This window comes from Ptychodera flava (genome assembly GCF_041260155.1).
Source record: "Ptychodera flava strain L36383 chromosome 23 unlocalized genomic scaffold, AS_Pfla_20210202 Scaffold_23__1_contigs__length_28996876_pilon, whole genome shotgun sequence".
Taxonomy (NCBI): Eukaryota; Metazoa; Hemichordata; class Enteropneusta; family Ptychoderidae; genus Ptychodera; species Ptychodera flava.
In genome coordinates, this window is record NW_027248277.1 from 22,062,776 (window position 1) to 22,206,954 (window position 144,179).

The 144,179-nt window shown below is 37.7% G+C and overlaps 3 protein-coding genes and 1 long non-coding RNA gene across 4 annotated transcripts; 2 read left to right on the plus strand and 2 right to left on the minus strand.

The window, feature by feature from the left end:
* Window positions 1-8,506: 8,506 nt before the first annotated feature.
* On the minus strand, window positions 8,507-116,509 carry LOC139123617 (uncharacterized). The gene is made up of 6 exons (XM_070689781.1): window positions 116,344-116,509; window positions 14,741-15,043; window positions 12,865-13,167; window positions 11,586-11,888; window positions 10,959-11,261; window positions 8,507-9,258 (listed from the first exon to the last, which is right to left on the minus strand). The coding sequence occupies exons 1-6, from the start codon at window positions 116,423-116,425 to the stop codon at window positions 9,248-9,250; spliced, it is 1,305 nt and encodes a 434-aa protein (XP_070545882.1). The 5' UTR covers window positions 116,426-116,509; the 3' UTR covers window positions 8,507-9,247.
* Window positions 61,163-64,541, plus strand: LOC139124118 (serine/threonine-protein kinase PDIK1L-like). The gene is made up of 2 exons (XM_070690262.1): window positions 61,163-61,338; window positions 63,532-64,541. Exon 2 carries the CDS (start codon window positions 63,538-63,540, stop codon window positions 64,423-64,425), a length of 888 nt encoding a protein of 295 aa, XP_070546363.1. The 5' UTR covers window positions 61,163-61,338; window positions 63,532-63,537; the 3' UTR covers window positions 64,426-64,541.
* LOC139123612 (serine/threonine-protein kinase PDIK1L-like) lies at window positions 100,855-105,161 on the plus strand. Its single transcript, XM_070689779.1, has 2 exons — window positions 100,855-100,935; window positions 104,390-105,161. Exon 2 carries the CDS (start codon window positions 104,395-104,397, stop codon window positions 105,019-105,021), a length of 627 nt encoding a protein of 208 aa, XP_070545880.1. The 5' UTR covers window positions 100,855-100,935; window positions 104,390-104,394; the 3' UTR covers window positions 105,022-105,161.
* Window positions 111,461-113,097, minus strand: LOC139123618 (uncharacterized). Its single transcript, XR_011549731.1, has 3 exons — window positions 112,549-113,097; window positions 111,922-112,224; window positions 111,461-111,632 (listed from the first exon to the last, which is right to left on the minus strand). It is a non-coding gene; the product is annotated as an uncharacterized lncRNA (long non-coding RNA).
* Window positions 116,510-144,179: the final 27,670 nt, after the last annotated feature.

Sequence of the window (144,179 nt, forward strand, 5' to 3'; positions counted from 1 at the left end):
CACGAACACAGCATTCAACTATTGAACAGCGGTAACCGTTTCCTTTCGCCTGGGGTGAGTATCTCAAGGCGTTCTCGTTTGAAATATGCTATTGACCAAATGGACGATTGTAAATATTTGATATATTGCCATGCAATTTGTACGTTTAGTTTTGGGCCAAAGTCCTTTGCGGGCGGGGCTTCTCTTGTATTTACTCACGTCCTTGCCTCTTTCTCTTCCCTAATTTTTTTGCAAAGCTAGATTTCCAAAACCGTTGCGCCAAACCTGTTTAAACTTGCAGGGCTTATTGTATCTAGTGAATACTTGTGCTCCTGACCCTTTGTATATTTTAATCAGTCATGTGACTTGACTGCCTATTGTGTCAAAATTTTGCATTCCAAATAATTTGCATAAAATGTTACCATTTTTGGACCATACCGCATAAATGCTATAAACCGTATTTCAAGGTCGTTCACCATGTTGTTTTTTGAAATCTAGACATTTTAGTGATGAAGGGGACATTTTTGCATGTCTCATTTATCATGCAAAATAGATATATCTCAGAAACTCTAGGGGCCACAGGTGTGTTTCTGAGTTGACTATAAAAATAGAATGGGGAAGTTACTGGGTGCCTACTAAATCAAGTCAGCAACTTTTATTCTCTTAAATATTGATTTATTTATGCACGGGCCCTTTCCTCCGTAAAGCAAATTCTGGTGCTGATTTTCAATTTTTCGTGTTTATTTTGTCAAAACGAATAGTCGGGGTCGAAATTTCGAGTGTTACGGCGTACCTCGTAGCATAAACGTCGGCACACGAAACAGGAACCAGAAACTAAGTCTCTCACTTGACCTAAACAATTCGTCGTTTGTGTTTGCAAGGCAGTGCAACTTCCATATTTGGCATGGAGTATCTGTAGTTTTTCAAAATCACGTGATTAAAGTACTGTTCTGGGTCAAGACCTCTGTGACTAAAGCCATTGTTTGTATATAAAAGGCCCCCTAACTTCATAGATTTTCATTGTTCCAAAGACTGAATGCAAGCCACGTATTTCATCATTCAGTTGCATTTTCGGAGCCTCCTTCGGGGCGTAACTTTAATAAAGGGACATATACATTATAGCGCACATTTCGGGTGCGGGACTTTAATATATTAGACATATATCAGAGATATACATATATTGATGCTTAGTTCTTTTTCAGTGCGCCCTTAGGGACGCGGAACTTTTCTATATATGTCATTCATATCTTGATGTTGGCAAATTAACAGTCTGTTTTGCAAAGTATATTTATCATTATGAAACCTGCATTTCATAAGAAGGGCATAAAAAATTCCTGATTCTTTTCTGATCAACTGGTCACATGACCCAGCTGCTATTCCCATTTGAAATTTTCAAATCCATCTCATTTGTATAAATATTACTCAATCAAAATTCTGTATGGTAATGTTGTAGACCATATAGCCATGCTCCTCTATGCAAAAATTCAAGGTCACAGGCCATGCCAATTTAGAGAAGAAGATTTTTTAAAGCATTACTCTTCTGTGACCTTCCCCATATCTGAGCAGCTGATCAATAGCTGATTCGGGGCTTTGTAAGAATCTGAGAGGACAGGTGTCTATTGAACAATGTAAGATATAGGACCACATTAAAAACCTTGATATCGTTGTTGCACTTGACCTTTGACCTCGGACCATTCTGTGCCTAATAAATTATGTACATATCCAAATCTGGGCATCAAAATTCAGCTAGAGGTCCATTTTTTGTATACAGGGATAAGTATAGGAACGATGTATGTTGACCAAATGTCAGATGACCGAGTACTTCCTGTATCTCTTCCTGTATCATATCTTAAGTATGCGCAAACCTAATTCTGGGCTTGGAAATAGAGCAATACGTCTGGTTTTCGGTATATAGGGATTACTATGGGATACAATTTTTTGACAAAATATCACGTGAGAAACTTTTTTTTTGGAAAATGTCAGGTGACCTCGATGACCTTTGATCTCATGTATGCATATTTGCCCATAACTCAGTAACTAAAAGGGCTACACCTTCATATTTTGTATGATGGGAGATCTTATGAAGCAACATTCTGAACCTCATTAATTATGCATATATCTAATTCTGGGCAAGCTAATAGAGCTGGCGGTCTGATTTTTGGTATATGGATAACTATAGGATAACATTTTTTGGACAAAATATCACATGACCTTGATGATCCATAACTCAGAAGTCAAAAATGCTAAACCCTTCATATTTGTATGATTTGCGACCTTATGACGCCACGTCCTGTACCTCATTAATTATGCACACATCTAATTTAGGGAAAGACAATAGAGGTGGAGGTCTGATTTTTTGTACAAAGGGATAACTAGGGGATACAATTTTTTTTGACAAAATGTCACGAAAACCTCGATAACCTTTGACCTCAGATATACGTTTTTGAATATAAATCAGTTACCAGAAAATAATACTTGGTAAGATAAGGACAATATCATGCCACATTCTGAACCTCCTCGATTATGTACCTAATTATGGGCTTTAAAGTACAGCTAAAAATGTCTCATTTCTTCTAACGTTATAACTATGTGACTGATTTTCTCAAAATCCTTCATTGCTGCTTTGCAGCTATATTTTTGCTGCTTTGCAGCTATATTTTAGTATTATTATAATTATTGTTCTGCCCACGGTTTTGCTTCCCATTCGAACACCATTCCACCAAATAAGTTTCAATTTGTACAAGGCTAAAACTCATGGGACATATTTTTTTATTTTTTTTCCATGCCAACTGGTCACATGACCTAGCTGCTATTCTCATTCAAAATTTTCAATTCCATCTCATTTGCATAAATATTAGTCAATCAAAATTCTGTATTGTAATTTTGTAAACCATACAGCCATGCTTCTTTGTGCCCAATGTCCACAGCCCTTGCCAATTTTGAGCAGAAGATTTTTAAAGCATTATTTTCCATATTTTTCTGTGACCTTTCCCTATACCTGTGAAGCTAAGCTATGGCTACATCTCATTCTGGGGTTAATAAGAATCTGAAAGGACAAGTGTCTATTGAACAATGTCATATATGGGACCACATTGAAAACCTTGATATCGGGGTTGCACTTGACCTTTGCCCTCGTACCATTCTGCACTTCATTAATTATGCGCATATCTAATTCTGGGCTTCTAAATTCAGCTAGAGGTCCGATTTTCGATAAACAAGGATAACTATAGGAACTATGTATGTTGACCATATGTCACATGACTGGGAACTTATTGTACCTCATTAATTATGCGTATATCTAATTCTGGGCTTGGAAATAGAGCTTAAGGTCTGGGTTTTGGTATATAGAGATTACTATGGGATACAATGTTTTGACAAAGTATTACATCACCTCGATGAGCTTTGACCTCATATATATACATATTTGCCCAAAACTCATTACCATCAAGGCTTCATCCTTAATTTGGTATGATATGAGACCTTATTGTGGCATATCTGATACCTCATTAATTATGCACATATCTATATATTTTGGGCAAGCCAACAGAGCTGGAGGTCTGAATTTTGGTACTAAGGGATAACTACAGTATACAATGTTTTGACAAAATGTCACGTGACCTCGATGACCTATGACCTCAAATATACGTTTTTTGCCAATAAATCAGTAACCACAAGAGATTTATTGTTTATACTTGGTAGAATAGGGACAATATGGTGCCACATTCTGAACCTTATCAATTATGCACCTAATTAAGGGATTTACAATACAAATGTTATAATATGAGACCATTTGCTTATTTTCTCGAAACCCTTCATTGCTGCTTTGCAGCTATATATAACAATTTGTTCTTGTACGGAGCCATAACTCAGGCATATTTTGTTCAAAGTTTGTACAAGGACATTAACCTATGTAATACATATGCACACCAATTTGTTTCACGATATGATCCAATATGGCCGTATGGCGGCCGTTTTGTTACACTTTTTTCATGTCCTTAGCCATAACTCAGGCACGTCTCAACCGATTTTGTTCATAGTTGGTACAAGGACATCGACCTATTTAATACATATTCAAGTTGATTTGTTTTGTGATACGATCCAATATGGTCGCCGCGCCGTCATTTTGTTACGATTACAGAGCCATAACTCAGGCACATCTCAACCGATTTTTTTCAAGGTTTTTATACAAAGACATCAACCCATATTATACGTCACTTTGTTTCACGATATGATCCGATATGGTCACATGGCGGCCATTTTTTGTGTTTTTTATCATGTCAAGAGCCGTAACTCTGGCAAGTCTCACCACTTTTATGCAAAGTTGGTACATGGACATTGACTATATTCATGTTGATTTTTTAGACGGTAAAATCAAATATGGCTGCGTATTAGCCATTTTGTTACGATTTTTTCATGTACAGAGCCATAACTCAGACATATTCCACCAGTATCATTCAAAGTTGCTACAAGGACATTGACCTATGTCATACATATGCACATTTGTTTCACGGCATGTAGCAGTATCATGTGAATTACTGAATTTTCGTAATTAGACTAATATGTCAAGAAATACTTGGTACACATGTTAAGCTCACATTACTTTAACAGTGAAAAGGACATTTATCAGTGTCATTTATCAGTGTAAAATTTATCAGTGTCCTTGTACACTGAATTTTTTCTTGTTTACTGACCAGCGAAATTGAAACCAAAAATAATGGCTTTGTTTGTCAGTAACCGGATTGTTTTGAGTTGTGAATTTTGGCGTATTTTTGGCTTCCTGGCAAGCCAAGTTCGGTTTTTGTGCATGCCAGTTTGATTTTGAGTACTGGCTTACAGGGAAGCCAAGCTAGGAATTTAATGGCTTGTGTGCAAGCTACTTCTTAACGTGTTAATAGTTTATAGTTTATTTTCATTTTAAAATCTTGTTTTTCAGTGTGTTTATGTTTATAATTTTCTCGTTCACACCTGTAACAAGAACGGCAACATTTAAATCTGTGTGTCTATATATTTCATAACAAAAAGTTATAGTTTCAACTGCAACTGATGTGAAAAGTGTCAATGTAAAGACAGGAACCATGAAAAATATTTAAAATTTCAGTGGTAACAACACGATTTCAAACAAACAACAGAAACTTGACCCGTTTCTACAAAACCAAAATGAGACCAACTCTGGAGGAACATTTACGTCAAATAGATCGCTTCTTTCGACCAAAATTTGTATCCTTTGGAGGTCAGTGACTCCTCCCGCACGCTAAAGAAGGTGTCATACAAAGTGACGTCATGACTGTGTTTTCATTTGATAACGAAGGTCTCCACGTCGACTAATGGGATCAAACGGCCACATTGCTATCGCTATCTTTCATGACCTAAGGTTGTGGCCAGTTAACTAAAATAGGCACGTGCGCCATATCTTCAGGGTAGCTGTTCGCCATCATTTCCATGGGCTTTGAAACAGAGGTTGCATCATTACTTCGCCTCGCTGAATTTAAGGTTCTGTACATTCAAAGTTATGGATATGTAATATGCCAAATGTAGTTGTTCACGACGCATTTTTAGGCAGAACTCAATTCATTGTGTACGCAAGGCTATAACAAGCATTTGACAAATGTTAAGGAGGAGGGGGTAAAGCCAGAAAATATTTTACACCAAAAATATGAAAATATCCTAAAGATAATAATTGTCGTGCCTTAAATCATGAAATTTGATACTCTGTGTGTGTATCCTGACATCATAATTTTTATCATGAAGTGTGTCAAATGTTTTCAAATTGCTTTTCTTTTATCAAATATTTTGTTGTTTCTTCCGGGGGTTTATTGTTGTAGCCCAAAAGCCAAAATAGATATACCTAAAGTTGTCATTAGCCTCGCCTATCTTTTTAAATTGTCAGCTAAAATGTTGTTAAACATATTTTTCTCTTGACTCTCCTTCGTTTATTCCGCACGCAGATACCATGCCAGCTGAAGATTACACTAGAGTGAGTAAACTTGGCAGTGGAGCTTTCGGCGTGGTGTATCAGGTCCGTCACAAGAATGGCACAATCTACGCGATGAAAGAAGCCAAGGACAGTGGTAACTTTGCGTCTCAAATCCAAGAGCTTGCAGCATTACGAGCTTTGAAAGGCCATCCTTACATCGTCCAGTATGTAGAATACTTTGAGAAACAGACCAACCTGTGTATCGTGATGGAATTCTGTAATAGCGGTAACCTAGAGAACTATATCATCAAAGAGAAGCGTTCCGATCAAGTTCTCCTCACGTTCATGAAGCAAATGGCGGACGCTATCCAGTATTCTCACAGTAAGGGAATAGTTCATCGCGATCTTAAGCCAGAAAATGTCATGATCACGATGAATATGGTGAGCTGATTGCCAAAATTGCTGATTTTGGAGTTGCAAGATTAAATTTGCAGGCTATCTTTCCTTACCCAGTAGTGGACTGCCTCTGCAATCGTACATGCATACAGGAGCTGGAACATGTTTTTACATGGCGCCCGAAGTGTTCAACCGTCACTATACAGAGAAAGCCGATGTATTTTCCTTGGGGGTGATGTTCTGTGCCATACTGGAGCGCAAGATATTTAATGTGCCTGGACATGGCAAATGGCTTGGTATCTTTTTAGTGACAGCTTGGAAGAGCCAATAGGAGTTGTACTTCATCGTAATCCGAACGCGGTCAGACAACTCGACCCAAAGGTCACCATCCCAGAAGAAAGTAGGAATCTGATCAACTCTATGATCAGAGCTTCCTACAAATCCAGACCCTCGGCCAAAGACGTCCATGAGACACTGCAGTCAGCATCAGATTCATACTGCTGCATACTGTGATCGAAACACGCCTGTATGCAAATTTTTGAAAAGAAATTAAAAAAATTACCAAAATAGATGACAAACCATTTTTTCATGATTCATCGAATTTCAAAGCAAAGTTTTATTGAAAAACTATCGTAGCGCAAGATGTTGCTTTATTGTGAACATGTTAATCAGCGGAGTTTTTTATTATTGCATTTTCAATAAGCATACTTAGCCTGTTTGGAAAAAGCAGACTACTCAGAGCACTCTTGCTACGGTAAATGATAATGTCTTGTTTACAGATACATTTTTCATCATCGTGTTGAATTATTAATATTTAATCGAGTTCAATCCAATCACATGAAACACATATTTAAATACTAATGGTATAATGATTGCACTTAAGTTTATGTGGATTGTACGCTTGACAGACTGTCGTAATGCATGTTGGAAGAATTACCCACTTTATTATTCGGTCGCTTTTCGGATTTGTCAATTCTTATGGATTTGTTCTTACATACTATGATTTTATCATAGTATTTTATCAACATGTTTTGAAAGCATTGAACTTTATACCAGCACTGAGAGATGTAAACAATACAGCTCATACCATTTTGTGATATTGTAAATACAATGCATTTGTTGATGTTAAACGTAGTGTAGAACAAGAAAGTGAATTTGATTAAATTGAGGAAAAGAGATGTATATATAGATTTCGAGTCAGTTCTATTTCACAACCTGCCAGTACTTTGAGCTGTCAATATGAGTTTGGACAAATCATTGATTGAAATTGACTTAAATTTTTCAGACGTTCTTTTGCAATAGTGATAACGAGTTGAAACTCTCTCTGGACATCTGTTGTTGAATTGCTGCAAGTACTTTATGGCTCCTGATCTTGCCAGAAATTGTCTTCCATTTTTTCTTGTATCGACGTCCGTATTTGACAGTTTGCCAGTAGACTGAAAGTTCCGTCGCTTGAGGGCGCTTTCTGCGCTCCCCTAGAGGGGAGCGCAGAAGGCGCCCTCGAGCGACGGATCTTTCAGGCTATTTGTCCAGAAGAATAGATTGTACTCACTACCGTTTAGAAAGCTGTGAGGTTTCCATGAAAGTGTCATTCGGCGAATATCTTCCCCTTTTCATTCAAATGGCCAATAACTTAGGCTTCCTTACTGAATAAGTCGGCATCAGAAATTACTCGGCCGCTTTCAAGACTTCAAAAGGTTTGTTTGATAACCGAGCGGAGATATTAGTTCACAGAAATGATATAAATGAAACTTTTTTGTTTATGAACAGCTGGTTCAAAGACAATTAAGCCGAACTGGACAAAAATATCTTTCATTGAAAGCATTTTAGCCTACCTGTTCACATGTGCTCTGAAAAGTCTGTTTGTCTGTCTGTCTGTCTGTTGGTGCAATGTCTTATTTACGAATTGGAATTGGACAAAATATCTTCATGGATTCAATTATTTTAGCCTACCTGTTCACATGTGCTCTGAAAAGGCTGTCTGTCTGTCTGTCTGTTGGTGCAATGTCTTATTTACAGCTCATAGGATCTGAATAAAATTCTGCACGTGAATTTTGTGTAGCAACAATAAGAAGGCCATTTTTGTATGTGTTTAGTTTAATCAATGTTTATATGCATGATTAATTGCATTGACTAGATGTGAGGTATAAACAAACTGACTGTGTAAGATCTGATCAATGGTTATTTCAACAGAGATCATAGCAACAAACTTGGCAGTTTTATTTCATTGATGTTGTTTATTTTATATCACATTTTGTTTAGTTAGATATACATATCGAGAAATCCTAAACTAAGATATTGGACAGTGGTTACAGACAGCTGTTTAAATGTCAGGCAATTGCTAATTTGCATTTCAGGAGATTTGAAAACGGGAATATGTCAATGGTTGCAAAACCAACGTTACTAAAGAAAATTTGTCAAATAGTACCCACAACAACAAATAAGTGAACTAAAGTTACTGGTGATTGTATTTTAAAGATCTTTTCGAATTTCGCTTTTGTTTCTGAAATTTCTGCTCCCAATCTCATGAGTTTTGTTACTGTTGCAACAAAACATAATTACATACAATCTAACATTCTCGGAAAACATACATGAAAATTGACTCATTATAACTAAATATGACGTTGGAGCATTCATTGCGTTAAATTGGCAAAGACTTTACGATACATGTAGATTTCTGTGGCGCTGATTGGCCAATGCGCCACCTTTACCATCACCCTGGCAGTGGCCAACCCGGACCTACACAGCCTCTCCGTGCAAGGAAAGTGACCAAAGAAAGAATCGTTACCTAATAAGTCATCGTTGATCATCGACAATTATAGTATTTTGCTATAGAGAAGTAATATAAAATTCGACAACAGGTTTTGTGAGTGCCCTCTTTCATCGATGCATATCAGCAAAATGTATTTCCCTGGCAGGATGATGTGTCGCTCAGTTGTTGGTATCTCCGATATTCTTTTACTTGGAAGCTAATAGAACGAAGAGAATATAAACACCAATATCAGTAACCAGCAAAAGACTAGCCAAAGACAGGTAGTGCAAATATCTAGAGGTATAATTGTTATGGACAGCACCGCGATCTTTTGTTTTATTCTCACCTTTTACGTTTAAAAACTATTTCAGTTGGTGTTTTCTTTCAAACTACATAGGTTTGTGATATGTCCGGAGTTATAATGGTATTGCCGATCATAGTGTTGCTTGTAGGGCCAGCAAGGCTGGTATTCCTATTTTGAAGGCGTGCAAGGTAGACTGGAGGCAGCGAGTAATATAATTCTAAAATGATATCTTATTTCATTGTACACTATGCTACAGAACATATATAGGCTAATGACTAACTGGAGGTGAGATAGAGATTGACGGATATATACGTGGGTTCTTGACTGAAATACACGGCCTCATTTATAGTAATGACAGCTCATGAATAAATGACATCGCGCTATGTCATACAGTTGTAAAGATAAATTCCGGAAAGGCGGAATGATCAACACGTATATGACTGCTTCAAATATTTACACTATAACTGTTCACCACCTTTTTCACAACTAATCATAGGGCAAATGAAGTGAAAGGATTCTTAGCCCGTCGCTCTCTTTCATATCTTTGGGACGTATCATTCTATTTGTAGGTGGTTTTAAAATTCGTGGTAAATTATTAACAAAGCATCGAGCTACTCTAACATAAGCAAGCGATGTCATCTTTGTATATCAGAAAAGCTGCACATTATCAATGCTGAAAAATCTACGCTGTAAAACGCTCTGAGTTTGTTTCAAAATGTCGCCACCAAAACAAATATTATTTATCAAAATTTTAACACCACCTACAAATAGAATGGTTCGTCCCAAAGATATGAAAGAGAGCGACGGGCTAAGAATCATTTCACTACATCTGTCCGATGATTGCAGGCATGAAACTTATAAGTAACAGATATCATATTACCCAGTAAACAGTTGCATATCTGTATGGCGATGGGCCATTTTACTCATTAGATGAAAGAAATCCCGGGAAATAACACTCTGATCGCAACAATAATTTAGCTATCTTTGACAATAATTTTGATCCCTCCAAATCAAACAAAGATTAAGAAGACTGTTCATGTGAAAAATATATAATCACATGGAATTTTCTTCCGTTCGACGTCATCGTATACTCGTGTCACGTATTTCGCCTTCGGCTCAACGTAGTGCGCCTCCGCGAAAATCATTCGTATACAATGACGTCATACAGAGAAAAATTCCATGGGATTACATATTAAAAATGACCTTGAATTTACTGACACTTAAAATCGAAATGGCCATCATCCCTTAGTGATCTGTTCGGGAAAAAGTTTTATTTATTCTTATTTCCAAAAAATAAAAAAGTGTACAAGTTAATCCTTAAGATTCAAAATGAGCCCAGAAGTTCCTGATCAAATGAATTTTGTAATCTTTTTTTCGAGTCCGAATACCAGTCATTTAGGCAAATTCTATAAGAAGAAGTAAGAAAACAAACTAGTTTCATAGAAAGCACATGAAGGTATCCCTATTCATATATTCATAGTGTCTATCCAACAAAAAAGATTTTCTAAGTCCAAAGCTAATTTGACGAGAATAATTAATACAGTATTATTTACAACAAGAGAAGAAAAAAACTGAACATAAAATATGGCAATACAAATAAGTGTAAAACTCACCAGGGGTATTTATGATTCTGTAAACCTGATTGGCCCATCCTCCACCTTCACCATCACCTGCACAGTTAGTAGACCGCCCATACTTCTGATAAGTGTTCTGCGCATCCGCACTCGATGCACACCATCCACCATCCTGCACCGCAAATGTGGTGAATCCACGCGACAATGCAGCTTCTTTGCACTTCCTGATGGCATCGTTTCGTGATTTGTAGAACCCATCAAGTCTATAATCATGTCCCTCCAATGGCGATATTGCTCTATTTGCGGTGTCTCTCCAACATCCGAGATTTTCTAAGTCTGATGCTAATTTAATGAGAATAATGAGAGAAGCAATACTGTTAACCATTGAAGGGAAAGCTTATCTACAAGTGATACATTAAATGTGAGTTTGTTTGGTAGTGAAACACTTCGTTGATCCTAGAAGGAGGTTACGTCTTGTAGTATTTTTCTCGTTCAATGTGTTTGATAACCAGTACTGCGATAACCTTTTCGTTTATATTATTAACGCCAGGATATTTTGTTTTCTAAGAATATTAACTGATGAAAAGACGGAAAACATTAGTCAATGCAGATAAATGCAAGTTTTTCAACCTTTTAACAATAATGGGTAAAGGCTACATTACTCACCAGGGGCATTTTTTATTCTGTAAACTTGATTCGCCCATCCACCGCCTTCGCCATCTCCTGCACAGTTGTCAGTTGGTCCGTATTTCTTGTAGGTGTCTTGCGCAATAACACTGGATGCACACCACCCGCCGTCCTGCACCGCAAATGTGCTGAATCCACGTGTCAGTGCAGCTTCTTTGCATTTCCTGATAGCATCGCTTCTTGATTTGTAGAACCCATCTAGTCCGTAATCCCGTCCCTCAAGTGACGATATTGCTCTATTTGCGGTGTCTCTCCAACACCCAAGATTTTCTAAGTCTGATGCTAATGAGAATAATGAGAGTAGCAATACTATTAGCCATCGAATGACCCGGGCGGTGGCAGTCCCCGGGTTGATGGGTACCCATGCTTGTTACCCAAGTTTGAAAAGAACCCCCTTCCTAGAATATTTCTGAGAAAAACACCCCCTATTTGTGGCAAATCTTGGAGAAATAAGCTGTAAAGAACATACCCTTATTTTCGAAATCTAGGAGGTTAGTATGTTGACTTCCAGGGTTGACCCTGGAGGTTGACTTTGTATACATGTACATATATCACAAATGTTTGTCCTCACCTGATTTTAGTCACATTCATACACAATCACTTCCTAATCCGTTGGATTTGCAGTTCTCTGCTGGCTCCTGTGTGACAATACACCTCCCATCATCTACTGTCCCTCGTGTTGATTTAGGGGGGATGGACCCTAAGTGATGGGCATGTATACGTCATATGTACATACAAACGTACGGTACTGTTTTTCATTTTCTTTGTGAGTGAGACTATACCAGATTTAGTGTCCTAGGGAGATTATGAAAGGAATACCCCTAATCTCGGAGGTTACTCTGAAAAAGTACCCTTTTTCTCGATTTCACGGACCTAGAATCTCCGAGATGACTGAAGAAAAACACCCCCTTTTCCGTGAATTTGGTAACGCGCATGGGTACCCACCAACCCGGGGACTGCCACCACCGGCGAATGACTAGCCGATCGTCAAGAGAAAATTAAATGTGAGAGTGTGATTGTTGGGGAAACTCGACGTAAAACCTTGATTGAGGTTACTTCTTGTAGCATTTCTCACGTTAAATGTGTTTGACAACCAGTACTGTGTTAACAATTTTGCCTATGTTATTAAACGTCAGGCAGTTTTGCTTTCTGAGCATGTTAACGTTCATCGATGAAAAGACGGAAAGTAGCAGCCAAGACGGATAAATGCAGGTTTTTCAACCTTTTAACAATAATGGGTAAAGGCCACAATACTCACCAGGGGCACTTTTTATTCTGTAAACTTGATTCGCCCATCCGCCGCCTTCGCCATCTCCTGCGCAGTTGTCAGTTGGTCCGTATTTCTGGTAGGTGTCTTGAGCGATAACACTGGATGCACACCATCCTCCATCCTGCACCGCAAATGTGCTGAACCCACGTGACAATGCAGCTCGTTTGCATTTCGTGATGGCATCGTTTCTTGATTTGTAGAACCCATCTAGTCTATCATCCCGTCCCTCCAATGGCGATATTGCTCTATTTTCGGTGTCTCTCCAACATCCGAGATTTTCTAAGTCCGAAGCTAATTTAATGAGAATATTGAAAGAAGCAAATAAAGCACCAATAGCTGCGAATATGTAATAAACCGATCCAAATATATCCTCAGTTTACCAAGACTTTTCTTTGAATAACACCCAATAAAGACTGAAAAAGTGTATAACACTTTCATAAGTGTTGAAAGTGGCAAGTAAAGTTAAACATTTTAACATTATTTTAGATTTCCCACCATTTTCAAAAACTAATCATGTGACACACAAAATAAAGAGTACACCACTAAAATGTTGGCCATCATGTGTTGTGCATTCAAGTAAATGGCATCATGCTTGTTTCTGATATGATCACGATGTGTATGTGCAGGAAATACTGTACTTGTGTACGTCTCCATGGGGCTCCATTTTATGAATGCGGTACCCCGCTTATTATTTAACTTGTTTAAACACTTAGGCAATGTCCAAATTAGCGAGCAGTGATAAATCTATACACGTCATTCAGGTAACATATTTGCACGAACCACCTTTGATTTAAAATTAAAACCATGATAATAATGAAAAAAAATTTGCAGCTATTGAGTCTGTAGCCATCGAAGGACAAGCTTATCAACAAGAGACACATTAAATGTGAGAGTGTATTTGTTAGTGCTACTCTTCGTTGACCCCAGAGGGAGGTTTCCTCTTTTAGTATTTTTCATGTTAAGGGGAGGCTGCACCCAACACAGCATATTTTGCTCAAAAATCACGGTTTTGCAAATATTCATTCAATTTTAATTAATATGTTAACCCAAGATTAAAATGTTGGTGAGGTTCACCTTTTAGCTTGTCAAGAAGTCGTAGGTTTCGTGATAAAGAAGTGTTTATTTATGCAAATGAATGCAAATCACCTCATTTCCTGGCTTCTTTTTCCTCCCATTTTCAAAATTTACAAAGAATTTAACTCCCCTCTGGCTGCGTCAAATTTTCCTGAAATTTTCACATTGTGTTCTCTTAATGCTCTTTAAAAAATGACTATTTTGTTTGGCAATGAAGTTCTTACATTTTAAACAAGAGGCACTTGAATTTTACGAATCATGATTTTCGTCACTTTTTTGGTAGTCAGTTTTTCAACCCTTGCCATTTTTGAATGAGGATAAATAATGCAAAATAAAATAGTCGTTTTTTTCTACATGTACTCTTCTTTCAAGTTAAATATTACATTTCAGAAAATAGTGTTAAGTTTTTGACTTAAATTAATTTGTATCATTAATACAAAAATTGAGGTTTTTACCCCAAATATACACCCACTTCATCTTTCAAGTAAACTACTGCTACCATACTAATCTTCGGAGTCTCTGATTTGTGAAATTAAATAATATGATGGGGTTTCCTTGTTATCATTGATGAGAAATATTACTTTGAGAAAAACTGTGTTGACAACATGTAGCTCCACCTTAAATGTGTTTGATAACCAGTACTGGTATTAAATTTTTGGTTACATTATTAAAAGTCAGGAAACTGTTTCTGAGAATGTAAATGATGAAAAGACGGGTAATAGCAGCCAAGTCGGTTAAAATGCAGGTTTTATAACCTTTAACAATAATGGATAAAAGCCACAATACTCACCAGGGGCATCTTTTATTCTATAAATATCATTGGCCCATGGGCCGCCTATGCCATCTCCTGCACAGTTGTCAGTTGGTCCGTATTTCTTGTATGTGTCTTGCGCGATAACACTGGATGCACACCATCCGCCGTCCTGCACTGCAAATATGGTGAACCCACGTGTCAATGCAGCTTCTTTGCATTTCCTGATGGCATCGTTTCTTGATTTGTAGAACCCATCTAGTCTATAATCCCTTCCCTCCAATGATGATATTGCTCTATTTGCGGTGTCTCTCCAACATCCGAGATTTTCTAAATCCGAAGCTAATTCAATGAGAATAATGATTTTGTGTGCATGAGTATTGCATTGTTGACGAAAGTCTATGTTGACCCTCGACTTATGGGGGAGTTTATATCTATCCGCACTTATCAGGAACACCACTGGAAATTATTTTGGACAATTGGATCGTTCAGTTGATCAAATTTATCAAGAGTGTTAGGTGCAATGTAGCTGAAAGTTGCAACTTAACAAATTACTCATGAAAACAAGTGTATTACAAAAAAGAAAAGTGAATGGGCTTAAATTTGCTGACTAAACCAACATTAATACACCATCCAGTTTTCCAAAATTGTGTTTGACTACCGTCACTCTGTGTTAACATTTTTGACTATTAAATGTCGATTTTGTTTTCTGTGAATGTGAAATGATGTAGAGACGGATAACGTCTTCCTAATCGGTTTGCAATGCAAGTGTCTACAACCGTTCAACGAGAATGAATGAAGGCCACAGGCCTTGGCACGTTTGAAGACGTGGCCCCCTTATGATGTCAACCGAACTACTTTTCATCAGCAAGCTAGTCGTGCATGTCCCATGCTTTGATGAGTGTGTGAATTAAAGACAATCTTGCTCCAATTCATTGGCGTCGACTGATTTGAACAGCTGCCAAATTCAACTCACACACCAATAAATTAGCGAGATATGACCCAAAAGGTTCTGTTCTCGCGATGTTTACTAACGTGTCCCCCTCACTATCCCCATTAAACCGCTATTTGTTATGTTGACCAGTGTTGTGCAGGGGTCACTTAGTTGGCAAAGATAAAAGGTGGCACTAGCGCCAAGAAGGCGGTACTGGTGTTTAGGTCACAGTCTTTGTGTACCCTCATTTGCTCAAGATTACTCGAAAACTTTTTCACCTCACAAAATAAGCGAAAAAGAAAATAAAAAATGAACTTAAGTTTAACATTCAGAGAACGTAAGTTCGTTGTACATATATATTCTTGACCGGAAACTTTGAGAAGAATCAGAAGTGAACTAGGCGACGTGGCAAAATTATGAATTTTATAAATTTGTTTTTTTGTTGTTGTGAATGTCATATAATTTTCATTGCCAAATAATGTCGCAAACCTTGCCCACAATGCTAAATATTGGATTCTAATCCACTGAAATCGTCCTTACTTGCGTGCGGACGATATCTTTTGCACCATTGGAATAATTGCCAGTGTAGCATGATGGGACTTCTATTATGACGTATCAGCTACAAGAAAATACCCCGAATACTAATATGTGGCCTTCCTGACAAACAAAAGAAAAAAGAAGGTGAAAACGAGATTGTCTGAGACGGCAAGAAGATTATGCCGAATTAAGTGTAAGGATCACGTGTGTCTGCCTATACAGAACAATTCAAAATGACATGATATGCAAATAACTTCGGACGATAGAGTCTATTGATAGGTTATTTATTAGTATTGTGTTAAAGGAGTAAACATACTAAAGATTTGTGACCAGTTGAACCGCCTCGTCATTACTCTGCATAACTCAATACGGAAACTAAACTTGGTATCTCGAACCATGAGGGTAGGTAGTGTTTCACCTAAGACAAGCTGATGTTACTAGTTTGTCAATTTTGTTCATTGCCGTCTTGTCTTGGTCATAAAGTACTATGCGCCTGGAAAGTGAGAGTGGTACTAAAGAAAGAAATTACTCAAAATTGACCGATAATCGAAATTCAAAATGGCTGTCATCCTAGTATTGGCTGTATCGGGAAAAAGTAAATTTTGGATTTTCAAGAAATCTAAGACGGTGCAATTTTTCTTAAACTAAGAGCTTTAAAATGAGCTCCAACTAGTGGTAGAACAGAAAAGAATGTAAAGTTTTAGAGTTTGACTCTCTGTCCTCCAGGCGCATTCTACCTTAATATCACCGAGGCGCCCATAGTCTTCACGCTCAAACTTTTTCAAGTCCCATTTAATGTATCAATATAGCCGTAGGGATACACGTTAAGAAAAAAATAAACATGTATTGCACAGTTGTACTACCAGATGTTTGATAACAGCTTGCGGATCCGTATTTCAAAGATATTGAAACAAATGTCAACAGTTGCAGATTCTGCTCCATTACAATGCCAACTTGTCGCTTTTATGAAAATCCAATGGCATTCATACATTTTTAGATTTTTTTGAGATAAAAGTCATAACAATGCAACAAAATTGTTCTAGATTTTGTTTAGTTATTACCACATTTGGATCATGACATTAAAATGTCGGGAACAAAATTATTTTTAGGTCCCCTATAGACATAGCAAACTTTCAATTCCCCTTTTACTATCCCCAGCATTTCGAATGCCTCATGTGAATTATTCCAGCCCCTCACCATTTTTATGAAGGCAACATAATATATATATTTAACAGAGGGAGTATGAGGAGACTTAAGAGCGGGGCAGTGAATTTAGGTTGTGTCCAGAACGTAACTGAAATTCTAGAGTAGCCTTCACATCATCTGACGTTGACCCTCCATTTTATTTACACGCATGACTGTAATCTTTAACTTTAACCCCTTGGTTTATTTTTATTACTATTACCTATGACACGAGCTTGCGTGTTTACCTACCTGTATCAAGCAAAGCTAACATTTCCTATATTGACACGCCTCCACTATCTTTTACATGCCAATGCGCATGTGCAATGAAAGAGAAAATACATGTATTATCTTATCGATATTCTCTGAACACTTCACATTGTTGAGTGGTATAGCAGCAGCTAGACACTGACACATGCTACACCAGTCAACATAGAGTGACAAATCTTTCTCTAAACCAGCGAGATATACATTGGTGAGTAGAGCTTTTGTGTGTGTTGAGAACTTGTTGTTAGTTTGTTTGTGTGTTTCATTGGAATTCGAAAGTCAAGAAAATGACTGGAAATGTACTGCAACTTAAGACAGAAAGTTGGACTTTGAACGCGGCACTAGGTCGAAACCTGGACGTTGTCTCATTTACCTCCGCACAAACAGGTGGCTGTTGGTCCGTGTATGTCAACTTTGTTTGTCGCTCTGTTTCTGAGTTACAAAATCGGTTGTGATGCCATGATTGTATACCCAAGGAGTTAAACACACTGAAAACGATTGAAATTAATTTGGCATAATTGGATGGTGAAGTAATGTCGATTTGATCTACAAATGTAATCACATCTGCTTTTCGTTTTACATTACACACTTGTTTTTATGAGTAATTTGCAATATTGAGATATTAAGCTTTGTGGCATCTCACACTTTTGAGAAAATTGAAAAATATGAAAATCCAATTATCCCAAATTAGTTCCGTGTTACTGATGACGGTGCTTTGAAAATCTATGTCTAATGCCTTGTTATCTCATACATTCGTGTCCGTGGCGCCAGCAACAGGTCTTCGAATTGACTTAAAACATTGCTCTGTGGATTGCTTTCTTTTCGAAATATATTCCTAGTGGGTTTTTGAAAACTAAAGATTTTCCCCTGCCACACCTTACGTTAATGTTCAACAATGTTGGCAAATCCCATCTGATATGATACTAGGCCCTGCAATGAGCTTTTTAGATTTATACCCGATGTCACATTCTTTGTAAAAGGTAGATGGACAATCACTTATCATATAAGTCTTAGGTGATTGACACCTGCTTTACAACCTCGGTGGGTTTGTGATTTATAATGAACGAGTTTGGGCGATTGTGCATTTAGAACACGAGGGGAGTAGCCCCAAGTGTTTTAACGCATAATCGACCAAACGAGTTCATTATATCACTTTTCACTCGGCCTAAACATCAGACTCGAATTTTATTCGAATGCCCCTAGCTATATTAGGTGACAACCTTGAACTCTCTATATATTTGTGTTTCCGGTAATGATTTCAGTTGTGCTTAAAGTTTCACTGAGACCGGAACTGTGATCACGGACCACAAAAAGTATTTCGATCTTAGTTTTGAGTGGAAGGAAGTCATATTAATGCAACTGGATTCGATATTAACACAGGAACTTTGTAATATGAGTGCCACGCAATTCAAGCAAAGTTTGAACGAAAGAATGTCGGTGCGAACCAGGGATGCCATCAGTTGAAGTGCCTTGATTATTGGCTTGCAAAGTTAATGTACGAACTAACTATCGGATTGTAAATCATATCCCCGAACACATGACAAATAAAGCTGCTTGACTAAAACGCTATTTGGTCCATGTGTGTGACCGCAGGGATATCAACTTGTTCAAAACGAATGACGGAACCTTCAACACATTTCAAAATGCTCCGGAAAAACGAAACAAAAAGAGTTGATGTCTGAGGTTTTCGACACCCAGGGGTTTCATTAAGAGCCGGCAGCCGGCGAATTTGACCGGTTATTCTCACGGTTTCGCAGGCTACTTTTTTGGAAATTGAACTCTTTCATAGCTAAAATATTTTTTACCTTCTGAAATGATACGGCAAGTTTCACAAGCTGTGTAATCAAATTTTTCAACGGTTTTATGTGAAACAAAATTTAGAAGACTATGACGATCGCCTCGTACTACGATGCAGCTCGGTCTTGCGTATACTGCCTCAATAAAATCGGAATTGCAATTGACGATTCAATTGGATACCTGAATTGCTGATTGCTATTTGGTGACCTTTCTATACGCTAATGAAAACGTGCGTACTACACCTGTCGGCCGTCGTTAGCTCAACTCAAAATGGTCGATGAACAAATGAAGACGGAAGCGACCGCAAGGTCAAGCTTCGCTGTACGATCCTCGGTTTTGAAGTGGACCTAGAAACAAGAGAAGGATAATTACGTGGATTTAAACTGTTTTCGAAGGCAATGACCTGATTTTTTCACACGAAAAACTTTCCGATTACAGTTGGAATTTTAGTAAGCCGATGTGCGTTGCACTGCGGTAGGCGTAATTGTGAAGAAGTATAACCAGCTGGACGTATGATATGTACTGCTCTTCGGTCTATCGACTCCAATAAGAACGTCGCCCAGAGTGGTTTAAAATACAATCAGACCTCTAAATTCACTTCGAAAGCGATCGTCAGGTTAAATCCAAATGTACGCTTCTGAACGTACAAATTTTCATATCCTATATCAAGGTTCTTACTTTGCATACCCATATAGTCAAATAACCTTGAGGATCTTTGATTCTATTTGCGAAATATGGTAATGATTGTCATTTTTTATCATTATTCGTTATATAAATTATCCTTTTTACCTCCCCAGTGGTATCAAAGTTCTTCATCTACAGATTTCCATACCAAACATCAGGGTTCTTAATTTTATATAACATTATGAGTGTTTCATCCAGGATGGCATCAACGAGGGGGATTTTCCCCTTTACCAGAAAATGTCGGGGGCATTTCAACAGTTCATGTGTTCTACTTGTACCTCTAAGGTGTGACTGGCACCATTCATGGAAGGGGGGGGAGGGAGTGGTCCCCTTGACAAATTAATTGGGGTGCCAACATTTCAACAGAGAGGGAATCCCCTATCCCCCTGTCTAGATGTTACACTGTATAATATCATCTACATATCAAACTTATATCATTAATAATAGTGAATTATTATAGTTTACCTCCTGAAAGCATAGAGGCTCTAAAGACTTGGTTTTTTCGTCAACATTACCACATGTTATCGTTTTTAATTATTAATTATCATATTTAGGCCTAATCTCCCAGGAAAATGGCTTTTATGATATGAACACAAATTGCCCTGGAACACTGCTGACAATTCTCCTGAAAATACTAGAAATTCAAGTGACTGTGAGCTGTAAAAAGTAAATTTTACCTCATTTTTCAGGGTTTCCGGCCGGACCCTCCCGACGACGACCGCTTTATAATCATGGCAGCTGCAAGCCGCCTACTTTTCCACTCTGGGCCCCTACTTCAAAAATTAATGAAACCCATGGACACCGTCGTAAAAAATGCGATCCCTTGACTCGACGGAAACGGACGAAGAGAGATTGTTATTGCGGCGTACTCAATACTGACGCAGCACGAAGTTTGTCATACATCGTTTACTTTTATAACTAAACAAATGTTCGGGCTGAGAGCTATAGATGAGCACACAAGCCTCGAAGCCAGCTGGTTTCACATTGGATTCGATGGTTATCTGCAGCCTTTGACCAGGTTTGAACCATTTTACATAATACGGTCGCTCATGAGAAACCTTCCGAAAAGCTGACTTGGGTCATCAATCAGAGGCAGTAAGAACCCGTATAAATGACCATGACATGTTTCTCAAATACCTTTGAAAGAACCGCGAGTACTGAAACAGGCCTACTATTTCTACGATCTTGTAAGGAAAAAGATTTATGCAAAGGGGTAATCTTTGCCCCTTCACATATCTGAAAACACACTGATTTTAAGCTAAATATGAAGTGTAGCACAAAGATCTAGCTATAGCGTTCGATGATAATTTAAGAATCTTAGGACTTATCTGATCAAAACCTTGATAATTCTTATCATAATTCTTATTATAATTTACCCTGAAGAAGGCGACTTGGTGTCGCCGAAACTTTGGTATTATTTAATAAACTTTACTAAAGAATGTGACCGGTTGAACCGCCTCGCCATTACTCTGCATAAATCAATACAGAAACTAAACTTTGTAGTTCGAACAATGAGGGTAGGTAATGTTTCAACTAAGACAAGCTGATGTTACTAGTTTGTGAATTTTGTTCATTGCCGTCTTGTCTTGGTCATAAAGTACTATGCGCCTGAAAAAGTGAGAGTGGTACTTGAGAAAGAAATTACTCAAAATTGAATAATATTTGAAATTCAAAATGGCTGTCAACCCAGTGTTGACTATATGGGGAAAAAGTACATTTTGGATTTTCAAAAATATCTAAGAAGGTGCAATTTTTCTTACACCAAGAGCTTTAAAATGTGATCCAACAAATGGTAGATTAGAAAAGAATTTTAAAAGTTTTAGAGTTCGACTCTCTGTCCTCCAGGCGCACTCTATCTTGATATCACCCGACGCGCCCATAGTCTTCACGATCAAACTTTTTCAAGTCCCATTTAATTTATCATATAGCCGTAGGGATACACGTTAAGAAAAAAATAAACATGTATTGCACAGTTGTGCTACCAGATGTTTGATAACAGTTTGCGGATCCATATTTCAAAGGCAAGTTCTTACATTAATAAAAGTTTAAATGCATCAGCGGACTTTATGGAATTCTCAGTCTCTGAAATCTTGAGTTTAATAATGAAAAATTTGGTAAAAAAATAATTCCATTTAGTCACGCATTTTTTCATCTAAATTAGAGTCTTTAGAGTTCAAAATTTTAGTTTCGTGTAACCTTAGTAAAATATAAATAATCCCATTTAGTCCTACAATTTTTAAATCTAAATTATAGTGTTCATTTTTTTCTTTCGTGTTATTGTAAAATGAGAATGTGATATGTCATCCACTGCTTGAACATCAAGTTAAAATAAATGGTTTATAGATTGATTTTAAGCGATTTTCGTAAAAAATTCTAAGTGCCACTTTTCATCGTAGATTTGTATAATATCAAGTATTGTGGCCCATCTTTTCTTGAATATTTGATTGTTCGCATATGTTAGAATTCAAAAAGTCCTGATAAGTGATAAGTCTCTTGGTCTTTCATGTATTGCTCTCCTGCCTGATCTAATAAACATGAATGTTTCATTGTCATGAGCGTCCTGTAACCCAAACTCTTCTTCAACTTCATTAGAGTCAGAGCTATTGTGCCACTGTCGGTGTGCAGTATCAGTGACACCCAGTCAGTTGCACTGCCAGTAGGCAGTAGCAGTGCAGTAGCTGCACTAACTTTGATAATTTTGACATTATTTTTGTTCAGTTTAAAAAATTGCAATCATGTTCTACTGCCTACAGCATGTTGATCTGTCAAGTATTCAGTTTACCAACACAGTCGGTATATACGGCTACCTTGCATTTGTATCATTGACAAAATGACTTCAGTCTTGACTGTATTTCATTATCACCAATATTTATATATACAAGGTATATTTTGAGATTCAGCATGCTGTAATGGAGACGGCAAGAAACTATATTTGATATTATAATATTGCTTAGAGATATTGAAACAAATATCAACAGTTGCAGCTTCTGCTCCGTTTGAAGGCCAACTTGTCGCTTTAATGAAAATCCAATGGCATTCACACATTTTAAAATTTTTTTGAGATAAAAGTTATAACAATGCAACAAAATTGTTCTAGATTTTGTTTAGTTATTACCAACATTTGGATCATGACATTAAAATCTTGGGAACAAAAGTATTTTTAGGTCCCCCTATAGACATAGCAAACTTTCATGTCCCCCTTTACTATCCCCAGCATTTTCGAATGCCTCATGTGAATTATTCCAGCCCTTTTCCATTTTTGTACACGCAACCTAATATATATTTAACAGGGGGAGTATGAAGACAATTAAAAGCGGGGCAGTAAGTGTGGGCTGTGCCTCGAACGTAACTGAAATGCTCGAGTAGCCTTCACATCATCAGACCTTGACCCTCCATTTTATTTACACGCATGATTGTAATCTTTTACTAAACATCCAAAACAGAAAGGGAACATAACATCTGTCATTTGTTCTCGAACATACTATAGCAGTTATCACTCCTCCAATACTGTCCGCACATTTCCTCATTTAGCAACCAGAAACCGTCTCAAATATTATACTCAATAATTTTCGAACCATTGCGATTGGCGGAGCTTGCTTACCCCATTGATTTATTTTTATTACTCTAACCTTTGACCCGAGCTTTCGTGTTTAACTACTTGTGTCAAACAAAGCTAACATTTCCTACATTGACACGCCTCCACTATCTTTTACATGCCAATGCGCATGTGCAATGAAAGAGAAAATACATGTATTATCTTATCGATATTCTCTGAACACTTCACATTGTTGAGTGGTATAGCAGCAGCTAGACACTGACACATGCTACACCAGTCAACATAGAGTGACAAATCTTTCTCTAAACCAGCGAGATATACATTGGTGAGTAGAGCTTTTGTGTGTGTTGAGAACTTGTTGTTAGTTTGTTTGTGTGTTTCATTGGAATTCGAAAGTCAAGAAAATGAATGGAAATGTGCTGTCTCTTAAAAGAGAGAGTTGGACTTTGAACGCTGCACTAGCTCGAACCATGGGCGTTGTCTCATTTACCTCCCTGTGGAAACAGGTGGCTGTTGCTCCACGTATGTTAACTTTGTTTGCCGCTCTGTTTCTTAGTTATGAAATCGGTTGTGATGCCAAAATTGTATACCCAAAGCGTTAAACACACTGAACAAGATTGAAATTAATTTGGCATAATTGGATGGTGAAGTAATGTCGATTTCATCTACAAATGTAATCACATCTGGTTTTCTTTTTACATTACACACTTGTTTTTATGAGTAATTTGCAATATTGTGACATTTAGCTTTGTGGCATCTCACACTTTTGAGAAAATTGTAAAATATGAAAATCCAATTGTCCCAAATTAGTTCCGTGTTACTGATGACGGTGCTTTGAAAATCTATGTCTAATGCCTTGTTATCTCATACATTCGTGTCCGTGGCGCCAGCAACAGGTCTTCGAATTGACTTAAAACATTGCTCTGTGGATTGCTTTCTTTTCGAAATATATTCCTAGTGGGTTTTTGAAAACTAAAGATTTTCCCCTGCCACACCTTACGTTAATGTTCAACAATGTTGGCAAATCCCATCTGATATGATACTAGGCCCTGCAATGAGCTTTTTAGATTTATACCCGATGTCACATTCTTTGTAAAAGGTAGATGGACAATCACTTATCATATAAGTCTTAGGTGATTGACACCTGCTTTACAACCTCGGTGGGTTTGTGATTTATAATGAACGAGTTTGGGCGATTGTGCATTTAGAACACGAGGGGGAGTAGCCCCAAGTGTTTTAACGCATAATCGACCAAACGAGTTCATTATATCACTTTTCACTCGGCCTAAACATCAGACTCGAATTTTATTCGAATGCCCCTAGCTATATTAGGTGACAACCTTGAACTCTCTATATATTTGAGTTGAGTTGTTGAGTTGAGTTTATTTCATCAGTTGAAAATACTATACATTACAAGAAAAGAGGAATGTTTCCGGTAATGATTTCAGTTGTGCTTAAAGTTTCACTGAGACCGGAACTGTGATCACGGACCACAAAAAGTATTCCGATCTTAGTTTTGAGTGGAAGGAAGTCATATTAATGCAACTGGATTCGATATTAACACAGGAACTTTGTAATATGAGTGCCACGCAATTCAAGCAAAGTTTGAACGAAAGAATGCCGGTGCGAACCAGGCATGCCATCAGTTGAAGTGCCTTGATTATTGGCTTGCAAAGTTAATGTACGAAATAAAACGGTAGGATTGTAAATTATATCCCCGAACACGTGACAAATATAGCTGCTTGACTAAAACACTATTTGGTCGATGTGTGTGACCGCAGGGACATCAACTTGTTCAAACCGAATGACGGAACCTTGAACACATTTTAAAATGTTCCGGAAAGAAGAAACAAAAAGAGTTTTATGTCTGAGGTTTTCGCCACCGTCCTGAAAAATGCTGATCGCTTGACTCGACGGAAAAGGACGAGGAGAGATTGTTATTGGGGCGTATTCAATACTGACGAAGCACGAGGTTTGTTATACATCCTTTACTTTATAACTGCAAAATGTTCGGGTTGAGAGCTATATTTAAGCAGACAAGCCTCGAAACAAATTGTTTCACGTTGGGTTCAATGGTTATCGGCAGCCTTTGACCAGGTTTGAACCATTTTACATAAATCGGTCTCTCATGAGAAACCGTTCCGAAAAGCTGACTGTGAGTCATCAATCACAGGTTGTAAGAACCCGTATAAATGACTTTGACATGTTTCTCAAATATCTTTGAAAGATCCGGGAGTACTGAAACAGGCCTGCTATTTCTACGATCTTGTAAGGAAAAAGATTTATTCAAAGGGGTAATCTTTGCCCCTTCACATATCTGAAAACACACCTGTTTTTAAGCTAAATTAGAAGTGTAGCACAAAGATCTAGCTATAGCGTTCGATGATAATTTAAGAATCTTAGGACTTATCTGATCAAAACCTTGATAATTCTTTCAGCACAAAGTCCTCACTAACTGGAGTGATTTTAAAACAAACATCTAGATCTAAAATGTCATGAACATGATTTCTTAGTTTTGTAAAATCTATTTCTGAATCTGTTAAATCTGTGTAGTAATTTGATTCACTATATCTGTAAAAAAATGTTAATAGAATTTGTAATTTCCGTTGGATCTGTAATATCAGATCCCTCTACTTTCAATAAAACAGGACAACTGTTTGACTTTTTATAGCACCAGATCAGCTCTTTGGTATTTGTTTTTTCCCTCTATGATCGATTTGCAATAATCAGATTTAGCCTTTTTAACCATTTTATTAACGTTCTGTCTACAGACTTTGTATTCTGTATGATTATTCAAAGCCTTAAATCTATCTCTAGCGTGAATAGTATTCGGAATATCATCAGACAACCATTCTGGTTGCATTGATTTTTTGATACGTTTTTCTCGCCCCGGAGCGAATGGTGATTTGATAACAATCGATCACAGGGAGAAGCAGCCATCGATCGACAGTAGTCAGAATCTACAAACGGCCATCGGAAGACATGTTGCAAAATATTTAAAATGCCCTACAGCAACCGAAACTAAAACAACAAAACGTTCTGTCGGGAACCGAAGAAAAGGAACCTGTTGTTCCTCGGAAAAGAGAAGACAAGCTCTCGTCTCGTGACGTTCTGCACAGTTGTTCCAGACGGTCGATTCGGTCTTTTTGAGCGATCCGGGAAAAAAGTGACACCGACTTCTGATTTCTAATTTGTATAATTCCATTTGATTTCTAATTTGATTTCTAATAAAAAATTTCAGATCATTGTTATCGACGGAGTTTGATGTCTTGTTTATTTTTATTACTTTTAGCTATGACCCGAGTTTGCGTGTTAACAATGTATGTAACAAAGCTAAGGGGATACGTATCCACTGATTTTTATATGCCAGTACGCATGTGCAATGAATGAGAAAATGTTATCTTATCGATATTCTCTGGGCACGTCGCACACGTAGATTCTATTTGAACTCTTCACATTGTTGCGTGGTATAGTAGCAGCCAGACACTGACATAGGGTATACTAGACAGCATAGACTGAAAAAATTCTATAAATCATCGAGATATACATTTGTTAGTAGAGCATTTCTGTGTGTTGAGAACTTATTGTTAGTTTGTCTGTGTGTTGCATTCCAATTAGAGAGTCGACAGAATGACTGGCCATTGGCTGTAACTTGAGACAAAGAGTTGGACTTTGAACGCTGCACTAGCTCGAACCATGGGCGTTGTCTCATTTACCTCCCTGTGGAAACAGGTGGCTGTTGCTCCACGTATGTTAACTTTGTTTGCCGCTCTGTTTCTTAGTTATGAAATCGGTTGTGATGCCAAAATTGTATAACCAAAGAGTAAAACACACTGATGACAGTACATTGGAAATTAGACCTATACTTTCATTCTAACTCATACATACGTGTCTGTGTCGCCAGCAACAGGTCTTTGAGTTTACTAAAAAAGCATTGATTAATAAAAGCTTATTTGTATAGACCATCGAGGCCGACAACTATCATTACCTTTTAGAAATTGTTCCATTGTCTTTGACACTCGTAATAATATTTTGATGTAAATAACACTGATTTTCGAAGTTGATTTTCAACTAGAAAAAAACGACACTGGTCATATGACGATGCTCATACAACAGCGCATAACCACATGGAATATAAATACGACACTTCAGTAGTGACAACATGATTTCAAAAAGAGCAACAGAAACTTGACCTATTTAGGATGATGATGATGATGATGATGATGATGATGATTATTATTCTTTATTTAATCTCGATAAACTGTTGAGCCATTGACTCTTCTCACACAGTGTCGAGTAAAGCAACATTAACACTAGGTACATTAAAAAAATACAGGAAGAAAACTGAAAACAGAACAATTACAAAAATTTAAAAGCACTAAATTAAAAGAAAAAAAAAACCCAAAACAAATAAAATACTACATAAAAGCGAGAAAATCCAATTTATTTAAAAATTGCACATGCAATTTCTTTTGAATGATAGAAGTGAAGAGCTAGATTTAATCTTTCCGGGCAAAGTATTCCATATTTTAACCCCATTTTACATAAAACTTCTTTTGAAAAATTGGGTTTTTTTCCCTGGAATGTACAAATCGCTTCTGTTTGTAGATCTTGTGTTACGTTTGTGGATCTGCTTAACACCTTTAAAATATTCAGACAGTCAGGAGCGATATTATTCATAACTTTGTAAATTAAAACTAATTCTTTGTACAAAACTCTTTCCCAAATTGGCAACCACCTTAATGATTAAATTAATAAATAAAACATGACTTGGAGTATTAAAATCTTGATCTAAAATATCTTTAGCAACACAATTTGTTGTCTTTCTGTACAAGATAAAATAGTGGTTGATTAATGACCCAACATGTTCGAAAATAACCTAAATGAGGTAAAATGAAACAACTATAAAAAGTCAACAGTTATTTTGGTTAAAAGTGGTCGTATGCGTTTTAACTGCAAAACCTTAAAAGTATCCGTACTACATACTTTACTTACATATTTAACCAGGTCAAGGTATCATCAGTGGACAGACCTAAAAGCTTTTCTAGCTTTACACATGAAAGCTGCTCGCCATCACAAACAACTTTCATACATTTGTCTCTTCTAGATTTTTTTCCTTGTACAGTAACACTTGTCTAAACCATAGACCCTCGAGAAAACGGGACAGGCAACTGCTGAGGTTTCTTTGTGCGATCTATCTTTGAATACATTAAAGTTTATTTGCCAAGCGGTCCCTGACAACAATACTTCGTACTTAACACTAAATCTCATTAACGATCAAACGACGTTCTGAATATGTACACTTTGCTCTTGCATGGCACGTTCCGAGTAATGACACAGAGAATTTTGAGGGTTTTTTGATACTAGTCACGGTGAATGTTCTGGTAACGATGAAGATCACATTTGGATTCAAGCCGAAGCCAACGGGAAAAAACTAGACGATAAAAACTGTGTACATTTAGCCATAGACGCTACAGAAAACTCTGTAGAAAACGCTACAATATAAGTTTACATTCCCTACCATAAAAATCACCGATAACAAGAAACATTTACAAGTTAGACAGGTTTACACTTCCCCAGTCCTGCGAAACGAAAATCTGACCTTTATTTCATCTGTCACGCAACATTTGACGAAAATCATGGAACACAAAAAATGACTACACCATCGGAGCTCAAATACACGACCTCTAACATTTTGGTACTGTTTTAGCCTAAAGAAACACCAAAGTTCGGATAAGCTACACATGTTTACATCCGCAAAGTACTAGAAAATACATTTGTAACACTGACTTTCGCTGTCAGGAGAAACTTCGTGATAAATCGGGACTATCCATCGGTTGATGGATTCAGAAGCAGTAAGGTAGACATGCATTTACACAAAGCTGAACGCTGTCCTCGTAAATTTGGCCGTTCACAGTTTTCAAACAACAACATTTCAGTAGTTAACATACATACTTTACCGAATCATGGAGCACTCCTCGCACAGAAAATATTCCGACGGTTAAAAAACTGCAAAAACGAGGGAAAATTCGAAGATACACGGACGATTGCGAAATGTAAACAACTCTGTGATGTCAACTGCTGTCAAGTCTGGAACTGCAGCGGTATGTGTTTCGGATTTCTATTCGAAACTTTGTCACTTTACAGCAACATACTGACTCCCTGCAGACTTCTAGTTGCGTCGAATCTCGCTACCAATATGTAAAAAGTACTTTAAAACCATTTTGACGAATTCTTCTCAAAGTAGTTGTAACACTTTTATTTCTAAAAATGGACTTGCGGGTAATCCGAAATAACTTGTAATCCGAAAACATTATTACCGTATACCCGCATGCACGTGTCTATGAACCGGACCTTGTGCAGTCCCCGACCAATTAACACCTCTTAATTATTCAAAGATAGATCGCAAGCTGCTAATCCCATAGACCCTTTGTTCTCTATCGCAGTTGCCTGTCCCGTTTTTCTCGAGGGTCTATGTCTAAACTGAACACCAAAGGGACTGTGAAAACTGTTCGGTTTAGAGAGGTGTTTGGTTTATAGAGGTTCCTTAATCATGGCATTCTATATTGAAGGGACTAGAAAAGGTGTTAAGTGTTGACAGATTCCAGTTTAGACAAGTTTGGTGTAGACAGGTTTTACTGTAGGTTCAAATGACCATTACCTTGGTCTTTTCTGAATTTTTAGTTCTTTGATATTGTGGCCCACTGCTTGTGCCGACTGTATTGTAAGCATGCATATTGATTTCTGAATTGTCTAAAGCTAGGGGAAGAACTTTAATAAAAAGTAGGAAGAAAAAGGGGCCGAGAATTGAGCCTGAGGGGTACCGACACTCATTGGAAGAGCATCACTAACGGTCCCATGGGAGATTACTGACTGTGATTATTATTTGAATATGCAGCTGGGAAAAAACAGTTTTGTCGGAACACCCATAAATAAAATAGTGTCTTTGGCGGATTGTTGTGGAAGGAACTGGATGTAATTGTACAATTAAAAAGAGCTGTGAGGCTTGGGGTAATGGTTAAGATATTCCATCAAACAAACGTTTAAATCTCGGGAACTGTGAGTTTAATTAAGGCAAATTTAGTAAAAATTAATACTTCCATTTAGTCACACAGTTGTTCATCTAAATTAGGATTTGCAGTTTATTTTTTTTACTTTTGTGTTATTGTACAATGCGAAAGTTTCTGCTGATGAAGGACTGCTGTCTAAGACTTGTACTAGTAACATCAATTGCAAATCCAAACCTTAAGTAATCTGACAATATTCTGATCCAACAAATATTCTGGGAAAAATTGCGATACTGGAGCAAGAAAGTAACACTTTCTCGCAGTCGGTGACAATCTCTTATTATTCTTACCGCTTTCAGTGAGAATTTTTGATATGTCACTGGTGAGAAATGCATCCCTTGGTGAGAACCAAGGATGGTAACGAATTATCATACCAAGCCCAGTAATAATGGTCCTTTACTGGTGAGAATCAACCAGACTCATGGTTCATTGGTGAGAATCGGCTAGACTCATTATTCGCTGGTGAGAATTAACCGGATTGATTCTCATTAGTGAACAACAAAAGTCTGGCTAATTTTCACCGATGCTGATGTGAGTCTGGTTGAATCTCACCACTGAATGATGAGTATGATACATTCTCACCGTGAAAATAACCTTCTCGCTGTGCTTGGTTAGAATTTCCAAGGTCCTGGTGAGAATCCATCATCATCCTTGATTCTCACCAAGGAATGCATTTCTCACTGCTCACCAGTGAGAATTCAAAAATTCTCACTTAAAGAGGTTCTCACCGATTGCGAAAATGCGTCATTTTCAAACTCCAGTCCTGCAATTTTTTCATACAGTGTAATGAATAATGTGTTGTGCCAATATATAAACAATATCTTGCCCTGATTGGTTTATCGAGTCATTATTATCAGAGAATTCCAAATCGAGGTATTGGAATAAAGTGTTTTCGAAGCAAAACTGTCGGCTTTAATACACTCCGGGAGTACCTTAAGGACATGTATAAGGGTGCCAGGGTTGACTACGACTTTGAAAGTAGTAATATTAGTAATCAGAGCTGTAAAGTTGCATATTGTACGAGACTACACGAAGCGGCCATCGATCGACGGCAGTCAGAATCTAGAAACGGCAAACGGAAGACATTTTGCAAAATATTTCAAAAAATGCCCTAGAGATACCGAGACTAAGACAACAAAAAGTGCTCTCGGAAAACGAAGAAAAGGAACCTGGTCTTCCTCAAAAAACGGGAAGAGAAGTCCTCCACTCATGAAAACTTTCAACACATCGTTGTTCCCGACGGAATCGATTCGGTCTGTTCAGAGCGATCCAGGAAGAAAATAACACCGACTTCTGATTTCTAATTTATATATTTCCAATTTGATTTCTAATTTGATTTCTAATAAAACAATTTCAGACCATTGTTATCGATGGAGTTTGCTGTCTTGTTTACTTTCATTACTCTTACCTATGATATGAGCTTGGTGGTCAACAACGTATATAACAAAGATAAAAAGTTTAATGTGGACACGTCACCACTAATTTTATATGCCTATACGCATGTGCAATGAATACAAAAATGTTATCTTATCGATATTCTCTGGCAAAGTCGCACACGTAGATCTTTTTGAACACTTCACATTGTTGCGTGGTATAGCAGCAGCTGGACACTGACATATGCTACACTAGTCAACATAGAGTGACAAAATTTTCTATAAACCAACGAGATATACATTGGTGAGTAGAGCATTTCTGTGTGTTGAGAACTTATTGTTAGTTTGTTTGTGTGTTGCATTCCAATTAGAGAGTCGACAGAATGACTGGCCACTGGCTGTAACTTGAGACAAAGAGTTAGACTTTGAACACGGCACTACCTCGAACCGTGGGCGTTGTCTCATTTACCTCCCCGCACAAACAAGTGGCTGTTGCTCCATGTATGTCAACTTCGTTTGCTGCTCTGTTTCTGAGTTATGAAATCGGTTGTGATGCCGACATTGTATACTCAGACAGTAAAACTCACCGATGACGGTGCTTTGGAAATTTGACCTATACTTTCATTCTAACTCATACATTCGTGTCTGTGTCGCCAGCAACAGGTCTTTGAGTTTACTAAAAAACGCATTGATTAATAAACACTTATTTGTATAGACCATCGAGGCCGACAATTATTATTACCTTTCAGAAATTGTTCCATTGTCTTTCACACTCGTAATATTTTGATGTAAATAACACTGATTTTCGAAGTTGATTTGCAACTAGAAAAAAACGACACTGGTCATATGACGATGCTCATGCAACAGCGCATAACCAAATAGAATATAAATACGAAACTTCAGTAGTGACAACATGATTTCAAAAAGAGCAACAGAAACTTGACCTATTTAGGATGATGATGATGATGATGATGATTATTATTCTTTATTTAAACTCGATAAACTGTTGAGCCATTGACTCTTCTCACACAGTGTCGAGTAAAACAACATTAACACTAGGTACATTAAAAAAATACAGGAAGAAAACTGAAAACAGAACAATTACAAAAATTTAAAAGCACTAAAATTAAAAGAAAAAAAAACCCAAAACAAATAAACTACTACATAAAAAGCGAGAAAATCCATTTTGTTTAAAAGTTGCACTTGCAATTTCTTTTGAATGATAGAAGTGAAGAGCTAGATTTAATCATTCCGGGCAAAGTATTCCATATTTTACCCCATTTTACATAAAACTTCTTTTGAAAAATTGGGTTCCTTTCCCTGGAATATACAAATCTCCTCTGTTTGTAGATCTTGTGTTACGTTTGTGGATCTGCTTAACACCTTTAAAATATTCAGACAGTCAGGAGCGATATTATTCATAACTTTGTAAATTAAAACTAATTCTTTGTACAAAACTCTTTCCAAATTGGCAACCACCTTAATGATTAAATTAATAAATAAAACATGACTTGGAGTATTAAAATCTTGATCTAAAATATCTTTAGCAACACAATTTTGTTGTCTTTCTGTACAAGATAAAATATTGGTCGTACAATGACCCCATATGTTCGAAAATAATCTAAATGCGGTAAAATGAAACAACTATATAGGTCAACAGTGATTTTTGGTTAAAAGTGGGCGTATGCGTTTTAACTGCAAAACCTTAAAAGCATCCTTACTACATACTTTACTTACATATTTAACCAGGTCAAGGTATCATCAGTGGACAGACCTAAAAGCTTTTCTAGCTTTACACATGAAAGCTGCTCGCCATCACAAACAACTTTTATACATTTGTCTCCTCTAGATTTTTTATGGTACAGTAGGTTCAAATGACCATCGTTTTGGTCTTTTCTGAATTTATACACATGTTATTGTTATCACACCAGCTCGTATGGATTTCGTGTCACCATCGAGCTGAGTTTCAAGTTCTTGGATATCGTGGCCAACCGCCTGTGCCGCTGTATTGTCAGCATGCATATGGATTTCTGAATTGTCTGAAGCTAGGGGAAGAACATTAATAAAAAGTAGGAGAAAAAAGGGCCGAGAATTGAGCCCTGAGGGGTACCGACACTCAGTGGAAGAGCATCACTAACGGTCCCTTGGAGATTACTGACTGTGATTTATTATTTAAATATGAAGCAAGGAAAAAAACAGAGCGATCCAGGAAGATCGTATTTCCAATTTGATTTCTAATTTGATTTATAATAAAACAATTTCAGACCATTGTTTTCGACGGAGTTTGCTGTCTTGTTCACTTTTATTACTCTTACCTATGAGATGAGCTTGCTGGTCAACAATAAATATATCAAAGATAAAAAGTTCTATGTGGACACGTCACCACTAATTTGTATATGCCAATACGCATGTGCAATGAATAAGAAAATGTTATCTTATCGATATTCTCTGGCAAAGTCGCGCACGTAGATTCTATTTGAACACTTCACATTGTTGAGTGGTATAGCAGCAGCTAGATACTGACATATGCTACACTAGTCAGCATAGAGTGACAAAAATTTCTATAACCAGGGAGATATACATTGGTGAGTAGAGCATTTCTGTGTGTTGAGAACTTATTGTTAGTTAGTTTGTGTGTTTCATTCCAATTAGAATGTCGACAAAATGGCTGGCTATGGGATGTAACTTGAGACAAAGAATTAGACTTTAAACGCGGTACTAGCTCGAACCATGGGCGTTGTCTCATTTACCTCCGCGCACAAACAGGTGGCTGTTGCTCCATGTATATTAACCTTGTGTGCTGCTCATTTTTATTTAGTTATGAAATCGGTTGTGATGCCGAAATTGTATACCCTACCCAGAGGGTGAAACACCAATGACGGTGCATTGGAAATTAGACCTTTACTGTATTTCTAACTCGTATGTTTGTGTCTGTGGCACCAGCAATAGCATTGAATTCAATCATTGCTTATAATAAATGCTTACTTGTATAACCAATCGAGGCCGACAATTATATTTACCATTTCTAGATATTGTTCATTATTTTTGCACTTGTAATAATCATTTGCATTCTTGAAATGAAGTGTTGTGATATCAGATATGGAGTGCGTAGTATTTTATAGTTTCATAGATATTTAGTAATTGTGTTAAATATTGAACCACGAGTGTTCTAATAGTATGATGACATTTTTCATGTCCTGAGAATACATATGAAATAACCCTTTAAAGCAATCGCCACCAGGAACAATATGTTTTGTTTATGGTTGTCCAAGTGCAAGACCTCGCAGCCGAAATGTGCGATATATGTAAGTGCATAAATATAAAGAAATAGTGCCTTTTCAGTTTGCCATGTCATATATGTTGGATTATAGGTATATTCTGATGTCATAGTTTCAGATAAGATGTTGTAGTCGTGGTCATCTTCTGCTTTGGAAGCATAAGTTACAAAACTTGTTTTGTGGAACGTTGGAAAATCGGAGGTCTGAGGAGTGTTTTGTTTTCGAAATATATTCATATTAGGTTTTGAAAATTAAAAAAAAATTCCCGTAACTCATCTAGTTTGTTAGTCAGGCACCTTGTGTTAATATTGAACAGTGTTGGCAAATCCCATCAGATATGATACCAGGCCCTGCAATGAGCCTTGCGCAGTTACACCCGATGTTACATTCTTGATAAAAGGTAGATGGCCAATCACTGGTCAACAAGTCTAATGTGATTGAAACCTGCTATACAACCTTGATGGATTTGTGATAGATAATGAACGAGTTTGGGCGATTATGCATTAAAACACGAGGGGGCGTAGCCCCTGAGTTATTAACACATAATTGACCTAAATCGTTCATTATATCACTTATCACTCGGCCTAAACAATAGAATTGAATTATATTCTAATTTACAAACTACCACAGAGGAGGGATATATTCTAATTTAATTTTCCTTGCCAGGTGACAACCTTGAACTCTCTATATATTTATGTTTCCGGCAATACTTTCAGTTGGGCTTTAAGTTACACTAAGACCGCCGTACCGTGATCATGGACCGCCAAACGTCTTTTGATCTTAGATTAGAGTGGAAGCAATTTACATTAACCGCAACTGGATGCGATACTAACAAAGAAGTTTTGTAATATGAGTGCCACAGATCGATGATAAAGATCGTGAAGTCCCTTCAAATTGACAGAGTCGCAATTCAAGTAAAATCTGAGCTGTGCGAACCGGGCATGCCATCAGTTGGGTTGTATCACTGTACAACGGATGGGCCATGTGGAGCAAAGTTCAACCTCGCAGTGTCACTGATCATAATTGGCCGATACCTACGCTTGAAGCCGGTTCATTGAAGTCCCTTGATTATTTGCTTGCAAGGTTCATGTACGAAATAAAACGAAAGGATTGTAAATCATATCCCCCGCCGAACATATTGACAAATATAGCAGCTTGATTAAAACGCCATTTGGTCGATGTGTATGACAGCAGGGACATCTCCTTTTTCAAAAAGAATGACGGAACCTTGAACACATTTTAAAATGTTCCGGAAAGAAGAAACAAAAAGAGTTTTATGTCTGAGGTTTTCGCCACCGTCCTGAAAAATGCTGATCGCTTGACTCGACGGAAAAGGACGAGGAGAGATTGTTATTGGGGCGTATTCAATACTGACGAAGCACGAGGTTAGTCGTACATCTTGTACTTTTATAACTGAAATAAGACGGCTGTCTAAGACTTGTACTAGTAACATCGATTGCAAATCCAAACCTAAGGTAATCAGATAATATTCTGAACCAACACATGTTCTTGGAAAAAGTACGAGACTGGAGTAAGAAAATGACGCTTATTCGCTATTGTTTAGAATATCTTAGTATTCTCACCTCTTTCGGTGAGAATTTTTGAACTCACTCTGGTTAGCAGTGAGAAATGCACTCCTCGGTGAGAATCAAGGATGGTAACAGATTCTCACTGCTGAGACTAGAAATTCTCATCAAGCCCATTAATAATGGTCCCTTTACTGGTGAGAATCAATCAGCCTCTCCGTTCATTAGTGAGAATCCGCTGAACTCACTATCCATTGATAAGAATTAACCAGATGTATTCTCACTGGTGAACAACCGCTCTTGCTAATTTTCACCAAAGTCAAGGTGAGTCTTATTGAATCGATATGTCACTATTGGATGATGAGTATGATACATTCTCACCGTGAGAATAACCCTTCTCACAATGCTTGGTGAGAATGACAGTCTTATTCGTGAGAATCTGTCATCGTACTTGATTCTCACCAAGAAGTGCATTTCTCACAGCTCACTAGTGAAAGTCCAAAAGTTCTCACTGAAAGCGGTGAGAATAGTAAGAGATTCTCACCAATTGGGAAAAAGCTTCACTTTCTCACTCCAGTCGCTCAATTTTTTTAACACAGTGTAATGAATGGTGAATTGTGCCAATCAATGCACAATATATTGCCCTCATTGGTTTTCGAGTCATTTTTATCGGAGACGAATTCCAAATCGACATACTGGGAATATAGTGTTTTCGAAGCAACACTGTCGGCATTCATACACTCCAGAAGAACCTGAATTTTATGATTGACTACGAATTTGAAAACAGGACTATCAGAAATCACAGCTTTTAAGTTGCATGCTATACGAGACTACACGAATGGTGGTTTGATGACCATCGTTCACAGGCAGAAGCGGCCATCGATCGACGGCAGTCAGAATCTACAAACGGCCAACGTAAGACATGTTGCAAATATTCCAAATGCCCTACAGGTCCAGAAACTAAAACAACAAAAAGTGCTCTTGGAAAACGAATAAAAGGAACCTTGTCTTACTCAAAAAATAGAAGACAAGCCTCAAACTCGTGAAACCTTCTGCACATCGTTGTTTCCGACGGAATCCATTTGGTCTTTTGAGAGCGATCGCGGAAGAAAATGACACACACTTTTGATTTTGAAATCGTATATTTCAAAATTAATTTCTACTTTGAATTCTAATGATTAATTTCCGGATCATTGTTATGGACGGAGTTTGCTTTATTGTTTTTATTACTATTACCTATGACCCGAGCTTGAGTGTTTACCTGCCTGTATCTATCAAATCTGAAAAGTTCTATGTTGACAAGCCTCCACTAATTTTTACATGTCAATACGCATGTGCAATGAAAGAGAAAATACATATATTATCTTATCGATATTCTCTGAACACTTCACACTCATGAGTGGTATTGTAGCAGTTCGCGATCGACATGGGCGTTGTCTCATTTACCTCCCGAGCAAACAGGTGGCTGTTGCTCCATGTATTTTAATTTTGTTTGCTGCTCTGTTTCTGAGTTGTGATTCCAAAGCTGTTTACCCCAAGGATAAAACACACCGATGACGGTGCATAGGAAATACGACCTCTCTGGCGCCAGCAACAGGTCTTGGAGTTGACTTAAAAAACTGCTTATAATTAAACTAAAACAACAAAGCACTTTCGGAAAACGGATAAAATTAACATTATCTTCCTCAGAAAGAGAAGACAAGCCTCAAACTCGTGAAACCTTCTTCACATCGTTGTTTCCGACGGAATCTATTCGGTCTGATTAGAGTGATCGCGGAAGAAAATGACACACACTTTTGATTTCGAAATTGTATATTTACAAATTGAATTCTACTTTGATTTTTAATGAATAATTTCTGGATCATTGTTATCGACGGAGTTTACATTATTGTTTAGCTTTATTACTATTACCTATGACGTGAGCTTTACTGTCTACCTACCTCTATCTATCAAATCTTTAAGTTCTATGTTGACAGGCCTCCACTAATTTTTACATGCCAATACGCATGTGCAATGAAAGAGAAAATACATGTATTATCTTATCGATATTCTCTGAACACTTCACATTGTTGAGTGGTATAGCAGCAGCTAGACACTGACATAGGATACAATAGTCAGCAAAAAGTGCAAGATCTTTCTGTATACTTGCGAGATATACACTGGTGAGTAGAATATTTCTATGTGTTGAGATTAGAACTCGCTGTTAGTTTGTTTATGTGTTTTATTCGAATTCAAGAGTCGATAAATTATTGGAAATGGTCTGTAACTTAACAGAGAAAGTTGAACTTTGAACACGGTACTAGCTCGAACCATGGGCGTCGTCTCATTTACCTCCACGCACATAAAGGTCGCTGTTGCTCAATGTATGTTAACTTTGTTTGCTGCTCTCTTTCTGAGTTGTGTAATCGGTTGTGATTCCAAAACTGTTTACCCCAAGGGTAAAACACACCGATGACGGTGCATTGGAAATAAGACCTCTATTGTCTTTCTGTCTCATGCATTCGTGTCTCTGACGCCAGCGACAGGTCTTGGAGTTGACTTAAAACACTGCTCATAATTAAACTAAAACAACAAAGCGCTTTCGGAAAGCAGATAAAATCAACATAATCTTCCTCAAAAAAGAGAAGACAAGCCTCAAACTCGTGACAACCTTCTGCACATCGTTGTTTCGGTCTGTTTAGAGCGATCGGGGAAGAAAATGACACACATTTTTGATTCGAAAATGTGTATTACCAAATTGATTTCTACTTTGATTTCTAATGAATAATTTCCGGATCATTGTTATGGAAAGAGTTTGCTATATTGTTTATTTTTATTACTATTACCTATGACCCGAGCTTGAGTGTTACCTGCCTGATCTATAAAATCTTAAAAGTTCTATGTTAGCACCCCACTAATTTTCACATGACAAAACGCATGTGCAAGTAAAGAGAAAATACGTGTATTACCTTATCGACATTCTCTGAACATTTTGCATTCTTGAGTGGTATAGTAGCAATTATACACTGACACAGGATACACTAGTCAGCAAAGAGTCACAAACCTTTCTATAAACAAGCGAGATATACATTGGCGAGTAGAGCTTTTGTGTGTGTTGAGAACTTGTTGTTAGTTTGTTTGTGTGTTTCATTGGAATTCGAAAGTCAAGAAAATGAATGGAAATGGGCTGTCTCTTAAAAGAGAGAGTTGGACTTTGAACGCTGCACTAGCTCGAACCATGGGCGTTGTCTCATTTACCTCCCTGTGGAAACAGGTGGCTGTTGCTCCACGTATGTTAACTTTGTTTGCCGCTCTGTTTCTTAGTTATGAAATCGGTTGTGATGCCAAAATTGTATAACCAAAGAGTAAAACACACTGATGACAGTACATTGGAAATACGACCTATATTGTCTTTCTGTCTCATGCATTCGTGTCTCTGACGCCAGCGACAGGTCTTGGAGTTGACTTAAAACACTGCTCATAATGAAACTAAAACAACAAAGCACTTTCGGAAGCAGATAAAATCAACATAATCTTCCTCAAAAAAGAGAAGACAAGCCTCAAACTCGTGACAACCTTCTGCACATCGTTGTTTCGGTCTGTTTAGAGCATCGGGGAAGAAAATGACACACATTTTTGATTCGAAAATGTATATTACCAAATTGATTTCTACTTTGATTTCTAATGAATAATTTCCGGATCATTGTTATGGAAAGAGTTTGCTATATTGTTTATTTTTATTACTATTACCTATGACCCGAGCTTGAGTGTTTACCTGCCTGTATCTATAAAATCTTAAAAGTTCTATGTTGACACCCCCACTAATTTTCACATGACAAAACGCATGTGCAATGAAAGAGAAAATACGTGTATTACCTTATCAACATTCTCTGAACATTTTGCATTCTTGAGTGGTATAGTAGCAATTATACACTGACACAGGATACACAAGTCAGCAAAGAGTCACAAACCTTTCTATAAACAAGCGAGATATACATTGGTGAGTAGAGCTTTTGTGTGTGTTGAGAACTCGTTGTTAGTTTGTTTGTGTGTTTCATTGGAATTCGAAAGTCAACAAAATGACTGGAAATGGGCTGTAACTTAAAAGAGAAAGTTGCACTTTGAACGCTGCACTAGCTCGAACCATGGGCGTTGTCTCATTTACCTCCTCGCACAAACAGGTGACTGTTGCTCCATGTATGTTAACTTTGTTTGCAGCTCTCGTTTTGAGTGTGGAGTCCAGGGTGTTCGATTTATTACACGCAGATTTCATGATTGTCTACCCCTGATAAGGCATATTGTGTATGAGAAGTCTAGTCACAGCTCGTAAAAGATGCCGATATTGTTCGGGTAGGAAGTCATGCCTACCGTGTGCGCAATAAAGTGACTGTCTCATTAGGCGCGAAATATGTCGGCTCACTATGTTTTTGTGTATTTCTAATGTCGATACCTATTTTCGAAAATTGCAAAATTTGCAGTCGACAGTACGTCGGGAGGACAGCCTTTACACTGCCTCCGGGCAGTATGCAATTTTGCTTGAGGAGAAAGACTCATTAAATGATATCTCCTAATGAATGAGTTTACATCAAGGCTTCTTTTGGATTCTGTGTTACAGACACTTTATGTGAGAGTTCATATCACTCCTAATCGTCGGCTTCCGTTCCATCCAATATCGTTTGTTTAAGCTACCCATTAAGTTAGAATAGTCCTCGGATACAGATATTCTGACTCTCAAACGTTTACAATTCTGTTCTGATATTCCTCACATGAAGGCTTATTTTAAATCTCTCAGAGCAATACACATTTTCACCGTTTCTCAATAGTTGAAAAATTAAAATTTTCCCCATTCAGTGGACACAGAGATGTCGGCCATTTTCAACTTCAAATATAGGATTTGATGTTGGTAATTGTTTTGTGTACTTCAACTTCCACAGTCACTCCTGATTTCTAGTTTTGATTTGATAGTAGAATGGTTGAAATTTCATTGTGGAAAATTTGGATAAAAGTTGGAGTCTGTCATTTTGGAGGTAGATTTGCCGATCATCTCAGCGAAATAGCACGATCGCGTAAACATATGATAATCCTAACCCATGAACAACATAAATTCTTTGTTACAGGAAATAGACGGTCTCAATTTCAAAGGCATATATGCCTATTCCTATCGTAAAGATTAAAAAAGTGAATAATGTTTTCTTTTGTTTGGTGAAACTGGCATGCTTCTATCATCCTCAGTTTTATCATCCTCAGTAATATATCCCAGCCCTCAATTTTATCGCGTTTTATTTCCATTAATAACCAAACCTTATCTGTCTGTTATTTTTTTTTTAAAACTGTGACCGACAGTGTTTACTCCCTGTTGCATTGTTACTATCACCTACGCCCTCAGGCTGCTCAGTTAACCCGATGGGTCAGTTAACCTGATAGGTCCTATCTGACATGATCAGAGAGGTGTTCCATGTCGGCACACCTCCGTTAACATTTGCATGCTAATACGGATGTGCAATGGAAAACAAATATTCCTTCAATATCTGGCGGTTTAACATGTAAATTCCCAATGTTTAAGATACGTGATTGGTAGTTACTCGGCTATGATTCGGGCTACACTGGTGAAATGTCAACGTTCTATATATAGCAAGACAGTTATACATCGATGAGTGGAGCATTTCCGTGTGCTTTCAACTTCTACCAGTTAACTTACGTGTTTCTTTGAAATCTAAGTGCATTCAGTTGCTGCATCGGTGTTTCGACTACAGCGAATGGACTTTGAGTTCGAAACGCGATAGCTAAACCCACTGAGGTAGTCTTCTTCTACCTCCATGTGTAAACTAATAAGATACGTTTAACGTTGTCCATGAATGTTAAGACAATACGCACTCAAAAAATGAAAGTATTTTTTGCTATTTTTTTACAAGCAAGCTTCCAACTGTTCTCACCAGGAATACAAATTAGAAGTCACCGTGCGAATGTTTGTATTAGATGAACAAATTACCCATAATTACTGATATTTAAACTGCAATTTATAGACAGTCTGGCGTACAGGACAGGTCCTAGGCTACAAGCACGAACGCACGACATGCCAATAACCTTAAAAAGCTGACCTTCAGCAGTTTGTCTTCCAATTTATCTTTTCGCGACGTTTTCAAGCACAACAAGCTACCTAACGGCCGATATAGCTCCGCTGTATGTTGAGAATAACTATTTTGACCACGTGTTGATGAACAAGGTGGAAATCTTTGATAGCTCATTTAAGTGGCCAGAAAACAGTGGCAAAAATAGCTGCAAAAATACACAATTGAAGATTTCATCATAATTTGAATATATCACATTCAGATCATCCCTAAGAACATGTCATCCAAAGCTATCTGAAGAGAAGTTTTTGAGAATTAAATTTTCTGACCGAAAATGTAAATTGAAGATTTCATCATAATTTCAATACATCATATTAAAACAATTCCGTGGAACCTTTATACCAAATATCAAAGCTGTCAGACATGCAGTTTTTGAAAAACGAATTTTTTGACCAAAAAATGGCAAAAATTGCCCCCTAAATACAGATTATAGTTTCACCATAATTTCACTATATCACATTTACTTTTTCCGTAGAAACCTGCATACCAAATTTCAAGTATCAGACGAGTGGTTTTGGAAAAACACAATTTTTGACTACAAATGGCCAAATTGCCCCAAAATAAAAAATCGCAGATTTCATTATTATTTAAATATATCACTTAGTTCATTTGTAGAAACCCGTATACCAAATTTCAAAAACTATCCGACCAGTACCTTTAGAGAAACAAGTTTTTTGACCAAAAAAGGCAAAAATTGCTCAAAAAATACAAGATGGCAGATTTCATCATAATTTTTATATTTCACATTTTGCTCATCCCTATGAACTTGTATACCAAATATCAAAGCTGTCAGATGAGCGGTTTGATGTAACTAATATTTTGACCAAAAATATCAAAAAATGCCATAAAAATACAAATTTGCATTTTTCTGCAGAGTTTGGACAAATCCGTTAAAGTTCATTCCTAGGGACCCAACAACAAAATATATAATCTATATGACCTGTAGTTTTGAAGAAGAAGATTTTGAAAGATTTTTTGACTGAAAATGAAAAAAAATGCCTTAAAAATACAAATATGCAAATTTCACCACAACAAATCTAACTTAAGTCACCCTAAGTAAACTGCACATCAAATTTCAAAGCAATTGGACATGCGGTTTCAGAGAACAAGATTTTTTACCAAAAACAGCAAAAAATGCCCCAAAATACAAATATGCAAATTTCACCACGATTTGAACAAACTTGAGTGAAGTCACCCAAAGTGAACTGCATATGAAATTCAAAGCAATCGGACTTGCGGTGTCAGAGTAGAAGGCAATTGTTGACGGCCGACGAAAGATGGACAGACGATGACGAAATTGACGGACGACGACAGAAAATAAGCCTATTTGATAACCTCTGCGTTGCTGAGAGCGGAGCTAATAAAATGAAAATTCACTTCTTTCGCCATTGCGCAATTTAGAAGTGAAGGTTGTTGACACCTGGAGGATGTGATTTTCAAATGTTCTCAAAAAGGTTATTACATCCATCGGCTACAAAGAAAATTTTCAAAACGTTGACCATTTTGCGGATCGAAGCGTTTTCATTTGGTTGAATACAACTCTTTGTTGGAGGCCATGATTTCAAAACTTGCTTGTAAAGGCTGGTAAACTCTTAATGTGATCTACATAGTTTTTTGAAATATGACCTTTATGGAATAACGTAGTGGCATTCGAAAGCGCTACATAATACATGGAATGTATGACCAGCTTTCATCTTTAGCACCAATAATACGTTACACCCAAGTGATCTTAAGTGCATCGACCTGTGCTTTGAAGTCGGGGTATTTAACACCTCCTACGTTATAGGATTGTTTTGCAATTCTGTTATTTATAGGCCATTTTTTCTGGATTTCCACACAAAATTGAAAACCGGGTTTTGCACTGCGTCTAATACATCATCGGGTAAAGCAATAAAAGAGGCGAAATAAAGTACTTGTGATAAGGCTAACGACTTTGTAATAAGAATTCTACTGTACAATGTTAAGTTTCAGGATTTAAAGGCATTAAAAACAGAATCTAATTTAGCCACTTTACCGTTCCAATTCATATGCTTTCTTTTCCTTCATCATATCCGAAATTTACACCGAGTGTTTTGACAGGGTTTTGTTGTTCACTTGAAGTCGCTGATGTTTTCCTTCGAGTCTTGTCAGGCTCAAAGCCACACAGATTCAGATTTTTCTTATTCATCTTCGAACCACTACATTTGCTAAAGTTTTCAATTACTCGTAGACTCAATTAAATTGAGTGTAAGTCTTGAAGAAATAGCGTAGTGTCATCAGCAGTATCTTTATTTCTTCTCTGGTATATGAGCTAATCTTTTAAGTGGAATTCGGTTGGCTCTGATATCACTTGTTTGCCTTTTTTACACGTAAGTGTTTTGTAAAATGAAAATGTTATCAATAATTCGGATATTTTCGCGGATATAACGGCCTCAACACTATTCGAACTGATTTGAGATAACTGGATTTTCATATTTTTTAAATTCTCAAAAGTGTTAAGTGCCGTATAGCTGAATGTTGCAATATTACAAATTACTCATAAAAACAAGTGTGTAATGTAAAAAGAAAAGCAGATGAGATTATATTTGTAGCTTAAATCGGCATTAGTTCACCATCCACTTATCCCAAATAAGCTCCAATCGTATTCCACGTAATTGACCTGTTTGTCTATGTGTATGATAGATGGCCGTACACGTTTCATTCTGTTGGCCTGTTGTGCTATAATCTAGTAATCTATGTTGAGCAACGTTATTCGTCTCCAATTTGGCAGATCGTCTGCATTTCCTTTCTTGAATATTAATGAAATTACTCTTCTGGTTTGTGACACACTGAATTTTTCATCTTCGTAAGCCGAGTTTATGGCGTCAAGGAGATAGATTTTGATTTCTTTCCATAATTGTTGGTAGAATTCAGTTGCTAGGCCATCAGTTCCCGGTGATTTGTAACTCTTCAACTTCTGAGTAGCGATTAGACACTCTTCTTCTGTTAGTAGACCTTCGCACGTGTCTCTCTCACTGCTTCTGATAGTGATGGCATTATGACATCACCGAGGAACTTATAAGTTGATATTTTGTTCTTTTCTAACAGAAGTTGGCAGCTTCTTTCAAGATGTCGCTTGTTTCAGTAGCAAATGGATTTTGTCCCGTTTTAAGTCTTGTGGTTTCTTTACGTTTTGCGTTTTTGTTTTCAATCTTAGAAATATCTTGTGCTTCTTTCTTCTTCTTCAATCCATTTCACTCTGGAACGAATATAGGCCCCTTCAGCTAGCTATATATTCAGTTTCTTCAGTTTCTCTTTCGTATTGCCATAACTCTGAATGTTTTCATCGGTTAGATTTTTTAACAGTCATTCTTCCTCTTTCTTTAGCTGATCTTCAAGATGTTAAATCTCGTTTTCCTTGCTGTATGTAATGTGTATTGATTGTTTGATTATATCGGACTGAATCTTGATATTTTCATTAAATTATCGTTTAGGTTTTCAATGTATAAAAAAGTCATTGGAACGTACACCTTTATAAAAACAGTGGAAAATTATAATTTGTACTGTATGTTGATGACCGCATGAACCTGTGGGTTTAGAACATTCTATCGAAAACCTTGGAGTCGTAAAACCCACTTTCAATATTTATGCCTGTAGCTGCCACTCCCTACGTCGTTTCCATTACAATTTATAACTTTGAAGATGGCAGCCAAAAAGTGTGAGCCAGTTTTCCAGAACGTTTTGTTCTTAACATAAAGTGCACATTTATTGTGAGAATGCTATTTCAAGCAGTAGCTCAAAGTTGTACCGGGTGAGCCAAGTAAACATTAACGTTAATTGTTGCTTTGGCCGATAGCGGTGTTGGAATCAGTTCTAGCACCATGTTGAAGTGATGTGATTTCGGAATAATGAAAGGTCTTGATTTATGAAACCGATGAATATTTTATACTTCTCACATAATTACAATGCAATCACATGTGACGATTTACAATAAAATTCAGTGCTATTAGTGTTAATGATTGTTAAATTTTATCAGAATGATTTATCTAGTCTTAAGGACAAATGTGCCTCGGTGACAAGTATTCGGACTCTCAAAAGTTTGCAATACATTTGAATGCTACTAAAAATGTTGGCTCATTTGATAAAGTTTTAGCCAACTTAGTTTTGTGAAAATTGGGAATATTGTTTTCCCCATAGAGATAACACAGGGACGGCAGCCATTTTGAATTTCAAATATCGGTAAATTTTGGGTAACTTTTTCTCTAGTACTAAACCTTCACTCTGACGCCAAACTTTTTACTCTTGATTTTGAAAGAGAGTTGTGGAAAATTTACTTGCGGAAAATTTGAAGAAAAGTTTAAGTCTTTCCTTTTCGAGGCTGGAACTACCTAAAATAGTTCACAATGCTCTGCTTATATGGTTTGCTGTCATGAAGTTATGCATTGAACATCCTTAACTTGATTCGTTTCAAGTAAGACTAACCATTCGTGCACTGTTATTGCAGATCCCTCAGTATGGAAGTTTTGTATTATGAATCCTTTACTTGTCAGATTAACCATTCGTGCACTATTATTACATGTATTACAGATCCATCAGAATTGCAGTAGTTCATCCAGGTAATACTCATTGTCGAATAACAATGGCAAATGGAATGCAAGGAGCGAGACCATATTTAGAAGGTAGAAAACTTATTAGTTCGTTGTCACTTCATGTTTGTATCATCGCACTTTTTGAATTGGTCAGCCAGTATCTTCAAAAACTATGATTTTCTTGATGAGTTTTTCATTTTCATTTATTGATTATTAAATGGTTTGTGCTCAGCGAAATAATTATGCATAATTTGTTTCAAAATGTTGGAAATAATGGCAAACAACTGACAATTGGTCATAGGCTTACGGTTACCCAAGCAAAACCTAGATATTTGCCCTAGCTGGTGATGATATTGCATTAGTCAAGAGTGATTTACCTCTGAATGTCTGGAAGCATAAATATTCAACCCTGTTTTAGTTTGAAATTCATAGAAAAAATGGTGAGAGCACCTAAGGTCATTTAAACCATTAAAAATTGTAATCACGTCGTCATTGTCACAACAGTTTCATTAAAATTCACTGATACATGAGCAACAGGTGTGTCGCCACCAGGGCATTTTTCTCTGGGACTACTTCTATGCAAATTATCTTTCTTTGAAGTGGACTTATCGTTCGATGCTTTCCCTGTAACAACGTGATGATAAAGTTATGCAGACTAAAAGCTCATTCTTCTTTATTTGTTCTTTATTACCATCAGCAGTTATACTCGTCGTTTACTTCTTCTTTTAATCCATTAAACTCAACTTGCATTCAGTTAATCTCCGTCAGCAAAGTTGATACATCAGACAGTTGTAATCGGCCGGATGTAACTTGGTACAGATCTTGAGTCATACAAATTGAATATTCTCCCAAGCAATTTCAAGTAAGAGAGTCGAAGTGTCCAGAACAGTAGATTGTGATTTCCTCTGGCCCCGTCGTGCTGGTCATGGCCATGGTTATTTACAGGAAACCTCTTCTTCTTGCATTTGCCACACAGATTCAAGTCACAAGGAAACATTTTTGCTCATCCCACAGTCACGACATCTTAGCATGACAGTACAAGTGATAGATAATTCATGTGAAACGAGTCAATAGTAGAGCTGCGTCAAACAGGATGTTCACGGAACTTGTCCTAACTCAGAGTATCATTTATGTCTGTGTGGCTCCATTTTGTGTGTGAAGGACATGCACAATATACACCTAATAATACTCTGAATCCATCTATTTATCCATTCATCGAAAGAATGTTGAATTAGTAAGAAAGAAATGCATGTAACTAATATTTGAAAACAAGTTATATAACGCTTATTGTTTATTCGTAAAAAAAATAATTTTGTTATGCCTTAATTGTTATATTGTACAATTGAAATTGACATACCCTTAGGGAAAATTGCGCGATAACAAGTTGTAATTTGAAAAAAAACCCGCCCCATTTTCGTTGCTTTAATCGAAATGTTATTGAATTCTTCGACGTGTTGCTACATTCGTCACCTCTGGTAGTTGATAATGATTTTGATATTTACTTACAGCTGTAATACGGGGGAGAAACTACCAAATCACTGGACTCCTAGGCGAGGGCGGGTTTGGTACTGTGTATCAAGTCTGTGATTGGCAACGGAAAACATACGCCATAAAAGCAGTCAGAGCAAACTCTGAAGCACAGAAAGAAGTGAATAACCTACGCTTATTGCCAGAACACCCTAACATTATCGGTATGATCGGCTACTTTTTTGACCAAACTCAAACCTATCTTTTCATTGTGATGGAATTTTGCAACGGCGGTAATCTTCGTCAGTACATCTCCGGAAAACAGCTAAGTCCTTACGACACCCTTCGCTTTATGACAAAAATGGCGGATGCAGTCATGTTTTTACACATGCGTCGCATAGCACACCGTGACCTTAAACCAGAAAACATACTGATTACATGTAATGGCCAGGCAACAGTCAAAGTCTCAGACTTTGGACTTTCAAAGACTGGTTACACAACGGTAGGGTACATGAAGACACTCTGTGGTACGCCCGGCTATATGGCGCCAGAGGTGAAATTCGGTCACTACACAGAAAAAGCTGACATCTATTCCCTGGGGATGATCTATCGCGACTTACCAAAAAGCTACAGTCCGACAATATTCGAACTAATCAACCGAATGACCTGGTATATGACGAGTTACGACCGGACAGCTAAAGAAGTCTATAATCAGCTTAATTCGCAGTTACTTTCACTGCAGATGTCAATAATTAAAAATTACCCCAAATACCGAGTCTTTTAGCTGATATGAAATCGGGGGTATCTATACTAGACACAATCAATTTTATTATGTTAGGCAAATCACTAGTTTACTCGCAATGCACCTATCAATGTTTTTCCGAGGGGGAGAGGGGTAGAGTGCGGGACTAACAGGGGACTTTGAATTTTTCTCTAGTCATGTCAAATTTTAAACCATGTGACATCAAATAAGGCGACACTACTCTCATTAAAATCACCGAGAAAGGAAAGCTTGAAACTCCGTACAAAATACATCCCTACGAAGTCATTCAGAAGAAAGGAAGTATGGTTACAGTTAAAAGAGGCCCACACACCTTGGCTCGCAACTCAAGTAAAGAAAATCCCCAAGAGAAACATCACACAAGAAAAATGCCGACGATGAAGAGGAAGAGGAAAGATAAATAAATACGACACCACTGAAAAAGGACGAGCAAACAGGAAACAGATGTGCCAACATCAGAACTAACACCAACCCAGGATACAGGAAAGAGATATTCGGAACGAGAAAGACGTGCACCAAAATACCATGAGGATTGACTAAGTGAGAAAAGATTTAGTCGGCCAGAAATACACTAGTCCTGTTGGGGAGCAGAATAATCTCCTGACTAGATGTATACAGAGACCGGATAGTCCACCCCGATCCCTCATTTAAATTAGAAATAGAATTAGAACGAATAGAAATAGAATTAAAACGTTTGCAAGCAAAAAAAGCAATTATCTTCTTTTCGTTTTATTGTTTTCAAAATTATAACCAGCAACTCTTTGACTCAACTATGTATAGACAATATGAACTTTATACTGAATTTTATCGAACAGTCAACATCCGATCAATCAACAATTATTTGTAACAAATAATCCTGCTATAATGTGGTGTTTCAACTATCTCACATTTGCTCACTTCCATCAAGTAAACATACAGACCTGACGGTCACATACAAGAGATTAAATATCCATTACGTCATATGTCACAGTCTTCAATCTTAGACAATACAGTATTTAGTTCTATATAGTCATCAAGCTATCACCAGCACCTGTACTGTGTTCTCACACTCACTAACACATACAGTATATTTCATATTATATTGTTACCCCTAAATTGAATTTGTCGACAACTTAGTACATTGTATTAATCAGGCACTCTGTAGCTTTCATACCTGCATGTTCAGAACATGTTTTGCATTTTCAGAACGTGCTAGGTATTGCCATAGACAGCAGAAACGAGACTTCTAGGATATTAATCTTGATATGGAGGAACTTTTTTTCCTTAATAAAATTGGTACAAAGTTAGATATTGACCAAGTCATCGACCCGATGTCTGACTTAGTATACGGATGATAGCAAAAACAAGTTAAACTTAGTACTTATATGAGTCACCTAATCTACACACATCAACAAGGTCATTAACCTGATTTCAGCACAAACAAGGTGGAAGTTCAAGGTAAAAATCCGCTTATAACATTTGTTGTTTTCGCTTAAATTATTATAATGAGTTAGAATATATATTTATAGTTTTACTTTGAGGAAGTATGTTATGATATCTGTTGTAATTATGATAAAGTTTTACCTTGGATTGTTGTGATGGGTTAAATCGATTTTGCATTTGTAATTAGGTACGGAAAGTATATAGTTAAATGTTAGGTTTGGTAGAGCAGCCTTTTATCACAAGTGGGCTCTTCTGTAAGCACCTTCATCCTATAAATAAGGTTCTTATTTGTCATCCACAAGCCTCTACTCTGGTTGATCTCTGGTATCCTGCTCGTAAGATTATTTTAGACATTTGCAAAACACCACTAGCATCCAATTGATCATTTGTTAGGCATGCCGATCAATGACGGCCATTTTGAATTTCAAATACACAGCAAGAAAACTACAGGCAGATTTCAGTACATGCCGGTAACAGGGTCTGTTCAGTACCTGTAACATTCCCTAATGGTCCTGTCACACCTTGACGATTTAGCCAGCGTATGCCAACGTATGAAAAATTTGGCGAATACGCTTGGCGTACGTCGAATACGTTAGTGATAAGTTTTGTATAAGTTAAGAACACGCTGAATCACGCTGGTATACGTCGTAGTACCGTGAGGTCGTCGAAAAGTTTTGTGCATGCACAAAACATTTCGACATAGCAAGCGTACGGCTCATACGTCCCTCACACGCGGGCCATAAGCTGTAGGTAGGTTATGTGCTCGTTGACATACGTTCACACACGTTACTTGTAAGTTACTCGTAAGTCGAAAGCGTCAAGGTACCAAAAACGTGTCTTTAACCTTTGGGTACCTTATAAAAATACGATATATATGTCCAAAATTGAAAAATATGTCGTTAGTTTGGCAAGTCAAAGTTTTAGAGAAAGTTTGACACGTCAGCATAGCTAGCTAACGTGTGACAGGGCCCTAAGAAATAACCTCTGTTACAGGACCTGTGAAATTGGTCAGATTTCAGCATTTCGTGTTCTCTCTTAAGGCCAAAGTAATTAAATTCTTTGTTTTGCGTCCACTCTAAATGGAAAAGGTACGCATCTAAGCGGCTGAAAAACACACAGAGAAAAAATTAACACAATGTAATTTGATTGCAGCAAATAACAAATTGTAACAACATTTTAGTTCAGAAAGCTAAGCGGTTATGTCCTAAAATTTCCTTCTTAAATACACTGCGTGTGTTTTTCATGGAAATTTAAAATCCTAGGCGGGTAGGGACGCAAAACAAAGAATTTATTACTTTGGCCTAATTTAGAGATTATTTTGGAGCACTGCGCATGCGCATATTCATATTTGCATAAGCTACCGTTGAACACGAAAATTGATTGTTATTCCAGTAATTCTGTATTGCTTTTCATGACTGAGGATCTGAATTTAAAAAAAACACTACTACGTCATATTGCAGTATCTTTATTATATTTCACAACACTATGAACATGTATAACAATATAAGTATTAAATTTTTCAAAAAAATCCTCTTGCAGTAAATGTTTCTCTGTCTTGTTTTGTAGTACTTAATAGAGCTGCATGGACAGTCCTGTTGAGTAACTATGAGTGATATGCTGCTGACATGTGTCTTTGATATTAACCTAAGAACAAATGCTTTTCTTGCACTGTGCAAAAAATATAATAATGATGCTAAAACAAGAGCAAAACCAAAACAAACCCCTCGTACAAACTAGGTTTTTGGAGGAAAGAGTTTGCCAAAAAACAAGAGCAAAATCAAAACAACCTGAATATCAGCCTATAAGCTTGACTACATAAACTTTATAATGCACATGAAGCAAATTTTATTTAGGCAAATTTTATCCTCCTGGTGTCGTACGTCTGGCAAAAATTCCTCTTCAATTGGTTTCCTTCTATTAGTCCGGATGCTCCCAACCTCTTTATGGCGAGACTCCTTTGGCGTCCTTGGTGTGTAGCAAAAGACTGAGAGGGAAGGGAAATGATATATAGTTTTAGAAACCTACGTGAGTTACGGAAGCCATAGGAGCCCCGAGGGTCATTGCGGAAGCTTAGGTTTTTGACGATGACGGCAATTTAGGAACACCTTGGACGTACCTCTGCAGTCGTCCATGGGAGCATCAACATACGTTCACCGTGGCGATGGCGGAAGAAGTTTCTACCTCCATGCATCATCATATTTATAAGCCATACAAAGCCCCATGGCAATATATTCGAAATGATAAACAACGGACAAACAGTCCACGGTTCAAAAGTATATTGCAACTGCCGTGCATGCAAACATGAAATACAAGTCCGGGCAGTGGGCTCTGCGTGGCAGGGCTGTGTGTTACCGGCGTTAGGCCTATATGGCTTCAACGCCGGTATAGTAACACACAGCCCTGCCACGCAGAGGTAGGCCCGGCTCCTAGGAAAGTTAAAATGAAGCGCTGGTTCCACAAATTTATCATTGGATCACTGTAAAGAGGTATATTTACCGTCGATTGCTGATTTATTTTAACTATGGACCATGATTCGGCAAGTTTCTTGTACAGCAGAAGCTTCTGAAGGAGTACACACGTTAGGCAGTCAGGCTGAAAACTGCGCGATAGTTAGCTAGCTCTGACCTCTGACATTTAGGTACGCACGCGCAACAAAGGGTCAACGGGTCAAAACGATACTGCGAGTGCTCATAATACATCTCTAAGTTAGGTCAGACCTGGTATTACAGGAATGTATAGTGATGTAATTTCTGATTGTATCCAATGCTGTGACAACATGACTGAAATACTGGTGTGAAAACAGTGGTGTGTGAGTGTTGAATTTACAGGGCCTGTTACAGAGTCTGAAAATTTGTCAGATTTCAGGGTTGTATATTTCAGAAAAATAGGCAATTTTGATGACAGAAATAAATACAAGCATAATTGTGTGCACATTAAAAACAATATTGAACCTCTTACAGGTCTGTGTTCACAATTACAGCTGAGTACAGTCCTGCCACTCTTCACCTTATCGTAGCCTGTAATAATACTTGTTTACTTGTTTGTTTATTTCACCACTGACGAAAAAATGAACATTTTGTAAAATATACAATTCAGTGCAAATAAATAAAATGTATAAATATTTGTTACAATAATGTGTCTGAAATATCTGAAGTTGAGTGGTGAGGGCCATGAAGATAGTTCGGTAGAACTAGTACAAGTTCATGGCCCCGGGAACATATTATCTAGTACAATAAGATCTGGTGACAGTCCGTACAGCTGGTGATAAAACGAGAAGACATTTACAGATGTGATCGAAAAAACTTGGAGTTAAATAATGCAACTGCAGAAATACACAACATTTGAAACACTCAGATACAATAAATTACTTGTAAAGTTATGTGAAACTTAATCGTCACTATCGTCACTATGTAAAAGGTAGTGTTTGAGTTTTGTTTTGAATGCATGCCTTGTGGTGATCTGTTTGAGTGATGAGGGAAGGGAGTTCCAATGTGTAGCTGCCGAGTATCTGAATTGGTTTTGTGCCAGTGTGAGGCTATGATGTGGAATAAGGTAGTCTCCTCTGCTAGATAATCGGGTGGGATAAGAGTGTGAAGGGATGTGGAGATATTGTTGAACATCACGGGGGTAATGGTTGGATTTTAAATCATGGGTGAACATGCAACAAGCATACTTGCTAAGTTTGAAAATATTCAAGATGCCAAGCTGAAGGAAAAGTGGTTTAGTATGGGCTGTAAAATGTGAAAATGTGATGAGACGGACCAGTTTCTTTTGCAGGCGAAAAAGCTGATTAATATGAGATGAATAAGTGTTTCCCCAAATCTCAATGCAGTAATTGAGATGGGGAAGAATAAGTGTGTTGTAGAGAAGAATTAATATAGATCTGGGGACAAAATGACGAATATGTGATAGAATTCCGATTTTAGAGATGATTTTATTAGTTATGGTATTAATGTGAGAGTGCCAAGTTAAATGTGAATCAATCGAAATTCCAAGGTAGGTTGAAGACTCTGTAGCAATTACTGGAATATTATTAATGGAAAGGTGACCATGAGTGTTAATCAGTTTCTGGTAGGTTTTAATAAACATGTAGTTCGTTTTGTCAACGTTGACGGTGAGTTTGTTTGCCCTACACCAATTAGTGACTTTAGTTAGTTCGTTGTTAATGATATCAAGATTGATGTTTTGATTTTTTGTGTAATGAAAAATGTTAGTATCATCTGCAAACAGCTTGAAGTCAAAAAAATTAGTTGATTTGTTAATATCGTTAATATAGATAAGAAAGAGAGTTGGACCTAGAATAGAACCCTGGGGGACACCACACTGCACCTGGTGAGACCTGGAGGATATGCCGTCTATGTAAACTGACTATCTAGATTATCTAGATAACTTGTAACCAATCAAGTGCAGAACCTCTTATTCCATAATGATGAAGTTTCTGTAGGAGAATATCATGGTTTATGGTATCAAAGGCCTTTTTTAAATCAATGAAGATCCCTAGGGTAACATAACCATTGTCAATGTGATCTGTGATCTCAGAAATCTCAAATCCACTAGGGCAAGTTTGGTACTACGATTTTTCCTAAAGCCATATTGAGTATCTAAGAAGATATTGTATTTGTCTAAGAACGAAATCAAATGCTTGTTGACCAGGGATTCAAAGATTTTGCTAAATGTCGGAAGAATTGAAATTGGTCTATAATTTCCAACCTCGAAAGGGGACCCCTTTTTAAAAATTGGCGTTATACGGGCAAACTTCAAAGCGTTGGGGAATTGGCCATTAGTGAGAGAGAGGTTAGCAATATATGCAAGAGGGTGAGAAATGTAATTAACAGCATCTTTAACTAGAAGAGGGTGAATAAAATCGTACCCTGCAGATTTACTACAATCAAGGGCCATAATTTCCTTGGTGATATCATCTACAGTAATGGGGTTGAAAAAAAATGGAATTCATGTTGCTATTATTGAGATAGTTAGTTGGATGAGTGTCAGTGTGAATATTAGAAGCAAGATCTGGTCCGATGTTAGTGAAGAAATCACAGAAAATGTCAGCAATATTGGCGGGGTCTGTTGTGTAGTTATAAAATGCCAGCAATATTGGCGGGGTCTGTTGTGTAGTTATCGTTCTGGGCGTTAACTCTAATTTTGGTGGGAACGTTGCCTTTGCACTCATTTTTGTTTATCAAGTTGTTTATGACTTGCCATGTTTTGTTAGTATTGCCGGCAACTGAGTTAAACTTGTCGGTATAATAATTACGCTTAGCAAGTCTCAAGAGCTTGGTGAGCAGATTCCTGTAGGTGTGATAGTGACGTATGCGCTCAGTGTTACGTGGCTGACGTTTCGTACGTGAGAATAGTAAGTGCTTGGTTCTGATTGATTTACGGAGACCACGTGATATCCAGGGTTTGTTCAATGTGCTGTGTGAATAATGACGTTTGTTATAATTAGTAACAGGTGCATGTTTGGAAGCAACACTGTAATACATTCGATAAAATCTGTCATACGCAATATTTACATCTGATGACTGATAAACTGATTCCCATGAAATATTACATAAATCTTCGTTAAAAGCTTCTTTACTATAATGTTTGAAATTAAAAGTGTGAGAACAAGGCTTAGACTTGAAAAAATGATGTAGTTCATGTGAAATCGCAAAAGTTGAGAAATGATCGCTTATATCGGTCTGCAGTGAGCCACAGTCAAAGAACTGATCTGTGATATTTGTTAAAATATGGTCGATAGTTGTAGATGTGTTCATGTGAGTTCTGGTTGGAGAGGTAATAATCTGATGGAAATTGTAACAACTCAGAATTGTTGTGTACTGGGTAGAAGTTGAGTCGTTACAGCTTGTGTCGATGTTAAAATCACCAAGTATAATGCAATCTTTCTTTTTTGTTGAAATGTCCATTACAACCCCTTCTAGGCTATCAAGAAACTCATGTATAGCCGTGTTTGGACGCCTGTAAACAACTCCAATTACCACCTTTTTGTTTGCAAAGACCGTTTCGACAAAAATAGATTCGCAGCTGTCAAGCTGATAGTTATCAATGTGTGAGAAAGACAAAGAGGAGTGAATATATAATGCCACGCCACCACCTCTGGAATTTTGACGGTTGCAGGTGACAAGTCTATACAATGGTAAATGAAAGAGCTGTTGATTTGAACTATTTTTCAGCCAAGTTTCTGTAACAGCTATAAATGGAAATGTATGCTGCAGAACTTGAAGCAGGGAAATGAGATCTTCGAAATGCTTACTAATAGATCTGATATTCACATGTAAAGCGGAAAATATGAGCTTATCAGAGGATGATTTACCTGTATTGAACTCGTCAATAGAATATGAGTTACAGTTGTACTTGATGGTTGGTGGTTCTTGTGTTGTGCTCATAGTTCATGAGAACGGAGTTGCAATACAAAACTAAGAGTCAGTGTTAAAGTAAAGCGTTCACGCGATGCGGTTTATGGAGTTTTCTGATGAGATGACGATTGCCTGGGTGTCTTCATTCTTTCTTGTATAGATTTTTCCGTTGCTTGTCCAGATATACGATTGAACACTGTCCAACCACAGTCTTAGGGTCTATGGTCCAACTAAAATGTCTGTTTGCCCTTTTTTAAATGGCGTCGAGTCTTGACATCAGTCGCAGTATATAAATACAACCACAAAGAAACCGTTCATCACAATGTCCTTGTCAATGATGGCGATAAGTTTAAGAAACTAAACTTTTTTTGCATATTTCGTTATAAAGACAAAGGATTACTTCCCGAACCTAAAAGCTAAGTCTCACAGCTTTCATTTATGGTTACCATAAAAATCAGGGGTTGTAGTTTGAATTTTTGATTCCCCCTATAGTTTCGTATTTAGGAATAAGTTTGATAACAAGATAAGATAGGATAAGAAAACAAGATAGGATAGGATAGGATTGGATAAATAATTTATATAGTGCCCAATGTTCACTGGCGCTTTATACTATAGGTCACAGATAAGCTCTCTTGAAGAATTGAGTCTTAAGCATAGATCTGAAGGAACGAATGTTGGGAGCTGATCGAAGACGAGCTTGCAGTTTGTTCCATATAATTGATGAATAATAGGAAAAGGATCTGTCACCGTATGATTTTAACAGAGTTCAGGAACATTAAAGTGTTGTTTGTTGACTTGATCGGAAGACCTGCAAGGGGTGTTGACTTCAATGAGTTCAGCCAGGTATGAAGGAGCGAGTCCATGATTTTTATTTATATGTGAGAAGTAGGAGTCTGTAAGACACGGGGAGCCAGTGAAGTTCTTTCAGGATTGGTGTAATGTGATCCCTTTTCTTTGTTTTTGTGATGAGACGGGCAGCCGGGTCTCGTGCTCTCTGTAGTAATCTGATGTATGAGTCCGGTAAACCGTAGAGTAGGGAGTTGCTGTAGTCTAGCTTGGCAGAAAGAGTTGAATACTTAAGAGTCGAGACAAGTCTGTTGAGAGAGATATTTCCTGATAAATCCGATACGGCGGATAAGTAGATAGATGCTCTGACATGACAGGTCTGAATTATGTGTTTCTTGAAATCGTGGTTTAATACGGTCGAACAGGAATCCAATACTGCGGGCTGTGTCTGCTTGTTGAAGGAACTTGATCCAACCTGAATGCTGTTAATGGTGGTTGGTGAGTGATCATATCGTGAACGAATAAGGAGGATTTCTGTTTTGCAATCGTTGAGTTGTAATTTGTTGGATGTCACCCAATGTCAACCAGACAGTCTTGGATTTGAGAAATTGCTGTTGGAATATTGATATTTGTGAAGGCCATATACAGTTGGTTATCATCTGCATATTGGTGGAATTTAAGATTGTGATTTCATATTATCTGTCCAAGGGGTGTAGTATAGAGAGTGAATAAAGGCGGGCCTAGAACTGATCCCTGTGGAACACAAATTGAAGTTGAGTTGATTGTGACGAATGACCATTGATTGCGACGGACTGGTTAGATATGATGAAAGCCACTTGAGAGCAGTGCCTTGAATACCCAGATGAGCGTGGCGTAAAAGCAGAACGTTGTAGTCGATGGTGTCAAACGCTGCAGATAAATCAAGCATTACAAGGATAACATATTGCCCAGCATCGAGGGAGAGAGTAATGTCATTGTGGACCTTTAGAAGTGCAGTTTCAGTACTGTGGATTTTTTGTAGGCAGATTGGAGCGGTTCAAGAAGTTAATTACTGTTGAGATAGGCATTGAGTTTCTTGGCAACGACTTTTTCTGAAACTTTTGAGATAAAATTGAAGGTTAGAAATGGGTCTGTAATTTTTCAGACACCATACCATACGACAGGATCTCGGATTGAAGTGCAAGCCATAGTGTACCTTACCAACCCATGTAAGTTTTCAAATTTAATAATTCGTGGTTATTTTAGAAGGTGTTTCATATATAGAAAATACTTAAAACGTAAGCTTCTTATCTCAGCTGATGCAGAACTGTAATCTAAAGTTGCTGAAAATTTACTTGAAATTACAGTGACTTAGAATTTGTCAGAGACTGATTGTCCACATGAAAATTTCTAGTAGGCCTTACATATATGTTGTGTATAATTGTAAGGGACGGACCATTAGATCTTAGGAGGCGGGGTGGTCACAATCAGATTGTGAATAATTTGTGTTTACAATTGTAAATTTTTAATTTCTTTTCCAAGTGAGACATGATATGATAATGTTTTCTAAGTAAACTGTCAAATTTGTATATTTTTTGCGTTCTGATTTTTTTTAATTTGTAAACTAGTCTGACGATTATTTCCCCCTAACTTTTGCTTTGAATTTTTTGACCACCCCTCCGAAGATCTAATAATCCGTCCCTAAACGCTCATAACGATGAAACAAAACAGGAAAGGGGTACCGAGTCGAGCGCATATTTACAAAGTAACATTTGAAAAGTTAGCTGTTCGATAGCAGTAGATATCGATTTTTTATCCAACGTGCTGAAAAATCGGACCCCTCTCGGATGTGAGAAAACCATATTTCTTGTGCTCACTCCTACTTCTTGTATACCCAAGCGTACCCTTGAGTGATCGGATTGCTGGTACACGTTCACTTCAAACTATCATTGCGATCATGAAATGAAACATATATTGCTTATGTTCATTCCCTCGATCCATACATAATCCAACCTATCACGGTACGGGTAAATTTGGCATCTCTACTGGCAACCACTAGATGGCGCACCACAATTGGAACAGCCACAGTCACTCGTGATCTATTCCGCTCTCGGACTATAGGGCCTACGCCTATAGACGTGTGTACATATGCCTTTTTTTTCTCAGGCATATGTACACACGTCTATAGGCGTATAGTCTTAGAGCGGAATAGATCACGAGTGATTGTGGAACAGGCGCACACATCATTTTGTCAAGCCAGCTCGGGACTTCCCCGAGCGTAGCATGATCAGTGATCGAGGTCAAGTCTTAACTATATGCTGTCATTTTCTTGGCTTTGTGAGGGAAGGAAAAACCTCACAAGTTCAACAACGAGGGTATCTTCTATTCAAAGGGACGTTTAAAGGCAGGTATGTCAGGAGTTATATTGTAGGCCGTAAAAGTGGAATATTACTGTTGCTGTAGTTGACAGTTGAGTTGATCCACTTTTAGATTATTTTTCAAATGTACACGTAATGTCTTATACAGTATACCGAGCAATTTCCAACCGCAGTAGTAAATATAACCCGCGGCTTTTTCGGTAAAACTAACATATTTTTTCGCAGTAATTAAGCTTCCAATATAAGTCAACATTATTTCAAGAATTATACAGATATTGGTCAGTCAATAGTTTTCAGACAACGTGTTGCATTGTAATTGTTGTTATGATAAGTTGCGTGTGTAACCTGACATGTCACCTTATTAGAATCGTGTCATATGGGTAACTCTCAATTGCGCATGTGCAATGAAAGAAAATATTCGTTATCTCTGTTTTCTGGCTGTCGCACACGTAAATTCTGAGTATTCAAACACGTTTATGGTTGACTGGTATAACAGCTTGACAGCGATGTACGCTACATTGATCGACATAGAGTGACTAGTTGTCGTATAGAGCTGCCACATATACTGTACATTGGTGAGCGGAGCATTTTTGTGGATCGCCAATTCGTTGTAAGTAAACTTATTGCATTTTCTTTGCTAAACGTTTGTGAGTAATCCACCCAGAGGCCGTTAGTTTGCTAAACAATAAGCTGGACTTTGGACGCGGTATATCACTCTGCTTTTTCGGTCGTTACATAGGTGTTATTTTGTCTTCCTGAACCTTAAAAACTGAGGGGTTACCTCTTTGGATAAATAGCAGGAGTGTGAGGTCTCACGTAAAGAACCCATATCCCATTTTAAACCAAAATATCGTAATTTTACGACTGCCTTTCAGCTCTCTATGACCTTTGACGCTGGTCCAATGTCAAAGCGTGGGAATGTGAAAAGCATTATGGGGCAAGAACTAAGAATTTGCACGGCCGGGGTACCAGCAAAGCTTGTAGCTAATCTGCTTGCTAAAATCCGCGGCGGAAAGAACATATAATCTGCTTGGGCTCATATTTTGCTGGATGAAATGATTCACAATTTTTGATCGTAGTTACACTGAAATATTGTACTTTTTTAGACTAATTCACTGGAAAACAAATCCCCAAATAAAGGCGGCACGTGAACGTTTTAGAAAATGCGAAGTACCCCCTCCCACAGCCTTGAAACCAGATCATAGAGTGTACATCTCAAACATATTCACAACTCAAAATTTTCTCACTGGTCAGGACAATTTTCCTTGAAATATGACGTCTATTAATCTTATCATGGGGACTTCGTTTTCATACGAAAGCCACGCTCCCTAGCTTCTCATCAAAACAAACAGTTTTTGTCGCGAACTGATAAGTAGTTTTTGAATGTACCTCGCGGAGACTGACTCAAACCATCCTATGCGACCATATTTGACACAAAATTTCTTTAACGATCTCCGCTTATGACGACACTTACTATTTTGGGTGGATAGAAGGAAATTAGCTTAGCAGTATTTTTAATTCAGACAAAACATTTGCACTTTTGAGTAAATTAGCATACCGTATAATTAAGATCAAGAATGTCTTACAGTTACATAAGCTGTAATTTTGATATCTTTTTTAAACTGTTTTGTTCAGTTTACAGTACAGTGTGTTGGTTTACTCCCAGCCCGTTTATTCTCGTCTGCCGCAGGCTTAATAAGTATCCGTGATGGAAGCACCCACAACTAACTTTCGCCGACATTTTCAAATCGAGATAATTTTCAAGCAAGCGCCCAGCACCATTTTTCAGTGTTCTTGAAGAATGAAAATATGAAAAGACAAAATCATTGTGTGTGAGTTTCGTTCATTCTACATTTTTGGTTCCCACGCTTGTTCTCTTTTCATAACTTCATTGCCCTCCAGGTTGCGTTTTGTTATGTGTTTGACCTATAGCAAACTTGATGACATATGCTGAAGAATGCATATCTAATGTGGGGTAATTGGATAGTGAAGTAATGCCAGTTTAATCTGCAAATGTAAGCTCATCTGCTTTTCTTTTGAAGTTTCACAATAAATTTTTTATGAGTAATTTGTAATATTCAACATTCAGCTATAGGGCACCTAACACTGTTTAAAAATTTGAAAACAAATTAAGATCAAATTATCCAAAATTAGGTACCATCGTGTTAATTTTATTTTGTCGACAATTAAAACGTTCATTTCTGAACAAGTTGGTGGTGGGGGTGGGGTAGGGGTGTCCGAGAAAACGCACAGACGAATTTCTCTTGCACATGACATGCAACAGATACTTGGCCCTAGCGAAGATTAATTAGGTGTACAAAGTACAGAGACCCATTTGCATTTAAATAATATATGTCCTTCTTCCTACATACACGAGAACAACATCCATTTCGAGCCATCGTGTTCATTGTTTGGATTTTGCCCCTCGACATGTTGTTCAAGTGTGGACACTGATTTTGCTTTCGCAAAAAAGAAAATTTGCTTAAAACTAGGGTTGAGATTATTTAAATGTGAATATATTATTAATATTAATCTTAATCCCCATTTTTTATATAGCACATGACATAAAATCTCTCAATACAATTTAAATTAAAAAATGAAATAATAAAAGTAAATATGAACAATACAAGTATCGTAATATAAAAATCGTTAAGAGAGCTGGAAAGATCATATCTAGTTTGCATACCTTCATTATGATTCAAAATAACAATAATATTCATCCGACCAATGATCGACAATCTTTCGAGGCGCTGCACATTGCCCTCAACTTCTTTCTCATACATTTTTTCCTTTTTGCTCGCAGACAAGCATGCCAGCTGAAGACTACACCAAAGAAATGGAATTCGCCAAAGGAGCCTTCGGCGTGGTTTACAAGATCCGTCACAATTACAGTGACGCCGTCTTTGCGATGAAAGAAGGCAAAGTAGACTCTCATCTAGTGTCGCCAATCAGCGAAGCTCTTGCAGTGCACACTGGGAGTGGTCGCCCAAACATTCTCAAGTGTATCGAGCACTTTTACGATTCGAATATAAAGAAAATGTGTATCGTGACAGATTTCTGTGATGGCGGCAACCTGGAGAATTACATCATAGACACAGACCCTTCAGATCAAGTGACCCTTGCATTGATGAGACAAATGGCAGACGCTATCAGATTCGCCCATAAAAATGGAATCGTTCATGGTGATATCAAACCTGGAAATGTCCTGATTAAGGTGGAAAATAATGAGCCAATTGCCAAAATTGCTGACTTTGGTTTGGGGAAAATTACTGGCACCGTTTCACCACCGCCGCCTGAGTTTCCTCTGGAATCTTACATGACAGAAAGTGGGAGGAAATACATGTATATGGCGCCTGAAGTCTTCGAGGGATGCCACACTGAGAAAGTCGATGTGTTTTCATTAGGGGTGATATTCTGTGCCATACTGGAGCGCCTGGTGTTGAATATACCTGGACGTGGCATGGAGCTTGTAATCATTTACAACAACGATATTCAGTTCCCGATAGGCCTCGTTCTTCAACAAAACCCGCACGCCGTCAGACTAGTCCTGCCGATGATCACCGTTCCAGGGGAAACTACGAGTCTGGTCGAAGCGATGTTGTACGCGGACAACATATCGAGACCGTCGGCCGAAGAAGTCTACAAATCGCTCAAGCTCAAGTCAACAACGCGGTGTCCAAACTGCTCTGTGCTGTAACAGGAATGAGCTAAACTTCTAGTCAATGGGAAATATCTACCATATATATAACGGTTGAATCAAACAATCGTCACACGATTTTGTAAATATGCTAATTTTGATGATTACATGATGCCCGAACTTACGTTGTATTTTTCAAATTAATTTTGACATTTACATTAAAAAGTACCCCATATAAGAAAAAAGTTTTTTTTTTTCAAAGTAGCGTTTCAATTGTTATTCATTCTGCTATATCAAGAATAAACCATACTATGCATTCAGCACTGTATGCTCAATAGTTCAATAACTCTTAAGGGTTAAAATGTTTGTGCAATGTTTCTTCACACTAGAATTCGAACAAACACGCGATTTCACAGAAAACAGTGAAGGATTCTTTATACCGAGGTTTGGATGAAGGAATTGCTCTTTAGAGGGAAATTTGGAATTGAGGGAATACCTAACATTTGCCGGTATCTGGAATTCAAAATAGCCACCATCTCTGAATGAACTCAATGAGGAAAAGTGATTTTTTTTGAAAGAATAAGACTATAAATTTTGTCTAAAGCCCCCACAAGTGGTAGACCTGAAAAGCAAGAATTGAAAAATTTTGAGAGTCGATATCTGTCCCTCGTGTACATGTTTTAAAAATATATTCATCAGAGGGAGTATCACCATGCCATGGAACACTTAAAAGAGGGGCAGTGAGTGTAGGATGTGCCATGAACGTAACTGAAGTGCTACTGTGACTTCTCCATGATTTTTACGTATACAACTTTGGTTAAAATCCAGAACAGAAAGTGCATATGACTTGTTCTGTAATACAAACACACTGTATATGACGTTCCCCATGCCTAAAAAATCCACTTTTGTTCAAGTAGCAACCAGAAACCAGACCACAACACGTCTGTGAATAATTTTCAGGTGCAATGAAAGAAAGAATATTCCATATCCCTACTTTCTGGTTGCTACCTTCGTACATTTTGAGTACTTAAGGCAGAACGCGCCTCCGGGACAGATATTCGGACGGATATTTTTAAAATTCTTTTCTGATCTACAACTTATATGGGGGCTCATTTTGAAGCTCTTGATGAAAGAAAAACTTTCACCCTCCTAGCATTTCGAAAATTCAAATTGTATTTTTACCTCATAGAATTAACACAGGAATGGCGGCCATCTTGAATTTCAAATATCGCAAAATGTTGAGTTATTTGTTTCACTTGTTCCAAACTTTGCACGGTGACCCCTGATTTTTATTGTTAATTTGGTAAGAGAACGGTTGAAGGTTTCATTTAGGAAAGGCTGAGCAAAAGTTTAAGTTTACACTTTCGAGGCGAATACTTCCTTAAACACGAAAATTTGTTGAGAAGCTGAAGCTAGACACTGACATAGACTACACTTGCCAGCATGTAGTATCAAAACATTATGTAAACAGGTAAAACATAAACTGGTGAGTAGAGCAATTCTCTTTGTTGACAACTGTTTGTTAGTATGTTAGTTTGCGTTACGCACCGAGAGTCGATACAATGACTGCCTACGCGCTGTAACCATTGAGAGAATCTGACCGATGAAGGTACTGTCATTTAACTCTACGCACAGACTGGTTGTTGCTCCATGTATGTTAACTTCGTTTGCTGCTGCTGTCTCTCTGAATTATGAAATCGTTTGTGATGCCAAAATGGGAATAAGACACTGTGATGACGTTGCAACAGATACTTGCTACACTGTTTTCCTAATTCATACATTCGTGTCGGTAGCACAATTTGGATTTGAATTCACTTCAATCAATGCTTACTGAATGCTTACCTGTTAAAAATATTGAGGCCGACGAATACATTTTTCTAAATATAATTTCCCTTTAGTTGACACACTTATGCCATTATACTAATTTTCGAAATAGTTTAATCAATAATCAGGAAACATGACACTGGTCATATGACAAAAGTCATGCAACTGCGCCTCAAAAAACGCAAGATGGGCCTAATCTTTCCAAGTTACCTTTTATGACCAGTTGTCCTGAAGCTGTGGAAAAAATAAAGTTTTCACTTGTCTTGTCTTTGTGACAACTGAAAATACAGTTTCCTCCATTAAGTTTATGTAAGTGCAGCGGCTTTATTGAACACCAAGTATCAATACATTTCAAGTTGCTGATTTGCTGATTTCCCTGGTAACGACACTTTTGGCGCTGCACCAATTGTAAAAAGACAATGTGCATTATTGTCAAGCAAGTTTGGGACTTCCCAATTACAGAGTTAGTCAAGTTTCTCGCGATCGGATCCTGAAATACTGGTCAAAGTTAAATTTAATGAGTTTGTGTGAGTTCCGCTACGAAAATTGAGATTTCTCTGTACATATTCAACTGAGGTAGTATCTATATGTCTTTGATTGCGAAAATCTTTTGCACTTTTTGCTCTGATACCGCCGTCATCTGTTATGAAATGTTGCTTAGTAACCCCGTCAGTAAGGTTCCAGGAAGTGCCTGGCAGTCGGTGACATTCAAAAACATGTAGACGCTATTGTGTATGTATAATGAAAGTAAAAATATTTTTCCCTAGGTGTTTAACTGTTAAATTTGAAAACATGTCACAGATTTGACCAGTTGTTTGTTTGTTTGCTTTAATACTCCGCGTTAGTCAATTTTGCAAAAACTATTTGACTATTATCAGCACATCGGCGGGTACTGGTACTTACACATTTGCTGGTTTCTCCATATCGTTATTATGCTTGTGTGTTTCTCTCGTCAAACTATATTTCATGTTACATGGCAACTGCTCTATTGATAGCTATGTCAGTATGAGAGCAGATTTTGAAAACGGAAAGTTAATAAAACCTTTTGTAATTGTTTCATTTTGCAAATAGGATTGGGATCTCCAATTGTCTTTTCATATCTATTGAGAGCAGTTAGTGTACATTTAATTTGCAGAGAAATCACAAAGACAAATAGTGATGCCATCATAAAAACGATTTCCCCATTGTACAAATAACCTTCAAAGAATCAAAGATATGAAATTAAATGCGTTATCCATGTTGTTAAGCTACACTTTATTCCAATTCGGTAAACTATCGCTGGGTTCTTCACTTCAGTGAATTCAATCCTACCACACACAAATATGCATGGTAAGCTTGAGATATTGTTTACATTTTGGTATATATTCTTGCGACCGAAGGAAGATGTCTGAATTTGTTGCAACTGATACGTTTGAAAGTACTGAATACAGCAGGTTTTAACAATTATATATATTGTTGCTCGGTTTCAAGAAACATGGTATTATTTTTACCGAGGCCCGAATGTTGTACACAGGATGCCTGTCTGTATCTGTATCTGTTTCACTAAGAACCCTATTGTGACATAGCAAAATGTATACTGAACGGTAACAAATAACTACCGAGACAGCGCTTACACAGACAGTAGCTAATCATTTATTTTTACTCTGCAGCCGTGCAAGTAGGGGCATTTACCTTAACGTTAACATAGTTGACACGCCTCCTTCACCATATTCAGATGTATGCAAATTTGAAAATTTGGGGTGAGCCTTAGGTGCACACATCCAAAATGATCTTTATATGCCAATACGCATGTGCAATGAAAGAAAGAACATTCCGTATCCATGATATTTTCGGCTTGTGGCAAATCTAACGCCAAACTATCAATACTGACATAAGTTGCACAGCTCAGCATATAGTAACAGAACATCCCATAAACAAGGGAGATATACAACGGTAAGTGGAGCATTTCTGTACATATGTTGACACATACTTGTTAGTTTATTTTTGACTGACTATGAGCTATAACTAGTGACGGAGATTGCACTTTGAACGCAGTCGCTTGACCGATGGAGGTAGTCTTATTTTACCTCTCCATACAGACTGGTTGTTGCTCTATGTATGTCAACTTTGTTTGCTGTTGCTGTCTCTCTGAATTATAAACTTGGTTGTGATTCCAAAATGGGAGTAGACTTACCGATGACCTTGCGACAGTCTGTTTTCCTGACTCTAGCGCACCTGGGATTGGAATTCACTTTAATCAATGCTTACGTAATGCTTGTTTGCGAAAAATATTGAGGCCGATGATTACATTGTATATTTTAAAATGTTTTTTTCCATTTGTCCAAGCAAACATAGTACTGATCTTCAAAATCGATTTTTAACAGAAAAATTACACCGGTCATATACCAAAAGTCATGCAACTGCTCCTAAAAAACCGCAACATGCTCCTATTCTTTCGTAGTCAGCATTTGTGACAATTTCCTCTGTACCAGTGGAACAAATGTAGTTTCCAACGATTTGTAAAACTAAAAAGATAATTTTATCTTTGCAGTTTTCGTAGGGCAATCGGTTTTTTGAATATCATATATCGAGATATTTCATGTCGTTTGCCGATTTGCTTATTTTCTAATTTCCATGTTTGTAACAACACTTGGTGGCGCTGCTCAAATTGAAGAAAGACAATGTATAGTATTGTCAAAATAGCTTGGGACTTCCCCCATTACATAGTTAGACAAGTTTCTGGCGATCGGAATTACTGGTCCAGTTAAAATGTTATGAGCGTGCGTGAGTTCCACTACGAAAGTGGGGATTTTTCCCGACATATTCAACTGAGGGAGTGTTATATATGTCTCTGATTTGCGAAAATATTTCTTACACTTTGCTCTGATACTGTCGTCATCTGTTATGAAAGGTTGCTTAGTAACCCGGTCAGTCAGGTTCCAGGAAGTGCCTGGCAGATGGTGACGTTTCAAAAACATGCAGACGCCACTGCGCATGTGTAATGAAAATAGAAATATTTCTTGGTGTCTGGCTGTCAAATTCGAAAAAAATAACAGAGTTGACCAGTTGTTTGTTTGCCTTAATACTCCGCGTTAGTCAACTTTGCAACAACTCTTGGACTATTATCAGCATATCGGCGGGTACTGATACTCACGTATTTGCTAGTTTCTCCACATCGTTATTATGCTTGTGTGTTTCTCTCGTCAATCTATATATCATTTTACATGGCAACCGCTCTGTTTGTAGCTATGTCAGTATGAGAGCAGACTTTGACAATGGGAAGTTTATACAAACTTTTGTAGTTGTTTCATTTTTTCAAGTAGTATTGGGATCTGCCATTGTCTTGTCATATCTGTTGAGACCAGTTAGGGTAAATTTAATTTGAAGAGAAATCACAAAGACAAATAGCAATGCCATCATAAAAACGATTTCCCCATTGTACAAAATAGTCTTAAAAGGATCAAAGATAAGAAATGAGGTACCAATTTTTAAATTTGTTGAGCTACGCATTGTTGGAATTACATAGGTAAATTTTCGTTAGGTTCCTGACTTCAAAGATTGAGCCAAACCCTATCACACACAAATATTTATGGTATGCTTGTGATATTTGTCTACATTTTGGTAGGAGACTTCGCGACCGAAGGAAAATGGCTTAATTTGTTGTTATTAATAGGTTGTAAAGTACTCAGCAAAGCAGCTTTGAGCATTTTTATATGAAGTTAGTTTCGAGGAAAATGGAATTATTTATACCTGAGCCTTATTGCTGTACACATGATGCTTGTCTCCAGCTGTCATTGTATCACCGCCAGCAAAATATATACTCAACGGTAACAGAAAACTGCCAAGACAACAATGTGACTACCTGTACCGATATTAGCTAATCATTGATTTTTACTTTGCAGCCGTGCAAATATAGTGCCAGAGCATTTACCGTAGTTTAAACATGGCTGACACATCTTCTTTACCATGTTGAGATGTACATATTTGTAAATTTGCCCTGGTCAAAGTTATTTTTTGGACTCTTTGAACGAAAAGCATTTTTACATTTATTATGCAGGTAAAGAGGACTACAGAATATATTTTTCTGCAGTCAAAAGTCGTGTTTTGTTCTCCATAGGCTGAGAAATTCCTTTTTAAATCGCTCAATGGAAATACACAATACTTTTCTTCAAAATTCATTTAACATCCAGAAATGCCTAGCGTAAACTAAATCGTTGAGAAAGAGTTTATGATATCAAATAGCGTGTTTCTCTAAGAAGTTCAGCCATTTGATATTCCATCAATTAATATTTGGTGTGCATGTGAATGTGGACTCGGGACATAGAATCATAACGTACTATTTTAAAAAGATCGACAGCGTACTCTGTGTTCCAAAAAACTTTTCGCTGTAGTCGAACAAGATGCCATGATATTAGCCCGTCAAAAGGAACTTATGAGGTGCAATGCGTCGAACAGCACAGATACAATTAATGAAAAAATAGATGCATATCCGTTTAGTTCCAATTTATGAGTCTCGTTTGTTGATTGTTGGGTTCTTCAACAGGAACCGTCTACTGATATGGCGTGTCATAGTCTGTATGTCACCAGTATTGTGATAAATTTTATTTCGATATTTCCAGATAACATGCCCTTCGAAGACTACACCAAGTTAGAAACCCTGGGCAAAGGCTCCTATGGTACCGTTCATAAAGTCCGGCACCGAGATGGGAAAATCTACGCGATGAAAGGAGTGTGGTAGACCTAAAAAGCTAATATCATCGATCGAAGAATTGGTGGCATTGAAAGAGCTAAAAGATCATCTCACATAGTAGAATATATCGAACACTTTTTGAATCCGAATCAGGATAAGTTTTCTATCGTGATGGAATTCTGTAATGGTGGTAATCTTGAAGATTACGTTATCAAAGAAAAGCCTAAAAATGAAGTCATCCTTGTGTTGATGAAACACATGGCTGACGCAATGCAGTATTCTCATAAAAAGGGCATAGTTCATCGTGATCTGATACCAGAAAACGTCCTGATTTCGATTGAGAATGGTAAACCAAATGCTAAAATCGCTGATTTTGGCATTGTAAAGATCAAGCTTAGCGACGGTGATCCCTTACCAACTAGTGGTGTATCCTATATGCATACGCCGGCTGGAACTCGTCTTTACGTGGCACCTGAAGTATATAAGTCTCACTACAAAGAGAAAGCCGACATTTTCTCCTTAGGTTTTGTGCGATATTGGAGCGCAGAATAGATATAATTAGTGGCCATTCGCGCCTGATGATCTATTATGATAACATTGGTGAAGACTGTGTAGGGAAGTATCTATTTCATCATCCAAAAGCAGTCAGAGAAGTTGGCAAGAGTGTCACCATCCAAGAAGCAATTCGAAAGCTAATCAATTCAATGATCAGATGCGAATACAAAGCAAGACCGTCGGCTAGAGAAGTTTACGATGTGCTCAATTCACCCATGCCAATAATTGCACGACCGGAGAAGAGAAATGACGTACAAAACGCTGAGACGACGTGGTTTTCGTACTGCGCCATACTGTGATCATATTGATGAGAATCTAAAGTTTAGTATGGTAGCAATAGTTACTCGAAGATGAAGGGATACATATTTGGAATAAGAAAACCTAAATTACGACCTCGGGTTTTTGATGTCCAACGACTTAAATGTACTTAAAACTTTTTGATAAAAATCCACCTAACATGATTTCGTCCTAACGCCAGTATTTAATACGTCAAAATACTCGATCGGAACTATTTCCGTTCGCTGGTGTTACAATTTGTTTGAAAGAATTATCGTACTACATTTCAAAAGGCTCACTATGATTGCGTAGGTAATTTCAGATCTAGTAAAACGTTGTTTATCTGTCGAATGAGGAGATTTCATGTCATATTGACGAGAAATATCGCTTTGGAAAAGTGTTTGTTAAGTGCAAGACAACGTTAAAGTTGACTATCAGAAAACTCTGTTTGTGTACTAGAATCACTTGATTCATTTTAACGTTTGTGCATGACTTGAGGACTATTCGAGATACCAACATTTTGTATCTTATGTTCATAATGATTTCATTCAGTAGCTTTGATGTAACCAACAATGATAGTATCATATCTAAAGTACACCGTTTTGTCGACTATTGCCTTGTGTATTCACGATTGTTACAAAGTACAGTGACCCCTGCTAGTGATTAACGGTAACACTGTCAGCAAGACCGTATGACACTTGACGCATGCGCTGAACCGTTGTAAATTAGAAATCAAAGTAGTCATAGAGGTCAAGTTGACCAAACAGCTTACGATTTAGCTTAGTGTTCGTAAGGTGCGCCACTCTGTCATTTATATTTTTTTTGTAATTAGCCATGGTACAGGTCAATGTCAATTTTTGGTAGACATTCTTAAACTGAATTCTCCTTGAGGAAACAAAGAAGGATAAGAAATTACATGCTTTTCATAGAAACTGCAGATTTCAAAATGAATAATACACCCTAAAAACGAATAGTATGTACTCTTAAAAACCCCAACAGATTCGAGCACACACCACCATTGTTTCATGAGTTGGTAATTCTTAATGTTTATAAGTAATCATTGTACTTATCAAACTGTACTTTTTGTTTATGATGAAATTTTCCTGCAGAAATTCCTGGCAACTTGTCAAATATTCAACTTTTAAGCGATAAGGCAAAAGATAAGAGAAATCTTCTCATCCCAAACATACCACTAGTATGTGACAATGTTCAATGAAATACTCTTGTGTTACTCTGGAACCAAATCCAGAAAGTATAAGATCTGCGAAATCCAATTCAAACATTAAAAATGCTTGAAACGTCATATCTTGTCTCTTTTCAGTCATGTATATTTTGTTCTGCCACAAAGTTTAATAATTTATTATACACCTACTGCCGTAACCTATGGGAGTTTGACCGTCCAATAACTTTCCGTATTTTGTATAGTACGCGGAGTCCCGAATACGGGAGACGCGCGACGCGCCTGCTTGACCTTTGACCTAGCGATTATCGGATGTAAACAAACTATTTTACGGTGAGTTATAGACATAATAACAACTTCCACCAAAATGTATTCGTAGTATAAGGTTTAAAACACGCTAAACACAAAACTGAGTCTAAATGCAATTGATTTTTATTTTAAAAAACTAATTAAATTGAAAACATTCAGCGAAGTTTGCTTGTACTGCACTGGAAATTAATTGGCTTCGTGCCAACGCAAGGGACTTGTACTACGGAGCAGTAGGTGAATTTTTGTGGACACAATGGCAGACGAAGCAGACGATAACTCTGACCAAAATATATATCCTGAGGACCGTTATTATGATTGGTCTAGTCTACAATGGGTGCAACATCTGAAAAGTGAGTTTTACTATCCGGACGAAGTTGGAGAGAGTCAACTTCCACAACCAACAAGCGACCGTGCACAACCGAACGTCGGGGAAGCAACTGTAACTCCAGAACAGCAGACGACATCGACAGAGCCGATATCGTCCTACTTCACAAATGATGAAATCGACTCATTTCTCGACCAGCAAAAAAACCTGAACACAAAGACAAAAACATTTCACGACGTCAACAGATTTAAACAGTGGCTGCGAGATGGTCCATCACAGGAAAACCGGGAACTAGAAAATGTATCAGCAAAAGATCTCGATCGGTACTTGCAAGAATATTTTCTGACAATTCGGAAACGCAATGGCGGTAAATATGAGCCCGACTCGCTGTCATCATTTCATCGCGGTATAGAAAGATATCTTAAAGAAAAGGGCTACAAATATTCTATCAGTCGCGGTCAGGAATTTCAAAGATTGAGAGATGTCCTCAGCACCAAACGTAAACAATTGAAAAAACAAGGCCTCGGTAACAGCACGCCATGCCGAGTCATATCCGCCGATCGCGAGAAATTGACAGAGAACGGACAGATAGGTATTGACAGTCCATGACTCTCCTCAATACTGTTTTCATGAATAACTGCATGTTTTTTGGACTTAGAGTAGAGATGAACACCACAAAATGCGTTGGGGAGATGTCCAATTGCAACAAAACCCGATGGCAGGGAGCTTAGGGAGTACCTTGAGTACAATGAGCGTGATACTAAAACGCGTTCCGGTCAAGTAAATAATTTAAAAGAGCTTTCAAACCGAAAGCATTCGCAACACCAGAAAACCCAAGTGACTGTCCCGTAAATGTTTACAAAAAATATGCTAGTAAACGACCATCGGACATGAACAAGCAGGATGATCCATTTTACCTGCAAATTAACCACGCTGCATCAAAACCTGGTGACATTTGGTTCAAACGGCAGCCTCTTGGAGTGCACAGTCTCGGTAAAATCATATCGTCCGCAGCTAAACAGGCCAATTTAGTGGGCCGAAAGACAAATCACAGTTGTCGAAAAACCATGATAACAGAATTACTCCATTCGGGAATTCATCCTACTGAAGTTGCACAACTGTCCGCTCATATAGATGTCAACAGTCTTGTCAATTACGCGACAGCGTCGGAAAAACAACATGAACAAATGTCGGACATTATTGCAGGGAAATTATCGGCAAGTACGGGTATGTCAACAAAGTCACGCAACTTCGAACCGAATTCAGAGTTAATTGACCTCCCTTAAAAACGTAACAAGAGGCCCAGCCAGTCGGTAGGAAACCAGTAAACTCACAAGTCTTACCTGTCATCGCGCCAATGCCGCCATCAATTCCAAGTTCCGGCACTAGCTCTCATCAAGAAGTGTAATTTGACCTCGTTTATTCGCGGAGGTAATAGCGGTATGTTTGAGAATGCTACTACTTCCGACTGTAGCTTCACAATTAATATTACAAATTCCCCAGAAGCCCGGCGGTGGCAGTCTCTGTATGGGTGGGTACCCACGCTCATTTAGTTTGAAATGTATCCCTTTTCCCAGAATTTTTCTCTGAAAAACATCCCCTTTTTTTGGAAAATCTGGGAGAAAATCACTGCGAAAAACACTCCTTTTCCCGATATCTGGGAGATTTTACCTAAATGTTTGCCAAGACATTTGAATACCATAATTTACCAATTTCAAAGCAAGTGTGCTGACTCTTGGTGAAAAAGGAACACATAATACACTAGCTTAGCATGGGTTGACTTTGTTTGATGTGCACAGTAACAGACTGCCTTGTTCAATGTATGCTTAGTAACATAATGAAAACTTGAAATACAGTGATCGTTCAATGTTTTGTCTTCACCATATGTTCATCAGTCACACTCATATACAATCACTTTTCTGATCCGTTTTGATCTTGTATTAGTTGATGGCTCTTGAGTTATTAGACATCGTCCGTCATCTGTAGCTGCAACAGATACATGTGGGGTACGCTTTTTCTTTGGTCTGACATTATCCAGGAATTCTTGGAGTTTTAGTTTGTCTGATTCTGCTAATTCTGCTAAGAAGCAGACCTATTCTCGGAGGGTGATCTGAAAAAGTACCCCTTTTTCTCGATTTCACGGACCTAGATGTCTCCGTGATGTCCGACGAAAATCACCTCCTTTTCCGCGAAATTTCTAACGAGCGTGCGTACCCGAGACTGCCACCACCGAGCTCAGAAGCAGTGTCTTCCAGTTCGCAATGTCCAGCTAAACGCCGACGACCATATGTCCTGTACGACGAGGAGGAGGAGTTATCAGAGTTCATGATTTTCACCGCTGTTGTGTTCCTTTTTAGCTATGCTGTTATAACATTGGATTTTTTGAAATTTTTCATGCTCTCGTGTTCTCAAATAAAAACAGTTCTGTCATGCAAATCTATTGTGATTACTGGCGTGCGAGCTAATGAGCGTACTATTTTTAGGTGTAATATGCAAATTTTCTGGGGTTTGTAGCAATTTTATTTAAACAATCGCAAAATTTACCATTCGCTGATCACTGCGTCTCACGTGTCTAGACGCAGCACGTAGTAAGACGCAGATACAGGCAAACCGCCATTTTGAAATGAGACAGTTTTTGGTCTCCCGGAAGTTGTTAATTGCGCATGCCCGCACATAGTGCATCATTTTTTGTCGCGTGCTTTTTAGTCTAATCTGGTAGCTGCCAATATTTCAAAACTTGTAAGAATGGTAATTAAATCCTTGGTTAAATTCTAGCCACGTTCGCATCTTGAAACTGTGATAATTTTAGCGTTACTTCCAAATAAAATTGCACAGCCAATGACAGCGCCCCATGATTCAACCAATCAGATTTCGTAATTCAACACATGGTGGTTTCCCGTTACCTGCCTCTTTGTGCTTGTCACTGAGGCGGGGACCAGCCAAAATTTACCATAGAATTAGTTTATACGGACGATTAATGGAGGAAGGTGTATAATTCGGCTCGTCCAATACGTCACTCACTTAGCCCTCGTCCATACAGGGCCGTATTTCGTGAATAACCCTATATTATGTACTTACATCGATATAAAATTTATTTCAAATAGCCAGACTAAATGTTCAGCATATCACTCTATGGTAAAATGATTAATTCAGAGATTGTGAATTAGTCCGTGGGCTGGAGGGGCCCACCGTGCACCCCCCCCCCCACATCCCTACTACTTGGGTATTTTTTTGTTCTTTAGGACCTGCTGAACAAGAAAAAAGATGTTAACATATTTTGGGATGCACTACCTATCTGGGCTGGTTTTTGATTTGCATGTACCGCAAAAATGGCGAAAAATGGGTAGGGGTAGGGGGTACTATATCCTCCCCTACATTGAGTAAACTAGCATTAAATAGCACAAACTATACATTTTTGGAAAGCTGAGATTCTGCTCTTTATGAGAAATACCAACTTTAGCAAAATTGATTTGTGTACATAGAATAGGACGACTTTAAAATGATTTTTTTTGACAATTTTGAAATTTTTTACCCAAAATACCATGTAACAATTGTGATTTACTTGTTATTAAGCAAAATTTTGACAGCTTTTTGTGTTTGAATTATTTATTCCCACATATTAAACAAGAAAAAAAGTGTTAACATTAGATATTTAACTATACACTACTTCTCTTGAGTCAATTTTGAATTGCGTGTATCTGTATGGGGTGTGCAAAAGCTAGGGGTAGGGGTACAACATTCTTTCCTTGATGAAGTAAACTGGCTTGAAATGCCATATATCTTATAGTTTTAGAAAGCTTAGATACTGGTATTTCTAAAATGCATAAAGCTTTAGTGAAAAAATATGACGTCATAGAATTGGATAACTTTAAATCGATTTTTTCTGGTAATTCAGTATTTTTAACCGGAAGAAAATACGATGACTATTGTTTCCTCCTTATGAAGCAAATCAAACACATTTATGGATGTTATTTACTAATTGCAATGTGCTGAAGAAGAAAATAAATGTCAAAATTGGGTATTTACCATGCATTATTGTCTCTAGTCACTAAAATAGTAAGTTTTGCTACATTGGTATATCGTGAAGGGGCATTTTATTGTTATGCAATGAACTAATGCACAGCCTTAAAAAGAAGACTCGAAAACATGCACACAGAGTCATATTGCCATTTTCTCCTTCAAGTAAATAGATTATTGACGACTGTCTATGGTTATAATTTAATTTTTAAATATTTTTCTATAAATAATTTGTTTAAGGCGTATTTGGAAAATTGTCTATGCCTCCTTGTCTTACTTTATATACAGCAAGCATTACTAACAATCTATTAGGCCGAGGCTAGAGGGGCGTCTACGTGCACCTCCCCCCTCACCCCACAGGATAACAAACCTGTAATTTTCAGAAGCCTTGGGATCCCGAGAATAAGAAGTGGGATTTTAACAGACAAAATATAGGGACTCAATAGCTGTTACGGTCATGTTTTGAAGGGTACCACAAAATCACGATTTGTGACCCACGTGATTTTTGTCAAACCTGTCTTCTTGTACGTGATCTGCTGAGCTTACTGTTTAACATGACCTAGGTTATTATTAGAAAGGTAATTTATTCTCCTTGAAAATGGTATATAGCAATATGCAATATCTTCTATAGTTTTATAGTTTTCATAAAATAGGGCCATAATTTACCCCATACCCCAAAGTTTTATGTCACAAATTACTGTCAAAACTAAATTAAATTTCACCAATTATTTACCTATACATAATACAAAAGGCAATACTGTGTATTAACTTTGTGTTATTTGCTACAGGTACATGTTAGAAACTTGGAATAAACTTTTAACAGAAAAAATATTGGGATCCTGTAGCTGTAACAGTCATATTTTGAAGGGTACCGAAAAATCACAGTAGTACTGACTCGCATTCGTTTTTGTTAAACCTGTCTTCTTGTAAGTCTTCTGCTGAGCTTATTTTGAACATAACGAGGCCAATGGGGTACCATTAGAAAGTTAATTTACTCTTCTTTAAAATGATATGTTGCAATATGCAATATCTTCTATAGTTTTCATGAAATAAGATCAAAACTTACCCCATACTCCAATGTTTTATGTCGCAAATTACCATCGAAACTAATCTCAAATTCTACCAATTATTTTCCTAGACACATTAAAAAAGGCAATGCTTTGTATAAAATATATTTTTATTTGGTACAGGGACATGTCAAAAATATGAGTTAGACTTTTAACAGACCAAATATTGGGATTGAATGACTGTTACTTGCATGTTTTGAAGGGTACCTTGAAGTCAGTGTATTACCGACTCGCATATGTTTTTGTTAAATGTGTCGTCTTGTAAGTCATCTGCAGAGCTTACTATTTACCATAGCCTAGCTTATTGGCTGCCATTGGAAAGACAATTTATTTGGCTTTAAAATGACATATTGTATTATACAATATCTTCTATAGTTTTCATGAAATAGGGCCAAATCCTACCCGATACCCCAAAGTTTTATGTCGTAAATTACTGTCAAAACTAATCTTACATTCTACCAATTATTTACCTAGACATTATACAAAAGGCAATTTTTTGTATCAAATTTGTTTTATTTGATACAGGTACATGTTAGAAACTTGAAATAAACTTTTAACAGAAAAATTCAGATGCTGTAGCTGTAACAGTCATATTTTGAATGGTACTGCAAAATCACAGTACTGCCAACTCGCATACATTTTTGTTAAACCTGTCTTCTTGTAAGTCTTCCACTGAGCTTACTTTGTAACATAATGTAGCAAGTTGGGCATCATTAGAAAGTTAATTCACTCTTCTTTAAAATAATATATTGCAATATGCAATATCTTCTATAGTTTTCATGAATAGGACCACAACTTACCCCATACCCCAAAGTTTTATATTCCAAATTACTGTCAAAACTAATCTCAAATTCTGACAACTATTGACCGGGACATAATATAAAGGGCAATGATTTGTATTAAATTTAGTATATTTGCTTTAGGTTCATGTTAGAAACTTGAAACGAACTTTTAAGGCGAGAAAAAAAAATTATCTGTTCAACGGGCCCGACCGACCCATTTTTGGACCACTCCACATTTTTTTTCCCGAATCTTTACGCATGCTAGTTTGCTGATAGTTTCCAGGTAGGCAACAATGGCAGTGCGCCCTCAACGGTCAAATTCAGGTTAGCATTCATTATTGCAAAATGGCTTCCGCAGTGTCTGAGATGTACTTGTCGGTGACTGTTATCGAAAATCGACAAAGCGTGTTGATTCCTCGTAAAATCGTAGGACCGTATATAAATTCTATGACATTTGGCGATGTTTTTGATAAAGGTATGTGGAATTTTTGGATACAGCGTTAATCTAATGAGTTGGAAAAATTTTGATGGTCGCGATGAAAACTTGTTGAAATCAATAACATGTGCTTGTATATAGCACTGATGTGTACCGATCGTGAATTCATGGTCGCTCGATTACAGAACACAATGAAGATTTCTTTGCAAGCAAGTCAGATGAATAACTGCGCACGATTGTAGTGAAACTGTGGCATGTCAATACTCATGTACGCTGATACCGATGTTCATCAGCTCAGTTTTAAACAGTCCTAAAAATATTAATCCGGAAGTCAAGTAACGTGCATGGCAAGACACTCAAAAGTGATAGGGGGCCCGGGCATGCAATGACCCCTGTTTGGGCCGTATAATAAACTATCAATCATGAATGTTAAATTTTGGTTGGAGAATGAGCCCACCTTTCGTTTTTATAAGATAAATTTCCATTTTCATGAAATAGGCAATGGTTTCTTTTTACACCTGATAGAATATGACCCCACTTTTTATTGATACATTCAATGTTGTTTCATCCTGTCAGACTATGGGAAATATAGAGCACATTTTTATTTCAAAGGTTCAAGGATACTTGAAATGTTTTCAGCAATAAAATAATCACATCAAATAATAATTGTAACAGAAGCTGATTTGTGGTTTATATATTTTATTCTCTACAACAGTTACTGCTGTGATAGGAGATGCCATAGATTGGCAGGTAAACAGGGTATTCATCAGTGGTAGTGATGATACCAGAACAAATGATGTTGATCTAGGGTTTACCATATCTGTTTGCCAAGACTTTGGTTCCAGGTATGTTACCTACATTGTTGCCAAACAAAAAGAGAAGACTGGAAATGAAAGTACCAATGCTTTTTCTGTCATGATGGGTGCCCAGAGGGGCATACAGGATAAGGAAAAAGAGATGGTGCCTATCCCTAAAATGGAATGTAGTCGACTATATAAGGATATGCAGATGTACAATGATTTGGTTGATCTATGTTCAGAAAAGAACATACTCTTTCAAAGACGGCACATTGCTGATGGAAAAAAGTGCTTATCGTCCATCAAAATGCCCTGTGGCTGCTAGATCCACACCATGATGAAGTAGCTACTCGCTGTCATTTGCCAGACGTATTTGATAGGTTCAATGGCTACAATGATTACAAAGCAAAGAAACAAGCAAAACCAAGACTAACAGTAAATGGTATTTCTTCTGCATTAACACCACTGGAAGAACTTATGCTTTTGCCCTGGCTAGCCAGATCAGAGTACTCAGTACTAAGACACTGGGTAGATGCTATCATAGTGGCACTTCTTAAGATGAAGACATACAGACTGCGGATGAGTATGGACCAGAAAGTGCGTCATATGTCCATGACACCCATGCGTTCCCCTGAATTTAATAGTGACATGTGTACAGTTGAAGCTCATCACCCATCCATGGTGACAAGTCCACAATATGTTGCTGTAGAAAGAATGCTCCAACAAACTGAAGTGTACAAGCCAATCGATATTTTGGACTATGCACCAGTAGACAGGTATAAACGAAGACACTAGCCAGAGAAGCTTCAGTTGTCATTTCCAGTAGTTCTATACAGATATGCACATGGAAATTACTTGGGTACACTTACATGGGCGTGGCGAATTCCAGAAAGATTAGATGATAGAAAAGAGGGAGAAACAGCCAGACTGACAGCAGGACTTATTGCTGATTTACCACACTATGCAACCAGAAGTATGCGGCGTGATTTCCTCAGTCGTTGGGCCAAAGCAACCAATATCTCAAAAAGTTTGCTGAGAAATATGTACAAAGAGCTTACTTTGGATGCTAACGCTGCCAATGACAAGAGGGAGTTAGCAGTAGATGACAGAATCATGGAGTTGCTGCTGAATCTTGATGATCCAGACATCATTTATGACCTCAGAAAGTTGAATGGTGATCCTGGTAGCACTAAATTCAATGAATTCTGGGATGAAATGGATACATATTTCAATGAATATGAAGCTCAGGTACAGGATCGTAGACAAGGCCAATACCTGTATATGCCAGTAGCTATATCTGTCACTGATCTCCGAAATATAATCATTGAACGTCTACAGATGTCTGGAAAAGATGTCAGTATTCCAAGTACTCAATGGATTAGACTGCAGTTCACCCCAAAGAATCCATATCTAAAATCTGCTGGCCAGTATACAGGCAGGTTTAACATCAAGTTTGCAGTCCAGCGCCGTCTACTACGTGCTGAACATGAAGACAGCAAGTTTTGTGGTTTCCAATACAGATTGATCAAAGAGTTTGCAGTTAGGCACAAAGATCTTGTCACCATGGTAAATCTGGATGACAAGGCAGTAGTACCAGTAGGAGAGCCAGGTAAACCAACATCTACAGGTGTGAGAAGTCACAATCAGTCCATCACAAACGACAGCTACTACTCTGGCTGCATTGGACCATGACTTTCATGTAGCAGGCATTATAGCCTCTGTTACATTTATAACGAACATCCCAAACAGCATTGCAGATTCATTTTTTGATGGCAAAGTGTTTGTAACTTGCAAAGACAGAGTATTTCAGCCATCAAGCCCCCTGCGCCATGCAACAGAAGTTGTTAGTATATTTAGACACAATGGCTACTGCACAGATGGAAAACTGAGCAAACCAGTGTATGTACAATATTCTGATGGAGGTATTGATCACCTGACAACAAGACTGGCAACACAGCTGTCCTTACTCAGCATGTTCATTTCCCTGGACTTAGATATGGCAGTCATAGCCAGAACATGCCCTACTCAAAGCTGGGTTAATCTTGCAGAGAGATGTATGAGTATTCTTAACCTAGCACTTCAAAATGTTGCCTTGGAAAGACAGGCAATGTCTGAAGACTATGAGAAGTCCATGAAGTCAAAATCCAGTGTCAAGGATATCAGAGAAGTGGCAGAAAGGAAGTCAGAGTTTAAAGCTGCATATTCAGTCAGTATGCAAAGTGTGATTGAACAAGTAGAGACACGGTTCTCCAGGATGAAGATGAAGGATGAAAAGTTAGTCATTAACAAACCATCCAGTGGTGATGCAATGGAAGGAATGGCAAATTCCATCAAGCTTATTGAACAAACTCCAGTAGATGTAAACAGTATGCAGAAGAAAGATCTGAAAAATCTCCAAAAGTTGGCCAAGTTCTGCCAGACCATAGTAAAACCAGCCACTACATATTAAACCAGCCACTACATATTTCAGCTGATGAAATGTACCAATCCTGAGTGTGGCTACTGTACACTCTGTCCACCAAGGTCTGACAATTTCAAGACTTGCACTGGATTCCAGATCCTGTACAGAAAACAGATGCAGATGGACAGCACTACACAGAGTTCTGTGAAATATATGGCAAAGAAACTACAGACAAAGACAGACCATCCATGCAATCACATGCCATAAATGAGACTGATAAAGCCAGGAAAGATCTCTTACTCCCTGGCAAAGTCAGGTCATTCATCGAATGCGAGGAGTGTGGAAAACCCAGATGCATATATGCAAGAAAAAAGCTGACCAGAGATGAGATCATAGAGGTAGAGCAGGCAAAGGAGACGTACCAATACATTTGTGGAAATAGCCTGTTTCCACAGACCAGCCCCATGTATGACACTGTAGTGGTGAGAGAGGGATTACGATGCGCAAACATTGTAGAGATTGCTTACTACTCAGCCACTACTGTAAAGCTGACACCATGCTGTGTACACTGTGGTGGAAAGGATGCATTGCTTGGTGCTGATAATCAGTACATCAGTGGTTTGAAAGCAAAATATGCTGTTGTTCGTCCATTGTGTGGAAGCTGTAGAAGTGAAGGCAAAGAAGCCGTTGTGAGACAACCAACCCATGTCAACAAAAAATTGAAAAAATCATGAACGTACTGAAGAACATATCCAGTATATGTTATGTGACAAAGAAAAAGCATGAAACACACAAAAAAATAAATATTATATGTTCTGTTTAAGAAAAAAAAAATCCAAAAAAAAAAAAAAATCCGACCTACCTACCCAACTTTGAAGTCATCCCGCCCGTTGAACAGCTTTTTTTTTTTTTTTGGCCTAACAGAAAAAATATTGTGATGCTGTAGCTGTAACAGTCATATTTTGAAGGGTACCACAAACTCACAGTATTGCCAACTCGAATACGTTTGGTTAAACCTCTCTTATTATAAGTCATCTACTGAGCCTAGTTTTTCACATAACCCGGCTATTGAGGTATCGTTAGAAAGATAATTTGTTCTTCTTTGATATGACATATATTAGTATACAATATCTTCTTAAGTATTCAGGAAATAAGACCAAAACCTACCCCACACCCCTAAGTTTATATTGCATATTACTATCACTACTAATCTCAAGTCTACCAAACTTTTACCTAGACATACTACAAAAGGCAATGATTTGTATGAAATCTGTTTTATTTGCTACAGAGACATGTTACAAATATTAGATAGACTTTTAACAGACAAAATATTGGGAATGAATGGTTGTTACTGTCATGTTTTAGAAGGGTACTGTAAAGTCTCAGTCTTTCCCACTCGTATGTGTTTTTGTTAAATGTGTCATCTTGTAAGTCATCTGCTGAGCTTACTTTTTACTCTAACCTATCTTATAGGCTATCATCGGAAAGAAAATTTATTTTGCCTTAAAGTGACATATTGTAATATAAAATATCTTTAATAGTTTTCATGAAATAGGACCAAACTTACCCCATATCCCAAATTCGCTAACTGCAAAGTTTTCGAACATATGTAGTTTGCAAATAAAACTAAGGGCTGGGTAAGTTTTTTGCTATTTCATTACAACTTCAGATGATAATGCACTTTATAATATGCTAAAATAAAGAGTGATAAAAGCTTTGTATGATACCCTACAATCTGGGTTACGGATAAAATAAAGGTTGGCAGATAAATTTCATGTAAACTTGTTTAATAAAATTTCACGGGTTTCAGCAACATATATCCTGCTATCCTTCAAACTATGATGCTAACAGCTATTAAATCACAATAATTATCCTGTTAATGGTATCTTTCATAGTTGGAAATGTCTCTGTAACAAATGAAATAGGTTTCATACAAAGTTTGTCTTTTTTATAGAATTTATCGAAATTAAATGCTAGTTTTGACAGTAATATACGACATAAAACTTTGGGGTATGGGGTAAGGTTTGGTCCTATTTCATGAAAACTATAGAAGATATTGTATATTACAATATGTCATTTTAAAGCCAAATAAATTGTCTTTCCAATGGCAGCCAATAAGCTAGGCTATGGTAAAAAGTAAGCTCAGCAAAAAACTTACAAGACGACACATTTAACAAAAACATATGCGAGTCGGTAATACTCTGACTTCACGGTACCCTTCAAAACATGCCAGTAACAGTCATTCAATACCAATATTTTGTCTGTTAAAAGTCTAACTCATATTTTTGACATGTCCCTGTACCAAATAAAATATATTTTATACAAAGAATTGCCTTTTGTAATGTGTCTAGGAAAATAATTGGTAGAATTTGAGATTAGTTTTGATGGTAATTTGCGACATAAAACGTTGGAGTATGGGGTAAGTTTTGATCTTATTTCATGAAAACTATAGAAGATATTGCATATTGCAACATATCATTTTAAAGAAGAGTAAATTACTTTCTAATGGTACCCCATTGGCCTCGTTATGTTCAAAATAAGCTCAGCAGAAGACTTAGAAGAAGACAGGTTTAAGAAAAACGAATGCGAGTCAGTAATACTGTGATTTTTCGGTACCCTTCAAATATGACTGTTACAGCTACAGGGTCCCAATATTTTTTCTGTTAAAAGTTTATTCCAAGTTTCTAACATGTACCTGTAGCAAATAACACAAAGGTAATACACAGTATTGCCTTTTGTATTATGTATAGGTAAATAATTGGTGGAATTCAGATTAGTTTTGACAGTAATTTGTGACATAAAACTTTGGGTATGGGGTAAATTATGGCCCTATTTTATGAAAACTATAGAAGATATTGCATATTGCTGTTACAGAGTTCATTTACTCTGACGTCAATTCTGCATAAAGGTTAATTATCAGGTTCAGACAGGTTCAGACTTTGTTAAATATGTGCGATGATTATACCTTATGTGAGAATCTAACAAGTACATACTGTTCTCGTGTTTATGGTCTTGGCGATTGATACATGTAGGTACCTTGGCACCAAATACGTCAGGGAAAGATTGCATTTTATTTGTATGTAGATAAGGATTGTATGCATTGAATTGTATATACACGGTGTCTTTACGAACACCAGCTCAGACGAAGGGACAACATCTTGAGAGAAGGAACTATCTGGCAATATGTAGCATCCATTTATAAGAAATAAACGGTGTTATCTTTGAAGACTTGGAGTCTCTACGCTGTTTCTGTATCCCGATATCCTCTCGCATGGCGATTCCCCGAGGAAGATAATTGTCGATGGCAACACATGGTGGAGAATCCGGGTATAAAGAGCAAGCTCCAGTTGGAAAAGTTTACACCGATAGAAAAATACATACAGCACGATGGATGGATGCAGCCGAGAACGAAGGTATAAATGTGGCTGAATGGCAGCGCGATGTCACGGCCAGGTTGGCAGAGTTACAGGACATCATCTCTGGAAACGGCGATTGTTTAGGACCGGGCATTTTCCACGGTCTCGAAAATGAGAACGCGCTTCGATGGTGGCAGCGATATACTAACTTTGCGGACTTTCGATGCTTGTCAGATGAAAAAAGACTCAAAGGCTTTGGCCTTTACTTATCAGACGAAGCCGAGAGGTGGTTTCGGAATTTACCTGGCGATAGACGGGCTGACATGGAAATCTTAGGAGAGACTTTCCTTGAGCGATTTGATAAGTATGGTCCTACATGGTTGTACGATAAAATACTTTTCAAATTGAAACAGCAGTCTAACCAGACAGTCGACCAATACGCATCACTGTTACAGCTGAAGGCAGAGAAAGCTAGGAAAACTGACAAAGAAATTTTGTCGTACTTTATGAATGGATTGAAACCTCCACTACAAGCGTTCGTCGCAGGAATGAATCCAACCGATTTTACAAGCGCCTATGAACACGCGAAGACGGCCGAAGTTGTCAACAAATTGCAACAGGAGCCAGAGGAGGAGTCAGCAGAGTTAACGGAGGAGATCAAAGAAAGAATCGGACAATTGAAAGAACTTGTGAAAGAAATGTCGGACATTGAATCGAACTTGCATGAACAATCGCGTCAAACTGACTCACAACAGACAGGCAAGATACGACGGAAAGTACAGAAATACGGAAGAAGAAAGGTTGATAGCAAAGCAATACGGTCTAATCACCGTCAAGGTATTTTCTATAATATTTCGAAATGTTTTAGAAATTCAAGAGACTATTTCGATAGTAGAATATGTTATTATTGTGGGAAACCAGGGCATATAGCCCGTCAATGTGTTAAGAAGTTTGTAGGGTTTCACCAGAGCAAATTTACTAAGCCAGCTGTTTGTGGGATGTCATTTACTCAAGGTGAAACTCGTAAAATTTTCCATACAGATTGTTCCTCCGGGAAAGATAATACTTTGAAGAAAATTTAATTCCTGTGTCTATCTGTAACAGAAAGGTAAATTCTTTGATTGATACAGGGGCTAGTATTACAGTGGCTCCCATGCAATTATTAGATTTAATTCCCGAGTTATGGAAATATCCGATTTTGACATCAAAATATAGTTGTGTACAAACAGCGGGGAAGGGAAAATTGAATGTTGTTGGGTTTATGAAGATACCTGCTTATGTTGGAAATAAGCGTGTAATGTTGAATGTTAACTTAGTTGATATTCTCACTCATGATTTAATTTTGGGACTTGATTTTTGAAGCGTTATAGAGCTGTCATTGATTTTACTGCAAATAGTGTTAAGTTACAATCTGATGTACCATTGAGAACTACTGTCGATATGATAATTCCCCAAGGGCGTGAAATGATAATTCCCGTTAAGGTGCCGTATAAGTATGCAAATGGAGTGTTAGGGTCTTTCTGTGATAAACGAACCCGACTAACGCCTGGTGTTTTAGCAGCTAGTGGTTTGGTGTATTCGAATAAGAAATCAATGCAATGAGAATTTTGAATACATTAGATACAGATGTTAAGATCAAGAAAAATAGTATTGTCGGAGCATTTTCACCACTTCATTTCTCAAGTGAAATTATTCCACTGGTTGAACCCATGATTAATAACGTTGCTAACAGTCACAGTCAATCACAATATGAGAGAGATTACTTGCTTGGTCAATTGAAACTTGATGAGTTAGACATAACTGATAATCAACGTAATCAACTTAAAGATATTTTACTGCATAATGCCGATGCTTTTGTTGATTCTAGTGGTAAACTGGGTCACTGTGATTTGATTAAGCATAAGATTCAATTGCAAGAGGGTTCTGTTCCGTTTCGTCGTCGCGCCCCTTACAGAGTGACCCCTGATAAAAGGCAGGAAATAGAACGACAAATTGACAAGTTATTAGAACAAGGTATTATCGAACCATCTACTTCTCCTTTTTCAAGTCCGGTGGTTTTAGTTGCGAAATCAGATCATTCTTTTAGATTCTGCACAGACTTTAGGCTTTTGAACGGATTAACTATACCTGATTCCTTTCCCTTGCCAAGAACAGATGAATCTTTAGAAATGCTTGGTAAAAACAATCCCAAGTATTTCTCGACTTTAGATTTGCAATCTGGCTTTTTTCAGTTAGAATTGGATGAAGAGAGTAGGCCAAAGACAGCTTTTGTCACACATCAAGGGTTATATCAATATCGGAGGCTGGCTCAGGGGTTGAGAAATAGCCCCAGTTGTTTTCAACGCACCATGCAATATGTCCTACGTAACATCAATTGGCAGTATGTTTTGTGTTATATTGACGACATCATTATTTTAGTAACACCTTCGAAGACCACCTACAACGCATTGACACCGTTTTAACGAGATTACGTGAAGCAGGGTTAAAATTGAAGCCTAGCAAGTGTCAATTTATGAAGAGTAGTTTTAAATTTTTAGGACATATCATCAGTCAAGATGGAATTTCGGTCGATCAAAGTAAAGTAGAAGCTGTAAAGAATTATCCCCGCCCTCACACAGTGACACAATTAAAGTCATTTTTGGGAATGGCAAATTACTATCGGAAGTTTATTAAGAATTTTTCATAATAGCAAGGCCTTTACACAAATTATTGGGAAGAATGTCAAATTTGAGTGGACTGATAAATGCGAGGAGGCATTTGAGAAATTGAAACAGATACTATGCGAAGCACCGATTTTGGGGTACCCTGATATGAGTAAAGAATTTATTATGTATACTGATTGTTCGACTTATGCCCTTGGATTTGTTTTGGCACAACAGCAAGATGGCGTCGAGCGTGTAATTTTGTATGGCGGACGGAGTTTAAACTGTCATGAACGGAATTATTCTATCACAGAGTTAGAAGCCCTGGCCATTATACATCCTATCAGATATTGCAATCCATATGTAAGGAGCAATCACATTGTTATTGTAACTGATCATTCCAATCTAACTTTCATGTTTAAACAAAAGATACCAAAAGGTCGAATTGGTCGTTGGATAATGACATTGCAACAATATGATTATGAGATTATTTACAGGCCTGGAAAGAAACACATGAACGCTGACGGGTTGTCAAGGCGACCATATCGTCAGTGTGAAGGTTTTCCTTCCGACGTCACTGATCTTGAGAATGCTCCTGAAATAAATTATCGACCTGATCACAGTCCCAAGCTGGTTGATAAAGCAGTCAATACAGACTTAGTTCAGCCTCCTACCATTTCTAGTTTGACTGTTGAGAGCCAGGAAAGCTTAACCTCAGATTATGTCACAGGCGAAGACACTTTCTCAGATCAGGAAACTCATACCGACAAGGACGACAATGAAATTGAAAAGAAGTTATAGAAAACTTACGAAAGGAACAGAGAAATGATTCGTATTTGATTAACCTTTTAAATTATATGGAGAGTAACGAACTACCTGAGAATGAACAGTTAGCTAAGAAATTAGTAAATATGGCTCCTAATTATGATATTGTTGACGGAGTTCTATATCACTATTGGAAACCCACTGGGAAAGCTACGACGAAAACTGATTGTATTAGGCAGGTAGTTATCCCCAAATCTATGAGGAATTATGTGTTGAAGAGGGCCCACGATTGTGTCCTTGGTGGACATCTTGGTTACACTAAAACACTGGGAGTTTTGAGACAAAGGTACTTTTGGGAGCGAATGCCTCGAGATGTTAATATGTATGTTAAAACGTGCGCCCACTGTCATACTAGGAAACGTGCTGTGCCCCCGTCCCGTGCTAAATTACTGCCGATTCCAGTTTCTGGACCATGGGATCGACTAGGAATGGATATCGTTGGACCATTACCCCGAACTTATGATGGTCATAAATACATTTTAGTGCTTACTGATTATTTTTCCAAATTTCCCTTAGCCTTCCCTCTGAGAAATGCCAGGGCAGAAACTGTGGCCAGAATATTGTTCGATGAAGTAATTGCTACATATGGAAGTCCTAGAGTTTTGTTGAGTGATCAAGGATCAAATTTCTTATCTCAGGTAGTAAAAGAAACATGTAAATATTTTAATATAGAGCGCAAAATGTCCACTCCTTACAGGCCCCAGACAGCGGATTAACGGAACGTTTTAACTGTGTGTTAGTTGACATGTTATCAATGTTTGTAGATAGCAAAGAGAAAGATTGGGACCGATATATAACTTCTGTGTTATTTGCTTATCGAGTTAGTCCACAAGAAGCAACAGGGCTATCTCCCTTTTTCATGTTATACGGAAGGGAGGCTATACCCTCCCTATGGATGTAGAATTTCAACCAGTTGAGGGTAGAACACGAAATATAGACACCCATTTGAAATTCTTGGCAAGTAAAAGAAACATAGCCAATCAGTTAGCAAGAGAGAATATTGAGAAATATCAGTGTGAAATGAAACAGCGTTATGATCGCCGTATTAAGAAATCTCAAGAGTTTAAGATAGGAGATGCGGTGTATTTGTACAAGCCGTCAATTAAGCCAGGAGTAAATAAGAAATTTGTTCACAAGTGGACGGGCCCCTATATAATTGCGGAACAGGTATCTCCTGTTAATTATAAGTTACGACTTTTGAATAGCAATAAGAATTATCGTAAGGTGATCCACGTAAATAGGTTTGAGAAAGCTTATTTGCGTCCATCAGAGTTTAATTCGTCGACTTCTGATGAGTCTGAAGATGAATTACAAGTTCCGTTTCAATCGTCAGTAGCTGATGAGATCAGGAATTCTCCTGATGACAATGTTAGTTCAGCTTCCAGTCAGAGTGTGCATTCTTACAATGATGATGACAATGAACATTCAGTTCACGAATATTTAACAGTTGGTGGTGACAATGACAATAATGCTCCACGATCAGTGGGCTCAGAAAGTGAACAGGCACCTTATTATGAAGTTGAGAAAGTTTTAAGGGGTCGATATAGAAACGGCAAATTACAATATTTAGTCAAGTGGAAGGACTATTCACACAAACATAATACGTGGGAAGATGAAAATAATTTGAATGATGCCGCACGAGAGTATTTACGAGAGCACCCTGTGAAAGTTACAGGCAAGGCATTGTTGTCTTTTTTACGAATTTGCTAATTGGTCACATATAAAGGTGAAACAAATGTGTGGTCACTGGTTAGTCTGAGATAATGATTGGTGTGTATGCAAGGCCGGCCTAAGTATGTTAGAACTTTGTGAGTGGCGTGACTCGATTCGTTTGCCCCTGAATGTGATCAAATAACAAAATATGAATTTATAGTGTTGTATTTATCTTCTGAAAGTATCGAGATTTAGTCCTCCACTTAAAGAAACCAAAAGAAAGACGTAACAGAGACTATTTAAATTTAGTACGCCCCCAATGGGAGCTACACGAGGTGAAAAGGACGGGAATAGTTTAAGCCGTCATTCTCTGAAATTTGAATTGAAAAATCGGCGATAAAACCCACTCTGCCTCCTATAATGGTGAATTTTGTGTGACAGAAGTTGTGCAAGATATGAAATAGAAATGCAAGTTTCGAAAAAGAGAGATATTAATGATGGTTCTGTAATTCGCAGTGATACAAAGAAAAAAAGATGAAACAAAGATTTACCCTTCCACTATGGGTTTGTAAGAAATTATGAAAATATTCTGTGTAAATTGTAGTTAGAAAGGGCCTTATTACTCATTATTCATGTATATTTATGACGAAGTGTATCAACTGTTGTGTAGAACTATTTAACACACTTTCTTGAGTTATGTAATTTTTCTTCTTTTCTTCATTTCATTAGTGGTTGTATGCTTTTCATTTTACCGTTTATTTCTAATTGAAAATTCATGCGGGACGCATTCATAGAAAGAAGGGGAATGTTACAGAGTTCATTGACTCTGACGTCAATTCTGCATAAAGGTTAATTATCAGGTTCAGACAGGTTCAGACTTATTAATTATGTGCGATGATATACCTTAGGTGAGAAATCTAACAAGTACATACTGTTCTCGTGCTTATGGTCTTGGCGATTGATACATGTAGGTACCTTGGCACCAAATACGTCAGGGAAAGAGTGCATTTTATTTGTATGTAGATAAGGATTGTATGCATTGAATTGTATATACACGGTGTCTTTACGAACACCAGCTCAGACGAAGGGACAACATCTTGAGAGAAGGAACTATCTGGCAATATGTAGCATCCATTTATAAGAAATAAACGGTGTTATCTTTGAAGACTTGGAGTCTCTACGCTGTTTCTGTATCCCGATATCCTCTCGCATGGCGATTCCCCGAGGAAGATAATTGTCGATGGCAACACATGGTGGAGAAGCCGGGTATAAAGAGCAAGCTCCAGTTGGAAAAGTTTACACCGATAGAAAAATACATACAGCACGATGATGGATGCAGCCGAGAACGAAGGTATAAATGTGGCTGAATGGCAGCGCGATGTCACGGCCAGGTTGGCAGAGTTACAGGACATCATCTCTGGAAACGGCGATTGTTTAGGACCGGGCATTTTCCACGGTCTCGAAAATGAGAACGCGCTTCGATGGTGGCAGCGATATACTAACTTTGCGGACTTTCGATGCTTGTCAGATGAAAAAAGACTCAAGGCTTTGGCCTTTACTCATCAGACGAAGCCGAGAGGTGGTTTCGGAATTTACCTGGCGATAGACGGGCTGACATGGAAATCTTAGGAGAGACTTTCCTTGAGCGATTTGATAAGTATGGTCCTACATGGTTGTACGATAAAATACTTTTCAAATTGAAACAGCAGTCTAACCAGACAGTCGACCAATACGCATCACTGTTACAGCTGAAGGCAGAGAAAGCTAGGAAAACTGACAAAGAAATTTTGTCGTACTTTATGAATGGATTGAAACCTCCACTACAAGCGTTCGTCGCAGGAATGAATCCAACCGATTTTACAAGCGCCTATGAACACGCGAAGACGGCCAAAGTTGTCAACAAATTGCAACAGGAGCCAGAGGAGGAGTCAGCAGAGTTAACGGAGGAGATCAAAGAAAGAATCGGACAATTGAAAGAACTTGTGAAAGAAATGTCGGACATTGAATCGAACTTGCATGAACAATCGCGTCAAACTGACTCACAACAGACAGGCAAGATACGACGAAAGTACAGAAATACGGAAGAAGAAGGTTGATAGCAAAGCATACGGTCTAATCACCGTCAAGGTATTTTCTATAATATTTCGAAATGTTTTAGAAATTCAAGAGACTATTTCGATAGTAGAATATGTTATTATTGTGGGAAACCAGGGCATATAGCCCGTCAATGTGTTAAGAAGTTTGTAGGGTTTCACCAGAGCAAATTTACTAAGCCAGCTGTTTGTGGGATGTCATTTACTCAAGGTGAAACTCGTAAAATTTTCCATACAGATTGTTCCTCCGGGAAAGATAATACTTTGAAAGAAAATTTAATTCCTGTGTCTATCTGTAACAGAAAGGTAAATTCTTTGATTGATACAGGGGCTAGTATTACAGTGGCTCCCATGCAATTATTAGATTTAATTCCCGAGTTATGGAAATATCCGATTTTGACATCAAAATATAGTTGTGTACAAACAGCGGGGAAGGGAAAATTGAATGTTGTCGGGTTTATGAAGATACCTGCTTATGTTGGAAATAAGCGTTTAATGTTGAATGTTAACTTAGTTGATATTCTCACTCATGATTTAATTTTGGGACTTGATTTTTTGAAGTGTTATAGAGCTGTCATTGATTTTACTACAAATAGTGTTAAGTTACAATCTGATGTACCATTGAGAACTACTGTCGATATCATAATTCCTCAAGGGCGTGAAATGATAATTCCTGTTAAATTGGCGTATAATATTCTAATGGGTGTTAGGGTATTTCTGTGATAAACGAACCCGACTAACGCCTGGTGTTTTAGTAGCTAGTGGTTTGGTGTATTCGAATAAGAAATCAATGCCAATGAGAATTTTGAATACATTAGATACAGATGTTAAGATCAAGAAAAATAGTATTGTCGGAGCATTTTCGCCACTTCATTTCTCAAGTGAAATTATTCCACTGGTCGAACCCATGATTAATAACGTTGCTAACAGTCACAGTCAATCACAATATGAGAGAGATTACTTGCTTGGTCAATTGAAACTTGATGAGTTAGACATAACTGATAATCAACGTAATCAACTTAAAGATATTTTACTGCATAATGCCGATGCTTTTGTTGATTCTAGTGGTAAACTGGGTCACTGTGATTTGATTAAGCATAAGATTCAATTGCAAGAGGGTTCTGTTCCGTTTCGTGGCGCCCCTTACAGAGTGACCCTGATAAAAGGCAGGAAATAGAACGACAAATTGACAAGTTATTAGAACAAGGTATTATCGAACCATCTACTTCTCCTTTTTCAAGTCCGGTGGTTTAGTTGCGTAATCAGATCATTCTTTTAGATTCTGCACAGACTTTAGGCTTTTGAACGGATTAACTATACCTGATTCCTTTCCCTTGCCAAGAACAGACGAATCTTTAGAATGCTTGGTAAAAACAATCCCAAGTATTTCTCGACTTTAGATTTGCAATCTGGCTTTTTTCAGTTAGAATTGGATGAAGAAAGTAGGCCAAAGACAGCTTTTGTCACACATCAAGGGTTATATCAATATCGGAGGCTTGCTCAGGGTTGAGAAATAGCCCCAGTTGTTTTCAACCCACCATGCAATATGTCCTACGTAACATCAATTGGCAGTATGTTTTGTGTTATATTGACGACATCATTATTTTTAGTAACACCTTCGAAGACCACCTACAACACATTGACACCGTTTTGACGAGATTACGTGAAGCAGGGTTAAAATTGAAGCCTAGCAAGTGTCAATTTATGAAGAGTAGTGTTAAATTTTTAGGACATATCATCAGTCAAGATGGAATTTCGGTCGATCAAAGTAAAGTAGAAGCTGTGAAGAATTATCCCCGCCCTCACACAGTGACACAATTAAAGTCATTTTTGGGAATGGCAAATTACTATCGGAAGTTTATTAAGAATTTTTCAATAATAGCAAGGCCTTTACACAAATTATTGGGAAAGAATGTCAAATTTGAGTGGACTGATAAATGCGAGGAGGCATTTGAGAAATTGAAACAGATACTATGCGAAGCACCGATTTTGGGGTACCCTGATATGAGTAAAGAATTTATTATGTATACTGATTGTTCGACTTATGCCCTTGGATTTGTTTTGGCACAACAGCAAGATGGCGTCGAGCGTGTAATTTTGTATGGCGGACGGAGTTTAAACTGTCATGAACGGAATTATTCTATCACAGAGTTAGAAGCCCTGGCCATTATACATCCTATCAGATATGCAATCCATATGTAAGGAGCAATCACATTGTTCTTGTAACTGATCATTCCAATCTAACTTTCATGTTTAAACAAAAGATACCAAAAGGTCGAATTGGTCGTTGGATAATGACATTGCAACAATATGATTATGAGATTATTTACAGGCCTGGAAAGAAACACATGAACGCTGATGGGTTGTCAAGGCGACCATATCGTCAGTGTGAAGGTTTTCCTTCCGACGTCACTGATCTTGAGAACGCTCCTGAAATAAATTATCAACCTGATCACAGTCCCAAGCTGGTTGATAAAGCAGTCAATACAGACTTAGTTCAGCCTCCTACCATTTCTAGTTTGACTGTTGAGAGCAAGGAAAGCTTAACCAAAGGTTATGTCACAGGCCAAGACACTTTCTCAGATCAGGAAACCATACCGATAAGGCAGACAATGAAATTGACAAAGAAGTTATAGAAAACTTACGAAAGGAACAGAGAAATGATTCGTATTTGATTAACCTTTTAAATTATATGGAGAGTAACGAACTACCTGAGAATGAACAGTTAGCTAAGAAATTAGTAAATATGGCTCCTAATTATGATATTGTTGACGGAGTTCTATATCACTATTGGAAACCCACTGGGAAAGGTACGACGAAAACTGATTGTATTAGGCAGGTAGTTATCCCCAAATCTATGAGGAATTGTGTTGAAGAGGGCCCACGATTGTGTCCTTGGTGGACATCTTGGTTACACTAAAACATAGGAGTTTTGAGACAAAGGTACTTTTGGGAGCGATGCCTCGAGATGTTAATATGTATGTTAAAACGTGCGCCCACTGTCATACTAGGAAACGTGCTGTGCCCCCGTCCCGTGCTAAATTACTGCCGATTCCAGTTTCTGGACCATGGGATCGACTAGGAATGGATATCGTTGGACCATTACCCCGAACTTATGATGGTCATAAATACATTTTAGTGCTTACTGATTATTTTTCCAAATTTCCCTTAGCCTTCCCTCTGAGAAATGCCAGGGCAGAAACTGTGGCCAGAATATTGTTCGATGAAGTAATTGCTACATATGGAAGTCCTAGAGTTTTGTTGAGTGATCAAGGATCAAATTTCTTATCTCAGGTAGTAAAAGAAACATGTAAATATTTTAATATAGAGCGCAAAATGTCCACTCCTTACAGGCCCCAGACCAGCGGATTAACGGAACGTTTTAACTGTGTGTTAGTTGACATGTTATCAATGTTTGTAGATAGCAAACAGAAAGATTGGGACCGATATATAACTTCTGTGTTATTTGCTTATCGAGTTAGTCCACAAGAAGCAACAGGGCTATCTCCCTTTTTCATGTTATACGGAAGGGAGGCTACCCTCCCTATGGATGTAGAATTTCAACCAGTTGAGGGTAGAACACGAAATATAGACACCCATTTGAAATTCTTGGCAAGTAAAAGAAACATAGCCAATCAGTTAGCAAGAGAGAATATTCAGAAATATCAGTGTGAAATGAAACAGCGTTATGATCGCCGTATTAAGAAATCTCAAGAGTTTAAGATAGGAGATGCGGTGTATTTGTACAAGCCGTCAATTAAGCCAGGAGTAAATAAGAAATTTGTTCACAAGTGGACGGGCCCCTATATAATTGCGGAACAGGTATCTCCTGTTAATTATAAGTTACGACTTTTGAATAGCAATAAGAATTATCGTAAGGTGATCCACGTAAATAGGTTTGAGAAAGCTTATTTGCGTCCATCAGAGTTTAATTCGTCGACTTCTGATGAGTCTGAAGATGAATTACAAGTTCCGTTTCAATCGTCAGTAGCTGATGAGATCAGGAATTCTCCTGATGACAATGTTAGTTCAGCTTCCAGTCAGAATGTGCATTCTTACAATGATGATGACAATGAACATTCAGTTCACGAATATTTAACAGTTGGTGGTGACAATGACAATAATGCTCCACGATTAGAGGGCTCAGAAAGTGAATAGGCACCTTATTATGAAGTTGAGAAAGTTTTAAGGGGTCGATATAGAAACGGCAAATTACAATATTTAGTCAAGTGGAAGGACTATTCAAACAAACATAATACGTGGGAAGATGAAAATAATTTGAATGATGCCGCACGAGAGTATTTACGAAAGCACCCTGTAAAAGTTACAGGCAAGGCATTGTTGTCTTTTTTACGAATTTGCTAATTGGTCACATATAAAGGTGAAACAAATGTGTGGTCACTGGTTAGTCTGAGATAAATGATTGGTGTGTATGCAAGGCCGGCCTAAGTATGTTAGAACTTTGTGAGTGGCGTGACTCGATTCGTTTGCCCCTGAATGTGATCAAATTAACGAAAATATGAATTTATAGTGTTGTATTTATCTTCTGAAAGTATCGAGATTTAGTCCTTCCACTTAAAGAAACCAAAAGAAAGACGTAACTGAGACTATTTAAATTTAGTACGCCCCCAATGGGAGCTACACGAGGTGAAAAGGACGGGAATAGTTAAGCCGTCATTCTCTGAAATTTGAATTGAAAAATCGGCGATAAAACCCACTCTGCCTCCTATAATGGTGAATTTTGTGTGACTGAAGTTGTACAAGATATGAAATAGAAATGCAAGTTTCGAAAAAGAGAGATATTAATGATGGTTCTGTAATTCGCAGTGATACAAAGAAAAAAAGATGAAACAAAGATTTACCCTTCCACTTTGGGTTTGTAAGAAATTATGAAAATATTCTGTGTAAATTGTAGTTAGAAAGGGCCCTTATTACTCATTATTCATGTATATTTATGACGAAGTATATCAACTGTTGTGTAGAACTATTTAACACACTTTCTTGAGTTATGTAATTTTTCTTCTTTTCTTAATTTCATTAGTGGTTGTATGCTTTTCATTTTACCGTTTATTTCTAATTGAAAATTCATGCGGGACGCATTCATAGAAAGAAGGGGAATGTTACAGAGTTCATTGACTCTGACGTCAATTCTGCATAAAGGTTAATTATCAGGTTCAGACAGGTTCAGACTTATTAATTATGTGCGATGATTATACCTTAGGTGAGAAATCTAACAAGTACATACTGTTCTCGTGTTTATGGTCTTGGCGATTGATACATGTAGGTACCTTGGCACCAAATACGTCAGGGAAAGATTGCATTTTATTTGTATGTAGATAAGGATTGTATGCATTGAATTGTATATACACGGTGTCTTTACGAACACCAGCTCAGACGAAGGGACAACATCTTGAGAGAAGGAACTATCTGGCAATATGTAGCATCCATTTATAAGAAATAAACGGTGTTATCTTTGAAGACTTGGAGTCTCTACGCTGTTTCTGTATCCCGATATCCTCTCGCATGGCGATTCCCCGAGGAAGATAATTGTCGATGGCAACACTGCTATATACCATTTTCAAGGAGAATAAATTACCTTTCTAATAATACCCCATAACCTAGGTCATGATAAACAGTAAGCTCAGCAGATCACGTACAAGAAGACAGGTTTGACAAAAATTCACGTGGGTCACAAAATCGTGATTTGTGGTACCCTTCAAAACATGACCGTAACAGCTATTGAGTCCCTATATTTTGTCTGTTAAAATCCCATTTCTTATTCTAGGGATCCCAAGGCTTCTGAAAATTACAGGTTTGTTATCCTGTGGGGTGAGTGGGGGGGGGGGGTGGTGCACGTAGACGCCCCCTCTAGCCTCGGCCTAATAGTTGTTAGTGATTCTTGCTGTATATAAAGTAAGACAAGGAGGCATAGACAATTTTACAAATACGCCTTAACAAAATTATTTTATAGAAAATATTTAAAAATTAAATTATAACAATAGACAGTCGTCAATAATCTATTTACTTGAAGGAGAAAATGGCAATATGACTATGTGTGCACGTTTTCGAGTCTTCTTTTTAAGGCTGTGCATTAGTTCATTGCATAACAATAAAATGCTCATTCACGATATACCGATGTAGCAAAAATTGCTATTTCAGTGACTAGAGACAATAATGCATGGTAAATACCCAATTTTGACATTTATTTTCTTCTTCAGCACATTGCAATTAGTAAATAACATCCATAAATCTGTTTGATTTGCTTCATAAGGAGGAAACAATAGTTATCGTATTTTCTTCCTGTTAAAAATACTGAATTACCAGAAAAAATCGATTTAAAGTTATCCAATTCTATGACGTCATATTTTTTACTAAAACCTTATGCATTTTAGAAAGACCAGTATCTAAGCTTTCTAAAACTGTAAGGTATATGGCATTTCAAGCCAGTTTACTTCATCAAGGAAAGAATGCTGTACCCTACCCCTAGCTTTTGCACACCCCATACAGATACACGCAATTCAAAATTGACCCAAGAGAAGTAGTGTATAGTTAAATATCTAATGTTAACACTTTTTTCTTGTTTAATTATGTGGGAATAAATAATTCAAACACAAAAAGCTGTCAAAATTTTGCTTAATAATAAGTAAATCACAATTGTTACATGGTATTTTGGGCAAAAAATTTCAAAATTGTCAAAAAAATTCATTTTAAAGTCGTCCTATTCTATGTACACAAGTTAATTTTGCTAAAGTTGGTGTTTCTCATAAAGAGCAGAATCTCAGCTTTCCAAAATGTATGGTTTGTGCTATTTCATGCTAGTTTACTCAATGTAGGGGAGGATATAGTACCCCCTACCCCTACCCATTTTTCGCCATTTTTTGCGGTACATGCAAATCAAAAACCAGCCCAGATAGGTAGTGCATCCCAAAATATCCAATGTTAACATCTTGTTTCTTGTTCAGCAGGTCCTAAAGAACAAAAAAATACCCAAGTAGTAGGGATGTGGGGGGGGTGCACGGTGGGCCCCTCCAGCCCACGGACTAAATGGCACAGGGCTTGACTCTATTAGTATTATACTATTTTCTAGTCCCCACCCAATTTACTTATCCTTTCTATTTTTCTGTTCTGTTCATTATTTGGAAATAAAAATCCTTGAATCCTTGAACATTGACTTAATCATAGATGCTCACACGCATGCGCAATGAAAGCGAAACAGGCCATCTACATGCTTTCGGCTGTCATATAGATGTATTCCAGGAATTCAAACACGTCATATGCTCAACTAGATAGCTGAAGCATTCATACGTGCTACATAGGTTGGTACAGGAAAACTGTCGACCTTAAACCATCCAGAGATAAATCGGTGAGTAGAGCATTTTTGTGACTTACCAACTTTTTATCGCATGATTTACGCTTTTCATTCGAAATCCGAACGTACACACACTCACAGCTCATGAGCTATAACTTGATACAGAGACTAAACCATGAACGTAGGTAGTGCTTCACCTCAAAGACTAGAAGTTGTCCCATTTTTGTAGAATGTGTTCACTTCCGTTTTTCTCGGTCATAACATCTGTCGTGACACCCAAAAATTGTGTGATTATACGTGGAACACACATCGATGGTGTTTCAAATGCAACTATCCTAATAAATAGTCTGTACTTTTAAGTGACGGAACAGGGCTTGTAAATGAATACAGAATGCTTATTTGTTTGACCTAATTTGACCTCGACTATCCTATTCACTATGTTACATTGATGCAACATGGCTGGTAATTGAATGAATGAGTATTTTTAATATTTGTTAATTTGAACTTCCCATGAATTTACTGTGCACAGTCTTTTGTTTGAATAAGCATTATTTTCGAAAGAGCGTTAAAATCATGCACCGGCGCCCCTTGACGCTTTCCTCGATAACTCGTACGCAAAGCTTTATCGCTACAATGAATAGTCTGTAGTCAAAGATTATGACGCCGATCAAAAAGGACTGCGCGATCTCAAACGATGACGCTACTTCAATACATCGTCGTCAAGCCAGCTTGGGACTTCTCCCATCTACTGTGTTAGTCACTGAGGTCAAACCTAAAGTGCATCCTTGTATTGTGTGAATCCTTGTCAGAAAACAAGATTTATCTTAAGGTAGTACGCCCCTCGAAAGTGAAAGACTTAACATTTTGCTCAAAATATCCTCGATGTCACTTTCAGCCACACTTTTACCCCAATCAAGAATAAAAACCCGGGGGTCACCGTGCAAAGTTTAGTACTAGAGAAACACATTACCTGACATCTACCGACAATTGAAATTCAAAATGGCCGCTATCCTTGTGTTCTCTCAAATGGGGAAAAAATAATTTTAGATTTTCGAAAAATCTCACACATCATTTTCTCTCTAGCTCTACGAGCTTGATAGACTAGAAAATTATCAGAAAACTGTGATTGTCCAAATAGCCGTCTGCGAGGCGCATTTTACTTTAATATATATCATACAGAGAGAGAATCACCATGCTTAGGGACACTTAAAAGGGGGCAGTGAGTGTAGGCTATGCTACTTACGAACGTTACTGAAATGCTAGCTTAGCCTTCACATCATCAATGAGTGACCCCTCAATTGTATTTATGCGCATGATCATTATATTTTTATCGAAAAATCTTAAACAAAAAGCGGGCTTGACTTCTCTGATTTGTTCTGTAACATACTATCGTAGTGATTACACACTTCTTCAGTTAGCAACCAGGAGTCGCCTAAACTATTTTTGTAAATAATTTGTGATCGGCGGAGCTTACTCCCATGTTTATTTTTACCACTATTACCTATGACCCTAGCTTGCTTATTTACCATGCATCTAACAAAGCCGAAACATTCCAGCCGGACTCGTTTCGCTCCCTTGGTTTTATATGCCAATGCGCATGTGCAATGAAAGAGAAAATATTCTTTATCAATATTCCCTGTTCACGTTGCACACATACGACTCTATTGGAACACGCCATATTGTTGAGTGGTATAGCAGCAGCTACAGACACTCATATAGGCTGCACTGGTCAGCATAGACTGAACAACTTTCTATAAACCGGCGAGATCTACTTTGGTGAGTAGAGCATTTCTGTGTGTTGACAACTAGTTGTTAGTTTATTCGCGAGTTTCGTTCGAATCATCGAGTCTACGCAATGGCTGCCTGGGGCTATAACGAAAGACAGACACTGGACTTTGAATGCGGTAGCTCGAACCATGGATGTTGTCTCATTTTAGCTCCTTGCCCAAACACACTGGCTGTTGCTCCATGTATGCCGTCATCTTTCTGGATTATGAAAGCGGTATGTTTGCTAAGAATGATCTCCAAACGGAGAACGTACCGACATTGACGTTGAAACAGAAATATGATCTAATATATTTCTTCCCTCATGATACCTCTCCGACGCCATGCTGTGTATCCATGTCAGCGGCGCAACAGCACTTTGAATTGACTTCTAACATGAATGCGTATGTGTTGAAAGTATTTCGGCCAACGATTATATTTAAACCTCTTAAGATGTATTTCTATAATTTTACAAACTTGCACCGCTCATTTGATATGAATATGGTTGATTTTATTCGAAAAACTAATTTTAATAAGGAAAATATGACGCTGGTCATACGACAATGCCCTTCTAGGCTTCTTTAGAAGGGTCCCATAGTAAGATATATTTGGGGAAAAAACAAAACATACAGCTATTCTAACGCGGAAATAGTAAACTTCAGGAGTACCTCATGATTTGAAACGCACAAGAGAAACTTGTCCGTTTTCTCCAACATGAAAACACGGTAAAATGAAAAATACTCTGCAGGTAGGTAACCGTCATAGAGAGTACTTATATCGACCCGAAAATTTATCCTGTCGACGTCTCGGAAATGTCATCTAACAAGATGTCGCACGTACTAGCTAACGTCATGTCACTGTTTTTATCGAATAGTACAGGCCTGCACATTTACGTAATGAAATGAAACTGCCGTACCGCTTTGGTTGTCTATCAGGGCAGAAATTTACTCAACAGTTCAACGTGCAACAATTGTTAGCCATCACCCCACCCATTTCCCCGAAACTATTGAAACGAAAGCGAAAACACGCATCGACTCTATTCCAACCGCCGAATTTCAAAACATACAGGTATTTTAACTCTTGAAAGAGACTTATTCTTAAAATTATTGTGAACAAGGGTTCAATATATGTGCAAGCCTCGTCGACTTAATTAATTATTGAACCAAGCTTAATAATTATCATGAGGATTTGTTTATGGCAGTATTATGTTTGCATACGTATCCTATTTTTATCACAGGATATACACATTAAAGTAGCATGCGCCTCGAAAGACAAACACTTAAACATTTACTAAAAATTTCCTCAAGGTATCTTTCAACCATACTGTTTTTTCAAAATAATAAAAATCAGGGGTCACCGTGAAAATATTAGTATTGGAGAAACTAATTACCCAAGATTTACCGATATTTAAAATTCAAAATGGCGACCATTTCTATGTCAACTCTGTACAGAAAAATTAAACTTTTTTTCGGAAAAACTAAGACGCTGAAAATTATTCTTACCTCAAGATCTTTCAAATGACCTCCCTTCCCAACAATGGATAGATCAGAAAAGCATTGTAAACGTTTGAGAATCCGAAGCGCACTCTACGTTAAATGGTATAAAGTATTGATCACACAGCGCGAGTCCTCGGACGTAATCATAACGGCCTTATATTTGATATAATTTGATAATTTCATCGAAAAAACATTGTTCATGAAATGGTTTTTCTGCTCTGACTATACTTCGTTTCTTTCGTTCGCAGACAAAATGCCAGCTGGAGATTACCAGAGGGTAAAAGAGCTTGGTCGCGGAGCGTTTGGCGTTGTTTATCAGGTCCGTCACAAAGATGGCGCCATTTATGCCATGAAAGAAATGAAACGAAGTGCTAATGCGTCTCAAATCCAGGAGCTTGCAGCGTTGCATGCATTAAAAGACCACCCCAACATTATCCAGTATGTCGAATATTTTAAGGAAAAGACAAACATGTGTATCGTGATGGAGTTCTGCAACCGTGGTAACCTAGAGAATTACGTCATCGAAGCGAAGCGTTCCGATCAACTTCTCCTCTCTTTCATAAAGCAAATGGCGGACGCTATCCAGTATTCTCACAGTAGGAGAATCGTTCATCGCGATCTCAAGCCAGAAAATGTCTTGATCACGATGAATAATGGTCAGTTAATTGCCAAAATTGCTGATTTTGGACTTGCAAAGATTAAGCTATCCGGCACCGTTTCTTTACCAAGCCGTGGGCTGCCTCTGGCATCTTACATGCACACACAGGCAGGAACATATTTGTACATGGCTCCTGAAGTGTACAACGGTAACTACACCGAGAAAGCCGATGTCTTTCCTTGGAATTATGTTCTGTGCCATACTGGAGCGCACAATACGTGATATACCAGGACACGGCAAACGGCTTGTTATCTTTTTCAGCGACCAATGTCAAGAACCTGTAGGAATGTTCCTTCACACTAATCCAGGCGCGACCAGAACACTTGATCCGATGGTCAACATTCCCGAGGAAAGCAGGAGTCTGATCAACTCAATGATCAGAGCTTCCTACAAATCCAGACCCTCGGCCAAAGAAGTCCACGAGGCACTGCAGTCAGCATCAGGTTCATACTGTTGCATACTGTGATCGAAACATGCCTGTATGCAAATCTTTTGAAAAAAATTGAAAAAATCACCAAAATAGATGACAAACCATATTTTTCATGAGTCATCGAATTTCAGAGCAAAGTTCTATTAAAAAATTATAGTGGAGCAACATGTTGCTTCTTTTGTGAAAAGTTTTGGTCAGGGGGTTATTCGTTTTGATTGCATCTTCAGTAAGCATATTTAACCTATTTGGAAACCGCAGATGCTATTTCGAGTGCTCTTGCTAGGGTAAATAAATACGTGTTATTCACAGATATTTTTTTTAATATCGTATAAATTGTTGAATTATTTAGATCAATTTCAATCCATTCACAACAAACACAAATATTTAAAAACTAATGGTATGGTGATTGAAGTTTATGTGGATTGCACTTACGTTGATTGTACGCTTGACAGATGGTCGTAATGCATATTGGAAGAATTACCCGCTTTATTTATTCGGTCGCTTTTCAGATTTTTCAATTCTTAGGGATGAGTTCATAAATACTATAATTTTCACTGAGCCTTTTGTGACTACATTACCAATTTTTTATGTTTAGAAAGCAATGAACTAAAAGATGTAAACAATACAGCTGATACCATTTTGTGACATTGTAAATACAATGCATTTGTTGATGTTAAACGTAGTGTAGAACAAGAAAGTGTATTTGATTAAATTGAGGAAAAGAGATCTACATAGATAGATTTCGAGTCAGTTCTATTTCTCAACCTGCCAGGACTTTGCGCTGTCAATATGAGTTTGGAAAAATCATTGATTGAAATTGACTTCAATTTTCCAGAGGCTCTGTTGCAATGTTCCTTGATAACGAGGTGAAAGTCTCTCGGGACATCTGTTGTTGAATTGCGTGCAAATACTTCATTGCTCCTGATCATGCCAGGAATTGTCGTCGCTTTTTCTTGTATCGACGTCCGTATTTGACAGTTTGCCAGTAGACTGAAAGATCCGTCGCTTGATGGCGCTCTCTGCGCTCCCTGGGCCCGAGTTCGATTGTAACCCGAGTAGCGACCCGAGTTACCCGATTTGCAGTCGAACGAATCAGCGTAGCTACTCTGATGACGCAAATAACGTCATTTGACCTTTCAACCCTACTCAGGGTTTCTCTCTCGTCGGAAGCTGGGTTGTATTTGGTAGAGTTGCAACTAGCAACTCGGCAAAATGGCCGCCAAACAGATGAAGTAAATACATATATTTACGCGTTTACGTCAGTTTCAGCAAATAAAAGTAATAATATTATTACCGGTAGTTATTGCATTAAGAGGTTGCCAATTTCCCGTAATTTTCTAGTGAAAGGTACCATTCTATGCCCTTAAATTGCACATCGTTTACGTGTGTAGCTGGCGATATAAGAAATGTGCAAAACGTTAGTACAACACGGTCCTCAGATCATGTACATCACATCGGAGTTATCAAAATGTTGCTCTGATGAATAGAAAATAATATGCAGACCTGACTTGCTATAAAATAATCGTTTAAAACATGACAGTTTTTATCCATATCAAAAAATATACAAGGGTCCAAATCTTCGTTAAAATCTTCAAAATAATTAGGCAAATTTTTTTTTTTCAACTCTGTTGTATGGAAGACCGGTCACGACATGCGACATGCAAGTTTTTAAAACTCCGATCTGCGGTTAGGGTTAGGGTTAGGGGTTAGGGTTAGGGTAGGGGTTAGGGTGAGGGTTAGAGGTTAGGTTTTCTCTGGTAAAACGCCTTACTTCGCTCTCAACCCTGGAGGTTAGGCCAAGGGAGGGAAAAATTGTAACGGGTTAGTTAGCGTTAGGGGTTAGGGTTAGGGTTAGGGTTAGGTCGCAGATGACATGGACGCAGGTCGTATGTCGTAGGTCGTGACCGGTCTTCCATACATGTCTAAGTCCTAACATGGCCGCTATTTCTCCCACGGTGTATTCGTTGTAGAAGTATGCAGAAATAAGCTCGTCTCTACCTCTGTAATCCATCGTTAGGAGGGGAACGAAATGACATGTATGCAAACGCCATATTAGTTTTGCAACTCGCATGTCGCAGTTTAAGAACTCGCATGTCGCAGTTTAAGAACTCCCAGGTCGCAGTTAAAAAAAACTCGCATGTCGCATGTCGTGACCGGTCTTCCATACTGTTGCCATGTTTGTTTACAAAGGTCGATCGGGTATGTCGGTCGTTTCGCATCTCCCGGGTCACAGTTCTGCGCATGCTAAATAGTGTCCTATGACGTCAACATAAGCTACCCAGGTCGTTACTCGGGTCGGAATCGAACAGCCCTAGAGAGGGAGCGCGAGAGAGCACCCTTGAGCGACGGATCTTTCAGTCTATTTGTCAAGGAGAATAGACTGCACTCACTACCGTTTAGAAAGCTATGGAGTTCCCATGACTGCGTCATTCGATGAACACCTTCCCCCTTCCATTCAAATAGCCAATAACTTAGGCTTACATACTGAATAAGTCGGCGTCAGAAATTACTCGGCCGTTTCCGCGACTTTAAAATGTTTATTTGATAACCGGGCTCAGATATTAGTTGACAGAAATGTGTAAGCGAAACTTCTTTGTTTCTGACCTGCTGGTTCAAAGACAATTAAGCGAATTGGACAAAACGATCTTTCATTGATTCAACTATTGTAGCCTACCTGTTTACATGTGCTCTGAAAAGGCTGTCTGTCTGTCTGTCTGTCTGTCTGTCTGTCTGTCTGTCTGTTGGTGCAATGTCTTATTTACAGCTCATAGGATCTGAATAAAATTCTGCACGTAAATTTTGTGTAGCAACAATAAGACGCCATTTTTGGATGTGTTTAGTTTAATAAATGTTTATATGCATGATTAATTACATTGACTAGATGTGAGGTATTAACAAACTGACTGTGTAAGATCTGATTAATGGTTATTTCAACAGAGATCATAGCAACAGACTTGGAAGTTTTATTTTATTGATGTTGTTTATTTTATATCACATTTTGTTCAGTTAGATATACATATCGAGAAATCCTAAACTAAGATATTGGACAGTGGTTACAGAAAGCTGTTTAAATGTCAGGCAATTGCTAATTTGCATTTCAGGAGATTTGAAAACAGGGGATATACCAATGGTTGCAAAAGCAACGTCACTGATGAAAATTTTGTCAAACAGTACCCACAACAACAGATAAGTGAACTAAAGCTACTAGTAATTGGATTTTAAAGATCTTTCCGAATCTTGCTTTTGTCTATGAATCTCTGCTCCCAATCTCATGATTTTTGTTACTGTTGCAACAAAACATAGTTACATACGATCTTACATTCTCGGGAAAACTTACATGAAAATTGACACATTATAACTAAATAAGCATTCATTGCGTTAAATTGGCAAAGAGTTTACGATACATGTAGATTTCTGTGGCGCTGATTGGCCAATGCGCCACCTTTACCATCACCCTGGCAGTGGGTAACCCAAACCTACACAGCCTCTCGATGCAAGGAAAGTGACCAAAGAAAGAATAGTTACCTAATAAGTAATCGTTTATCATCGACAATTATAGTATTTTGCTATAGGGAAGTAATATAAAATTCGACAACAGGTTTTGTGAGTGCCCTCTTTCATCGATGCATATCAGCAAAATGTATTTCCCTTGCAGGATATGGTGTCGCTCAGTTGCTGGTATCTCCGATATTCTTTTACTTGGAAACTAATAGAATGAAGAGAATGTAAACAGCAATATCAGTAACCAGCAAAGACTAGCCAAAAACAGGTAGTGCAAATATCTAGAGGTATAATTGTTATGGACAGCACCGCGATCTATTTTTTGTATTTTCACCTTTTATGTTAAAATAAAGATATATACTATGGCATATGTACAACGTTTCATCGTTAATCATCGACATCTCTCAGTTTTTGCTTTAACGAAGTGCTATCTTGTTTGAAAACTGTTTCAGTTGGTGTTGTCTATTATAGTACAAAGGTTTGTGATATGTCCGGAGTTACAATGGTATTGCCGATCACTGGGTGGCGTGTTACGGCCAGCAATGCTGGTATTTTGATGTTGAATACGTGCAAGGTAGACTGGAGGCAGCGAGTAATATAAATCTAAAATGCTATTTTATTCCATTATACACTATGCTACAGAACATATATAGGCTAATGACTAACTGGGGCTGAGTTGGAGATTGACGAGTATATACGTGGCCTCATGAATAGTAATGACAGATCGTGAATAAATGACATCGCACTATGTCACACAGTTGTACAGATAAATTCCGGAAAGGCGGAATGATCAACACGTAGATGACTGCTTCAAATATTTACAATATAATTGTTCACCACCTTTTCCACAACCACTACCCGAAATGCCGTTGAAGAATGAATGCATAAGTACAAGCTTTGCTGTAATATCACAGACATGCCGCAATAATACTACGAAATGAACGACATGGGTAAAAATTGTCACTTATCCTTTGCCATATACCTGAAACATAATGTTCATTACAAAACAATGTTAAGTAAATATTGACCAAGCATCAGATTTTCTTCAAGGTTAATCATACTGACACACTTACGTCAAAAATTAAGGGGAGAAGGACACATCTTCTGAATTTCTAACGCCTAATTTGCAATATCAAGATCACAAGAAATGAAAACAGTGTGCCTTGGGGTCAACACTTACTATCCACGTTGCCTTAGGATCACACCTTTATAATTCAAGAACGAAGATACGTTAAATACGACTAGTTTTCAATAGGGTTCGAACCCACCACGTACGTTATCAGTCGCCTAGCGGAAAGGCAGCAGACAGAACCGCTCGGCTAAATCTCCACTCCCAAAAAAGAGTGGTTCAATAGCCGGCTAAGTTGTTACATTTTCTGACTGCGACCGCTCCACACGCTGTAGAGTTCGTGAAGCACTCACACACGTACACTCACTATACAATGTGCCCTCCCGGTTATCACCATAATGGCTTTATGGCAACCTCTGAACTTGGGCACAGAGAGTAGGTTACACATTGTTGAGGATTGAAATATGGACTCACCAGAGTGCTCTAACGGCAACACGTACCATGAGCGAAGCATAGTGCCAACAGTGAACACCCCTTATATTACGCAAGAGGCTGCCAAACAATCTCAGAGTGCTCTAACTACTATTAAAGCAGTGAGCGAAATACACAAAACGTATACTATCTGCCCTCCCGGTTATCACCATAATGGCTTTATGGCAATCTCTGAACTTGGGCACAGATAAAGTTTGGAAGCGAAGCAATGAATACAACGCTATAACTGGACGAACGAGTAGTTTCGGGGACAACCACCAGCAGAACGTTAAATTGTATAGAGTAAAGTGTAGGATTCGGTATAAACCTTTTCCAAACTTAAGATCGTGACATATATATATAGATATATTATATATATATATATATATATATATATATATATATATATATATATATATATATATATATATATATATGAACCATGAACTGTACTCTCTGTGCCCAAGTTCAGAGGTTGCCATAAAGCCAGTATGGTGATAACCGGGAGGGCACATTGTATACATTTTGTGTATTTCGCTCACTGCTTTAATAGCAGTTAAAGCACTCTGAGATTGTTGGGCAGCCTCTTGCGTAATATAAGGGGCGTTCACTGTTGACACTGTGCTTCGCTCATGTATTGCTGTTAGAGAACTCTGGTGAGTCCATATTTTCAATCCTCAACAATGTGTAACCGTACTCTCTGTGCCCAAGTTCAGAGGTTGCTATAAAGCCATTATGGTGATAACGGGAGGGCACATTGTATACATTTTGTGTATATATATATATATATATATATATATATATATATATATATATATATATATATATATATATATATATATATATATATATATATATATATATATATATATATATATATATATATATAATATTCATAGAAAGCACATGAAGGTATCCCTCTATTCATAGTGTCTATCCAACAAAAAATATTTTCTAAGTCCAAAGCTAATTTGACGAGAATAATTAATGCAGTATTATTAACAACAAGAACAAAAAAAACTGAACATAAAATATGGCAATACAAATACGTGAAAAACTCACCAAGGGTAGGTCTGATTCTGTAACCTGATTGGCCCATACTCCACCTTTACCATCACTGCACAGTTAGTAGACCGTCCATACTTATGACTGGTGCTCTCAGCATCCGCACTGGATGCACACATCCGCCGTCCTGCACCGCAAATGTGGTGAATCCACGTGACAGTGCAGCTTCTTTGCACTTCCTGATGGCATCGTTTCTTGATTTGTAGAACCCATCTAGTCTGTAATCCCGTCCCTCCAATGACGATATTGCTCTATTTGCGGTGTCTCTCCAACATCCGAGATTGAACAAGTCCGAAGCTAATTTAATGAGAATAATGAAAGAAGCAATATTATTAACCATCGAGAGTGTATTTGTTAGTGAAACCCTTCGTTTAACCCAGAGGATTGTTACCTTATGTAGTATTTTTCACGTTAAATGTGTTTGATAACCAGTAATGTGATAACATTTTTGGTAATATTATTAAACGTCTAGCAACTTTGTTTTCTGAGAATGTTAATTGATGGAAAGACGAATAAAAGCACCCCAGTCGGTTCAAATGCACGTTTTACAACCTTTTAGCAATAAGTAGAAAGCCACAATACTCACGAGGGGCATTTATTATTTCATAAACTTGATTTGCCCATGCGCCACCTTCGCCATCTACTGCGCAGTTGTCAGATGGTCCGTATTTCTGGTAGGTGTCTTGAGCAATAACACTGGATGCACACCATCTGCCGTCCTGCATTGCTAATGTTTTGAACCCACGTGACAGTGCAGCTTCTTTGCACTTTCTGATGGCGTCGCTTCTTGATTGGTAGAACCCATCAAGTCTGTAATCCCGTCCCTCAAGTGACGATATTGCTCTATTTGCGGTGTCTCTCCAACATCCGAGATTTTCTAAGTCTGATGCTAATTTAATGAGAATAATGAAAGAAAGAATACTGTTAACCATCGAATGACAAGCCGATAGACAAGAGATACATTGAATGTGAGAGTGTGATTGTTGGGGAAACTCGTCGTAAAACCTTGATTGAGGTTACTTCTTGTAGCATTTCTCACGTTAAATGTGTTTGACAACCAGTACTGTGTTAACAATTTTGGCTATGTTATAAACGTCGGGCAGTTTGTTTTCTGAGAATGTTCATCGATGAAAAGACGGAAAGTGGCAGCAAAGTCGGATAAATGCAAGTTTTCAATCTTTTAACAATAATGGGTAAAGGCCACAATACTCACGAGGGGCATTTTTTATTCTATAAACTTGATTTGCCCATGGGCCGCCTTGCCATCTCCTGCGCAGTTGTCAGCTTGTCCGTATTTCTTGTAGGTGTCTTGAGCAATAACACTGGATGCACACCATCCGCCGTCCTGCACCGCAAATGTGCTAAACCCACGTGTCAATGCAGCTCGTTTGCATTTCACGATGGCATTGTTTCGTGATTTGTATAACCCATCTAGTCTATAATCATGTCCCTCCAATGACGATATTGCTCTATTTCGGTGTCTCTCCAACATCCGAGATTTTTTAAGTCCGAAGCTAATTTAATGAGAATAATGAAAGAAGCAATATTATTAAAGCCCCAATAGCTGCGAATATGAAATAAACCAATCTAAATATATCCTCAGTTTATCAAGACTTTTCTTGAATAAAACCCAATAAAGACTGAAAAAGTGTATGTTGAAAGTGGCAAGTAAATTCAAACATTTTAACATTATTTCAGATTTCCCACCATTTTCAAAAACTAATCATGTGACAGACAAAATAAAGAGTACACCACTAAAATGTTGGCCATCATGTGTTGTGCATTCAAGTAAATGGCATCATGCTTGTTTCTGATATGATCACGATGTGTATGTGCAGGAAATACTGTACTTGTGTACGTCTCCATTGGGCTCCATTTTACGAATGCGGCACCCTGCTTATTATTTAACCTTTTAAAACGCGTAGGCATTGTCCAAATCAGCGAGCAGTGATAAATCTATACACGTCATTCATTGAACATATTTGCACGAACCAACTTTGGTTTAAAAATAAAACCATGATAATAATGCATAAAATTTGCAGCTATCGAGTCTTTAACCATCGAAGGACAAGCTTAACAACAAGAGATGTATTAAATGTGAGAGTGTATTTGTTAGTGGAACTCTTCGTTGACCGTAGAGAGAGGTTTCCTCTTGTAGTATTTTTCACGTTAAATGTGTTTGATAACCAGTAATAGTATAACATTTTTGGTTACATTATGAAACGTCAGGAAACTTTGTTTTCAGAGAATGTAAAATTATGAAAAGGCAGGTAAAAGCAGCCGGTTAAAATGCAGGTTTTATAACCTTTCCACAATCACATAGTATGGGTAAAAGCCACAATACTCACGAGGGGCATCTTTGATTCTATAGACATCATTTGCCCATGGGCCGCCTTTGCCATCTCCTGCGCAGTTGTCAGCTTGTCCGTATTTCTTATAGGTGTCTTCAGCAATAACACTGGATGCACACCACCCGCCGTCCTGCACCGCAAATATGGAGAATCCACGTGACAGTGCAGCTTCTTTGCACTTCCTGATGGCATCGTTTCTTGATTTGTAGAACCCATCAAGTCTGTAATCATGTCCCTCCAATGACGATATTGCTCTGTTTGCGGTGTCTCTCCAACATCCGAGGTTTTCTAAATCCGTAGCTACTTTATTGAGAATAATGAAAGAAGCAATATGATTAACCATCGAAGGACAAGGCGATTAACTAGAGAGAAATTTTGAGTATTGCATTTTTGACGAAATTCTATGTTGACCCCCGACTTATGGGGGAGTTTATATTTTTCTTCACTTCTCAGGAACACAACTGGAAATCGTTTTGGACAATTGGATCGTTCAATTGATCAAATTTATCAAAAGTGTTAGGTGCAATGTAGCTGAAAGTTGCAACTTTATAAATTATTTAATCATGAAAACAAGTTCATTACAAAAAAAAAGTGAATAGGCTTAAATTTGCTGACTAAACCAACACTAATACAACATCCAGTTTTTCAAAAAATGTGTTTGAACTACCGTCACTCTGTTAACATTTTTGACTATTAAATGTTGATTTTGTTTTTTGTGAATGTGAAATGATGTAGATACGGATAACAGCTGCCCAATCGGTTTACAATGCAAGTGTTTACAATCGTTCAACGATAATGAGTGAAGGCCAGAGGCCTCGGCACGTTTGAAGACATGGCCCCCTTATGAGGTCAACCGACCTACTTTTCATCAGCAAGGTAGGCTTGCATGTCTCGTGCTTTGATAAGTGTGTGAATTAAAGACAATCTTGTTTAAATTCATTGGCGTCGACTGATTTGACCAGCTGCCAAACTCAACTCACACACCAATAAATTAGCGAGATATGACCCAAAAGGTTTTCTTATCGCGATGTTTACTAATGTATCCCCTCACTATCTCCATTAAACCCGCTCTTTGTTATGTTGACCAGTGTTGTGTAGGGGTCACTTAGTTGGCAAAGATAAAAGGTGGCACTAGCGCCAAGAAGGCGGTGCTGGTGTTTAGGTCACAGTCTTTGTGCACCCTCACTTGCTCACGATTACTCGAAAACTATTTTATCTCACAAAATAAGCGAAAAAGAAAATAAAAAATGAACTTAAGTTTAACATTCAGAGAACGAAGTACATGTACATATATATTCTTGACCGGAAACTTTGAGAAGTATCAGAAGTGAACTTGGACGTGGCAAAATTATGAATTTTATATATTTGTTTGTTTGTTGTGAATGTCAAATAATTTTCATTGCCAAACAATGTCGCAAACCTTGCCCACAATGCTAAATATTTGATTCTACTCCAATGAAATCGCCCTCACTTGCGTGCAGACGATAACTTTTGAAAAATTGGTATAATTCCTATTGTAGCATGATGGGACTTTCTATGATGTATGTGCAACAAGAAATACCCGGAATACTAATATGTGGTCTTCCTGACACATAAGAGAAAAAAGAAGGTGATAACGAGATTGTCTGAGACTGAAAGAATATCATGCCGAATTAAGTTTAAGGATGACGTGTGTCTGCCCATACAGAACAAAATCAACATCATCAAAATGACATGATATACAAATAACTTCGGACGATAGAGTCTAGTGATAGGTTACTTATTAGTATTGTGTTAAAGGCGTAAACATACTGAGTTATACAATTGACTGACAGCAACCATCCTGTTATTGACAGGCTGCCGCGATAGATCATTGCTATTGATCTGACCACAGTTTGATCACCCTATCATAAAATGCGACCTGTTTGTAGAGGTTATTGCCCGGTACAACACACTCCAATGAAAATAAACAATAAAAATGAGCTCTCAACTAACGTGCAATACCACTTGTTTCTGTGTCGTATCAGCATGAGTGTCATTTGTGCTGCGTCAGACACTTGACAAAGTCGAGTGTCTGACACAGCGGAAATGACACATGCCGATTTATCATATACCCATGCCCAGAATTTTACTAATAGTATGAAAAACCCTAAATTTTAAGGCTTTACTATATTACGCCATAGACCCTGGAGCCTATGCAGACCGAAACACTTTGCCAGGCTGAGCCGTCTCTGCTATAGCCATAGCGAATCTGGTCTTCAACTCAGGGCTGCACATTCAAATACATTCAAAGCGACAACGGATACAAAAGTCCAGAGCATTGCTGCAAAGTTAAAATAGCTAATGATTTATGTAGAGTTATTGTAGACTGGGATTTGAAAATGCATAAAAGAAGAAATGAATACGCAAAAGAGCAAGTGCCGAAAAAATATATTTCACAAGAGTTCATCGTAAGCGAGGATAATACAAAAACCGCATAAATAAAAGACAAAGAGATACACAAAATTGTCAGCTAATTTAAGTTTCAGATTGAAAATCAGAGTCGCACTTGGGTTTGCTCCAACTGTCTCTGTATAACGTTAGTAGCAGTTGGATGGAGTCTCCTGATTCTAAAAAACAAAACCAACTTTTTACCATACGGAAAATAATGAAGACCCTCGGAAAGTCGGTCCACTTACCTTGGCTAAACACCCTTACGATGGTGATAGCGAGAACCAGAAGACGTATTTGGTTGAACACAGCCATCGCTCTGTCTTGCATAGGTTTGATTTGGCTAGTAGCAAGATTTCAAGATTTATTCACTGACTGATAAGGCCGTTGATCAGGTGATCTAATCCAGACAATGTCGATAAACGTAATTTTAAGTGGCTTGTGTTGGTTAAAGTTGCCACTGTTTAGGAGAGATAAAACACACATCATATCATGTCCTGGCCCGGTGTGAAAAGATATAGGTTTTTGTTATTTTCCTACGTCTTTGACGTCAGGGGTCCTCGTTTCATCCTTAGTCGGTCGCACGGCGGCCGACAGAAATCTAGAAGAATTCAAAACTAAAAATTCACACTTTGGAATATTGAAACTTTATCATTTAAGTTCAGAATGTAGAATCCCTACTATATTTAATTAATACTTTAATTAATATTTCATGGCTTTATAACAAGCTTGTAAATAGAGCGATACCGTCAGTGGGGACAGGATCAAAGACCTGATGCTTCTTATCAAGCAAGAAACGACACCATCAGGAAATGCAGAGAGGTTGCATTGCCACGTGGACTCACCACATTTGCGGTGCACAATGGTGGATGGTGTGCATCGAGTGCTGATGCGCAGAACACCTTTCAGAAGTATGGACGGTATATTAATAGTCATGTGGCTTAGCAAAATTAATATTACACGGATGACAAAAATGACAAATTTGAAACATAGTTCGCATGTGTATGGATCGAAATTAGCTACTGCTCCAAAAATTGGGCCACCTGAAAGACTCGATGACGTCATAAATTCAAAATGGCCGCCATTATATTACTAAAATAATAAAATGCGGTTAATTTAGGCAGTTTCCAATACTGATTTGAATAAACTGACACGAACAAATACAAAATAAAATTGACGCACCTCAATTATTATGACGTCATAAATCCGAAATTGTTTACCAAATTCAAAATATCCACCGTATTATTGTCTTATAATGTTAAAATACTGTTTATTCAGTCTGTTTTGAGCATTTCATTGCCTAAACTGACATTTACATCCAAAATTACAGACAAAACATATAATTGGTACAATATAATTATTGTGATGACAAAATGTTTGGAAACCTAAAAAAACGTAAAAAAACGCCAGGAAGCACATTAAACATATAGAAGATTAAATACAACCAAGAACTTTTCTCAGATTTATCAAAATCCTTGCAAATCAATCCTCAACAAGTGAGGAAATCAAAGCATTAGGCCTAAACAAAGGCTTGTAATTTATTCCCATTCCGAAGTGCCTATAGAGAAAAAATTATCATACGAAATATCAACAAATGTATTTGCATCATATGATTATGCAATATCATGAGAAACAAATAAACAGTCAATCAGATATCCATTCTAAGATAAGTCAGTGTTAGACACTACTAACAGCGGTGACCCTAATTGTAAAACTATCGCGAAGCAACATAGACCGATAATGGAGATTCCATTTGCTCTCAACAATCTGTCCGAAAAACAACAAATCACGAGAAAACCTTCCAATAAGGGAAGCGGCATAGCAATTGTGAATACAACGAATGACATTATAGAAAGTTATAGACAGCGACAAAATGCACACTCTCTACTACCTCCATGATTTAAGCAACACTCGGCGACATTAATTATTCAGTGGAAATGGTACATGAAATCATTGAAAATCTGCGACAAGATAATCATTGACGAGGTGACTTACAGTTTCCTCACTCCCATAACTAGAATCTCCTGCCAAAATACACAAAACCATTTCAGAAGGAACAATCTTTATCGAACACCCTATTATAAGTAGCTGCTCGAGTCCAACAAACCAAAAATCGGAATTTCTAGAGTTTGTCATAAAATCAATCGTCCAAAGACAACCGACACTTGTCAAGGACACGAAAACTTCATTTATCAACAGAAATACCAGAAAACCTCTATTCCGGTAACATTAGATGCTGTATTAATGTAAAAAACATGTAATAAAATGTAGCAATAAACGTACTGATCGTAGATCGTGGACTCTGAAACAGTACCAATAAAAATATACGATACAAAAAAAGAAAGAAGGAAAAAGGAAGAAAAACACCAACAAAGTACACGGAAGCCTCACTGTCGATTATTCTGATACACAACATATTCTAATTCAACCGAGAAAGGTACAAACAAATCTGTAGATGCAGTATTGGTTCCATGATGATTTACACGGGAACAGAACATGAACTTCTAGTATTCAGAACATTTGTCGAGCAGTACAATACTCTGCACCCTACGTTAAAAATCATATTTGAACAGTCTATCGACAAAATCTCAGAACTTACTCTAGTTGTCTGCAAAGGTCAGAGTTGCAATCGAGAGAGATTTTTCTACTTTAAAACCCACACAAACCGCCTGACGATATTTATTAAGAAGTTCCTGCCACCCAAAGAACACCTTCAAAGGCTTCATTAAAGGTGAATTACTTAGATATGTACGCAAATTCAACAACAATGTGAACGTCATAAAAGAGGTGAATTTCTTCAGGCAAAAACTTCAACAACAAACACTAATAGATTGTATCAAAAAGAAATTAATGTAACAAAACGTCTGCTATGCCTCATTGACTAAAATAAGAGTAATGATGAAATAACAAAACTTTTCTGCACAACCTACGTCCATTCATCAAAACCAGCCAAATCAAACAATGTGATAATAAACTGGAAATAATGGAGGGCAATCAAACACATGCCACCGCATCCAGAAAACCTACCCTAGCGTATAAATGGAAGGAAGCATAAATCAAACACGAGCAAAGTATAAAGTTCAACGACCTTGCGAAACAAGAAAATGCCATGTACAGCACTGTGGCCCGTCCAGCTGGTGTTCTTGTTTAAATTATCAAGAGAATATCACTATTACCCCACATTCAAAAATAAGGAAAATTGAACGATTAGTGTAATGGTTACTTCAGTGATAGCGCGCGGACTTTACTAGGTTATCATTTATAGTAGATTATGATCACATATTGTTTATGTGTCTCATTGAGAGAGAGAGAGAGAGAGAGAGAGAGAGAGAGAGAGAGAGAGAGAGAGAGAGAGAGAGAGAGAGAGAGGAGAGAGAGAGAGAGAGAGAGAGGAGAGAGAGAGAGAGAGAGAGTCTTGTCCCCTGTTCCGTTTCCACCGTTGCTGCGCTGCTCACGAAAATGGGGTCAACATGGCTGTCATTGTCATTAGAGCGAGCGCAGTTATTGCGTTGAATTTATTTCCGACATTGTGCCACCTTCGAATTTAAATTTCGTATGCCCACGGAATAATGTTACCTCCATAGTTTCCCGAACCTTTGCCGAAATTAAATAAAAAACGAAAAATCATTTATTTTGAGAAATTGCCCTACATGCGGAAAGGAGGGATAGATAGTCTGTCACCATGGTCACCAGAACACGTCAGAGAAAAAAAATAATTGACCATAACCATCATTTAACTACTAAATGCCGTCTAGGACGAACAGAGTCGGAAACATAAAAAGGAAGCTGTGCAAATAACTTGAACGTTCGATGTTTCGTCGACTTATTCCGAGCTTGCCACTTTACAAATGTGCTGGTCACCTGATGTTGTCAGATGGCTGTCCTCTCTAACACTCAGTAAAATTCCTAACCCTATTTTCGTGAGTAGCGCAGCCAGCAGTAGAAATGGGGCAGGTGACCAAACTGCTACCATTGCACATTGAGCCAGTTAACGCCTAGAAAATATAAAGAAGGAAACTTTCATCCACCATGTCTTAAATGAAGATTACAAATAGGGTGTGCATATCATCGTACTAGAGAAGCACTTACCTGATACCTGATTTGTTAATTATAAAAAGTATGGTTAACATACACTTTTGACATCTGTCTGCTTGACCCTATAGCCCTCCGGCCTCTGTTTTTACTGCAACTAGGGTGCCTATTTACCTCGACCTGTTCTTTCACCTGGGGGATCTTATTTCTCTTCCTCTGGCGCATTCCAGCCTAACACGTCAGCCTTACCAGCAGCACACTGAACAAAACGGGTTAGGCTCTTCTACCATTTCCCGCTAATGTTATTTCCATCCTATGCCATTTGCGCCTATTTGCATTCTCCTTCCGTATGTCCTACAATTTTCAACATCGCTCTTCTTTTTTCGAGACAATGAAGTACATTTTTCAAATATTATCGTTTTGTAATTTTTTATCCAAATATTCCTTGGTTTGTATACCTTAAGTGTATTTTCCTGTAATAACTCATATATTTGACTATTTTCTGTTTTACCTTTTTCATCCATCAATAAAAGCCTTATTATCATTTATGTAGTTTCTATCACAGTAATTGTACATTTTATTTTTATCATAATTTAACCTGAAGATGGCGATTAGTGTGTCGCCGAAACGTTGGTATTGTTAAATAAACTTTACTAAAGATTGGAGACCGGTTGAACCGCCTCGCCATTACTCTGCATAAATCAATACAGAAACTAAACTTTGTAGTTCGAACAATGAGGGTAGGTAATGTTTCAACTAAGACAAGCTGATGTTACTAGTTTGTGAATTTTGTTCATTGCCGTCTTGTCTTGGTCATAAAGTACTATGCGCCTGAAAAAGTGAGAGTGGTACTAAAGAAAGAAATTACTCAAAACATGACAACTTTTCCCACACAGACTTAGAGGGGTGGCTGAGACCAATCTCGCTTGAAATTGGTCTTAGCCACCCCGTCTATTAAAATTCATGAGTTTACTTTTCTTGTGTACGTACATACTTATATCAGATGGAAATCTGAGGATTTGCGATTACATCAGGTTGACAACCCCCACACAAGAGCAAAAGAACGGTGTCGGCTTGCAAACATTGACCCTAAGTGATAGTAAAAAGGATTATCTGTCACAACATAACGCAATGTGCAGCAAAATCATGTCAGTCTGAGAAACCGTAGCCATTTAAATCGTTTAGCTGCACATAATTATAATTTGAGTGGTGTGTTTGACTGGTATTTATTGTCGGTAGTTCTCTTTTTGGAGGATGTGTTGGCCCTGAAAAGGGCCGTTTTGTTTGTGCCTATGCCTATTAAAGGATGGCGTATTGGAATGGTGAACCACTGAGGATATTTTCAACCACTCCAACCACCCTTTCGTCGGCATAGAACCCAACGTTGCACTCTTGCGCAACGCCACTTCTTCTGGAATGGAAGTACGCCTTCTTCTTCACCTTTAAAAATATCTTGCCATTTTGCAAGTGCGCATCCATTATTTTGGCCATCAGCTTGGCAGCATCTCTTTTTAGGCTGGCAACTTAAGGCCGCCTAATGTTATGGACACCGCATTCCTGTCGTACATACAGGCCGCATCTCTGGTGAGTTCAAACACTTCACCGATACCGAGGATCGCCCACTGCCATAGTGACGCGTGCCGACTGCCAGTAGACCACGGAGGATAACATGGAACACTTATTTTGCATAGGAATAAATATGCATTAGATCACACTCATTTCCAGAGTTAACCAAAATTTAAAGTTGTTTGTAAGTTTTATCAAGTTTGAAAACGATGAAAGGAGTCTCATTTCCCTGTAGTGTTGTATTTGCTGCCGTCTTGAATTGGAAATGCGCATTTACCACACGCATAATTTTGAAAAACACGACCCGTCTCATCGGTTTGCGACGCGTCTCTTTTTATGTCCATAAAGCTAAAAACGCTCCATGCTACGACGCGTCGCGTGTCTTGCACGTGTCACCAATGACGTAATGGTGACTCTTTTACAGCTGAGGCTTTTTTTCAATGTGGTCACAGAGGCTCAGAATCTACTGACAACTTGTCAGAGAATTGTAGTATACACAGTATACAATCACACTGGAGGGGTTGTGGCTACCAGTCGTTTGGGTCCTTAAACACATACACGTCGCTGTGTGCGATAGGTCATGCGAGGCCTACAATGGCCAATAAACGTGCAAATGACCTGTAAATTAAAGTCATTCAACTGGTACGAACGGCACTAGCCTGCGATAAATATGTGGCCTGGACATTTACAGCCTATGTATGTTTTCTGAATTGTACAACTTATCGCCACACTGGCAGTAATGGTAAAGTTTTAAAACGATGATGCGATGTGTTTCGATGAATCCCCAGACCTCACAACAGTGTTACTAGTCCGAAAATGCCCCCCCCCCCCCCGGTCAGGGCGATCGCCGCGGCGGTTTCCAGACCTCTACTACTATTAGGCTCTAGTAGCACCATGCGATAACCACAGAACTACATTTTGTTTGTTTCGCCACTTGTTTGGTTGAAACTTGAGAGAGGATATTTAAGGCCACTGTGTAGTGATAGTACTGACCGGTGTCAAACCGTGTCTGTTTCGTGTACCGAAGGTGTAACCCTATAGCCTAGCTCTGCGTACAGGTATGTGTGTTCACGGCGCTGCACAGCTGTGGTGGAGGCCGCGGACGTGCAACGCCGCGCCGTGAACACACAGACCTGTACGCAGAGCTAGGGCCCTATAGCCCTGCGTATTATGCCATGTGTTCTGTACGCGTACGTGCGTTCGCAGTGGGAAAAGTCAGGTCTTATGTACATGGAAACAGAGTGATTTCTGTTTACGGGATTCTGCATTGTACGCAGGGCGAGTGTAACACCAGCCTGTGCTGTGCCTCGATCAGTCGTTCGGATATGGGGTGTACACATGTCCAATTGAAATGTGATCGCGTCGTTTCCCAACGGCGAAATACATTCATTCATGCACACTATCTCACCAAGCGCATATGCTACTGCATCTCTAGAAGTACAACGTCCATACCACATTATATGGGTGACCGCGAGCAGTTTCTTAAATGTGTGTAGATTTGGAAAATTAGCCTGTGCTCCAGAATTCCACCATAAATACCGTTTTGAAAGTGTCAGGTGCTACTTACTTTTGTTGGCGGCCTTATTTCATTTTCATCGACAATTCTGTCCCATTTTGCTGACCAACCATTGAAACCGACAAGATACTGACACGGTCCTTCTTCAACTTCAACTATTTTCTTCACTGCACCCTTTGTCCACCAGTAACAGTCATCGAGGGCCTCAACTTTTTCACCTACTGAGAACGCGTAATGAGCCATGTTTTCTGTGTTTTCCGGTGTTTGGCTTATTGCTAATGAAACTTTTAATGTTAATTGTTTCCAAGTCAACTATCCAAGCATTTTAAGAGGGGTGATCAAAAAGGCCAGAACAGCCAATTTTGACCAACCAGGTTCAAGAACCCGGGTAAGGTGTTAAAAGTGTTCGATAGATGTGTTTAAGACATAAACATTACGAACAGTAGGATTAAAGTAGGTATGAATAATCCAAACTGTCCAGTTTTTGTGTGGGGAAAAGTTGGAATGATTGACCGATATTCGAAATTCAAAATGGCTGTCAACCTAGTATTGACTGTATATATCGGGAAAAAGTAAATTTTTGATTTTCACGAAATCTAAGACGGTGCAATTTTCTTAAACCAAGAGCTTTAAAATGAGCTCCAACTTGTGGTAGATCAGAAAAGAATGTAAAGTTTTAGAGTTTGACTCTCTGTCCTCCAGGCGCACTCTATCTTGATATCACCCGACGCGCCCATAGTCTTCACGATCAAACTTTTTCAAGTCCCATTTAATTTATCATATAGCCGTAGGGATACACGTTAAGAAAAAAAATAAACATGTATTGCACAGTTGTGCTACAAGATGTTTGATAACAGTTTGCGGATCCATATTTCAAAGGCAAGTTCTTACATTAATAAAAGTTTAAATGCATCAGCGGACTTTATGGAATTCTCAGTCTCTGAAATCTTGAGTTTAATAATGAAAAATTTGGTAAAAAATAATTCCATTTAGTCACGCATTTTTTCATCTAAATTAGAGTCTTTAGAGTTCAAAATTTTAGTTTCGTGTAACCTTAGTAAAATATAAATAATCCCATTTAGTCCTACAATTTTTAAACCTAAATTATAGTGTTCATTTTTTTCTTTCGTGTTATTATAAAATGAGAATGTGATATGTCATCCACTGCTTGAACATCAAGTTAAAATAAATGGTTTATATATTGATTTTCAGAGTATTTTCGTGAAAGACCTTTAAGTGCCACTTTTCATCGTAGATTTGTATAATATCAAGTATTGTGGCCCATCTTTTCTTTAATATTTGAGCGTTCGCATATGTCAGAATTAAAAAATTCCTGATAAGAGTTAAGTCTCTTGGTCTTTTATGTATTGCTCTCCTGCCTGATCTAATATACATGTATATTTCATTGTCATGAGCGTCCTATAACCCAAACTCTTCTTCAACTACATCAGAGTCAGAGCTATTGTGCCACTGCTGGTGTGCAGTACCAGTGACACCCAGTCAGTTGCACTTGTAACCTCCACAAATGTAATAATCTCCACAAATGTAATATCAACCACAATTGTAATAAAATGCACCCATAAATGTAATATCGCCCATAAATGTAACAAAAATCAACCATAAATGTAATAAAAACACCAACCACAAATGTAATAAATGGTAACCATAAATGTAATAAAAAAATCACCCATAAATGTAATACTTGTCAACCATAAATGTAATAAATCTATTTTGTCATTGCAATTGAGGAATTAGCCCTTAAATATTGATCTTTGTAATAAGGAAAGCAACTCTACACATATTCATATCTTAATTGTTTGCGTTTAGTGTGTTTTGCATATTTGAAAGTGTTTACGTTTCCCTGTTTTGTGTACAGAACTGACTGGCCATGGCTAGACACAGCTGTAATCTGAGTGTCAGTGCAGTCTCTATTCCAGAGTGGGGAAGACTGTATAACACTACGATCCTTTAACGCCGTTTTTTCGAAAATTGCCGTACTTTCGTAATCAATCTTCTCAAATTCGTCTTCAGTGGATAAATTGTGTGGAATAATCGATAGATTGTCTGTATTCCCATGTTATCCCATTTGAAGTTTGTTCCTTCACTAGGGATGCCAGGATGTCTAATTTTGTTCTACTGTGTTCAAGGTAGTGTTCGTATTGTTTTTTACTAGATTGAAATATATGTTCTCGTCAACATGTTTTGTGTCGTAAGTTTCTGTTGTAAGGTTTATATTTCTCTGTTATTTGTTCTGAGTCATCTCTCATAAACTTTGTGTGGTATCACTGGTTGACGAGTTATTTTGACGCTTCCTTATTATGTAATTATCAGTGTCTAGAACTGCTGTTCCACTTCCATTATCTAACGGTTTGATCAGTACCTCGCCGTTTTCTGATAGCGTTCTCAAAGTATTATATTCTGTGTTTCGGAAAGGAAACCTAGTTTCAGGAAAGTATGCAATAACATTACACTAGTCTTATTAAAGTTATTATTTACTCAGGGCATTGATAAACAAATGATCACATATGCAAGTTCAAGTTTCTGTGTTTCGGAAAGGAAACCTAGTTTCAGGAAAGTATGCAATAACATTACACTAGTCTTATTAAAGTTATTATTTACTCAGGGCATTGATAAACAAATGATCACATATGCAAGTTCAAGTTTATTACATTTATGGTGAGTTTTATTACATTTATGGTTAATTTGTTTATTACATTTGTGGTTGCGGGTTGTTACATTAATGGTTGACTATTTTATTACATTTGTGGTTGATTTTATTACAATTGTGGTTGATATTACATTTGTGGAGATTATTACATTTGTGGAGGTTACAGCACTGCCAGTACGCAGTAGCAGTGCAGTAGCTGCACTAACTTTGATAATTTTGACAATAATTTTGTTCAGTTGATAAAACTGCGTTCTTGCTCTACTGCCTACAGCATGTTGATCTGTCAAATATTCAGTTTACCAACACAGCCTATATTCGGCTACATTGCCTTTGTATCATTAACAAAGGACTTTCAGTCCTGCCTCTAATTCATTTATACCAATATTCATATATACAAGGTATGTTTTTAGTTTCAGCATGCTGTAAGGGAGACGGCAAGAAACTATATTTGATATCTTGCATAGAGATATTGAAACAAATATCAACAGTTGCAGCTTCTGCTCCGTTTGAAGGCCAACTTGTCGCTTTAATGAAAATCCAATGGCATTCACACATTTTAAAATTTTTTTAGATAAAAGTTATAACAATGCAACAAAATTGTTCTAGATTTTGTTTAGTTATTACCAACATTTGGATCATGACATTAAAATGTTGGGAACAAAAGTATTTTTAGGTCCCCCTATAGACATATCAAACTTTCATGTCCCCCTTTACTATCCCCAGCATTTTGGAATGCCTCATGTGAATTATTCCAGCCCTTAACCTAATATATATATTAACAGAGGGAGTAGGAGGACATTTAAAGCGGGGTAGTGAGTGTACGCAGTGCCCGGAACGTAATTGAAGTGCTAGAGTAGCCTTCACATCATCTGACGTTGATCCTCCATTTTATTCACATGCATGATTGTAATCTTTTACTAAAAATCCATAACAGAAAGGGAACATAACATCTGTCATTTGTTCTATAACATACTATCGCAGTTATCACTTCTCCAATACTCTCCGCACATTTCCTCATTTAGCAACCAGAAACCGTGTTAAATATTATTACAAATAATTTTCAGACCAATGGGATTGACGGAGCTTACCCCTTGGTTTATTTTTATTACTATTACCTATGACACGAGCTTGCGTATTTACCTACCTGTATCAAGCAAAGCTAACATTTCCTATATTGACACGCCTCCACTATCTTTTACATGCCAATGCGCATGTGCAATGAAAGAGAAAATACATGTATTATCCTATTGATATTTTCTGAACACTTCACGTTGTTGAGTGGTATAGCAGCAGCTAGACACTGACACATGCTACACCAGTCAAAATAGAGTTACAGATCTTTCTGTAAACCAGTGAGATATACATTGGTGAGTAGCACATTCTGTGTGTTGAGAACTTGTTGTTAGTTTGTTTGTGTTTTATTGGAATTCGAGAGTCGACAGAATGACTGGAAATGTACTGCAACTTAAGACAGAAAGTTGGACTTTGAACGCGGCACTAGTTCGAACCCTGGACGTTGTCTCATTTACCTCCCGCACAAACAGGTGGCTGTTGGTCCGTGTATGTCAACTTTGTTTGTCGCTCTGTTTCTGAGTTACAAAATCGGTTGTTATATTGACGCTACGAACATACTCAACATTACTTACATAAATATGATCTAACAGCGATGCTGAATGATAAGTTACTCTGGTAGGTTGGGTAATGAGTTGATCCAACTGAAAAGATGACATCGGTAAGAATCTCTTATTATTCTCACCTCTTTCAGTGAGACATTTTGAATTCTCACTTGTGAGAAATGAGAAATGCACTCCTAGTGAGAATCAATGATGGTAACAGATTCTCACCGCTGAGACTGGAAATTCTCACCAAGCCCAGTAATAATGGTTCTTTTACTTGTGAGAATCAACAAGACTCACCGTTCATTGGTGAGAATCGGCTAGACCCAGATTGATTCTCACCAGTGAACAAGTAGCTGAGTAGTTTTCACCGAAGTCAAGGTGAGTCTGGTTGAATCTCACCATTCAATGTTGAGTATGGTACATTTCTCACCGTTTAAATAACCCTTCTCACTGTGCTTGGTGAGAATTAACAGTCTCCTGGTGAGAATCCGTCATCATACTCGCTTCTCACCAAGGAGTGCATTTCTCACTGCTCACCAGTGAAAGTTCAAAAATTCTCACTGAAAGCGGTGAGAGTAATAAGAGGTTCTCACCGATTGCGAAAAAGCGTCACTTTCTCCTTCAAGTCTCGCAATTTATTTCACACAGTGTAATGAGTGACGTGTCGTGCAAATATATGAACAATATCTTGCCCAATTGGCTTTTCGGGTCATTTTTATCGGAGACCAATTCCAAATCGAGATACTGGGAATATAGGGTTTTTGTAGCAAACCGTCGGCGTAAATACCCTCAGGACTATCTGAAGGACATGTATAAAGATGTCGGAATTGACTACGAGATTGAAAAAAGGAATGTCAGAAATCACAGCGGTAAAGTTGAATGTTGTACTAGACTACACGAATGGTAATTTGATAACAATCGATCACAGGGAAAAGCAGCCATCCATCGACAGCAGTCAGAATCTACAAACGGCCATAGGAAGACATGTTGCAAAATATTTAAAATGCCCTACAGCACCCGAAACTAAAACAACAAAACGTTCTGTCGGGAAACGAAGAAAAGGAACCTGTTGTTCCTCAAAAAGAGAAGACAAGCTCTCGTCTCGTGACGTTCTGCACAGTTGTTCCAGACGGTCGATTCGGTCTTTTTAGAGCGATCCGGGAAAAAATGACACCGACTTCTGATTTCTAATTTGTTTATTTCCAATTTGATTTCTAATTTGATTTCTAATAAAACAATTTCAGACCATTGCTATCGACGGAGTTTGCTGTCTTGTTTATTTTTATTACTTTTAGCTATGACCCGAGCTTGTGTGTTAACAATGTATGTAACAAAGCTAAGGGGATACGTATCCACTAATTTTTATATGCCAGTACGCATGTGCAATGAATGAGAAAATGTTATCTTATCGATATTCTCTGAGCACGTCGCACACGTGGATTCTATTTGAACGCTTCACATTGTTGCGTGGTATAGTAGCAGCCAGACACTGACATAGGGTATACTAGACAGCATAGACTTAAAAAATTCTATAAACCAACGAGATATACATTTGTTAGTAGAGCATTTCTGTGTGTTGAGAACTTATTGTTAGTTTGTTTGTGTGTTGCATCCCAATTAGAGAGTCGACAGAATGACTGGCCATTGGCTGTAACTTGAGACAAAGAGTTAGACTTTGAACACGGCACTACCTCGAACCATGGCGTTGTCTCATTTACCTCCCGCACAAACAAGTGGCTGTTGCTCCATGTATGTCAACTTTGTTTGCTGCTCTGTTTCTGAGTTATGAAATCGGTTGTGATGCCAACATTGTATACCCAGAGAATAAAACTCACCGATGACGGTGCTTTGGAAATTAGACCTATACTTTCTTTCTAACTCATACATACGTGTCTGTGTCGCAAGCAACAGGTCTTTGAGTTTACTAAAAAGCATTGATTAATAAAAGCTTATTTGTATAGACCATCGAGGCCGACAACTATCATTACCTTTTAGAAATTGTTCCATTGTGTTTGACACTCGTAATAATATGTTGATGTAAATAACACTGATTTTCGAAGTTGATTTGCAACTAGAAAAAAACGACACTGGTCATATGACGATGCTCATGCAACAGCGCATAACCAAATGGAATATAAATACGACACTTTAGTAGTGACAACATGATTTCGAAAAGAGCAACAGAAACTTGACCTATTTAGGATGATGATGATGATGATGATGATGATTATCATTATTCTTTATTTAATCTCGATAAACTGTTGAGCCATTGACTCTTCTCACACAGTGTCGAGTAAAGGAACATTAACACTAGGTACATTAAAAAAATACAGGAAGAAAACTGAAAAACAGAACAATTACAAAAATTTAAAAGCACTAAAATTAAAAGAAAAAAACCCAAAACAAATAAAATACTACATAAAAAGCGAGAAATCCAATTTATTAAAAATTGCACATGCAATTTCTTTTGAATGATAGAAGTGAAGAGCTAGATTTAATCTTTCCGGGCAAAGTATTCCATATTTTAACCCCATTTTACATAAAACTTCTTTTGAAAAATTGGGTTCTTTTCCCTGGAATGTACAAATCTCTTCTGTTTGTAGATCTTGTGTTACGTTTGTTGATCTGCTTAACACCTTTAAAATATTCAGACAGTCAGGAGCGATATTATTCATAACTTTGTAAATTAAAACTAATTCTTTGTACAAAACTCTTTCCCAAATTGGGAACCACCTTAATGATTAAATTAATAAATAAAACATGACTTGGAGTATTAAAATCTTGATCTAAAATATCTTTAGCAACACAATTTGTTGTCTTTCTGTACAAGATAAAATAGTGGTTGAACAATAACGCCATATGCTCGAAAAATAATCTAAATGCGGTAAAATGAAACAACTATAAAAAGTCAACAGTTATTTTTGGTTAAAAGTGGACGTATGCGTTTTAACTGCAAAACCTTGAAAGCAACCTTACTACATACTTTACTTACATATTTAACCAGGTCAAGGTATCATCAGTGGACAGACCTAAAAGCTTTTCTAGCTTTACACATGAAAGCTGCTCGCCATCACATCACTTTTATACATTTGTCTCTTCTAGATTTTTTTCTTGTACAGTAACACCTGTCTAAACTGAACACCAAAGGGACTGTGAAAACTGTTCGGTTTAGAGAGGTGTTTGGTTTATAGAGGTTCCTTAATCATGGCATTCTATATTGAAGGGACTAGAAAAGGTGTTAAGTGTTGACAGATTCCAGTTTAGACAAGGTTTGGTGTAGACAGGTTTTACTGTAGGTTCAAATGACCATTACCTTGGTCTTTTCTGAATTTTAGTTCTTTGATATTGTGGCCCACTGCTTGTGCCGACTGTATTGTAAGCATGCATATTGATTTCTGAATTGTCTAAAGCTAGGGGAAGAACTTTAATAAAAAGTAGGAAGAAAAAGGGGCCGAGAATTGAGCCTGAGGGGTACCGACACTCAGTGGAAGAGCATCACTAACGGTCCCATGGGAGATTACTGACTGTGATTTATTATTTGAATATGCAGCTGGGAAAAAACAGTTTTGTCGGAACACCCATAAATAAAATAGTGTCTTTGGCGGATTGTTGTGGAAGGAACTGGATGTAATTGTACAATTAAAAAGAGCTGTGAGGCTTGGGGTAATGGTTAAGATATTCCATCAAACAACGTTTAAATCTCGGGAACTGTGAGTTTAATTAAGGCAAATTTAGTAAAAAATAATACTTCCATTTAGTCACACAGTTGTTCATCTAAATTAGGGTTTGCAGTGTTATTTTTTTACTTTTGTGTTATTGTACAATGCGAAAGTTTCTGCTGATGAAGGACTGCTGTCTAAGACTTGTACTAGTAACATCAATTGCAAATCCAAACCTTAAGTAATCTGACAATATTCTGATCCAACAAATATTCTGGGAAAAATTGCGAGACTGGAGCAAGAAAGTAACACTTTCTCGCAGTCGGTGACAATCTCTTATTATTCTTACCGCTTTCAGTGAGAATTTTTGATATGTCACTGCTGAGAAATGCATCCCTTGGTGAGAATCAAGGATGGTAACGAATTATCATACCAAGCCCAGTAATAATGGTCCTTTACTGGTGAGAATCAACCAGACTCATGGTTCATTGGTGAGAATCGGCTAGACTCATTATTCGCTGGTGAGAATTAACCGGATTGATTCTCATTAGTGAACAACAAAAGTCTGGCTAATTTCACCAATGCTGATGTGAGTCTGGTTGAATCTCACCACTGAATGATGAGTATGATACATTCTCACCTTGAAAATAACCCTTCTCGCTGTGCTTGGTTAGAATTTCTAGTGTCCTGGTGAGAATCATCATCATCCTTTATTCTCACCAAGGAATGCATTTCTAACTGCTCACCAGTGAGAATTCAAAAATTCTCACTTAAAGAGGTTCTCACCGATTGCGAAAATGCGTCATTTTCAAACTCCAGTCCCGCAATTTTTTCATACAGTGTAATGAATAATGTGTTGTGCCAATATATAAACAATATCTTGCCCTGATTGGTTTATCGAGTCATTATTATCAGAGAATTCCAAATCGAGGTATCGGGAATATAGTGTTTTCGAAGCAAAACTGTCGGCTTTAATACACTCCGGGAGTACCTAAGGACATGTATAAGGGTGCCAGGGTTGACTACGACTTTGAAAGTAGTAATATTAGTAATCAGAGCTGTAAAGTTGCATATTGTACGAGACTACACGAAGCGGCCATCGATCGACGGCAGTCAGAATCTAGAAACGGCCAACGGAAGACATTTGCAAAATATTTCAAATGCCCTAGAGATACCGAGACTAAGACAACAAAAAGTGCTCTCGGAAAACGAAGAAAAGGAACCTGGTCTTCCTCAAAGAACGGGAAGAGAAGTCCTCCACTCATGAAAACTTTCAACACATCGTTGTTCCCGACGGAATCGATTCAGTCTGTTCAGAGCGATCCAGGAAGAAAATAACACCGACTTCTGATTTCTAATTTATATATTTCCAATTTGATTTCTAATTTGATTTCTAATAAAACAATTTCAGACCATTGTTATCGATGGAGTTTGCTGTCTTTTTTACTTTTATTACTCTTACCTATGATATGAGCTTGGTGTTCAACAACGTATATAACAAAGATAAAAAGTTTAATGTGGACACGTCACCACTAATTTTTATATGCCTATACGCATGTGCAATGAATACAAAAATGTTATCTTATCGATATTCTCTGGCAAAGTGCAGTCGCACACGTAGATCTATTTGAACACTTCACATTGTTGCGTGGTATAGCAGCAGCTGGACACTGACATATGCTACACTAGTCAACATAGAGTGACAAAAACTTCTATAAACCAGCGAGATATACATTGGTGAGTAGAGCATTTCTGTGTGTTGAGAACTTATTGTTAGTTTGTTTGTGTGTTGCATTCCAATTAGAGAGTCGACAGAATGACTGGCCATTGGCTGTAACTTGAGACAAAGAGATAGACTTTGAACACGGCACTACCTTGAACCATGGGCGTTGTCTCATTTACCTCCTCGCACAAACAAGTGGCTGTTGCTCCATGTATGTCAACTTTGTTTGCTGCTCTGTTTCTGAGTTATGAAATCGGTTGTGATGCCAAAATTGTATACCCAGAGAGTAAAACACACCGATGACGGTTCATTGGAAATTAGACCTATACTTTCTTTCTAACTCATACATTCGTGTCTGTGTCGCCAGCAACAGGTCTTTGAGTGTACTAAAAACGCATTGATGAATAAACACTTATTTGTATAGACCATCGAGGCCGACAATTATTATTACCTTTTAGAAATTGTTCATTGTCTTTCACACTCGTAATATATCTTGATGTAAATAACACTGATTATCGAAGTTGATTTGCAACTAGAAAAAAACGACACTGGTCATATGACGATGCTCATGCAACAGCGCATAACCAAATAGAATATAAATACGAAACTTCAGTAGTCACAACATGATTTCAAAAAGAGCAACAGAAACTTGAACTATTTAGGATGATGATGATGATGATGATGATGATGATGATGATGATTATTCTTTATTTAAACACGATAACTGTTGAGCCATTGACTCTTCTCACACAGTGTCGAGTAAAGCAACATTAACACTAGGTAAACTACAAAAATACAGGAAGAAAACTGAAAACAGAACAATTACAAAAATTTAAAAGCACTAAAATTAAAAGAAAAAAAAACCCAAAACAAATAAACTACTACATAAAAAGCGAGAAAATCCATTTTATTTAAAAGTTGCACCTGCAATTTCTTTTGAATGATAGAAGTGAAGAGCTAGATTTAATCATTCCTGGCAAAGTATTCCATATTTTAACCCCATTTTACATAAAACTTCTTTTTAAAAATTGGGTTCTTTTCCCTGGAATATACAAATCTCCTCTGTTTGTAGATCTTGTGTTACGTTTGTGGATCTGCTTAACACCTTTAAAATATTCAGACAGTCAGGAGCGATATTATTCATAACTTTGTAAATTAAAACTAATTCTTTGTACAAAAACTTCCCAAATTGGCAACCACCTTAATGATTAAATAATAAATAAAACATGACTTGGAGTATTAAAATCTTGATCTAAAATATCTTTAGCAACACAATTTTGTTGTCTTTCTGTACAAGATAAAATATTGGTCGTACAATGACCCCATATGTTCGAAAAATAATCTAAATGCGGTAAAATGAAACAACTATATTAGGTCAACAGTGATTTTTGGTTAAAAGTGGGCGTATGCGTTTTAACTGCAAAACCTTAAAAGCATCCTTACTACATACTTTACTTACACATTTAACCAGGTCAAGGTATCATCGATGGACAGACCTAAAAGCTTTTCTAGCTTTACACATGCAAGCTGCTCGCCATCACAAACAACTTTCATACATTTCTCTCCTCTAGATTTTTTATGGTACAGTAGGTTCAAATGACCATCATTTTGGTCTTTTCTGAATTTATACACATGTTATTGTTATCACACCAGCTCGTATGGATTTCGTGTCACCATCGAGCTGAGTTTCAAGTTCTTGGATATCGTGGCCAACCGCCTGTGACGCTGTATTGTCAGCATGCATATTGATTTCTGAATTGTCTGAAGCTAGGGGAAGAACATTAATAAAAAGTAGGAAGAAAAAGGGCCGAGAATTGAGCCCTGAGGGGTACCGACACTCAGTGGAAGAGCATCACTAACGGTCCCATTGGAGATTACTGACTGTGATTTATTATTTAAATATGAAGCAAGGAAAAAAACAGAGCGATCCAGGAAGATCGTATTTCCAATTTGATTTCTAATTTGATTTATAATAAAACAATTTCAGACCATTGTTTTCGACGGAGTTTGCTGTCTTGTTCACTTTTATTACTCTTACCTATGAGATGAGCTTGCTGGTCAACAATAAATATATCAAAGATAAAAAGTTCTATGTGGACACGTCACCACTAATTTGTATATGCCAATACGCATGTGCAATGAATAAGAAAATGTTATCTTATCGATATTCTCTGGCAAAGTCGCGCACGTAGATTCTATTTGAACACTTCACATTGTTGAGTGGTATAGCAGCAGCTGCACACTGACATATGCTTCAATAGTCAACATAGAGTGACAATTTCTATAAACCAGCGAGACACACATTGGTGAGTAGAGCATTTCTGTGTGTGAGAACTTGTTGTTAGTTAGTTGTGTGTTTCATTCCAATTAGAATGTCAACAAAATGGCTGGCTATTAGATGTAACTTGAGACAAAGGATTAGACTTTAAACGCGGTACTAGCTCGAACCATGGGCGTTGTCTCATTTACCTCCCCGCACAAACAGGTGGCTGTTGCTCCATGTATATTAGCCTTGTGTGCTGCTCATTTTTATTTAGTTATGAAATCGGTTGTGATTCCGAAATGTATACCCTACCCAGAGGGTGAAACACCAATGACGGTGCATTGGAAATTAGACCTTTACTGTATTTCTAACTCGTATGTTTGTGTCTGTGGCACCAGCAATAGGCAATGAATTCAATCATTGCTTATAATAAATGCTTACTTGTATAACCCATCGAGGCCGACAATTATATTTACCATTTCTAGATATTGTTCCATTATTTTTGCACTTGTTATAATCATTTGCATTCTTGTAATGAAGTGTTGTGATATCAGTTTTGGAGTGCGTAGTATTTTATAGTTTTATAGATATTTAGTAATTGTGTTAAATATTGAACCACGAGTGTTCTAATAGTATGATGACATTTTTCATGTCCTGAGAATACATATGAAATAACCCTTAAAGCAATCGCCACAAGGAACAATATGTTTAGTTTATTATTGCCCAAGTGCAAGACCTCGCAGCCGAAACGTGCAATATATGTAAGTGCATAAATATAAAGAAATAGTGCCTTTTCAGTTTGCCATGTCATATATGTTGGATTATAGGTATATTCTGATGTCATAGTTTCAGATAAGATGTTGTAGTCGTGGTCATCTTCTGCTTTGGAAGCATAAGTTACAAAACTGGTTTTGTGGAACGTTGGAAAATAGGAGGTCTGAGGAGTGTTTTGTTTTCGAAATATATTCATATTAGGTTTTGAAAATTAAAGAATTTCCCCGTAATTCATCTAGTTTGTTAGTCAGGCACCTTGTGTTAATATTGAACAGTGTTGGCAATCCCATCATATATGATACTGGGCCTGCAATGAGCCTTGCACAGTTACACCCGTTGTTACATTCTTGATAAAAGGCAGATGGCCAATCACTGGTCAAAAAGTCTAATGTGATTGAAACCTGCTATACAACCTTGATTGATTTGTGATAGATAATGAACGAGTTTGGGCGATTATGCATTAAAACACGAGGGGGCGTAGCCCCTGAGTTATTAACACATAATTGACCCAAATCGTTCATTATATCACATATCACTCGGCCTAAACAATATAATTGAATTATATTCTAATTTACAAACTACCACAGAGGAGGGATAATATCCTTGCCAGGTGACAACCTTGAACTCTCTATATATTTATGTTTCCGGCAATACTTTCAGTTGGGCTTTAAGTTACACTAAGACCACCGTACCGTGATCATCGACCGCCAAACGTCTTTGATCATAGATTAGAGTGGACGCAACTTACATTAACGCAACTGGATGCGACACTAACAAAGAAGTTTTGTAATATGAGTGCCACAGATCAATGATAAAGATCCTGAAGTCCCTTCAAATTGACAGAGTCGCAATTCAAGTAAAATCTGAGCTGAAGAATACAGGTGCGAAGCGGGCATGCCATCAGTTGGGTTGTATCACTGTACAATGAATGGGCAATGTCGAGAAAAGTTCAACCTCGCAGTGTCACTGATCATAATTGGCCGATACCTACGCTTGAAGCCGGTTCATTGCAGTCCTTTGATTATTTGCTTGCGAGGTTAATGTACGAAATAAAACGACAGAATTGTAAATCATATCAAGCGAACGCATTGACAAATATAGCAGCTTGATTAAAACGCCATTTGGTCATTTTATGTGACCGCAGAGACATCAATTTGTTCAAAAAGAATGACGGAGCTTTCAATAAACTTTAAAATGCTCCGGAAAACGAAAAAAGTTGATGTCTGAGGGTTTCGGCACCGTTGTGAAAAATGCTGATCCTTTGACTCGACGGAAAAGAACGAGGAGAGATTGCGGTATTGCTGTGTATTCAATACTGACACAGCTCGAGGTTATTCGTACATCTTGTACTTTAATAACTGAAAAATGTTCGGACTGAGAACTATAGAGGAGCACACAAACCTCGAAGAAAACTGGTTACACGTTGGATTCGATAAAATTGGCGAAAGTTTCTGCAGATGAAGACGGCTGTCTAAGACTCGTACTAGTAACATCGATTGCAAATCCAAACCTAAGGTAATCAGATAATATTCTGAACCAACACATGTTCTTAGAAAAGTTGCGAGACTGGAGCAAGAAAACGACGCTTATTCGCAATGTTTAGAATATCTTAGTATTCTCACCTCTTTCGGTGAGAAGTTTGAACTCTGACTGGTTAGCAGTGAGAAATGCACTCCTCAAGGATGGTAACAGATTCTCACTGCTGAGACTGGAAATTCTCACCAAGCCCATTAATAATGGTCCTTTTACCGGTGGGAATCAATCAGACTCTCCGTTCATTAGTGAGAATCCGCTAAACTCACTATCCATTGATGACAATTAACCAGATGTATTCTCACCGGTGAACAACCACTCTGGCTAATTTTCACCAAGCCAAGGTGAGTCGTTTTGAATCTCACTATTGAATGATGAATATGATACATTCTCACAGTGAAAATGACCTTTCTCACAATGCTTGGTGAGAATTAACAGTCACATTGGGAGAATCTGTCATCGTACTTGATTCTCACAATGGGGAACATTTCTCACAGCTCACTGGTGAAAGTTCAAAAATTCTCTCTGAAAGCGGTGAGAATAGTAAGAGATTCTCACTAATTGCAAAAGAGCTTCACTTTCTCACTCCAGTCGCGCAATTTTTCAACAAAGTGTAATGAGTGGTGAATTGTGCCAATCTATGAACAATATCTTGCCCTAATTGGTTTTTCGAGTCATTTTATCGGAGACAAATTCCAAATCGACATACTGGGAATATAGTGTTTTCGAAGCAACACGGTCGGCGTTTATACACTCGGGAAGTACCTTAATTTATGATTTGACTACGAGTTTGATACAGGACTATCAGAAATCACAGCATTTAAGTTGCATGCTGTACGAGACTACACGAATGGTGGTTTGATAACCATCGTTCACAGGGAGAAGCGGCCATCGACCGACGGCGGTCAGAATCTACAAACGGCCAACGTAAAACATCTTGCAAATATTTCAAATGCCCTACAGGTCCCGAAACTAAAACAAAAAAGTGCTCTTGGAAAATGAATAAAAAGAACTTTGCCTTCCTCAAAAAAGAGAAGACAAGCTCCGACTCGTGAAAACCTTCTGCACATCGTTGTTTCCGACGGAATCGATTAGGTCTGTTGAGAGCGATCCGGAAGAAAATGACACCTACTTTTGATTTCGAATTTGTATGTTTCCAAATTGGTTTCTACTTTCATTTCTAAATAATAATTTTGAGACCATTGTTACCGACGGAGTTTGCTTTATCGTGTAGTTTTATTACTATTACCTATGACGCGAGGTTGAGTGTTTAACTACTGTATCTGACGAATCTTAAAAGTTGTATGTTGACTCGCCTCCACTAATTTTTAAATGCCAATACGCATGTGCAATGACAGGGAAAATACATGTATTATCTTATCGATATTCTCTGAACACTTCACATTCATGAGTGGTATAGTAGCAGTTAGACTCTGACATAGGATACACTAGTCAGCAAGAGTACAGATCTTTCTATAAACAGGCGAGATATACACTGGTGAGTGGAGCAGTTCTATGTGTTGAGATTAGAACTCGTTGTTAGTTTGTTTGTGTGTTTTATACAAATTCAAGAGTCGATAAATGATTGGAAATGGTCTGTAACTTAAGACAGAAAGTTGAACTTTGAACGCGGCACTAGCTCGAACCATGGGCGTTGTCTCATTTACCTCAGAGCATAAACAGGTGGCTGTTGTTCTATGTATATTAACTTTGTGTGCTGCTCTGTTTCTGAGTTGTGAAATGTGTTGTGATTCCAAAGTTGTTTACTCAAAGGGTAAATCACACCGATGACGTGCATTGGAAAAACGACCTATATTGTCTTTCAATCTCATACATTCGGGTCTCTGGCGCCAGCAACAGGTCTTGGAGTTGACTTAAAACACTGCTTATAATTAAACTAAAACAACAAAGCGCTCTCGGAAAACGAATTAAATTAACAAAACCTTCCTCAAAAGAGAAGTCAAGCCTCAAACTCGTGAACCCTTCTGCACATCTTTGTTTCCGACGGAATCGCTTCAGTCTGTTTAGAGCGATCCGGGAAGAAAATGACACATACTTTTGATTTTGAAATTGTGTATTTCCAAATTGATTTCTACTTTGAATAATTTCAGGATCATTGTTATCGACGGTCGATATTGCTCTGCTGTATAATAACTGTTTTGACACATGTGTTGATAAATAAGGTGGAAATTTATGGTAACTCATTTCAGTGGCCAGAGAAAACAGTGGCAAAATAGCTGCAAAAATACAAAATTGAAGATTTCGTCATAATTTCAATATATCACATTCAGATCATCTCGCAGGACATGTCACTCAAAGCTATCTGACGAGATTTTTTTGAGAATCAAATTTCTGACCAAAAATGGCAAAAATTGCCCCCAAAAATAAAAATTGAAGCATCATAGTTTCAATCTATCATATTAAAATATTCCCGTGGAACCTGTATACCAAATACCAAAGCTATCAGACATACAGTTTTTGAGAAACGAATTTTTTGACCCAATATGGCAAAAACTGCCCAAAATACAGATTGCAGTTTCACCATAATTTCAATATATTACATTGAGTTTATCTGTAGAAACCTGCATACCAAAGTTCAAAGGTATCAGACGTGTAGTTTTGGAAAAACACAATTTTTGACCGCAAATAGCAAAAATTGTCCCAAAATATAAAGTCGCAGATTTCATCATAATTTCAATATATAACTTATTCATTTGTAGAAATTTGTATACCAAATTTCAAAACTGTTCGACCAGTTCATTTTGAAAAACATGTTTTTTGACCAAAAATGGTAAAAATTCCCCTCAAAATGTACAAAATAATAGTTTTCATCATAATTTTAATATATCACATTTTGCTCATATCTATGAACTTGTATACCAAATATCAAAGCTGTCAGATGAGCGGTATGATGAAACAAATATTTTGACCAAAAATGACAAAAATTGCCCTAAAAATACAAATTTGTATATTCTGCACAATTTGAACAAATCTGAAATAGATCATCCCTAGGGACCTATCAACCAAATATCAAATCTATATGACCTGGAGTTTTTTAGAAGAAGATTTTTAAAGATTTCTTGACCAAGTTACAAAATTGCCTTAAAAATACAAATATGCAAATGCCACTACGTTTGAAAAAAAATCTAATTAAGTCACCAAAGTAAACTGCACATCAACTTCCAAAGCAAATTGGACATGGGGTTTCAGAGAAGAAGATTTTGTCACCAAAAACAGCAAAAATGCTCCAAAATACAAATATGCAAATTTCATCATGATTTGAACAAACTTAAAGCGCAGTGGTCGTTACGCTGCGCATGCTTCTGAGGGCCCCCCCGTTGAAAACATATCCGAGAATGCTGCACGAGGTTACGGTTGATTATTATGTTTGCGATATTGCCGCTTGTTAAAATGGCGGCTAATCTGTCACAAGCATACCAACTTACCAAATCTAACACGCAATAAAAGGTCAATTAATCTAAGTTAAAGGGACAGAAGCTGTAACTTATGGCAAGTGTTTTTTAGTATTCTGCTCTTTATTAAGTACCGTGTCTGACCCTAATCCGTTTGTCATGCTGAAATTTCGAGTATTCTTTTTGTCAACACAGCTTGAATGTGTGTAATGATCATTGTTCATTGTTTACAAATGAATTCTAGTCCAGACTTGAATACAATTTTCAACATAACAATGGAGATTATACTCATATAGGTTGTGTTGACATGCTAAATACTTGGCATTAAATTACAGTTTAGGGATTCGATGCAGAGAGTGTGGGGAAACCACAAAATAAAAGTTCTGAAAAATGGCCAAAAGATACAGCTTATGGAACTTTAATGTATGCTGAATACGGAACAGTAATTACACGCTGGATTGAGATCACATTTGATCATGATTTTCTTGAAACAGTTGAAATGGGGATCGGCTACTGTTAACGCTCGAGCCATGGAGCTAAACACTTACCTGTACGCGTGTATATGCCAACAGACTATCAATGACTGGGCTCTAGTCTACGACGGTAGCAAGGACGAGAGCTTTCATTTCAAGAGGCCCAACAGGAGTACAATTGACAAAAACGCAAGCTACAGAAATCTACAGCTCGCAGAGCAATGCCCGCTGCAGCAAGAAGCACCTGTTCCGTGGTCTGCACGGAACGTCGGTGTCAAGAGAACCGGATATATGGCGGGCTACACTCGGCGGTGGAGAATCCAACTCCGCTACAAAGTTTACCCCGTTGGGGGTGCAAACGAGAATTCCGAATACAGTTATCAAGTCAAGCGAAGGACCTTTCATAGGTCTTCTTATTATGTGGGGTTATCTCATTTGAAAGGGGATTCAGACCTACCCGGCAATCAGGAGGTACAACGACGACATTTGCGTAGCACAGTAGGCCTACACTTGCTAGCCGTTGGATCACTGCCATGACCGTGCCAAATGCCGCGAAAACCCGCTCGTTTGTCTATTGTGTCCTGTCATTTTGACTGTTTCTTGCCACGTATTACTAGAAGGAGTAAGGAATGGTGATATCAACAGTGGGTCGTGGTCCAAGTCGTCGCGGGCCGATACGTTTTGGGATCGGATTCTCTTATATCCGTGTACATCAACGCGATAACCTTCTCCCTTATCGAAGCAATGGCATCTCCCGTGTCCTGCTCTGGCTTGCCGATCATTGTCTTGCGTGTAATCTTTGTGTAAGGCATTGTGCTTGTTGATATATATACATATATATATATATATATATATATATATATATATATATATATATATATATATATATATATATATATATATATATATATATATATATATATATATATATATATATATATATATATATATATATATATATACATACATGGGATCCTTAGGTTGAAAGGTTAGGTGATGAGTTAGCCGCCTTACTCACCATCAACGCACAACGAATGAAAAGCCCCATCTAAGAGTCAGGACCGCCTACATTGGACCGACTGATCCATTAGCTCAGTTGGTAGAGCATCCGTAATGTCTACGGGGGGTGTGGGTTCGAGTCCCGTATGGGTCACTTTTCATTCACCACAATATTATATATATATATATATATATATATATATAATATATATATATATATATATATTATATATATATATATATATATATATATATATATATATATATATATATATATATATATTATATATATATATATATATATTAATATTAATAATAATAATAATAATAATAATAATTTATTCATTTATAAAGCGACTAAATCCACACAAATAGTGTGATCAGAGATGCTGGGTAAAATACAATCAATTTTAAAAAGGTTACAAGAATTAAAACAAAAAAAATACAATGAGTGAGTTCAGTTAAAAGCAGAATTAAAAAGAAATGTTTTAAGACTTGATTTTAAACTTGGCAGGCTTGGGGAGCGACGAATCTCAATTGGAAGATTGTTCCATAAAAAGGGGGCGGCAATACTGAAGGCACGGTCCCCATATTTCTTTGTGCGCGACCTGCTTTGACACAGTTTAAATTGGTCAGCGGATCTTAGATTACGGGCTGGGACGTACAAATTAACCATGCTAGAAAGATAAGTTTGACCGAGTGAATGGATACATTTATAGGTGAAGATAAGAATCTTAAAAACAATACGTTGAGAAACAGGCAGCCAATGCAACTGAAACAAAATCGGGGTGATATGCTCTGTGACTCTTGAGCGAGTTACAATTCTGGCAGCTATATTCTGGATACGTTGAAGGCGATTAAATGAATATTTCGGAAGACCATAAAGAAGCGAATTACAAGAATCAATGCGTGATTCACAAAAGCGTGAATCAACTGTTCGTGTCTGATCTAGAAAGATATTTGCGAATATTTGCAATGCGTCGTAAGTGAAAAATAGCTGAGCGGCAGATATTGTTGACATGAGGGTACATCGTAAGACCGGAATCCATGATAACTCCAAGACATTATTCACTTGTGAGAATTAACCAGATCTATTCTCGCCGGTGAACAACAATTCTTGCTAATTTTCACTAAAGGTTAGTCTGATTAAATCTCACTATTAAGTGATGAGTATGATACGTACGCGAAAATAACCATTCTCAGTGTGTTTGGTGGGAATTTCCAGTCTCCTGGCAAGAATCTGTCATCGTACTTTATCCTCGCAAAGGAATGCATTTCTCACAGCTCACTAGTGAAAGTTCAAAAATATTCTCGTTGAAAGCGGTGAGAATAGTAAGAGATTTTCACTGATTGCGAAAAAGCGTCACTTTCTCACTCCAGTTTCATAATCTTCACACTGAGTAATCAGTGGTGGATTGTGCCAATATTTAAATAATATCCTACCCTCATCGGTTTTTTGAGACATTTTTATCGGAGACAATTCAAAATCGAAATACGCGGAATAGGGTGTTTCCAATGTAAATCTGTCGGCGATAACACATTCCGAAAGTACCTTGATTGTGTGTACGGGAGTGGCGGGAATTTCTACGAGGTTGAAAACAGGACTATCAGAAATCACAGTGGAATGGTGCATGTTATACGTGACAACACCAATGGTGATTTAATAACAATCGATCACATGAGAAGCGGCCATCGATTGACGTCAGTCAGAATGTACAAACGGCCAAGAAGGCCTGTTGCAAACTATTTCAATGTCCTACAGGTCCCGAAACTAAAACAACAAAATTTGCTCTCGAAAAACGAATAAAGACAAGCCTCCGACTCGTGAAAACTTCTGTCCACATCG

Excerpts from the sequence above, each read along its gene's own strand:
- LOC139124118 (XM_070690262.1), top strand. The coding sequence starts at position 63,538 with ATGCCAGCTGAAGACTACACCAAAGAAATGGAATTCGCCAAAGGAGCC.
- LOC139123612 (XM_070689779.1), top strand. The coding sequence starts at position 104,395 with ATGCCAGCTGGAGATTACCAGAGGGTAAAAGAGCTTGGTCGCGGAGCG.
- LOC139123617 (XM_070689781.1), bottom strand. The coding sequence starts at position 116,425 with ATGCAAGACAGAGCGATGGCTGTGTTCAACCAAATACGTCTTCTGGTT. Across the intron at positions 11,889-12,864 it reads CAGAATAAAAAGTGCCCCTG|CATCAGACTTAGAAAATCTT; the intron begins GTGAGTATTGTG and ends TATTCTCATTAG. Across the intron at positions 11,262-11,585 it reads CAGAATAAAAAATGCCCCTG|CATCAGACTTAGAAAATCTC; the intron begins GTGAGTAATGTA and ends TCATTAAATTAG.